This window comes from Musca autumnalis, unplaced genomic scaffold (genome assembly GCF_047663935.1).
Source record: "Musca autumnalis isolate F117 unplaced genomic scaffold, ASM4766393v1 scaffold_1, whole genome shotgun sequence".
Classification (NCBI taxonomy): Eukaryota; Metazoa; Arthropoda; class Insecta; order Diptera; family Muscidae; genus Musca; species Musca autumnalis.
Window position 1 is genome coordinate 157,073,183 of NW_027411644.1, and position 144,179 is coordinate 157,217,361.

Genomic DNA, 144,179 nt, shown 5'->3' on the forward strand with positions numbered 1-144,179 from the left:
TCTGGGCTACACGAAAATATGAACTTAAATGACCATTTTTTGTTGCAGAATTTTTGTTGACTTTTAAATTTCAAATTACAGAAAGTTCGTCCAAAAAATAAAGCTAAGGTACGGAAAATCGGGAGGTTTGTTTTGGGGCTATACAAAAACATGGACCTACGTTCGGTTAAACATTTTAAGTAAAATCCTCAAAGTACCGAAAATAGGGAAGTATCGTTATATTGGGGCTATGTTGAAAATTGTTGATGCAGATGTGTGGTGACCACTACAACCTTCAAATGTCAAATTACAAAAAATGTTAAAAATTGTAGCTAAAATTGCCAAATTACTGAAAATTGGGAGGTACCGTTACATGGGAGCTATATCCGAACATGGACCTATGTTGACAATTTTTGATGGAGAGGTGTTGTGACCACTAAGAACTTCAAATGTCAAATTACTGCTTGTTCGGTTTAATATTGTAGCTAAAATCATCAAATTACTGAAAATCGGGAGGTACCGTTATATGGGGGCTTTCTTGACAATTTTTGGTGGAGAGGTGTGGTGACCACTAAGAATTTCAAATGTCAAATGTTCAAATTACAGATAATTCGGTTAAAACTTGTTGGTAAAATTCTCAAAATACCTGAAATCGGGCGGTAACGTTATATGGGGGTTATTCCAAAACATAGACCTATGTCCACTAGTTATATAAGTTTATTGACATTTAAGAACCCTAAATGTCAATTGATAGCTAAATCGGTCTGAAAATGTAGATAAAAACGTCAAAATGTCGTAAATCGGGGGCACCGTTATATGGGGGCTATACCAAAACTTGGACCTAGGTCCACAACTTTTGTTATATAAGTTTAGTTACACTTAAGAACCCTAAATGCCAAATTATAGCTATATCGGTCTGAAAATGTAGCTAAAAACGTCAAAATACCGTAAATCGGGGGGTACCGTTATATGGGGGCTATACCAATACGTAGACCTATGTTCACAGCTTTTGTTATATAAGTTTATTGACTTTTAAGAACCATAAATGTCAAATTATAGCTAAATCGGTCTGAAAATGTAGCTAAACCCGTCAAAATACCGTAAATCGGGGGTACCGTTATATGGGGGCTATACCAAAACGTGGACCGATATAGCCCATCATCGAACTTGACCTGCCTGCAAACAAAAGACGCATTTTCCCAAAATTTCAGCGTCCTATCTCTATTTTTGTGGATGCTAGAGTGATTACCACAGACGGACGGACGTGCTCAGATCGACTTAGAATTTTACCCTGATCAAGAATATATATACTTTATAGGGTCGCAAATGAGTATTTCAATGCGTTACAAACGGAAAAACAAACTTAATATACCCTCCATACTATGGTGGAGGGTATAAAAAACCGTTTTCTTAAACCGTTTTTAAGGAAAGATATCAATACGCGCAAATGTGAAGATCAAAGGCTGGGGGGTGAACAATTCTTTTTGGCGATGGAAGTCGATGAAGGTTATATTACGAACCCGGATGGGCAGTTATGCCGTAGGTCAAACTTCTGAGTTATAGCGAAATGAATTTTTTATTGACAAACTATACATACCTACATGACAAAAACCCTAACGAAATTTGATCGCGCCATAACTCAGAAGTTTGACCTACGGCATAACTGCCCATTCGGGTTCGTAATATTATCTTCATCGACTTCCATCGCCAAAAAGAATTGTTCGCCCCCCAGCCTTTGATCTTCACATTTGCGCGTATTGATATTTTAAGAAAACGGTTTTTTTGTTCTAGAATTGCAACTAACAAAGTTTTCAGAAGCGAATTAATTTAATTTGATTGACAACTCTATAAGCTTTTTAACGGTATACATATAAGTTTAATCGGTTACTTAAAACCGGTTCAAAAATCGGTTTTAATGTCGGAATATCCGGTTCCAAAATTGAGATAACCGGATCTATCCTCCGAGAAAAATTGTTATTAACGTGTTCATCATTACAAGAGCTATTTGTGGTAAATATTTCATAAGCACCCCAGATGTCAACATAAGCAATAACCAATTGTTATGTGTACATACCAATAAATACCCAATGACGAATATACAGAAAAACAAAACATAGTTTATTTCTGAACCAAAACCGATTAAATGTCAAAAAGGACAATGAAAACGGGACAAAATCGATTAGTTGTCAAAGGGAACCGTACCTAAAATCTTCTGAGCAACATTTTTGTAGAATATTTGGATGCTGAAAAATCTCATCTTGTGGTACTTTCACTACGGTTCAAGAAATAAAGGACGAAAAGGACATGAAAGGCATTGAGTTAGAAGAATGTAATGTTCTACAAAAAGATTCGCCAATCGATTTCACTGAAGACATGTCACCTCAAAACGAAGCTACAACAACGCCAAACAGAGATATGGAGCTATTTTCCCAAGTATTATAGGGAAAAAATCAAAAATTTCATCGCGCGATATCTCAGAAACTTGACCTATGGCGAAAATTTCCTTTTGGGTTCTTAGTATACTCATCAAGGGCTTTCATTTCCATTTTGTGTCACAGTGTAATCAGTCAAAAAAAAATTTTAAAGGAAAATTCTCATATATAAAGACAAGAGTTGGATATATTCAATATGCTCACAAACTATATGAAGACTAAACATCAAATTTCAGTCATATCGGGTGGATATTGAGGCCACCACACTCAATATACCGAAAATTAGGAGGCACGGTTCTATGGGGGCTATAGGAAGACGAGGACCTATACCGACATATTTCTGGTAGAAGGATATACATAAGTCCCCCAACGGAGACTTAATACCAATTTTCAGCCATTTCGGTGTGATAATCAGGCTAAAACCTCCAAAATACCGAAAATCGGGAGGTACCGTCCTATGGGGGCTATATGAAGGCGTGGACCTATGCAGACAAATTTCAAGGTGAAGGTATAATGCCCCCTACGAACACTAAATACCAAATTTCAGCAATTTCGGTGTAATAATGAGGCTAAAATCTTCAAAATACCGATAATCGGGAGGTACCGTTTTATGGGGGCTATATCAAAACGTGGACCTAAGCCCACAATTCTCTGTTGGAATGTTTGATACATCTGCCGAAGACTAACCACAAAATTTGAATACTTTCGGTTGGTCATTGTGTCTAAAACATTCAAAATACCGAAAATCGGGAGGTACGGTTCAATGGGGGCTATATTAAAACGTGGACCGACCAACCTAATTTTTTGTCCGGAAGATTGTATGTCAATAATAGGTACTTGTACCAAAATTGATGCACCTACGACAACTCCTTCTATTTTTGGCCACAGTTAATATGAACTCGCGACATTGTGCGGCCCCACAAGGATACCCGTATTTCTTTTCAATATTTTAAGTTTTGATGACTCGAAGTGTACAAAAGTTTATATAATCGTGATGAAATTTCCACTCGGGATATCCAAAAATGTTACTCACTACTGGATATGTCTGTTTCAGAACTCCTTTATTAGTTGTCGTGCTCATTTAGGGTGAAGTAAATTGACGCCCATGTCCTTAATAATTAGTAATGCCTTCCAGCACCATAAAAGCACATTCATCGCTACAGAAACAATTTAGGAGATGGCCTTCCGTTCAATAGACGCGAAAAAAAATAGTTATATAGTTATGCAATTGTTTACTTAATGAGGATAGTCCTTACTAATTATGAAGGACTTGGGCGTTAATTTCTTTCACCATAAATGCGCACGACAATTTACAAAGGAGTTCTAAAACAAGCATTTCCAATAGTGAGAAGAATTTTCGGATATCCCGAGCGGAAATTTCATCACGATTTTATAAGCTTTTGTACACTTCGAGTCATCAAAACTTAAAATTTTGAAAAGAAATGCGGATATCCTTGTGGGGCAGCCATATTCTACAGTGGCAAATATTCTCTAAAATGTATGGGAATGACTTATGCGTAAAATATACGACTAAAGGAGACAGCACACTTCCAAAAATAAACTCGATGAATGAAAAAAGCAAGCTTTGTTGGGCATTACACCTGATTATTTAAAGAATCCTTGCCAAAGCAGGATATACGGGTGTATCCTTAATCAGGAGGGATATACTTTTACAGAATATTACTGAAAGTACTTCGTTTTCAATATAGAGTGAATATGCACCGATATTCTAATACAATCTTTCTGTATTCCCAAGTTTTAAAGGGGGGTTCTATTCAAATGGGCCAAATTTTTTACTTCAATTGTTTACTTTATTTTATTTTCCTTGCATAATTCCTATACAAATTGGATTTGAATGCAAATGAATGACTAAGTTTACTCTAAAGACATGAAGCAAAATATAATAAAACTTAAAAACATCATATCTTGTATGATTCGGAAAAAATGGAAGTTGAAAAAAAATTTGCAGGGGGGATCTATTCAAGTGAGCGGCAGTGTATATGACTCGAAAAAAGCTTTAGAACCACACGACATAACCAAAATTATATAAGCTTTTGTTTCTCACAAATTTTATCGCCATATCATGACATATATATCATTTTATATCATACATAACTTTATTCCATATATCAAATAACTTAAAAGTGGTTTGTACGTGACCTATTTTAAAATTTAGATGGAATAAACGTTAAATTAGTTATTAATAGATCAAAGGTCATTCATTCATGCAACAGGAAATATTTTTTTTTGAGAAAAAAATTTTTTCTTTTCATAGGGTTTTCCAAAAAATCATTTTTTTAAAAGTGGTTTATGTGTGACCTTTTTTAATAATTAAATGGAATGAATGTTATTTTTGGCATTAATAGGCAAAAGTTCATGCATTCTCGCGACAGGAAATCATTTTTGAGCAAAAAGGGCAAAAAGTCATAACCCTAATGTACATAGCGAAATATTTACCCATTTAAAGATTTTTTGAATGTTAAGATGCAACTAACGGCACACTTTGACCGCTGTATGAGACATGGATAAATGCATACATATTGATAGAGATGCATCCGCTGTATCCGTAAAGCGCATGCGCCTCAATTGATTTTAAAGGATTCGCGAATTACATGCTTTTTAACTTTTGCGTTTTTTATTGCTTGTAATTTCAATATTACTCTCTACAACTTATTTCTATTGCTTATCACAGAAAGCCAATATACTTTCACGATGACAAACTGTTTTCCTTGTAGACGTTTTAGGAAAATACTTCAGGTTTTGTATGGAAATTTAGAGAAACTGTAGAATAACTCTGGGCTCTCTTATACTTCAGTATATGTCTGAGTTTCGAAGCATTGCTAGAGAAGCCACTCTACAGCCGATATGTCTGAAGATAGGCAACTCTTCAGAGCCAGCAGTGAAACCAGGTCACATAATTTAGTGGTTGTGTGGGTTCGAATCTTCGGCTTTCCCTTTCCACTTGCAAAAATCTTCGATCATAAAGCTCAACTCCAACGAGAAATTAATAACAAAAATTTTTGATTTGCTTATACCCTAGACAGACGGCAGAGTTAATTTGAATTAAAAATGTCCTAATTTGAATTAATTTTTCACCCTGACAGACGATAGTTTCTGCATTTATGAAACAGCTGTTTGTGTTGTTTGTTTGCACCCAGCAGACCATTTCATAAAGCTTCACAAAAGTTCGCCAAAATATGCGATACAAATACACTTTCTACCATTGACATTTTCACCACGGTGTAGCAAAAATAAATTTAATTTATTCGCAATATTTTAGAGTCTTTTTAATATTATAAAAATATTGCAAAACTTTAAAAAACATTTGAAGAAGATATAATTTTCGATAGAATTGGTATGGTGGGTAATGACATTTTTTGTGAAAATAAAAATTTTAAAAAGAGATTTGTTAGAAGGCGTGAAAAACGATTAGCTGCTATTCTACTCGCGAAAGACCACTGCTTATTTTGAAGAAACGCGAAAATTGCTGATTATATTTCCTTTTTTATTTTCTTAAACATGGAAATTTGACAAAAGACAATTGATTTTCAACAGCATTGCCATATTGAAATTGCTAAATTCAGTTTAAATTTCCTTTGATTTTGTGCATTAAGAATGTGGATAATGTACGAATTAATTTGAATTAAGGCAGTTAATGCAAATTAACGCTGCCGTCTGTCTAGGGTATTATTAAAGTAATAAGCCAAACAGAACTGTGAATAAGTCTGAGTATAAAAATAAACACTAAAAATTTAGTACTTTGTTTCTTTGCAAAGAATCCAAATTCTACTAATGATTTTTTTATGTTTTACAATTGTACAGAAATACAAACCTCCATATCTCCTAAGCGCAACATCGTTAACGTAAATAGATTTTCAATGCCGAATTAGCACTGACATTTCAGTTGCAAATGTTTTTAACATCACTGTATTTGAAATGTTCCGGTTAATGGAGAGACTGCTATTATTTAATTTATTTTCTAAAGCATAGTTTTAGGCTCATGTATTCTTTTTTGTAATGTTGGATTTGATATAAACATTAAAGCGGGGTACACACGATCAGTTTTGACTGTTAATTTTGCTCAAATAATTGGATGCTTGCCGGTGTGGCCGCTCACTTTTGTCAGTCATCAGGCAACAACAAAATATTTTGTAGTTGTTGGACAGTTTGACATTTATCGATATTTCCGAAAAATCGACATTCAAAACTGATCGTGTGTACCCCGCTTTAGGGTGATCTGGTAGCTCTTAATTGTATAACTAACCAAAGAGTTCAGACTTAAAACGATTGTAGTGACAATTACTACGACCAAACTTGACGAGAGTGTGTAAAACAAAGGATGAATTTTTGATGTTTTTAGAGGTAGCATAGAGTATGTCGCAGAAAATTTCAAGTTGATCGGAGCAAAATTGGCTGAGATATTAGCATTGGAAAGGAACAATTTATTGTGATTTGCTTGCAGCATAAACCTTAAACGCGCGTTTCTCGAAATTGCATTTTTGAACCCGGTGCCAACAATAGCTCGAAAACGAATTGGCCGATCTTCATATGCTTTGGTGAGGTTATTAAATACATAAAAAGCTTCTCTTTAAGTGAGACAGATTTTGTTAAAAATTTTGTTTATCCGATTTTTTGAAAAGAAACGTCAATTTTTTTCGTTGAAATCGAAATTTTGACTTGGACAGCTCACATTTGTTAACCCTGCTACTACGTTAGAAAAAAATCACATACGCTATGTTGGGGTCATTTGATGACCCATCTATTGAAAAAATTATATAGTATACATTTTTAAAAGGTTTTTAATGCGTGGGATAATAGCTTGAAGTGTTTATTAAAAAAAATTTTTGTCTGATCAGTAATAAATTCAGTAAAGAACTAAAAATTTACATAAATTCGATGTCAATATTATCGGGAAAAATCTGTCACTGAACTGAAAGCATTAGGATTCGTTGTTATTTAATGGAAAAATACAACAATAAATTTAATTTTTTTGTATTCTTTATTTATTTTTTGTTTTGTTATCATCTAAAACAAGAAAAATATGTAAGGAAAATGCTAAAAAAAAATAAAATTAAATTTTGACATGCCACATTATATACGCACGGGGTCATAAAATGACCCTAACATGTTATGTGTAATAATGCAATAAATAGACTTATAAGCACAAAATATTGATGAAAGTTACTGATTTCAGTATATCTCAAAAATTCATGCACTGAGTAGTAAGGACTTTTAATTATATCCCACCAGTAAGATATACGGTGATGATAAATACGATTTGGGTCATCAAATGACCCCAACGTAGTAGCAGGGTTAATGTATTTTTTTAAAATTCTGTTTCGCTTAAAGACAAGATCACTAGGTTCGCCCACAAAAATATACGATGATCGCATCATCCGTTTCTGAGCTATCTTTGGGGGATTTTTCTTGAAATTATTGTTTTATTTGGAAGTGTAATTTAAGTAGCAACTTAAATTATTTAGCTTTTTACCTATTCAACAGATCTTAATTTGAGGCACATTTGCATGTTCAAAAAATTACAATTGGTCAAAAATAAAAAGATTGCCTTAAATTGTTTATTTTAGGCTTTTTTCAGCATTAGCTTTTATTCAATAAACAAAAACAATTCACCATGCACGTGAAACTGGAAATGACTTGAAACAAACTAATAACATCTTATCATATTTTTATGATTTTATTAGCACAAATACGTTCTAGGCATGTACGAGTACAATAAAAATTACTAAACTATCCAACTGGAATGTCACAAAAGACGTCAAATTCGAAACGAGCAAAACCTTTGACGTATGTACACCAACTTGGAATTACAAATGTTGCTTTTTAAGTATGCATACATTGTCTAGATCCCAAAAGCAATACCTCGTAAATTTTTTATCTAAGCACTTTTCTCGTAATCCTCGTATTTTCTATAAGATATATGTATAGCAAATTTATATCTCTAGTAAAGGTGTATGTATGTACCTGTATTGGGGATTGATTTTTATTTATACAAGGTACAAGCAATCGGGCTCGTCGTTGGACGACGTTTGGATTCTGTTTTTATACCCTCCACTATGGAAGAAATAACAAATTTATATACATTTTATACACATTTTATCTACATATATAAATAAAAATCAAATGGATAATTCTTTTTTTAAAATGTTCCTCATAACTACGGTGACCAACCGTACTCTATTATAGAGTACAGTACTCTCTTTTAGGCCGTACTCTATTTTTTTAACGTACTCTACTTGTCCTCTATTTTCAGTGGCCGTACTCTATGTCCTCTATTTTTGAATTGTTTTACGAATATATGTGAATACATGTGTACGTACATACGTAATCCAAAGAAACCAGGCAGAAGTAAAACAAAAGATTGTCTTGGTTAAAATAAAATCACAAATTTTTCTGTTGCTTTTAATACTTCTGAAGATAAATTTTTAATAACAGAATCATTATTAGCACCAAAAAAGCACCAAAGAATTCTACCGAAGATAATTTTCTGATTTCTGAGTGAAATCGGACACTTTTTCAAAAAGTGTTTGTTATTTCCAGGATTAGAAGGGTTGGCGTTTTTTATTTGGGTTGTCGACTTCTATTTTGCTTTTCAAAATAATCAGGCTTAATCCCATAGTCGCTGTTTTAATATTTTATTAAAGCAACTTTAATTTATTAGGCAGGGAAGACTATAGTTTCACATCTCGCCACAGATCTTCATCAGTTTCCTTGTTTCTTGTTTTTCAACAAGATACTTTTTATACCCAAGTTTCAATTGCTCGCTCAAATAGATAAGTGTCCAAAGAGACACTCTGATCGAGAATTTCTAACAACTATGTCAAAGAAACACTAATAACTTCTTTAATATTGGTCTAAATAGAAAAAAACCTTTTTTTGTATTCTTTGTCTTATCAGATGTCTAATAAAAAATAGAAAAAAAATTTCACAGTTGGCTTGGATACAATTTTCGCGATTTAATATTTACAATCAAAAAATGTTAAGTCCTATTTGGTAGTGGGATTCAAAATATTACTTTTTTCTATTTTTTTTTTAATTTATCAAGAATTTTTCAAAAAAAAAAAAAAAATCAGAAAATATTCTGGAATGTTTTGCACATCAACACAGCCAAAAATAAAGAAAATCAAAAACGACTGTTGGAAAAAGTGTTCGATTTCACTCAGTGATCCACATATGTACTCTATTTTCACCGGAAGATATTGGTCACCGTAACCATATGCCCAAACGGGTTTTAAAGTTTGATTGTATATCATGAGCTTGTTTTCTATTGAGAGTTTGGATTTTCTTGCAATCAACCAATTTAATTTCTTCCACTTGAGTGGTAGTTCAGTAACCTTAATATTTACATGCTCGCTCCAGCGTAATTTAGCATCTAAGGTAATACCTAGATACTTCGCTGTATTTGCATAGGGGACCTGTATACTGTCTATAAATATTGGGCTACACACCATTGCTCTGTTAGTGAAATCCATATGTGTAGATTTAGAGCTATTTAGCTTTATTTTCCATTTCTTGGTCCATTCTACTACTGAGTTAAGGGACACTTGGAGTTTTTGTTTTGCTTCATATTCTGTTTTGGCAACTGCTGGTATGGCTGTGTCATCCGCAAATGTCGCCATAGTTGTACCATCATGTTCTGGTACATCGCTTGTATATAATAAGTACAGAAGTGGACCCAAAATGCTTCCATGCGGGACCCCTGTGTGAATCTTTTTTAATTGAGAATATTCGTCTTCATATTTAGCACGAAATTGATGGTTTTGTATGTATGAACTTAGCAAAGTGCAATACTTCATTGGCAGCTGTTGTCGAACTTTTTCAAGAAGACCTGTATGCCACACTTTTTCAAACGCTTGGGATACATCCAAGAATACTGCAGAACACACGTTCTTTTCTTCTAGAGACCTTTCAATAACATCAGTAAAACAGTGAACTTGATCGATTGTAGAATGCGCGTTTCCGAACCCAAATTGATGCTTAGTGATAATGCTTTTCTGTTATATTATGGGTTTTAGTCGAGCATGTAAAAGTTTTTCAAATAATTTTGATAAAATTGGCAATAGCGAAATGGGTCTATATGATTTAACTTTAGTAGGAGGTTTTCCAGTTTTTGGTATCATTATAACTTCAGCAACTTTCCAAAATATGTGCCCTTATTTTGGAAAGTTGCTGAAGTTATAATGATACCAAAAAATGGAAGTTTAAACGTAGCATTGAAAATTTGCGTTAGCATGATTATTATTTTATTTGGCACATCTCTAAGCTCTTCGGTGGTTATTAGGTCGAAAGCAGGTGATTTTTTCAATTTCAGTTCCCTATTTGTTCTAGAACTTCATTTGAAGTCACCTCTGGAATAACTACGCCATCGTCATCATCATCAGTAATCGTATTGATATGAGATCTTAGATTTTGTTCACTTGGATCATGAGAGAATACATTAGCAAGATGCGTAGAGAACAATTCAGCTTTTTGTGCATTAGTTTTAGCCCAATTACCGTCTACCATATATAGTGGAGATATTTAAGTCACTGGTCTTTTAAGCTTCTTTGTTGCTTTCCATAGGGAGTAATGGGAAGCTTTATCACTACCCAAACCCTGTAAATATTTGTTAAAACTCTGTTTTTTATATTTTTGAATTTCTAAGCTTAATTCGTACGATATTCTATTAAGCCTCGTTTCGTCCGCCGGAAATCTTGATTGTTGCCATATCTTTCTTAATTTTCTTTTCTGGGATATCATTTCTTTGATATGTCCCGGGTATGAAATGAAAGTTTCTTTCCTACGATTTTTTTTTTAATTTATCAAGAATTTTTCAAAAAAAAAAAAAAATCAGAAAATATTCTGGAATGTTTTGCACATCAACACAGCCAAAAATAAAGAAAATCAAAAACGACTGTTGGAAAAAGTGTTCGATTTCACTCAGTGATCCACATATGTACTCTATTTTCACCGGAAGATATTGGTCACCGTACTCATAACCAAACTTATGTTTTTATGCAAAGTAAATTTGATCACGCCCACTTTTATTCCCACTTTTTTCAATTTTAAATTTTAATCTTTTCTACAAAAACTACTAAACTGATTTACTGATTTTCCTGAAATTGTCAGGGAATGTACAGCGATAGCTCCCGATGAAAATAGGCTACATATTTTGTTGAATTTCTGAAGGGATGGGGTACTTCCCTTATACCCTATTTCTTTAAAATTGATATATCTATATAAATAAAAATCAAATGTCGTTCGTTGGTAATGCCATCAGAACGCCTGGGTCGATGTGGATAATTCTTTTTTTGAAATGTTCGTCATAACCCAACTTAAGTTTGTATGCAAAGAAAATTTGACCACGCCCATTTTTTAATTTTCAATTTTAAAGTTTTCTACAAAAACTACTGAACTGATTTTCTTAAAATTGTCATGGAATGTACAGGTATGGCCCCCGGTGAAAATAGGTTATATATTCTGTTGAATTTCGGAAGGAGCGGGGTACGTCCCCTATACCCTATTTCTTTAAAAATGCTATATCTTTATAAATACAAATCAAATATCGTTCGTTGATAATGGCATCAGTTGAGAACAGCTGGACCGATTTGGATAATTCTTTTTTGAAATGCTCGCCATAACCCAACTTAGGTTTTTATGCAAGGAAAATTTTACCACGAAACGTTATATGTCTAAGCCAAACTTATGATTATATCGGTTTCAGCATAAATTTTGGGAGGCAATCGAGTTGTGTGTACCCTAGGTAAATATTTGGAGCCAAAATGTTGGTTGCGCCCCCGATCAAGAAAACGATGTTTTTACTAATTTCCTTAAATGTTGAGGTTCAACGGTCAATAAGCCATGAAAAAGTAAAACATATAAGTCTCAATAAGCGGGAGAATTTGACTTAACCATTTTTTAACTTTTATAATGTGATCACTTTAGGATAAAGACAGGGGACATGGACTATATAAAATGCTAAACAGCATCAGTGAGCGAAAAAACCGATAAAGTCCGTAAGAGAAAAGAAAGGTTACAGACAAATCTATTGATAAATATAAAATTCTCCTCGGTTTGACTTGATTTATCAAGTATACAGTCCATAAAAAGTTGTCATTAAAACTCATTACGACGGGCCAGAAACGCGGACCGGGGTCTGCTAGTATACGATATTTATATACATAATACCCTAGATGAGCATTGCAAGATATATAGATATTTTTTCTTTGTTAAACACATGCTGTTCATTTATTGCGTTTAATTAAATACTGGGATCAATAGTACTTAAGATTGTCCTAAATGTACCATGGGCTAAAGCTTTGAGTTCATCCTTGGCACTGTGCAAACAGTCGTCACTTGCAGCAACCTAAGGATTGGAAGAAATTTAAAATACAAATATTCTCAGTACATAAAGAGTGTTCGACATTACTTACCAAAGTTTTCGGTAATAGAAAATCATCGATAAATTCATCCATATTCAAATGAACGCCTTCTTTGAAAATTGGCATACCATCTACTACTCCATCAATATATAATTCAGAAGCAATTTCGAGTTCATTTATTAATTCATCTTTGATTTGATTGAAACATTCCGAATCAACATGTTGCTAAAATACCAAATTATATATATACAGTCATCAATACTTATTTATGATTAACTTACTTTCTCATCATCGATGATTATGTCAATAATTCCATGGATATCATCAAGTAGATCCGCTTTCACAAAGGCTGCTAACAAAATAATGCCGAAAATTGCAGTTGTAATTAATTTCATATTTCAAATTCAATAAACGTTATGAGAGTTCTACTACGATTGCAACTGAATTGTCTTTGGGAATGGGACAATTATTTATACCATAAACCTACTTCATTTTCTTATAGAAAACATTTATCAAATATTTAATTAATCCATAAGAAAAATTGAGTTAAAATAAAATGCAGTAAAATCAATAAATCCTATTTGAACATATTGTTCTAATCCAAACACATCGTTTGTTTTTCTTTTTTATATTTAATCATTCGATTTTTATTTCAAAACTCAAAATCGTTCAATGCCAATTATCAATAAAATTGAAATTAAAGGGGTAATTAGATTCGAGTGTGTAAATAGCATTGAAACCAAAGAAAATGTTTGTGCCAGGAGAGGATTCCGGCTATTTCAAATGCACTTCTAAATAATCTAATAATCATATCCACCAGTTAATCCACAGTTTTAATCGGGTACCCCTGCATTTTTGCAGGTAGAGAAAGGAAATCATAAGGCTCGACTAACATCGACTAGATAAAGTTGTATCAGGCAGACTAACAGGGTGTTTTTGTAAAAATGCTTGCCTGTCACACGAACCGTTCGTACTAAAACGTATACGTTCAAAATTTGGTTCTTGTAAAATTTTACGAACCATTCGGTTTTATCTGAAAGCTTTCGTCTATTTTATAAAAGCTCTTATATTTCAGGGTTTCCATGATACTTATTTTGTGAATTTTGCATAGGCATTTGCACGTAAAATGTGTTACTTGATGGCAACCCCGATACACAGATGTCAAACAAAAAATAAGAAAAAAAATGTAATAAAATTTGTCCAAAAATAATTGTGATAATATGAAGAAACAGATGTACATATACGCGTGTGCTTCTATGGAAATAAATAAAATTGCATTCCCTTCCAGTTTTCGTGTGTTTTGTGCCATTAATTACTCAAATTATTTAATTTTCTTTCAAAACGATGGGTCTTTTCCATTCGTTTATTTTTGACGTATTCGTTCGTCTGATTTTGTTACGAAAACCAAAAAAAATACGAAAATAAAAAGCTTTCATTTGTTTGTCACACGAATACAAATGTCAACCGCTATGAAAACTAAATTGTGTCTTCGTTCATGAAATCGACGAACGAATGGGCAAAAACTTTTTACAAAAACACGCTGTTAAATAGAATTTATTCAAAATATGTATAACTCTTTGAAGAAAAACTATTCATGACGATGAAAATTGCTAGTAATTGAGTATTCAAATCCTCATTCAATTTGTAAATCTAGTTAATATACAATTCATATAAACATGCAATGCTCATGCAGAAGAAAACGTGACGTTTGACAAAATATTCTCATATGTAGACACATTATGAAGTCCCATAGTTAATAATTATGTTTTTTCTGACTGCATGTGCAACGACAATTTTATCTAATATAATTTTGTAATCTTATCGTTAAAGATATATGTGCCTGCGTCATAACCACCAGTTTGTTGTTTTTTAGCCTTCAAGTCAACTTTTTGCATTTCGACCTCCTTCACGCAACAACGTTCTCAGGCTCACCTTTTTATAACCATCAGCAAGAGTACATACACGATACGATAAAAAATGTGACTGTTCAAACTAATGGTTTTAGAAGCTATATATCGAGATTTGTTTCAGATAATATGGAGTCTATCTACCTGCCCTGTCCGATTGGCTGGTGTACCCGATAATTCTCAAGGAGAGTTCCTGACTTGTTAAGCTTCAACTGCTTTGGGTTACTCTACAACAAATTTTCAAAATATCCATTTGGTGTATTAAATGGTCGGTTCGAGGATAGCTTTCCAATTATCGGTCCATTCCATCAGGTCGCTGCCCATCAAAAGTCAAAACATTTTACTTTAAAACCAATTTATAACAACTTCTTGGATAGGGTATATTTTTTGATTTTATTCAATAGATATGCGCACCAAAACTTTCGATGTAGCAACACACCAAAAAAACTTTTTTGTTAAAATGTTGGAATTGGGGTGAACTATGATGGATATGTCAATCGAATAGTGGAGCATAGTCCGTACAAATGGTAAACTTTGCAATTTTTATGCGGTCCCTTATTTAAATGAGAAGTTCAAAGATAATGGACTCAAAGTTCAAAAAAAACACACCCTAATGGTTGACCTAACATCGGAATATTTAGGACTACTGTTTCCGATACCTCCAACCACCGACGTATGTAAACAGGCGACCCGGACATCCTCAAAATGGTTTCGGCCAACAATTTTTTTGGGAATTTTTTTTACAATTTGTTGTATTTTTTGTTTCTCATATTTACGCTTGAAGAGCCTGTTAAAAGTGGTGAGCTAACACGTGCGACGCGGGGGGCTAATAACCCATCCCTCCAAAAATCATCATATTATGAAAAAACAAAGAAAGTTGACGACCCCCGCAAACGTTTTAATGGCCATGATCAGCGAATCTGCACCTGGAATGTTTGCAATCTTTAAAGAAGGCGCAGTTTACGCATTGGCAGATTTGACTTGAAAAATATAAGGTCGACATTACTGCATTCAGGCAATACGATCGATTGGGAACTGTGTCACAACAACACCTAAAGGTGACGTACTGTATGATAGCTGTCATAACATAAAGTATGAGTTTGGTTGCAGATTTGTAGTTGGTCGGAGGTTAAAACATCTGCTCCCCAGCTTCACCCCACTGAATGAAAGACTTGCAAGGCTGTCTCCAGACCAAAAAAAAAAAAAGAAACAAGAAATCAAATTGATCAAATGTTGGAGCGCTTAGAAGAAACATAAGATCGTTGTCCTGTCCATGACAGTAAAATTATTCCTGGCGATTTTAATGCCAAAATTGGAAAGGTGAATATCATTGGCCCAACAGTCGGGAAATTCAGTCTCCACACTGAAGCATCTGACAACGGAATGAGGCTGATAGACTTTGCAGCGGCTAAAACATGATTGTTAGCAGTACCAGATTTAAGCATATCGATATTCATAAGGGCACCAGGCTGTCTCTAGACAAAAAAAACAAGAAATCAAATTGATCAGGTGTTGGATGTGCGGTCGTTTCGAGGACAAATTTTTCAGCAAAGGTACACGCAGAGAAAAAAATATGTTTGATCCAACAATATTCCAAGAGCAAAATATGTATTGTTAACATATTGTTGGATTTCTCATGTAGTATTGTAAATCCAAAAATAGTTTGTGTCAACTGAACAATATTTCTCTCTTTTCTTCGAAAATTTGTTTCTCTTCTCTCGCTATTCGATGCCGTGTTGAAAAAACAATTTTGGTGAGTTGTGGTGTGTTTGTATGACATGCTGCCTTTACCTTTGTTTTTGTGTGTATGTACTTGTGAGACTCTTGTTTTTATTTGTTTCTGTTTTGTTTCATTCTTCTTTCCTTTTCATGTTTGTTATGGTGTTTAATTATTCCTTATGTTGTGGTGGGTTCTTGTGGCTTTTTGTTTGTCTTTGTTGTCAGCCAATGCAGCAAACCATGTATTGTGTTCATCAATGATTGCAATATTATACGCGACATTTATATCCAAGTTATGCGAAAAGTGTATATGAGAAGTATATGCACTCAAAACAAAAATTTCTGGGCTGGTTTTCTGTATTGACAATACTTTTTGTAAACAAAATTAGATTATGATAGTTCCTACAATTGGTATTGTTAACGATTTTAACAATATTGCGGAAATTCGAAAGTTGTTTTTGTTTTCTATGTTTGGAACAAAAGATGGTATTTTTGGATTTGGATTACAATGTTTGAACAAAACAAATACATTTTTGGAACCAAAACATATATTTTTGTTCCAACAAAAGCGAAAAATATTTTTTCTCTGCGTGTACATAGGTACCGATTAAACGAACATACACAACACGGAAGTTGGACATCGAAAAGCTGCAATCACAACAGATAGCCACAGCATATTCCACTCAACTGGACCAATTGCTTAATCAAATCACACCTCGTCACGATAACATATCAGCACAATGGCAAAATATTGCCCACTCCATGCAAACAGCCGCAAAATTCATACTTGCATACCAGAAACGACAGTCCCATTACTGTTAACTTTTCAACATTTTTTCTCAAAAATGATTTCCTGAAGCAGGGATGAATGAAATTTTGCCTATTAATCAATAAAATAACGTTTATTCTATTGATTAAAACAAATATTTTTTGAAATAATGTATGAAAGGAAAAAAATAAGAACATGAATAAATAACTCAAACCAACTAACAACTAAAATAACGCTTATTTTTATTATTTAAAAACGTCGTAATTTTTTGATTTTCAAAACGTTTTAGCAATTATTGTATCAGCCGGACAATAAACTAACTAAATTTATGATCAAAGAAGTACAGCTCCGGAATTATATGAATGGGCATCCGAGCCGAATAATCTACCAAATATTAAGGTGATATTTTCTCCAGAAGATAATTATTTAAATACGAAGGAAGACTTGAATTTGAGATATTAAATGCCTAAAATTATCGCGGCACAAAAAAATATTCAGTAGTACCCACTTATGCTGGCACACTATTTGCTAAACCATTCTTAAAATCCCAAAATGAAGAAAATTTTAAGATGTGTAAGATAAATTCCTAAATATAATAACAAAGCGAATGTTAATAAATGCAAATTTTTATTATTGAGGTAAAATAACACATTTTGCACAGTGGTTTATAGGAAAAACTTTATTGACAAATTTTAAAAAATGTATTTATTTTAATAAAAGAAACACGGTATTAAATAATTAAAAAAGAAATCTGAAGAAAAAAGAACAACATAATTCATACCATTTTGTTCTTTTCCTCTTCGCTTGCTACGTTGGTTAACAACAACAAAGCACGAAACACACGTGTTTAGCCGCATACACACCACCAAAAAACAAATTTTTTACTCTCCCGTCTTCGCTTCTGCGTCTTCTATTACACCATACACACAGCTCTTTATTATAAAAGAGCATTCCGCAGCTGCGAGAGCCCTGTTGTTACTCTCTTTGACAAAAATCCTCTCTCCACCCATAAAAAATATGTTCTAACATAAAAAATATGTTGGTACCCAAACAAATAAAATTGAGATATGTTACAAAACGTTGCAAATATACATTTGTTTGGTCACAAACAAATTATGTTTGGATCCAAACATATATTTGTTTGCAACCAGTCCCAAACAAATATTTGTTTGGATCCAAACATATTTCTAACATATATTTTTCTGCGTGCATATATAGGTTTTTTGCGATAAGTTGTCTATCTTCTGTAGAAAAAGTTGACTAAAATCTGGTAGCCTTATATGGAGGCTATACCACAAGGTGGGCCTATATTGTCAAATTTTTTGCAACGAATGTTTTGTACCAGTTTTAATAGTTTGTAAGGTTAACGAAGACTTTCGGTTGAATAATATGACTAAAACTTTCAAAATATCGAAAGTCGAGGGTACCGTCCTAGGGGCTCTATGAAGTCGTGGACGTATACCGACAAATTTCTGGAGAAATGTATTATACCCCACGAAGACTATGCAAAATATGTTTTTTTTGCCACCCTATTGCACACCACTTAATGTTTCAGAGAAAATGCCCCGGTATTAGTTGGGACTAAAGTACATAAGATGATTTTTAAAATAGAAATAACCAGCCAAAGTTGTGCATACATAAAATGAAGTATAATAACACATTTCAACTAGGACAAAAACCAATTTAAAGTTCATGATGGGACACTTAGGCATAAGTGCAGTAAATATTTTCATGATTTTCTAAACTTAAGTTATTGTTTTACCACAATTAGTTCTTCGAATAACGTTTATCTGTTTTAGAATAAAATATTTTCCTGTTTAGAACGCTAGTTTATTCCAACTTGGCTTAAACAAAAAATTAAAGTATTTTAATTATCTCTTTTTATTTAACTCAATTATTTTATTAAAAATCAGGATCAATTGTTTTAAAAGCAGCACCAAATTTAGCCTTAAGGAAAGCCCTGAGTTCGTCCTTAACACTATGCACGCAGTCTTCGCTGGCAGAAACCTATGTTAAAATAAAAACTTCAAATTCAGATTCAGATCTAAAACACAACACTACATTAAACTTACCAAGGCCTTTGGCAATAGTGTATTTTCAATGAAATTGTTCATATTCAAATAAAGACCTGGTTTGAAAACGGGCATACCATTTTCTACTCCATAAACATATTCTGCAGCAGCAACTTCCAGCTCCTTTATCAATTCATCTTTAATTTGACTAAAACATTCTGATTCGATGTGTTCCTGCAGAAGTCAAATTCATTTATTAAAAAAGGATGATGGTTTTTGATTTCGTCGAAAACTTACAGCTTCGTCAGACATGACCATATCAATGAGTTTATGTGTATCTGCATATAGATCTGCCTTTACGAAGTATGCCAACGATACAATGCCCAAAACTAAAGCAATTTGAAATTTCATATTGTTTTTTAAGTAATTTACAAGTTAAATTTCCAAAATTTTAACTGAAGTTTCTTGGCGAATTGGCAGCTATATATACCGAAGCTAATATGAGGTTCAGAAAAACATGGAATATTGCATTCTGTGTCTCAAATTTTCCAAAAGATTTTTTTAAAACAGATATTTATCTATTTGTATTAGACAGTCATTGAACTCAACTTTAATTTAATTTTATATAGAATGGGGGGAAAATATTTTTATCGACATATGTTCTATCGATGCATTTGATTATAAATAAATCAATAGAATTTATTTATAATTTACCAAACATTTATATTTTTTCATTAAATGATGAAAAATATATTTATTCTGTGACAGGTGTTCTATCGGCTTTAAGACAGCCTTGAAAATATGTGAATCCGGCAAACTTTTTATGGACCATGACCTTTGTCTTCACACTAAGAATATTCGCCTCTTCACAGAGAAGATGCTAAGAAATTACAATGACGACTATATCGCATTATACGAAATGGAATGGTAAAGGCGACACAACAACACCTGAGTAGGGACAAGCCGTGAAAGTAGTTGTGGTTAATAACTCTTCTTTCGTTTTCTGTTAATGTTAAGATGTTTAGCAAACAAGCGTCATATATTCGAGGGCAGTATTTCTGGAGGTGTATAGTATGGAGGGTATAAGTTTGTTTTTCTGTTTGTAACACATCGAACTAATTGCGACCATATAAAGTATATATGTATATTCTTGATCAGTAGTGCGATTCTCTATCTAATTTTTTTAATTACCGACAAAAATCGTTAAAATTAAAACGCAAAAATTATGAATGAAAAGTTAAAATAAAAGTTAACAACAGTCTTGCTATTGGTAGAACTTTATGACTACTTTTTATTCGTCGCTAACTTACCGTTTTACCGACTTTTCTCGGCATCTTAAAAAATGTGTTAGAGCATCGAACTACAGCATAAAATTCTAAGATTATCTAGTCATGTCCGTCCGTCTGTTGTAATCACTTTAGCGTCCGCAATGATTGAGATAGAACGCACCCGAGTATCTTTTTGGTTTTAGACACCATTTGTGTTTGGACGAAATGTGTTTCAGACAGTTTGGAGTCGATTTAGCCATGTCTGCCCTCTGTCTGGCTGGTGCGCACGATAACTCCTGAACGAAGCAACCGTTAGGGTTCAAACTTGTCATTCGTAATATTTTGCCCAAACTTAGTTTAAGTTCGAAGATGGACCATATCGGTCCACACCTTCGAGTACCTCCCACACAAAATTTCGAAAAAGTTCAGTTTAAGACCTGCTCTCGGATCGCTTTGATTTTTGTTGTAACAAATTGTATTCGATGCCCCAATAACGACGGTACAAGTTTTATCAGGGGCAAGTCCATACTTCCTGAGTGGTTGGAGCGCACCATAACTCTCGAAAGGATCACCCGATTCGGTTTTAAATTTTGCGTTCATAACATTTTGTCGAAACATAGCTTAAGTTCGAAGATAGACCATATCGGTCCACACGATAACTCTTGAACGAAGCAACCGTTAGGGTTCAAATTTGTCATTCGTAATATTTTGTCCAAACTTAGTTTAAGTTCGAAGATGGACCATATCGGTCCACACCTTCGAGTACCTCCCACACAAAATTTCGAAAAAGTTCAGTTTAAGACCTGCTCTCGGATCGCTTTGATTTTTGTTGTAACAAATTGTATTCGATGCCCCCATTACGACGGTACAAGTTTTATCAGGGGCAAGTCCATACTTCCTGAGTGGTTGGAGCGCACCATAACTCTCGAACGGATTTTGTGTTCATAACATTTTGTCGAAACATAGCTTAAGTTCGAAGATAGACCATATCGGTCCACTCCTTCAGTTACCACTCGCACAAAAGTATAAAAATGTTCGGAAAAAACTGTGCGCAATTCTTGAAGGGAATAACCGATTTGGTCCATACTTTTCATATCGTGATATCTCTACGGGACATAGATCATGTTCGAGTATGGACTATATAGGTTCATTCCTTCGACTGCTTCCCAGACAAAATTTTTGAAGAGTACAGTTTAGGGCCTGCTCTCAAATCGTTTTGTTTCTTTTTTGTAACAACTTGTATTCGCTACTTCCATTACGACAGTATACGTTTTTTCAGGGGAAAGTCCACACTTCCTAAAAAAAATAGCCCGAAAATTTAAAGTACCCCTATGGCACCATCAGCCGAATCGGTATAAAATTTACACTTCCAATTGCTTTGGTTTTGGTTGTAGCTTTCCCCATTACGACGGTACATGTTTTTTTAGGGGCAAGTTCTTACTTCTTGATATAATGGCCCAAAAGCTCCACAAAAGCCTGCCGGCACCAACTAAATTGGGTAGTACGAAAGATAACCCTCGAAAGGAGAAACCGATATGGTTCAAACGTTGTACATCGTATTATATAGACGTCAGAAGTATTGTATGTTACTTCTTTTCTTTAGGTCCGAGTTGGGGGTATATCTCCGTTGGCCAAGCCGACTGATACTTTTTACTTGTTGTTTTGGAAGTTACTGAACCAAAAATTTATATATTTTTTTTACTAAATGGTGAAAAATATATTTATTCTGTGCAGTTCGACAGAGAAAATGCCTCTTCACAGAGAAAATGCCAAGAAATTACAAGGACGACTAAGTATACGCTTTATACCCCTCTTCAGTTTGCTTTTAATGACGTTTACCAAACATGCGTCATATATTCGAGGGTAATATAGGTATATATACTCTTGATTAGCATCAAATTCTAAGTCGATATAACCAGGTCCGTTTGTCTGTTGAAATCAAGATTTGCTCGCAACCCAATAAACAATTTTTACCGAGGGCTCTGATATTAGATTCTTTTAAGATTTTTTCCAAAGTTTGTTCAGAAAATGTACGGAATTCTCAAAATTTCCCCTTAGAAATTGAAGTGATCTTCAGCAAGATTTCGTTTAACAATTTCTGCACACTTTCGTGCGCTTGTTTTCGAAAATGTTGCGAGTAATCTGCACATACTCTAATGGGAAATTTTGATTCGTTTCTCTCTCTCTCGGTAACAAAATTGCCGAACATTCGTCGAGAGTTGATTTAAAGGAAAGGGAGAGATTTTTTGTGTCTTCACGATATTGCTTGTTTTTTTTTAGTTATTTTGCAGCTGTTAAGTGAAAAAGACGTAACGGAACAAGTTATTTTGTGATGAAATTGGCACATGTTTTACAATAAATGAAAGTATAAGATAGTAAACACATTTTCTAAAACGCTGTTTATAATATTGTTATTTCTATTTTAGATAAATCAAATGGAAATTTTGTTCGCAAGGACTGTGCTTTATGATTTTATAAATGTGCAATTCAGTGGGCAGCAGCGACGAATACTATTTCATCAACATTGTAATAATAAAAAGTTCAACAAATATTTTAAATAAAGTTCCAATTTAATCAATGAGAAATTCGAATCGTATCCTAATTAACATTGAGAATTTTGGAAGAAAATATTCAGAATATCTAATAAAACACCATAATAGTTTCCGATTTACGGATAAAATATCTAGAATTTTTTTAGAAATTGTTCCGAAAATTTTCAGAATCTCGAAACAAATCTCCGAAAAGAATTCTTTTTTCTTCGGATTTTCGAATATCAGAAAATCTTTCGAATTCTAAACGAATTCGTGTAGAAACTAGAATGTCCTTTCCGAATTTCCCTCGACAAAACGTTCCGATTTCTGCGAACCGCTTCACACAAATTCGGGACTGTTTGGCATGCGATTACGGCATCAGAAATGGAAACTTGTGCAGAAAATACATCCGAATTCGGTACGATCTCGGCAAAAATTGTTGGCTGGGAATATACACTGCCCGGCATAGTTATTTTGACAAAATCTACATTTGCCTTAAAAGGCATGTAATTATTGTCAGAATTCATAAAACGGGATATTAACAGCTTAGGGTTTTTTCTGACCTCTCAGCTAAATACAAATTAATGGATCAATGAAATTCCAGCTTAATTTTAGTTAAGGTGGGCGAATGTTTAAATAGGGAGGCAAAAGCAAAACGGCATAAGTATTTTGACACGTCATAATTGTGTTACTTTTTGTAATTAATCGTACCTTTCGGTACCAAAATTAATTGCTTTAGCTAAATTATTAACTTTTAAGTAAAAATGTACTTGACAGTACTAGATTTTAAATTTAAATGGGGAACGTTGTTGTCAAAAATTTTAAATTACAGTTTTGGTGATAAGTGTAACTAATGATTAGATATTGCTGCAGTTATCTTTTTATTTTGTAACGAATAAGTATAAAAATACTGGAAACTCTGTAAATATGCACGATCTAGGCAGAAAATGTGATATTACAGACGTTGCTCTCCGCTAAATAGAGCAGAATTACAAATCTAAACTTAATTGTTGAGGTCTAAAAATCAATAGAACAATTTTGTCAAAATACTTATGCCACGCAGTGACTTTTTATTTCCATTACAAAAGTGCAAGGGTATATTTGAATTGATTAAATTTATTACTAATTTTAAGTACTCTAGTAAAGGATTAGCCAGAATATTTTTCATATTTTTGAAGAAGACTAATACGGTAAAATACCAAACACACCATTTTGTCAAACTTGTTAAAATAATTATGCCAGGCACTGTATAAGATACGGCTTTGTAATTTGGCAGAGATGTTTCCATTACTTCTAGGATACTTGGTATTGAAAATAGGCTATATCGGTCCACGTTTCTATATAACCCCCATAGAAAGGCACCTACAGATTTTTCGGTATTTTGATTGTTGTGGCCTTAATATCCCACCGAAATGGCAGGCGAAATTTGGCAGTTAGTCTTCGTTGGGGGTAACAAATTTTAGGTATTTTGACGGTTGGGTCCTCAATATCCAACCAAACTGGCTCCTTAGGTCATATTGCTCAATTAATTAAACTAATTAAAAATCTCACAAATAATGGCCTTCGGCCTAAAAAGGCAAAACTTGATATTTAGCCATTTGATATTTAGTCGTCCATCGGGGTATATAGTCTTCCAGAAGAGAATTATGAGTAAAGGTCCAAGTTTTCATATAGCCCCCATAGAAGGGTACCACCCGATTTTCGGTATTTCTAAGATTGTGGCCTCAATATCAAATCAAAATGACTTCAATTTGGCATTTAGTCTTCGTTGGGAGTACAAACATTTTTCTGAATAGGTCCACGTCTTCATATAGCCCCCATAGAAGGGTCCCTACGGATTTTCGGTGTTTTGAAGGTTTCCGCTTAAAGTTGTGCTTCAACCTGCGGTATGCTCTCTTCTCTTTAGCCAACCGAACACCATTCTTGAACAATTCTTTTTTCGAGGTTCCCATCTTAATAGTAGCCTGACTCGAAAGGCTACCGGCTGCGGCCGATATATAATCCATCTGGATACTAGACGTTCCTGGTTTCATCGCTGGCACGACAGTGGTCTCCACTTCGACTGAAAAACTTCCATCGACCTTAGCCAACCTTACTAAGTCTATAACTCACTTCTTCTAGTTGGGTATCCCATGTCCGCCCCCTGCCGTGACTACAGTCTTTTCATTAATAATGCTGTGCAATAAGGTTTGTGGAGGGAAGAAATCCTTTTGGGGATGCTAGTGCTTTCTAGGTGTACTAAAAACCAAAAGTAAAAGTTCACCGAAGATCAATTTTGAGTTAATGCTTGAGAAAAGTGTTTTATATCTCCGTTTTTGTAGAACATTCCATCTTTCTAACCATCTAACCAACTTCGAGGCCACTTTCGTCCTTTTTTCTTGAACATTTTTAACCGGAATTTTAGATCCCAGAGAAAGATGAATCAGCTTTTTATTTTGGTAATGGACGGAAAATATTTAGGGTTCAGGTAACAGGGAAACGTAATAAAACTTCTGTGGGGGAAATAAGAAAAATTGTTTCCTACTTTAGAGGAATGTATTTCAAAACAAAACCCTGTCAATAAGTGCAGAACATCACACTTTAGCATTGATGCAAAGTACGTTGGACATGCATCGATGCCATGTTTGCAAAAGATTTTATTCGTGCCAAATGTCATTTTTGGAGGCCTGATTGAACAGTGATGGTGGCGCTTGACTTATCAATAGCCCTTGATATTGCCAAGCTCTCCACGCTGTTTGAGAACTTCGAACAGACAACTCGCCGGCCAAGATTGAAAGGTTGATATGTGGGTGCCAGTCATATCTGGAATTCAGGAACAATGTGGGGTGATATTTCCGGAACTGTTTAACCTCTACCTCTCCTTTATTCCGCCGTCCCCTCCAGAAGACATTCCGAACGTATGCGGATGATTGTACGATCCCTGATATTATTTGTGAAAGGCTGAACTCATATTTCACTGATCTAATCACGTTCTTCCACGCGAGGAATATCCAAATATCCGCCACATGGACGGCAGAGGTGAGAACAGAGTTGATGTCATAGTAGAAAAATTCCGACCACAAACAACCCCAAAATTCTAGGGATCACTTTCAACAGCATGTTCATGCCGTCCGCGCATGCCACAGCTATCTGCGGCAAGTCCCTAGCCGACAGCACTTGCAGTGCAGATAAAGAAGCCTTGTTGACCAAGTATAACGTGATAGGTCGGTCTGTGGTAAACTATGCGACGGCATAATCATCACATGGTGGATAGGACCCTCCACCCAGACATGTCAAGAGGGATCTTCATGATCTAAAAAGAGAGATCCAACATTACAAGAGAGAACCCCTAGATCAAGCAGCCTATCAAGCAGATTTAAATTGCATTCATACGGATGCAGTCGCAGATGCCATAAACACTATCGTGTGAATGCGGTTATCGGAGAACATCCCCCATCTATCGCAGCTGAGGAGAAGCAGCCACAAATGGAGAAATAAGTCGTAAATACAATCAAATCGTTTAAAATAAGCATACCATGAGATAGGTATTACCAAGACTTTCCAACGCTATTGTTGCAATCGGTTCAGTAAAACCGGGTTTAAACCGGTATTTCAATGTGGACTTTCAGTCAAATAGCCGGATCCGAACCCATGGACATTCAACATCACCGAAATCAGCCTCTGGACAAAAAGTAACAAAATCTCGATCTTGTTGGACCATCCGCCTCATAACTAAATAAAACGTCCAGTATGCTTATTCAGCCATTGTCACAGATAAGAATTGTGTGTGGTAGATTTCACACTTTTTTCTTTAAAAATGTTTTACAAGATTTGAGTACGATAACACACATTATATGATTGAGTTTCTATTTCAGTTGCAGAAAAAAGTGTTTCAATTCAACATAATTTGTATGTTTTTTATTAAAATTATTCAAAATAAGGATCAATTTTTTTAAACGCATCCAAAAATCTAGCCTTTATGCTTTTTTTAAGTGTTTTCTGAACGAGATGCAAGCAATCGTCACCAGCCGTAACCTAAATCGAATTAAAAAAATCAAATCACTTTAGTAAAAATAAAAATTAAATAAAATCAGACGTAAACATACCATAGTTTTTGGTAATAGTTCTTTAATAAAATTTTCCATATTTAAACGAAGACCATTTTTGAAAACCGGCGTATCATTTTCAACTCTCTCAACATTTTTCGCCCCAGCAATTTCAAGTTGTTTTATTAGAACGTCTTTAATTTGATAAAAACAATCCGAATCTAAATCATGCTGAAAATAGCAATGAATATATTTAAGGAAATCACGATTCTGCTACATTTGTCGAACAACTTACAGCCTCGTCCTCAATCACCATATCAATGAGTTTTCGTGTTTGCTCAATAAGGCCTGCATTTACGAAGGCGACTAATAAAATGATACCAAACCCTACAGCGATGTGAAATCTCATTTTGTTGTTCTACAATCAATTGGTAACTGAGCAGTAAATTGCAATAATATTAGTCTTATTTATATTTTCATTTTATTTAAATATAATTGATTAATAAAATTCTTGTTCAAATTCCAATTATTCATTCAAATCGACAGGTGTTCCAGTTCAGTCCTATTTCTATATACATGTGTATATCAAGTCAAATAAAATTTTCATTTGTTCCGTTTCAATACAAATGCCAATAAAATGTAAACAGGTGCTTTTTTAGTAAGTAGAAATATGACCCAAAACAATAAAAATTGTTTTTTTTTTGGAAATCCTACCCCCCAAATTTTTTCCATTTAATCCAACAACTTTATATATGACATTTTATGCCGTTCGGTTAAGGTTAACCCGTGCCAACCTAGCGATCTTTGTTTCCATAGAAATTTGTATGGGGCCAAAGGTCAATTTTCACGAAAATTCCCTAACAACAGCATAAAGATGCGACACAAAAATGTGTAATTTTCCTTTGTCTTACTTGTTTGTAGTAGAGTGTTTATCACTGTAATTTATAAGATCCATATCTTGTGGTGTAGGAACAAACCAATAAATAAATAAATATTATTTTTAAAGAAATTCTGCTTAATTTCGGTTTTAATTTGTAAAACAGGTGGGAGGTAGTTGATGAGTTTTCAGATAAGGCAGAAAAGTCTATAGTTTCGGACACGCCAAATATCTTCATAAATTCTCTCATTTGTATTGAAACAAAAAATTGTTCACAAAGAATGTGAATTCATTTGAATGAGAATTTGTGGCATTTTTGCAGTGTTGTATCCCTTTCCAAACAAGTACATTGCAAAAGTTTTCGGTGTTTAAGTTTTTCAAAAAACTGGCTCTCTAAACTTTTTATGTTGAATTTTAATGTGATACTAGGTCTGTTCGATAACTTCGCAAGTGAAAAGTACTTGCAAGTACTCAGCAAGTTCTCAGTAACGTCTCTCCACCAATTTTACTCTCTCGAAGCTAAAAATTTGCAGATTGTTATCGAACAGCAATTTGCAAAAATTAGCAAGAAGTCAGGTGATTTGAAGAAGAAGATGATGGCGGAAAAGATTAAATAAATAAATAATAAAATAAAAAAGTAGTCACCACAAACTACAAAATAAGTTACTTTATTTACATTATCGTTTTCCATAATTTATTTAATAATTTTTCCCTTTTTTATTTCTATTTATTTTAATGACCAAACGTTTGTTTATGTTTTTGCCAAGAAGTCCGCCACAAAACATTCGAATTTAAATCAGCTGTCAAACTTGCAAGTTCTTACAAGAAAAATTTTCCTTGCAAAAACTTGTAAACAAAACTCTCCAAAGCTCTCCAAAATTCTCTCACTATTGTCTCCAAATTCGCTCTCTTTTACTTTACAAGTTTGTTATCGAACAGCATTTTGTAAAAGTTTGTGCAAATTTGTACAAACTTTTGGGTTATCGTACAGACCTAATGATAGGCAACAAGATGCGACACAAAAATGCGTAATTTTCAACAGTTTTGTTGTTGTAAGATTTTACGCAAAATGTGTTTGAAACTTTACACATGTGAGTTGCGATGTAAGACACAATCTATTGTAATTTTACGCACTTTTGTGTGTAAATGTATGCAAAAGTATTCAAATGTATACAAAGTTTCTGAATGCGTTTAATAAAACTACATGTTGATAACGGAGAGAAAATTGTTTTTTATATATAAAAACATAACTTATTCCACTTATGTAGTATATGAGCACAATCTGGCTGCAGACTTCTAAACTTTTATGATAATTAAAATTATGACATTAAAGATTATTTTACACTTTTTCAGGTTTTAAGCACTTTTTTACAAAATTGTTTATTGATATTTCTATTTACTTCCTATTTTAAATGTGATTTATTTAAAAATTTTTTGGTCTGTTCCATTAAGGCCTCGACACATAAGAGGCATGGCATTCTTGCTTAAGTCATATCTGGTAAATGACTAAAGACCAAGTTCGGCCTAATTCAAATGTGATTCTGAAATCGTTTTATTAGGTCGAACTTGGTCTTTTATCAGATATGACTTCAGCAAGAATGCCATGTTTCTTATGTGTCGAGGCCGTTACTGCAAGAATCTATTAATTTTTACTATTTTTTCAGATAACATAAAGGACAAATTTGTATCGTGGTAAAAACTTGTAGATTCTTGTAGGTTCTGGAACAGAGCAAATGTCTTCACAATCCTTTGTCCGCTACGTACAAAGAACTGCGAGCAAGACGTGTTTTTCTTTCAATTTGTTTTTCTGCGTGAATTATACACACTTTTTGTGGGAAAATGAATTTACTACTGTTTGTGTTTAATTTTAAGCACATTCTGTTGCATTTGCAATTTTCGTAAAACTTTTTGTTTGAAATTAAGCAGTTTGTGTTTAATTTCAAGCATATTCTGTTGAAACTACTTTTTTTACAATAATTTGGGTTTGAAATAACACATTTCCATAAATTGCACTATAATTTGTTAATTATTACGCACCTCTTTACAAATCAACAAAAATATCACTGTGAATATCATTGCAATTTTCAACAAATAATTTAGGGTGTGGGGTTATGCGAAATTCCCATAATTTAAAATACTGATGTTATTTTTTATGTATTAGGGATCGAAATTAAGCAATATGAAATTCCTTTATAAATTATACATGCATCTCAATATTACAAACACTGATTTCATTTTAAAAAATTTGAACACACAACTTTTACTATGCCGAAATTAACACATTTAACAATATATGGGTTCACAATATATGGGTTACACTTTAATATTTATTCACATTCAATACATCGCTGTGTATATTTCGTTGTATCCTGAACCACACAAACCTCTCTAGAACCGAATTTGTCATTCAAATATCAGAACAAATTCGGATCTACAGGGTAGATGTAGAACATAAACGCATTTGAAAGCGTTCAAATTACAATCCATGTTTAGTTTTTTTTTTCGTATGCGATGCGTGTGAAAAAATCATTTCAATTCCCATGTTGTAAGTAACCAGGTAATTTAGCAAGGAGTCTGAAATTATAAAATAGAACCAACGACGTTATTTACATGTAAATTGTGGAATATGTATTAAAATGTGCATAAATCAATTGAACATGCAGGGAATGTTGAAAGCGTGTTACATGCTCTGTAAAAACTGGGTTAATTGAAGCTACGCAAATCCTTTTAGAATTGGTTAGCAATTTCATGTTTAAAGTAGCTCAGAACCAAAAAAAAAATCCATGTTGAATTTTAATTACACTGATGATGATGGTATATAACTTCGACGAACTTCTCAAGTATTGTGCTAATGACACATAATTCAGCGGTTCACAAGGTACCGCTACTCCTCTCTATATCCTTTAGCATTTGTCGCGATGAGTGTTTCTTATTAATAATGATGGACTTAAGTTATTTATGTTTTGTAGTTAAAATGTTGTTACATGTTTGGCACCCAAACTGTTACTGACTTTGTTTTAGTTTTCTAGAACGGCATGTTAGGTTTGTGATAAGAACGTACCGTCGTAGAAAGTATGACACACAAATCAATTATGATTTATACCCCTGAATACTTTGTTAAGACTTTTTATGTTAACTTTTGACTTTAAGAATTGATAAAAGGCGAAAATAGATAATGCTAAGAAATGACGAAGTCTTTATCGTGGTATGACAAAGGTATGAGATAAGTAATTGTATGTGATTAAATTTGGTGCAAAGGTAAGAGGGGTGGATTTTATTCTCATTATAAACCAGTGAACATAGTGATTAGGTATGGATTTTATTTTGGAATAAGAAAAAAAACAATAAAAGTGCAGATGATTGCCATCGGTTGTTTTTATGCTATGTAAATTATATAACATATAACATACAAATCTTGGAACTTTAATCTATGTATACACAACATTTCTCTTGGTATAGGCCGTATATGGCCTTTTATATTTTAAATCAATATCTTAACAAAATTATTATTTTGGAGTGGTTCATTAAATCAAAGCAACACTAAAATGTTTGCTTGGCTATTTCAGGTGATTGGAAAGTGAACCTGATAAGATAAGATTTCAAAATCAAAACACAAAACACTAATACCATACAATTTAACAAATACAGAAGCATTTGTTAATGTGTACGAATATTAAATATTTTAATCATTATACAAAAATTACTTTGTCTTACTCATGTCTGTTAAACATTACGTGTGTACGTAATAAATGTATGCACAAGCCACTTGTTTCTCAGACCAAGTCAAAACATGCTGTGTCGACATCGACAAGATAAGTAAATACTTGTATATGGGTGAATATTGCGAAAAGACTTGTTTCTGTGTCCCGACGCATTTAAGGTTAAAAATATTGAAAAAAATTAAATTCTTAGTAACGGAATAGTTAAAACAAAATGTCCTTAAACGAGACTCGAAAATCTAAATAAAATATTCTACATATTTATATGAAAAATTGGTCGCAAAGTTCAAATACTCATTACCGTGGCGTGTTCCCATTCGTTTTGTGCTCAAAACACACTGATATTCATTAATATTTCAAAATATATTATATAAATGAAGTACGTCTATTTAGTTTCATAGATATAATTTTATTTTTAAATTATGATTTTGAGACATTTTAGTCGTGTCCCTATTTTTTTGTCTTTCCCGAGCGCCAATGTGTTTGTTAAGAAAAAATGCTTTAAACGCGTTTTTTGTTTATATATACAGTGGCGGCCATATAATTAAGAACGACATCGTATTAAAAAGTATTTGACTTGCTACGTTCCAAATATTTGAATATTTATATGGAACAAAATTTGTAAATAAAGTACACGGTAAGCACTTTCAAATAAAGCCAAAACATATTTTAATTCTCCCTCGTTTATACGAAAGAAACCACGATTTATTAAAATAGTCATAAATCGACCTGGCCACATAATTAAGAACGATATAAGTAAAGGTTACTTTAAGGTAATTTTCATACACAATATGTGAATATATCGTTATTTATTTTAGAAATCGGTTACTTTGATTCATTTTTAGTATCAAATGTCCTTCAATTGTACATATTATTGCGTCTAAGTTTGATAATTAGGGCATACCTAACGTTTTCAAAAATTTGCCCATAATTTGACGAATTTATTTTATTTTTGGGATCTAAAGCCACAGTTTTGGGTTGCTCTCATTCCCTCGATGACGCTCTAAACCATACCCTGTGATTGTCGTTCCATAGTCGGCACTTACTTACCCTTAAATTGGCTTTTATCCCACTTCTTTGAGTCCTTTACGAGGAAATTGTCTGGGAAATAGTTTCGTATGAGCCATTTCCACCTTATAAATCGGCAGGATTGTTGTCTGCAGATAGTAGACAGGAAATAAAAAAATAATTTCGTTTTGTACAAAAAATTGGCCTAACGGTACACCGAACAAAAATGAAAGGTTTAATATTTTGAAAGATTTCATTGCACAATGTCTTTGTGGGTGTGGTAGGCATAGTTATGTAAGACTTTTTAATCAATGAAGCTCATATTAATATCAAAACCAGTCAAATCAATAATTTTTATGGATGAAAATACAATTTTTGTATAAACTAATGTCTGATGTACATACACAAAATTATTGTGGAATTCGAGCATTCAAAACATTATGTTAATTAAGGTTATATTCGGTGTGGAATTCTTCCAATTTTTGTATAGACCTTATATTATTGTTTCATTTCCTGTCTACTACCTTCAGACAACAATCCTACTGCTTTATAAGGTGGAAATGGCTCTTACGAAACTATTTCCCAGACAATTCCCTCGTAAAGGACTCAAAGAAGTGGGATAAAAGCCAATTTTAGGGTAAGTAAGCGCCGACTATGGAACGACAATCACAGGGTATCGTTTAGAGCGTCATCGAGGGAATGAGAGCAACCCAAAACTGTGGCTTTAGATCCCAAAAATAAAATAAATTCGTCAAATTATGGGCAAATTTTTGAAAACGTTAGGTATGCCCTAATTATCAAACTTAGACGCAGTAATATGTACAATTGAAGGACATTTGATACTAAAAATGAATCAAAGTAACCGATTTCTAAAATACGTAACGATATATTCACATATTGTGTATGAAAATTACCTTAAAGTAACCTTTACTTATATCGTTCTTAATTATGTGGCCAGGTCGATTTATGACTATTTTAATAAATCGTGGTTTCTTTCGTATAAACGAGGGAGATTTAAAACATGTTTTGGCTTTATTTGAAAGAGCTTACCGTGTACTTTATTTACAAATTTTGTTCCATATAAATATTCAAATATTTGGAACGTAGCAAGTCAAATACTTTTTAGTACGATGTCGTTCTTAATTATATGGCCGCCACTGTAATCTGTCAATGTAACGACAATTAGTTAGTTAGTTTTAAAGATAATCGACAGAAGTGAAAAATATAGTCAGTTGTTTGAGAACTGCTGAAGTGTTTAGTGTTTTTTGTCCATGTTCCCGAAAATTATTTTATAATTTCCAAATTTATGGTAATGGTGTATTCATTTCTTAAGCCTTCATTGAATTATATTATATTTTGTAACAAATTTTGAAGACTTCCACATTTAAATCCAAGAATAATCACATTCCATCATTACAGTGGCATGGACCAAAAATGGCCCATCGCTAATTAATGCATAAAATTGTCTTTTAAAACAGAATAAGCCGAAAATATTTATTTAAACCCATTTTCGCACTTTGTCGATTTCGTCCCCAAAAACAAGTCTTTTCGCAATATTCACCCATATACGATTTTTACCAAACCATATATTAGAAATATTCTGATTTATGACACCAAGACATTTCCAAGTAAAACATGCCACCCTATGCGGAAAATCAAGTTCGATGTGACATGAAGTAGCATTGGACCGGGTGTTACTTGAACCACATTCAGTTTTGTGCTGAAGGTTTAAGATTAGGAAGCACTATCTACTTGATTCATCCGACAGTGTCGCAAACTTGTGTGTTTTCTCGGATATGATGTGGTGTAATGTGCATGACGCGAAGATATTTCCAAGTAAGACCCACTTTGAGCACGAATTCATTTTCATCGTTTGTCCCGGTCCACACCAGAATAATTTCATGATCGAAATTTCATTGAAATATGCGTTCTTAGATCATGGAATTCGATCTAGAGTAATTTTATGAAATTGTAGTAATGGAGAACTCGATCTAAGAACGCATATTTCAATGAAATTTATTTCATGAAATTACTCTAGTGTGGACCGGGACTTTCATTGTTTTTACTCGAATCACTTGCAGCTTTGGTGCTAAAATATTGCGCTCAGCAAATCAGACGTCTAGTGCAGACCTTTAGTACAAGCATTGGTATGACCATTAATTTTGTTGTTAATGTTATATTTTTATCTAAATGATAGTTACCTTTAGATTTAAATGTATTTAAAATATAGAATTTCTTTGACTTGTCCCATTAGTATTTTGTTATTTGAAATGCCGCCAAGTTTTAGATAAGGTGAATTGTCTTGCCTTTTCTCTTACCCCTTAATTACTTCATCAAATTACAATTGTATGTTTAGTGAAAAATCAAACCAATTTCATTCACTGTCGCTGGGTACGATGAAAAAAGTGAATCGGTTTTTTGTCTTCGTTTGTCCCAATAAAAATGAATCAATCAAGCAGAGTGTCGTAAATGATGTATTGCAAATAACGGGGGAAGTATGCCGCTGATAACTTATATTTTACCATATCAAGCAAGGTCTTTTAAATTATTTTTTTTGTAAACTATTCACTCTATTCCCTGAGACTTTGTCGACAGCAAAATACCCTCAGCCTATGGGAACCTAGTTATCATAGGGACAGATCCCTAATTGTAAATAGCATTTTTGAAAGTAATTACAGAAGCTTTTGATGTTTTTAGAGTAAATGTTTGATGATTTTTTGTTATTCCACAGACGGACCCAATAAACAATACACAAAAAGCACAATTCTTCATATATTGCAAGAATACATCTTGGGCGAGATTTCGGAACAAAAAATACCACAATCACTACTAAAAACTTTATTGCAAGAGTTGTTCCTAAATATTTGGAAATTTCGTGGTCGATATTTTAGAATGTACTGACTTCCCCTAGTGAAAAAATTATAATGTATAGTTGTAATATACGACCCGTGAAGTAGTCTTAAACTGCATTAAGGACCAAATTGTTGATCATAGAAGGATTTTTTTGGAGCTTTGTGTTTTTTCACACTTCAACCATTATAACTTAGCCATTTTTTAACCTATTTAAAAAAATAAGAGTTTCTTCGAACGATAAATGTATAAGACCAATCAAAATCGTTGTGAAAAAAATTATTCCCGTATAAACTTGAAAATCTTAGAAAACCAGTTTTTCACTACATTTACCGTTATAAAACAAACAAAAAACGAATAGACAAAAAGGAACCAACTGTAACCAACTATTTTCGTTGTCCATGACCCCAGCACGATATATTTTTTGCATCAGAACGATTGAATATTTATCATATTTTTCAGTGTCATTTATCGACATTTTCCGAAAAATGTGCACTGTCTCAAGGCCAAAACTGCCTGAAGGAGCGTTCCAATGTTTTTGCGATGTACTAGAGAGTCCTTTATTATTGTCTTGGCAGCAATGTTTGTTTAGCATTGGATCGAAAATCTCAATGGTTTTGCTGTTATATGCCAAAATATCCAGAAAAACGTGGAGAAAAAATTTTCAAGTCAAAATCGGGTGGTTCGATTTTCACCGTAGACATATGCCCTAGTAGACTTTTTGCTCAGTACAAACCCAGGAATCATACACTCGAAGTGCCCATTAAGGTCTTTTTCGGGTACCTCCCTAAGATTTGTGAGGGAGATACCCGAAGTTGTTGTCCGACATAGATTCTCTTGCAACTTGAAAATTTTACGATGTGCAAAGTTTTGGCCAAATTGGATATCAAATTTGTTATATTATTTGGTGTCGGCAGGCTTTATAGGAGCTTTTGGGCCATTGCCACTGGTAGTATTGACATGTCCCCCAAAAATAATGCCGTGAGGAAAACTTGTTCCAAAAAAATTTAATTGATCTAAAACTCCAATTTTGCGAAAACTTTAAAATTTTTTGAACCTAGTCCATACTAGAACGAAAATGTGAACCAAATCGGTTACTCTCTTCGAGAAATTCTGCATTGGGACACCAGTTGGTTTTTAGGGTGGAAATAAGGATGAGATGTAAGAAATCCGTACTTATGTATAAGGAAAGTACGAAATAGTAATATAATTGGTTTTGCGGCAACAGATAGAGCTGGAAATGAGATTGTTGTTGGGAAATGTGGTTGATATACAGTACAAAAAGTACTAAATTTGGAATTAGAGCTTTTGTATAAGGGTTAGTGTTCAGATAAGATTTTTTTGAAATGCAAATGGTAACAAAACAAGTAAAAAAAAGTATCAGTCGGCTTTGCCGAGAGAGATATACACTCAGCATGTGTGGATTGAAATACTTTTTTTCCCCAAAAAAAACTTATTTATTTAGGGGGGTTTTCAAAATGTTGGCCGTATACACGACAAACGTATGGATATGATTAAAGCTCAAAAATTTGCGGGGATATCGATAGATAGGGCTTCTTTTATCACACTAGCCTGCGAAAAACATAATATAGCTATATTCGGTTCGAGCCCTCCAGCCACTACATATGGTGCCATAGGGGTTTTTTAAAACTTTCGGGCTGTTTTCTCAAGAAGTATGGACTTGCCCTGAAAAAAAAAACTTTTAATATAGTCCATATTCGAACCTTATCTAATCTGATAGATATTTTAGGATGTGTAAAGTATGGACCAAATCGGTCCCATCAAGAGTTATCGTGTGCACAATTTTGCCGAACATTTTTGAACTTCTGTGGGGAGGTACCTGAAAGAGTGGACCGATATGGCTTATCTTCGAACTTAAACTAAGTCTGCACAAAATATTACAAAAACCAAATTGTGGATCGAATCGGCAGATCCGTTCGAGAGTTAACTTGCGCTCCAACCACTACACGCGGTGTCACGCACCGCCACTACACGGAGATGAAGCTTATACCGTTATATGGGGGGCAGTGAATGCAAGTTGCTAGAACAAAAATCAATGCCATTCGTGAACAGGTTCTAAACTGAACTTTTCCGAAATTTTGTGTGGGAGGTACCCGAAGGAGTGGACCGATTGAGTCCATATTGGAACCTCATCTAAGTCTGGTAGAAATTTCACGATGTGCAAAGTATGGACCAAATCGGTTACTTCCTTTAAGAGTTATCGTGCGCACAAATTTCCCAAACATTTCCGAACTTATGTGTGGGAGGTACCGGAAGGAGTGGACCCATCTTCGAACTTAAACTAAGTTCGGACAAAATATTGCGAAAGTCAAATTTTGGACCAAATCGGTTCATCCGTTCGAGAGTTATCGTGCGCACCAGCCAGACAGACAGACGGACGGACGGACGGACATTGCTAAATCGACTCCAAATTGTCTGAAACACATTTCGTCCAAACATACTTGGGGTCTAAAACAATATTTCGATGAGGCACATTTTACCCGTATGAAAGTGTTTTTCCCTCATTAGCATAAATGCTGAGGGTATAACAAAATGGTATGGATTCCCTGTGGTCTGAGTTATGAGTGTGGTATTGAAATAAATAAAATAAAATAATAAAGTTAATGTAATTTACATTGAAGATGTTGATATAAGGGTTATGACTTTTTCCAACCTCGTATCTCTGTATCATATTTTCATGAGTTTTCACCTAAGATTAGATAAAATCTTAATTATAAGGTGATCCGATAAAACACTTCCGCAATGTGTGTTATGGTAGATTTTTCTTTTTTCTAATTAAATAGTATCCCAAAAATAAATGTAATCAAAATTTGTCCAATTTGGTGTTCGATGTCGCACTGAGAAGGGCAATGATATGATTGGGCCTATAAGGAGGTGTGAAAAATAATAGAGCCAATCTAAGTTAATAAGAATATTTCTTAAGAAAATTGTAATTTGACGATTACCATATTAGAAGAAATTACTTTCCAGATTAAATTGCGCACCGCTTATTCCAATTTAGAACCCGAAAGGGACTGAACACCGATGTGGGGTCCAGAAATAAATAAATAAGGACCTAGACTACCCTAAATATCGTTACAATATTTGTAATTATGAATGGAATCGGCCAAAATCTGATTCAAAAATGTGTTATGTTGAAGAATTCAGAGCTAAAAAATGGTGGGCCCTGTAAGGCATAACATATTTTTTTCCTGCTTTGCTCCAAAAAATAAAGTAAAACTTGGCTGATATCAAATCCAATAGAACGTACGTATTTTTTAAACATAGTCTTAAAGTATTTATTGGAAGAAAAATCACGAGACTTTGAAGTAAATACGGGACAGGAAAGATATTATAGTCAATTAGCCTAAAGGTCATTCATTCGTGCAACAGGAAATATTTTGTGAGAAAAGTTTTTTTTTTTTTTGCTTCATAGAATTTTTTCAAAAAAAAAAATGTATTTTTTCACAGTGTGTTATGCCCGGCCCTTTTTTATACTTAAATAGAATAAACATTATTTTAGCCATTAATAGGAAAAGGTTCATTCATTCCAGCTGCGGGAATTTTTGAGAAAAATATTAAAAAGTCTAACCCTAGTGGATATATTTATGTGAAAATGGGTAAAATTTTCTCTCGATTTGTGACGTAACTGCACATTTTGCGATTTTCCTCTCAATGTAAAAGTAGAACCATACATAATTTAATCTGCGTCTACCATTACATAATGCTGACATTTTGAAGCCAAATTTTAAGTTTTTTTTTTTGATATTTCATTCATTTCGCGTTCCGCAAATAGGATATAAAAAATCATTGTAGGATTGTGTAGTCTACACAGTTTCATAGAAATCTTCACAGAAAAGGCGAACATTTTAAAAGAACACTTTTTTAAAAATCCTATTCGGGCCTAATATTTACAGCTGTCATTCGGTTGCCCTCGTACTCTGAGATATCACCTTTAGAAATCCATTGTATTCCTATATTGACAGAAAAAATAAATTATTTAGTAAATCTGAAAATCAAAGTGTTACTAGTCTACGTTTTATAAGTGGACTAAAATTTACCAATTCTTTTGACATGTGCTGCAGCTAATTTCGAAAACTCTCCACGGCGTATTCTAGCTGAATTACATTTGCATTGCTTTTATTTTGGCAAGTATTGCATGTTGAGATTTAGAATTCATGAAGGAAATTGGCTCCGTCAAATGAGTACATGCCGATATTTTTAGATCATTGAATGGTTTAAATACCTCTAGAAAATTTTAGGTTTCTTGATAGATATCGAACTCAAGATTTCATTTCACCAGCGACTGTTCCATCCATATCCAGCAATAAACCTGAAATTATATAAAATTGGTAAATTAAATTATATAAAAATTACAAAAATTAGAAACAAATCAATTTGTAAAATGTTTTTGAAATATCCACAATCCATTTTACTTTATTATTTATTTCCACCTGGTTTCACATACATATGTAGCTATGGGAATACCTTCCCCTCAAACAAAAAACTAATGATAAAACATTTGATTGAGAACACATGTTTGCTCCGTATCGTTGTAGTTGCTGTCTATTCCCATCAAAGATAAATGTCGGCCAACATCAATGTAACTAAAACTACACAAACACAAAATGTATTAACAAACAAAAAACAGTAGTTACCGGTAACATAACTAAACAATTACTATTCAAATAGAGCTAAAGTGGTTGGCGCCACATCTAATCGCACTGATCACTTTACGGGCTCCATTTGTACATAGTCAATCAAAAAATGTTGAACAAAATTATTCATTACGACGACATAGAACAAACACCAAAGACATCAAACAACATTGGAAAAACAACAAGAATTGATAAACATTTAAAGATGACTTTCCAAAAAAAATTTACAAATTTACAATCAGAGGGCTTTGTCCTTAAACAATAACACAAAGAATGAAATGTCGAAGGACAATCACAGCTTGACAGTAACAGTTCTTCGTTGAAACATTTAAAAGTTCAGCAGCCGATGTCCATTGCCACAATTTGCACCGCACCACACTTTGTTAGCCCTACCACCACCATAGATGAGAGAATCAAGAACAACAACAACAACAACAGCACAAAAACAAACAACTAAGGGTATGAAAATGAAACGACAGGATCTGTATTCAAGCGACGTAACATTTTTCTACGTTACATGTCTCAGCTGCATTATTTTCTACATTTGTGTACAATCATAGATACATTTTTATGATACACATACATACAAACGAACACATTTGCAGTGTGTTCGCTTCGTTATGTGTGGCTGTCTGTTAGTCCGTCCGACTAACTGCCAGCCCGTATGTCCTTTTATGTATTTTATGTGTTTTTGCCATTCTTTCCCCTAATTTATGTTCGAGGACAATAAGGGGTTGTTCGCTTCGTTGAACACCCAATATCACCACTCAGTATGAGAAAGGACACATTGCAACGGGTAGAACAGAAAAAAGAGGAACAAAAAAACAATAACCAAGCCAAGACAATGGTCTGCAAATGATAAATAAAAATGGCACATGACTTTCACAAAACAGCAAAAAAAGCAATGGAAAGGGAGAAGACAAATTAAAGCAAGATAATCGTAACAACTGAAAATAGAACAAATTCTAGAGATTTTTTTCTTAAATTGCAACAAAACAAAAGTGGTAGTAATAATGTTATTGAATGTGCATGGGGGACAAGTGGGCAAAATATTTGGATGGTTTTTTTCTTTGAAGATGGAATTTAATTTGGGGATTTATTTTTGTTCTGGAGTCTAAGATTTACTGTTTTGAAATAATCGTTGATTTAATAGAAATATGCCAAACTATTTTTAATCCATATAAATTAAAAGGACACAGTATATCCTTTCAGAGATTGGGTAATGTAATGAGGTTCAATTAAAACTTTAAAATCCTTGTGTTTAGTGTCTTTATATGCAAGGGATCGAAAACTCGAAAACAAAAAATCTTATTTTCAGCAGTAATCGAGAACCTGTTACCGTAACATAACTTCCCATATCGTACAGAAACGTTTTGTAAAGATGAAAAAGTACCGCTGCAGACGCGCTATTTTTTTTTTGGTAATTATGTACCTGCATCGTTATCCTAACTTAGCAAACCGTTTTTTTTCGAACAGTCCAGTGTTCGGCATTAATAGCTCTAATGTAAAATCCGAATGGAAAATACAGTATTTTCTAATTTTATGTCAGGAACGAAATCAACTGAATTACTCTTCATTTGCTTCAAATTTTCATATTTTGACGGACGGTTGAATAAGTACAAATTAATATTACCGATTTTCTTAGGTAAGTTAGTGATGAAAATAAAGTAGGTGCTAAGCTCTACCGATAGAAACAGTGATGTCAACTTTTTATTATAACGGTACTTTTTATACCCTTAGCATCGAAATAATGGTTTTAGACCCCAAGTATGTTTGGACGAAATGTGTTTCAGACAATTTGGAGTTGATTTTGCTATGTCCGCCTGTCTGTCTAGCTGGCTGGAGCGCACGATAACTCTCGAACGGATCAACCGATTCGGTCTAAAATTTGTCTTTCGTAATATTTTTTCCAAACTTAGTTTAAATTCGAAGATGGGTTATATCGGTCCACTCCTTCCGGTACCTCCCTACAAAAGTTCGATACAAGTTTCATCAGGGGCAAGTGCATAGTTCCTGATAAAATAGCCTGAAAGGTACAAAAACCCCAACGACACCGTGTGTAGTGGTTGGAGCGTAAGATAACTCTCGAACGGATCTGCCGATTCGATCCAAAATGTGGCCTTCGTAATATTTTGTGCAAACTTAGTTTAAGTTCGAAGATAAGCCATATCGGTCCACTACTTTAGGTAGCTCCCCCACAAAAGTTCAAAAATGTTCGGAAAAATTGTGCGCACGATAACTCTTGATGGGAGTGACCGATTTGGTCCATACTTTACACATCCTAATATATCTACCAGATATAGATCAGGTTGGAATATGGACTATATTTGTCCACTCCTTCGGGTACCTCCTACACAAAATTTTTGATAAATTCACTTTAGAACCGCTCTCGAATCACTTTGATTTTTGTTGAAGCAACTTGCGTTCGCTGCCTCAATTACGACAGTAAAAGTTTTTTTCAGGGGCAAGTCCATACTTTTTGAGAAAACAGCCCGAAAGTTGTTGAAACCCCTAGGCACCATATGTAGAGGCTGGAGAGCTCGAACTGAATACTTTGTTCGTCCACACCTTGGATATCGTAATATTTCTTCGAATATTAAATGAAATTCGAATGTGGTGATTATAGGTCAAAAGTTCGAAAATATTTGCTACAATGGTACGCGCGATATCTCATAGACCTAGCAACCGATTTGGTCCAAACTTTGGATCTCTAAATATTGTCGAAGCTTAGTTCATGTTGAAATTTGAAATATTCAACATTTTTGTTTGGTTAACGGTCCGTTCGAGGATTCTTTGGACATTTTTACCGAAGGGTTGGTTTATACGCCCAAAATTTTGAAAACCTTAATACATAATTTTTTTTTGGGAAAAAAGTATTTCAATCCACACAGGCTAAGGGTGTATCTCTGTCGACAAAGCCGACTGATACTTTTTTACTTGTTTCAACAGCCTTTTTTGACAGATCACGCGTGAGTCGTGTCACGTGTTCATGTTATTTTTGTTTAGTACTGTTTGACATTTTATCATGGAAAATTTTACTCCTCTTTCAACTTTAATAAATTTATCAAAATTTGCGTTATGTGGAGAATATGTTTCGGGACTAATTTTGTTCAGTAATGCGGCACATTTCTGGCTTTATAGGTATGTAAAGAAGCAAAATTACCACATTTTGCGAAAAGGGTAACTTAAGGAGATTCAGGAGCTGCAACTTCATCCAGAAAAAATAACGGTTAGGACTTCTTCGTCAATGGCAACCGTTATTGCGCCGTAAACCGACTAGTTGATGTCTGAAATTGAAGCTCTTAATCTCGGCGACATTTCCTTTCAACAAAACGGCGCCATTTCCCACACATCGCATCAATCGATGGATTTATTGAAAGAACACTTCGGTGAGCATATTTTGAACCAGTCGATTGGCCACCAAGATCGTCTCATTTCACTCCGTTAGACTTTTTCCTATGAGAATATGTAAAGTCAAAATTGTATACGGATAAAGCCGCTTCGATGCCAGTCTTGGGGAAAAATATCTGACGTGCCATTCGCCAGTTACCAGTCGAAAAGCTTGAACTTGTCATTGAAAATTGAACTTAACGGATGGACCGTCTGAGACGTAGCCTCGGCCAATATTTGTTAGACATAATCTGCAAAAAATAAATGTCAAAAACTTCCTTACGATCTATTCCCAGACCTAATGAATATACAAACAAAATTTGACCAAATTCGGTCCAGCCATTTCAGAGGATTTATATTTCGACCATCATGATATACCTGAAGAATTTTCTACATATGTATGTATATGTAGATATATCTGAACCGATCAGAAATAAATTTTCTGGACATGATTCTGAATTGAACAGGATTTACCGTATCAAATTTTAAAGCCATAGGATGCAAATTGTAACCTTTGTGCGGCTTAAATATAAAATCGGATAAAACATATATATGAAAGCCATATTTATATCTGAACCGATTCCTACCAACATTTGCAGATGTATTTGTATGTTCATTATAAACATCGCAATGAAACTCCTATTCGTTTCTGAGATAAGTACCCGATAAATACAAAAACATGTAGTTTTACCCCGGTATATATAGGGCAATAAAAGCCGTACTGGATCTGACAGGACAAAACCCAACTAGGGTTTTTGTAGTCTCAATATGAACTTTCACAAAATGGATACTATAATTGTTTTTATTTTCTGTGTTGCATAGTGTAATCAATCGTCCCATATCTCTATCCTATCGCGATATATTTCTTAAGGGTAAAAAAATAATTTAAAGTAGAATTCTTCCGCTTATTGAGACCTATATATTTTTTTAGTATTTCGTTGATGATCGACACATCAACGCTTTTTATACCATTGACCCTTACCATTTAAGGCAATAAATAAATACAATAAATATATATAATATTTATTTTACACTACGAAATTCATTAAATATGTAGCATAGTTTCACCTCTGTACGTTTCCTGAAAAAAAATGAGGCGTGGTCAATTTTTCTTTCTGTAAAAATCTATGTTAGACTATGACGAACATTTAGAAAACTCTCCAAAACAGTCCAGCCGTTCTTGCTAATGCAATTACCAACGAATGACATTTTTTCAGAAAATGGGTTAATATTGCAGATTTTGTTGTATGAAGGATTCCAAAAGCATTTCCTCTCTTTTGGTTTCATTACATTCTCTCATTTGTTTGTACATAATTATGTATGTATGTAGTTATAATTGATAATTGTCAAACACGAGCATTCGAAAACTTTCACGTTGAAGAAAATTAATTTTTAATCATAATAATATATGTGCATTTTTTATGAATAATATTTAGTAGTCAGACTTTTGAACGATCTTAGAAAGTATTTAAAAAAAATGAATTAATTAAAAATTTAATTTTAGTTCTCCCTTAAATAATCTTCTTTGCGATTTCGCTCACTCCTATATAGAAAATACACTTTCTCTTTTACAGTCATAGGCCCAAAGCCTATATTTCGTTTGTTTTTTTTTTAGCTTTATTATTGTATTACTAGCTAACCCGGTTCCGCGTTGCTGGCCCGTCGTTTTGGATTTTCGTGTAAGGCTTAATAATCTATCTAATATTGACACCTCTATATATTCGAACCGAATTGACGATAAATCGACGTTTTAGTATGACCCTAATGCAACGGTATCTCCCATGGTAGAACAAATACAAGGTAAAGTTAATACTACAACAAATACAACTCGAACAACAACCACAAAGGAATTTGTTTTTGTTTGTAACGTTACTGCCAGTTGTATTTGTAAACAAAACAAGGAAATGTCTATAAATTATTGGAATTTAAAAAACTAATAATATTTCACATTTGGTTGAATATTTTGGAAAACATGAATGAAAATTCGTTACATTTTCAATTTTTATGGTTCCACATCATTCCACTATATGCATAAATTCTTGCAGAAAAGTTTGGGGTCGCTGGAAATTCATAGAAAAAGGAGAAGCTGTTTCAATGTTTTGTTTTAGAAATCAAAGAAGCACATGTTTATTAGGGCTTTATTTTTTTAAATTTTAACAAAATACCTCACATATTAACAAACGTTGTATCGCCTCTACAAGCGGTGATTTACTGCGCGGCTTATCGTTCGAACTTGGAGGAGGTAACATATTCATGATATGAAGAAGTCTTTCTGGGAAATGGTTTTTTCCGAATGATATATTTTTTTCTCAAAAAATAAATGTCCCTAATGTACATCGAAATAGAAATGAATGTATAAAATGTCATATGAAATTTGACACTAACACTACAACCCAGTTCAGTCAGCTGGGTATTGCTGCTACCTTTTCTTGTTCTACCATGGGTATCTCCAGATGTAAAATAGAAAATTACTTTAATTATAGCCTACACCGTAATATGAAGGGTATAATTAACTTTATGATTCTGTTTGTAACACATCGTCGGAGAACCTATAAAGTATATATTCGTGATCAATATAAAAAATAAGCGAAAATAACGATGTCCATATATCTGTTGAAATCAAAATACAGCTCGCGATATTTAACATAGAGCTTTTCAATTTGGTACAGAAGTTTTTACTTTTTCTCGCAGCATGTTTGGTATTGAAAATTGGTTATATCAGTCCACATTTTGATATAGCACCGCCTGACCGCCCGATTTTCGGAATTTTCTAGGTTTTAGCCGCATTATCCTACCGAAATGACAATACTTTGGTATTTAGTCTCCCGTAGAGGCATAAAGCATTTTTCCAAAGGATTATCAGCACAGGTCCATGTTTTGATAGAACTACCCTAAAACGGTTCCGCCCGAGTGTCGATATTTTGGTGGTTTTAGTCTCATTATCCCACCGAAATGGCTGCAATTTGGTATTTAGTATTCAGTGTGGGTATAAAACATAGAATATTCGGTACAGGTCCAGGTTTCTAAATAGTCTTCATTGAACTGTAACTCTCGATCTTCGGTATTTTCAAGTTTATAGCCACATTATTCATACGGAATGGCTATAATTGGTACTTAGTCTTCCTTGGCGTTATAAACCATTTCTGCAGAGAATTATCGCCCGAGTTTCGATAATTTGAAAGTTTTAGTCTCATTATCCCACCGAAATGGCTATGGGAATTTGGTGTGTTGTCTTCATTGTGGGTATAAAACATTCCCGCATATAATATTCGGAAGAAGTTTTTTATGTAGCCTTCCTATTTTCAAGGTTTTAGCGGCATTATTCAACTGAAATGACTATATTTGGTATTTACCCCCAGTTTTTGTAAAAATTTTTATTCTTCTCACACGAATTGTCAAATTTTGTAGATCGATTTACTCGCTTTAGCGCAAATGTAGAGCGCTGATTTTTAAATGAGAAATCCTTAATCATATATGGAACGGGTATACGAAAAATTAGATGTGTATGTCATCTGGGGGCTGAGCTATGAATGCCTAAATTATTACGAATATAGACGAACGAACAAAAATAAGTTACAAAAACTGGGGGTAAGTCTTCTTTGGAGGTATCAAATATTTTATTCATGTTTTCATTCATAAAACGATATCTACCGATTTTTTGGGGATTTTGAATGTTTTAGCCACATAATTTAACCGGAATGGCTTAACCCTGATTTCAATATAATTTATGGTGGTGGGCATAAAAGTTGGGGCCGGTCGAACTTAACGTCGTTTTTACTTCTTGTTAACAGAGAGATGTTTCATTGAATACGTTTTTATTTTGCACTCCTAAACATGAAAACATTTGTGATACATAAAATTGACTTCAAAATGCTACTGGGTTTATGTAGACTTTGCTGTATTAAAAAAAAAACGTGGTATTGATCGAGTTATTCCAATCACTGAAGTCAATGTTCATGCCATGTTTGCTCTCTGACTTACTAAATTTGTAAATCTAATCAGTAAGAATAAAGTTTTCAAAAATTGGACGCAATCGCGGTATACTGCTTCCAAAACACCCATTAATGGCAGAGGCCACCATTGCAATTGTATTGAGTACCAATACGTCTAATAATCTCTGGTATTTAGCGATTTGTTAAAACCCGTTGTTGGGGAGGTCCCCCATACCCTCCATTTTCGGTATTCTCCCACCTTATGAACCTACACACAAAATTTCATCCAATTCGGTCCAGCCGATTCGGATGTTAAATTTAGAAAATCATGTCAGTCTTTAAGAACCATATATACGTTTAGATAGATTACAGATACACCGAATTGCTGGCCCATCGCTTTAGTGACCAATGCAAATTTTTTAGACGTTCTAGTTATTTAACCGTCTTTGAAATAATGTTTTGCCTGATTTCTCAATCGATTTTTTGGAAGTTCGGTCAAGGGACATTTAACATTGTTTGGGTTGTACTGTATTCCAAAATGTGGGGTTGATCGCACTTTCCCAATTATTGAAGCCAGTGTTTATAGCGTTTTTGTAGTCACGCTTACTAAAATTAAGGATATTACCTATAATTATGCATTTTTAAAAAATTGGGCTGCACGCATATTCCACTTCCGAGATGACCATTCAGGATGAAGACAGTTATTACCATAATATTGCAATCAATTTTTTAACCAAAACGTTCAAAATTATCTTTGATTTCACGTTTACTTAAAAAATTTTTTGGGGGAGGTACCCTGGTCACTCCACTGACCACTATAAAAAATTGCCAAAAACCTATTCTGAGACCTAAAAACTCCACATACAAAATTTCATCGAATTCGGTCCAGCCGTTTCGGAGGAGTTTAATTTCGAACATCATGGCAGTCTCGAAGAATTTTATATATATAGATAGATATAGATTTCAGACTCTTTTTTACTTGTTTTCTTTCAGAAGTTAGTTTTTAAATATTTTCATCGTTGCAACTTATTGCCTAGTTCAAATGAGTCATAAAGTGCATTACTTACTAACGTCAATAATTCTTTTTTTTTTCAATAATTTCTCCTCTATTCCAGTTTTTTTACCCATTGAATACATTTTTACATTATCATTAAGTACAATGATAATTATATTCAAAATAACAAATTGCACAAACACCTTAACAATATGGTAATGGCGAACAGATGTGCTATTTGAGGCAATTAATAACTGTGATTAAAATTCAATAGCTTGTTAGGTGAAATTGAGACGCAAGAAGTATTTCCAGTTATATTGATAGCAACTTGAATAATATAAAATATGGAAAATAATTATAAACAATTAAGAAAAGGCTATAGTCGAACGAGGCCGACCCTACGCAACCACCGTAGGGTATTTACTTCTTTTAAATGATAAAATTTGTCCAACTGTCTTTTAATCAGATGTTCAATGTAAACAACTTAAAATGTTTGCATTTTTGACAAAGAAAATTTCGCAATTTAATATACCACTTTAAATAATTAAAATTCAATTTTAAAATTAATATTTTTGAGACATTTGGTTCCACAAATCAAAAGAAACAAAATAATTTTTTAATTTGACTTGACTTTTTTGCAAGGTGTGACAATCGATATTTTCTAAATAATGCTTGATTGAAAGAGGTAATTGACTTTGTATCTCGAATTTACTTCAAATACGTGGAACCTGTAGTTACCGTAATATGGGGGTTAGGCTGGTTTTAAATCAAAGGTAAAATATCAATGTAGGATTTTTTAATGCGGCACCCACTTAAAGTGGTTAGTTTTGTTAGATTTTAATATTTCCAAAGTTTGAGAATAATCATAATATATTAACGCCTGCACTGGGGCCTCAAAATTTCCACAGTAATTTGTATTTTTACGAAATTGCTCTAAAAGCAGCAATTATTGTCTAATCGGGTAGCGGTAACCCATGCTCCAGACCCATTAATATTTCTATAGTAACATGTATGGTGCCAAAGGCGAATTTTCACAAAATAGCTCTACAGGCTACATGTATTATCTAATCAATGAAAAAATTTTACCGAAATGTATTAAAAAAACTAATCATACAAAAAATGTGAAAAGCAGCTCGGATTTAAATATTTGCTATATATAAGGCCTAAATTACCTAAAATTGACCACACATGCTGTTGGAGCAATATGAAAATTTTGTCCGAGTTTTATAAATTTTTGTAGGATTCGTTTTTTAGCCACAGCAATGAACTGGTAAAATTTTCTCATCGATTGGACAATAAATATGGTCTGTAGAGGGAATTCGTGAAAATTTGCTTTTGGCCCCCACAAATTACTAAGGAAACTTAACATATACCGACTGTCCTCAAACCTTGGCCACCCTAGTGGGGTTTGTTAGTAAGTAAACTTCTAATTCATAGAGAACTCGAAATACTAAATTACGTTAAACTAAGTTTGAAAGAAATTTTTGAGAGTTATCTTGCACTCTTGCCATTTTAGTATGTACCGGCAGGATTTTTGGAGCTTTTAAGCCACTATCTGAGGAAGTATGGACATACTCCCGAAAAAGTGTACCTTCTGCAAACAATTTCAAATACATAGATCCGAGATGAGTCTTGAAACTCCACCTTTCTCAAAATTTTGTGTGGGATATACACAAAGGACGTGACCGATATAGTACATATTCCAACCTGTACATATTCCAATAATACGCTGTGTAAAGTTTGGACCAATCAGAAACTCCTTGCGAGAGTTATCTTGCGGATTTGGCATTTTAGTTGGTGACTTCAGGGTTTATTGGTGCTTTTAGGCCATTATCTCACGAAGTATGGACTTGCCCCCGGAAAGTTGTAGCGTCGTAAAGGGAGGCGTAAAGACAACCTGCTGAAAAATTCAAAACGAGCCGAGAGGAGCTCTTCAACTTCACTTATTCCGAATTTTGTGTGGAAGGTATCCGAAGAAGTGGACCTATACGATTCATCTTTGAATTTAAACTAAGTTTGGGCAAAATTTTACCGTTTTGTTCGAGAGTTATCGTTCGCACCAGCCAGACAGACGGGCTAAATAGACTCCAAATTGTCTGAAACAAATTTCGTTTTAACATTGGGACATTTTTGGTCGTATCAAATTGTATATACCCTCTTTAGCGTAAAGGCTGAGAGTATAAAAACCGATACCGATTCTTACCGTACGTTCGATATATCCACTACAAAATTTCAAAATCTTTAGCTTAATAATAATTCTTTTTCCAGAGATTAGATTAAAATATGGACTATATCGATCCACCCCTACGGGTAACTCCCACAGAGGATGTAAGCTCATATCTCCGACTGCTTCGAATATTTTTGTATTGCCAGTCTATTTTTTCTGAGATATTGGTCCAAAAGCACCCTGTACAAACAAAAATGACTGATGAGCACGCTAACTTACAAATTGGGCTACGATTTGTCCGACACATTGTCAATCCTAAAATTTCTTCCAAACGTACATCAAATTCCAAGAAGGTCTATGTCGGACTACACCTTCACAAAAGTTAAAAATTTTCGCTTAAGTACAGATTAATGCTACTCGTGGTTCGTTTTAAAATCTATACTAAAGGTAATCCATGCGGTCATTCTAACGGCGATATATTTTTTTCGTCGGAAAGTTCTTGTTTCTCTCAAATTTAAATCAAGTTCGAAGATGGACTATTTATCGGACCTAATTCGCAAGCTTTAAAACCCTTCGTTTAGGCGTAGTGCTGGCCTGTTCGAAGAGTGTTTTGTAATTTTCATCAAGGTAGTCCTTGTGGTACTGATTACAGGGAAATATATTTTTTGCGGTCAACTCCATGTTACCTGATGACCCAAAAGCTCTACAAATCATGCGGTAACCAACTAAAAGAACTGAAGTGGAATTCTGTAACACTTTTTATGGGTACCGACAAAAATCGGTAAAAATAAAAAAACAGTACCAATAAAAATTGGCAATAGTTTTGCTATCAGTAGGACTTATCAACAACTTATGCTTGCAAACTTATGGATAAATTACGTTACTTACAGAAATTATAAGACTTTTAATTTCACCGATTTTTATCGGTAAGCAGAAAAGATGAGTCAGAGAATCCCACTACTTGTTGGCACGAGAGCTAACGAAAGATATTTATCCCATAGTTACATCAAGTCAAAGATTTCTTTGGGTACCTCATCCACAAAAGTTCGACACTTTCGCGTTTTGTTATAGTTGGTTTTTATTCTCAAAGCGTTTTGAAAAATTGATTGTGATCATGACTACAAGATCAGCTGTTAAAATAGGAAAGAACCTATCCGAACATTTCGAAACAAAACGAGGTTTCAGACAAGGTGACAATCTATCGTGTGACCTATTTAACATTCTACTGGAAAAGGCCATACGAGAAGTGAATGTATATACGGATAAAGATAAAAATAGCACTATATACAATAAGGATGTAATGTAATGCTATTTTGGTCTAATTAAACAGTTCAAAAGCAAAACCACCTCTCGTCAGACCAAACTTACACCCTACCAGACGTTGATACTACCCGTACATATGTATGGATCTGAAGCATGGGTACTTTCGAAAACAGATGAGGCAGAACCTGGTGTGTTTGAGATAAAAATTCCTCGAAAGATTTTTGGACCAATATGCGTTGACGGTCAATACAGACGTCGCATGAACCACGAGCTGTACCAGCCGACCGACATCGATATAGTAAAACGTAAACAGCTAGGACGATTGCCCAAACTCAGATGGAAAGACCAAGTCCAATATGATATCACAAAACATGACATCCAAGATTGGAGAAGTAAGGCAGCAGATCGATAAGTTTGGAAATCCATTCATAGTTCGGCTTATGGAACAAGACGTTCTGCTTAGTATGAAAGTCATCTAAGTAAGTAAGATTATGACTACATTTTATATTTGTTTTGCTAGGGGAAGCCAATACTTCTAGAGATATGAACAGAAATGTCCCTATATTTAGGGCCACTCATTCATACAAATCTCGAAATAAAGTGTTTAGTAGTCTTTGTGGTCTCTGCTATAACAATATAATTGTATTTTCTATACTTCTCTGGATAATGGTAGGCATTTTCCAATTTTCCAGTTATATTGTTTCAATATAAGAATAATTATGTTTTTGTTGGAATAATTAGGCCCATTGTCATAGGTTGATGCTTGATTGTTTTGTATATTAAATATTATTCGCCGGAATGCGTTCTTCAGGAATAAGGATATGCATAAGTATTGTCAATGTTCGTCGCTAATATTATCCGTACATCATACAAAATTGTATGTTTCTTCTATGTCCCAAGCTCTAAACCTTCTAGTAGGAATTAGACTAAAGTTGTGATCCGTAAAACATAGAAAATCAGACGAGGATATCGTTTTTGGTCAATTTTATCAGCAAAATATTCTAATCTGGTTGGAATCTAAACTTTCTTTAAAATATCGAGAGATCGGGTTTATCTTTTTTGGAGAAATTAGTCAAAAAAAAAAAATTGCTAGCGCAATCAGTTGAAGCATGTTTAAATGAAAACTGTTCAAATGTCATTTGTACATTAAAGTGGATAATCTACCAGCGCTTTTTATATACACTAATTTACATACACACATACACATCTATTTTGACTAGTTCCGATGTAAGATTCACATGATCGACACAAATAATGTTAATAGATTTCATCAATTGGTTCATTTCATGTACCTACACTTCCTTGGTTATTACTTAAGCGGAATATTTCATTTGGGTTGCATTTTTATTAGTTTTTCGGATTTGTTAAAATTTTATTATTTCTGAATGCACATATGTACACTATTCCGCAGTTATATATCCGTTCTTTTTTACAATTTAAAATGTTCGTCAAATCAAAATTTCCGTTTTCAGCTCGATATAAACAACCATAGAACAAAACAACAAAATTACATCACTTAAAGCGTAAGTTAGCACACTTTCACATTATTTGGAATTTTTCCTTTGCATTTTTTTATAATCCACTTCCATTTTTAATTTCTCTAGGAAATCTCAAGATTAAGTAATTAACTAAGAGATAAACCGGTGTCATTATAACCGCGGCTCATGGCACGCATATCATTTGCTGCTATGTGACAAAAGGGCAAATCACGACTACGATTACAAATGCGAATAATCCACGGCACAAACAAAACAATTTCAACATTTATCCGGTAAATAGAACTTGAAACGATTGTTGTTGTCGTTGTCCGTCGTCGTCAACAACAAACGCCCATTTTAACAAAACATCTGAGCTCAAAGTCAAACAGATTTTCATGTAAACGTCTACTTAGCCACAAGTCACTTTAGTTCATAGTTTCGTTTATTCACTTGGATTTGCCGGTTAAAAGTCCACATCAAGTTACCAATTGAGGCAATTATAGGGGCCAACAAACAAACAACCCTACAAACGGGGTATTAAAAAGTTAAATCCAGCTTAACTGGATTTTATTCTATGTCACTAATGTTCTTACTTTTATATTAAATATTTTTGTACGCTAGGTAGGTATGCAGTGGCAGCATATCTCGTCTTCAATATGCGTTTTAATCCGCGCGCGGAAACGGTAATAATCCAAAAGGCAACACTAACGTTTGAAGGTTTAAAAGAGAATAGTGTGCCAGTGTTTTGGGAGATCCTGCAAAAGTTGGTATTAGCTAAGAGCAAGGGATGATTATTGTTTTGTTGTTGTTGTTATTGTCCAGGATAATGATGTGAAAAGTATTGTGAGGATTCTCACACATACACACATTCGTGTAGAAATGTGTGTGTGTGGATTTAGCTCTCTCTTTTACTCATACTTCCGTTTATGGCCAATACTTGCATATGAATACATACTTATGTTACACATACATACATATGACATACAAACAAACATCATTACATATCTGACATTATGACAGCAATCACGATGATGATGATGCCTATTTTGGTGGTGATTGTGCTGTCATGACAATAATAATGATGGTGGTAGTTTGAATATTTGCTCTATTTTTGCAGGTAGAAAACCAGGGTTGCCAATGAAAAAGTGTTTATGACATCTATTTAGGCATTTCTGAATAAATACTCAGGTACATATTTCTTCGGTTTGTTTAAATTTGTATGTGTAGAGACCAAAATTAGTTTTTGTTTACAGGGATTAAATTAGTTTATTACATTATTATCAACATGGATTGTAGCAATAGGTACGTCTAGGCCAGCCATGCACGCTTCTTTATGAAAAAGTTAATAACAACTCTCTTTCCCATACAAAAACCCAAAATAGCATTCTCTTCTTGTGCACCATTGGTCTAGGCTTAAAGAAATCTGTTTATAAGTTGGTAATTTTGTAGGAAAATACAGTTGGTCAACTAAATTATTCCAAACGATAAAATAACAAAAACAAAGGGCAAAAAGAAAGCTGATTTTAGTGGTGTCAACTAATTAATTGCAAACTGAATGAATAAAATCGTGGGATTTCCCCGAAATTTTTTGCAATTAAGGATTTTTATGACTTTTATGGTATGTGAACTTGTAGATCCATTATTTTTGATCATAAATTAATTGTTGTGTGTGTAACATAGGCGGTATATTCAGAAAAAGAGAAAGACAAACGGATAAACGGATTTCGGAAAATATGCTACAATAATGGTAAATTCGCCAGAGAAATCGCTAAAATAAATAAAATATAACACATATACCGCACCGAGAGAGTAGGCAGGCTCAAACTAAAGACGTTACATGGCAGGCCCAAAATAGTAACCCCACGAATTGACAGGAGAATGATTAAAGAATTGAAAGCAGCACCAGAAAATTGTTTCGATGTCTGATTTTTTATGCCGCACTCCCCTAAAGTGTTTAGTTTTGTTAGATTATAAGATTGCCAAAGTTTGAGCACAATCGTAATATGTTAACAGGTGCCACTGGGGCCTAAAAGTTTTCATGGACCCTATATTTAGCAAATATTAAAATCCTAACCAATTTTCTAAAATTTTTGTACGATTACTTTTTTAGCCACAGAAATAACTGGTAACAATTTCTGATCGATTGGACAATAAATGTGGTCTTTAGATCAATTTCGTGAAAAAATTCACCTTTGGCCCCAGTGGCACATGTTAATATATTCCGATTGTGCTCAAACAAACTAAACACTTTAGGGGGGAGCCGCCTAAAAAAATCCGACATCGATTTGTTCCCTTTGAGTTTAAACCAGTCTAGTGTCACATGTAAAAGTCGGAAAAGTGCTACATAATAAGAAGCTTTTATCACGAGTGACTAGGTAAAAATCATTGCTCTCCCAGCACAATATATAGAAACTATTTAGACTTGTTACAGACAACTTTTCACTCCGTCTTTAGTATTGGGATGACGTTATATTTTCTGATGAGACTAGAATTATGTTGTACTATCACGGTGGGTCTCAAAAAGTATTGCGAAAACCCCTTACATCCATGGAAAACAAAAATTTAATATATACCGTAAAGTTCGGAAAACTGTCAGTTATGGTATGGGGTTGAATATCAAGCAGTGACGTTGGTAACGTCCAGATTTTGAAGGAAACAATGGCAGAGGAGTTTTATTTAGATGCTTTAAAAATTATTTAACCAACAGCGTCAAGAAATTTCGGCCTGTTGACACTGAAAATTCAAACAAATTGCAATATAAGTACTACTAAGGAAACCACCCTAAGCATAAATCTTATTTATGTAGGACTTGGTTGTTATAAAACTGCACCAAAGTTATTGACACCCCTTGTCCAAAGTCTAGATATTAACCCTATCGACAATTCATGGGTAAAAAGTCGGGAATATGTCGCCCACGAACAGGAGGGACTAAATAAAATAGATTAAAGATGCAAAAAATTATGATATTTATACCAATAAAATGATGTTTTATTCAAAATGTTGTAATAATTTTGGTTTTGCAATAATTAAGTTGACTAACTGTATTTTTGTTTATTCGTGATTCATATAAATGATGCAATAAATAAAGTGAAGCAACATATGAACCTATATTGCTGTGTGGAGCTTTTATACCCATTTATATTCGGAAATACCAAGTTATAGACACTTCAGTAGGAAAATTCACATCTAGCGGTATCGTTTACCTTCCAATCTGAGAATCTGCTATACGAAATTACAGCAACATTGGTTGGAAAATGTAGTATCTAATATCGTGAAGTTCTGTGATTATGTCCGCGGTATGGATGATCATTAGCCCTGTATCATATATTGACGAGTTTTGATATAGCCAATTTTGAAGGTTGTGGCCTCAACATCCAACCCAAATGAATGAAATTTGGCATATAGTCTCCGTGGGGAGTAAAGAATTTTCAACCAGGAATTTGTCGGTATAGGTTTATGTCTTCATATAGGGCCCCCCGGAGAACGGTACTTCCCAATTTAAAAAGTTGAAAGTTGTGCCCTCATTATTCCACCGAAATGGATGAAAGTTGGTATATAGTTTTCGTTGGGCATACAACTTTCCACCTCAAATTTGTCGATATAGGTATGTGTCTTCATATAGCCCCCATAGAACGGTCCTCCCGATCTTCGGAGTTTTGAAGGCTGTTATCCCATTATTCCACCGAAATGGCTTAAAGTTGGTATTTAGACTTCGTAAGGAGTAAAGAACTTTCATCCAGAAATTTGTCATTATGCCTTGGCCATGGGTTATGGCCACTTATTGAGCACGAAAAATTAAATTTTTCATGAATTTTTTTGCAAGAAATCTTCCATATTTTTTAGAAGATTTTGTCTTTCGGGTTTTTTTTAGAAAAATATTGCACTGTTTTCTGACAAATGGTCGCCTACGAAACACTGTGTTTACTAAAGCTGTTTGCTGTACCCACTATAGCTCGAAAACGAATAAGTCAATCAGCATATGTTTTTGTGGGATTATTGAGAACCTAATAAGCTCGTACTTAAGCTAAACGGAATTAAAAAATATCCATTTTTAATAAAATTGTGTACTGTCAAATCAAAATTTCGATTTTTAAACAAGTAAAAAACTGTAAGTTCGGCCGTGCCGAACTTTTTATACCCTCCACCATGAAATACTCTAATCGGTCGGTCGGTGCCGTTATATGGGGGCTACAATAAAACGTGGACCTATGTCTTTAATTTTTGTTAGAGAAGTTTCTTGATCACTGGGAACCCTAGATGACAAATGATAACTAATTTGGTCTGCAAATGTACCTAAAAACGTCAAAATACTTCAAATAGGGCGGAACCGTTATATGGGGCTATATCAAAACCTGGACCTATCTTCACCATTTTTGTTGCAGAAGTTTTTTGATCCCTTGAAACTCTTAGTGCCAAATTGGAGCCAATTTAGAAGGAAAATGTAGATAAAATCCTCAAAATGAAAAATTTTAGCGTTCTCCCTCAATTATTGCGGATGCTAGAGTAATTACAACAGACGGAAATGGCTAGATCGTCTTAGAATTTTATCCTGATCAAGAATATATATACTTTATAGGGTCGCAAATGATTAGTTCGATGTGTTACAAACAGAAAAACAAACTTAATATACCTTCCATACTATGCACGATAGGGCCAATGACAGGTTTTCGAGGCAACAAATCACTGGGGCAAGCTAGACCTTCCAAATTTTGTACATATGTTTATAATGGGCTTAGAAACTAATATACTAAATTTGGTTCATATCGGTTCATATATACATATAGCTGCCGTATATATGTTCGCCCGATTTCAATCAATTGATGGAAAAAACACGCAAATTCTGCCCAATTTTTATGCGATTTGGAAAATACCACGGAATTAGGACTACAAATAAGTTTGCCAAGTTATATTGAAATCGGTTCAGATTTTGATATTGCTCCCATATATATTTTCGCCCGATTTTAGGTATTTGGTGCACCAATCCCGCTATGTATGTCCAATCTTGATGAAATTTGAAATGTGTGACGGATTTTGGTCTAGAAACATTTTTGGCAAATCATATTGAAATCGGTACAGAATTGGATATAGCTCCTATATATATGTTCGCCCGATTTCAGGAATGTGATTGACCAAGCATGCAAATTCCATCAAATTACAATAAAATTTGGAAAATGTTACGGAATTCGGACTACAAATAAGTTTGTCAAGTTATATTGAAATCGGTTCAGATATAGAAATAGCTCCCCTATATATTTACATATGTTCAAATTTCATGGTTTTGTCTGTGGTTTGTTATAAGTAAATAAAAAAAAGGTTCCAAATTTAGTAAAAATGGGCTAAAATTCCGCCACAAAAGCCAAAGTTTGCGATATCTTTGAAATTATATATTATTATTATTATATACGTCTATTAAATTTTTCCGAAATCCAATTGGTAACATTAATGGGTTTCCGATTATTCGCCAACAAAAACATAAACATGTCCATATTTTTAAGTATTACGACATCTGAAATCAGATTTTTATGAAAAGGCGCAGATAGGCGCAGCTAATTTTTTCACAAAATGATAGTACACATTAATACCTTTCACCACATATATATAATATCCTAGATCTACCTAGATCTCAAAAGTTATACTCCAGAGAACACATGGATAACAAAGCAAAATACACCAAAAAAGACATAACATCTTAACTCAAAAATACATTTACCACACATAACATTTTTATTATTTGTTAAAACTATCTTATTTTACATACCCATTGAAGAGCTTTCCATGTTTAAAAAATATAAAAATGTTGAAATGTTCTTTTTGGCGCCTAAAATGCTTTCACTACTTATTTATAATGAATGTCGGAAAACGATGCATATGAAAATATGTCACCATTGCCAGACCAGTATGTCGCTATGTGATGTTACCAGATTGATTTATTTTTTTATTTTTAGTGATTCAGAGTGTTGGCAATCGAAATCCGTTATAATTTTTTTCAAATTGTTCACTTCAAAAATTGACTTTTTGCCTCGAAAACCTGCTATTGGCCCCATCGTGCTATGGTGGAGGCTATAAAAATGGAAAGTTTTTTCCCCTCAAATCCGTCAATTTTTTTTTTAAAGTGTCTCGCTTAATTTCTAGCTTTTTATTATATAATAATAATCCCTCAAAAACATATGAAGATCGGATCATCCGTTTTTGAGCTACAGTGGGCACCGCATTTAAAAATGTCATTTCATTATTCCACAGAAATTACTTAAATTTGGTATTTAGTGTTCGTTGGTTGTATTCAACTATCCACCTGAAATTTGTCGGTATTGATCTACGTCTTAAAACGCCATAAAACGTTACCTCCCAATTTTCGATATTTTGAAGGTTGTGACCTCACTATCCCACCGAAATGGCTGATTTTGGTACTTGGTCTTCATAAGGGGTAAAAAAACTTTCAACTAGAAATTTGTCGGTATAGGTCCAGATTGTGACCTCACTCTCGCATGGCTGAAATTTGGTATTTAGTCTTCAAAAGGAGTATAGAACATTCAACCAGCAATTTGTCGATATTGGTCCACGTCTTCATATAGCCCCCATATAACTGTACCCCCGATTTTCGGTATTTTAAAGGTTGTGACCTCACTATCGCACCGAAATTGTTGAAATTTTCTTCGTAAAGGGTAACGAACTTTCAATAAAAAAATTGTCGATATAGGTCTGCTGCTTCATATAGCCCCCATAGAACTGTACCTCCAGATTTTCGGTATTTTTAAGTTTGTTAACTTCATTTAAAAGTAATACGTGCAAAAAATCTCTAAAATTAAAAATTTCGCTCATCCAGGCAGCCTCCTGGCTATGTCGTTGGTACTGGCTTATACCAACTGCTCTGAGAAGACTAGAAGACTAGTCCTGCTTTCAGAAGACATCGAATTCAAAATAAGCACTAATAACTTCTTCTACTTTCAACTCATTTGAATGTCAAATCTTCCAACTACTAAAACTCTCTCCAAATATTGATAAAATTTCAATGTGTGCTGTACATACATAAATATGTATGTGTGTACATAAATTTATGTATGTGAATTTGATTATGGGTATTTGTATTTCATTTAGATATGTATACTTTATACACAAACAAACGAATAAACACCCGCCTAAACACAAATGTTTCTACGAAGAAACAAACGGTTATGACCGACCGTAACTAAAATGAATTTCTGTTCTATTTATGTTAATTAAAAATTAATATACATATGCTAATGTTTTGGGTATTATTTACCTGTTTTTTCTCGGTAACGGCAAAACCTCACATACATATTTCAAAAGCATTCAGTTGCTAAGACTAACATTCCACATGACTTCTGTGTGGTTTAAAGAACTTTTTTTTTGTTTGGATCACATTGCCACCTTAAAATAGAGTCAATAAAAATAAGAAAACATGATTAGAAATACGTGTTTATGTGTCTGTGTGGGTTAAATAAATAAAGGTAACATCATGGGTTACAAAAACAACAAACTATTTTCAATAAAACAAAAATATATTTCTGATGTTAATTCGGTTTTGAATTCTCTCACATATAGCATAAATATCACCTTTTTGCGCATGCTCTAAAAAGTGAGAAGAGGTTATCCGCAAAGTTAAAACAAGAAATTTCGTATCCGTATGTATGTATATGGACAAATACGCCAACACACCATGCAGAGCATAAGCGTAGCAAAAGTTAGATATTCTGCAGCAGCAAAAACTTCCTTGAGATTGAAAGTTATTTTTTTTGGGAAATCGGATATGATTTTTTTTAAATTGTACGACGCCTATGACTTGAATGCGCGCAAACACACACATCCACAATAAAGGAAGAAATATTTCAAGGCTCCATTGGTTGTTATTGATGATGATTGGGTAGAAGAACTTTTTGCTCCACGTACAAAATAAAAATCATTCACAAAATTCTGCAAAATGTTTTCACAGAAATAAAAACCAAAACAATGTCGTTTGCAACATTGTATGGTTTGATAGAGTGTTATGTTTGTTGTTATTGTTTTCGGAGTTACTTTTTTGTTCTTTTTTGCAAATGAGCGCAACACCACCAAAATAGCCCTGCAGTTGTTGTCATCGTCAGATCCCGGCGCGTATGAGAATTGCGTTATTTATTTATAAAACAAACGAGACTGTCTAAAGACAAGGTTATTGTTTTTTGTTTTCATTTTTATTGGCGACTAAGTACAGACAAAAGATCATTTACCTCTTTGCAGTAGAAAAAAAGGAATATAACACAACGATTTAGCGCAGTGATGACATGTATGGATAATGTTTGATTTGCTATTAACCAAACAAAAACATAACATCATGGGGGGTTCACATGGTACGAGTTGATAAAAAAAAACGTTGTACTCTACTTTGGGATACTTGGGGCCTAATACAAAAAAAAAAAAAGCAGAGAAGACTATATGTTGGAAATATGAAGGAATAAATAAGCCTGCTTTTCGTTACATGCCAAATTCATTGAACCTGACAGTTTTAACGTATAAGGCCTATTGCCATTGGCAGTGTTGGAACAAATTGTATTAACGAATCCTCTTAATAGTCTCATTCGTACCAAAGCTTTGCAAATCTTCAGACAGCATTGGTGTACTAGTCATGGCTGCCAGATTTGACGATTTATCGTAATTTTGACGATTTTTTGGTCAAAAATTGATAAATGACGATTTGACGATTTTTGCCCAAAAAATGACGATTTTTGGTTATTTTGCTAATTAAGTCATAATTAATTTTGTAAAACACGATTTTGCGCGACAGGTCCTTGTTAAAATAAAGGGTTAGTAAGGGGTATTTTTGCTGGGAGGTAATGATAGGTATTACCTCATTCGTCAGTTGAATGTGTCCTCAGCCAAGTAAATCTTAATAAAATATAATATCAAAATTCTCTTCATAATGATTCAATGGAGGGTATACTGTATACCAAAGATGTTTTAAAACTTAACAAAACATATTGCTATGACATATTTATTAAGCCCGATCTCTTAAAAATGATAAACTCAAATATTTATTTAAAAAATAAATAACGTATTGACGAAATGTTTATGCACATTCTTATTTATAAAATAAATAGCTTCAATTTACTGATTGAAGTAAAAACATGTTTAATAACTTGAATATCCATTGCGTTATTTATTTATAAAACAAACGAGACTGTCTAAAGACAAGGTTATTGTTTTTTGTTTTCATTTTTATTGGCGACTAAGTACAGACAAAAGATCATTTACCTCTTTGCAGTAGAAAAAAAGGAATATAACACAACGATTTAGCGCAGTGATGACATGTATGGATAATGTTTGATTTGCTATTAACCAAACAAAAACATAACATCATGGGGGGTTCACATGGTACGAGTTGATAAAAAAAAACGTTGTACTCTACTTTGGGATACTTGGGGCCTAATACAAAAAAAAAAAAAGCAGAGAAGACTATATGTTGGAAATATGAAGGAATAAATAAGCCTGCTTTTCGTTACATGCCAAATTCATTGAACCTGACAGTTTTAACGTATAAGGCCTATTGCCATTGGCAGTGTTGGAACAAATTGTATTAACGAATCCTCTTAATAGTCTCATTCGTACCAAAGCTTTGCAAATCTTCAGACAGCATTGGTGTACTAGTCATGGCTGCCAGATTTGACGATTTATCGTAATTTTGACGATTTTTTGGTCAAAAATTGATAAATGACGATTTGACGATTTTTGCCCAAAAAATGACGATTTTTGGTTATTTTGCTAATTAAGTCATAATTAATTTTGTAAAACACGATTTTGCGCGACAGGTCCTTGTTAAAATAAAGGGTTAGTAAGGGGTATTTTTGCTGGGAGGTAATGATAGGTATTACCTCATTCGTCAGTTGAATGTGTCCTCAGCCAAGTAAATCTTAATAAAATATAATATCAAAATTCTCTTCATAATGATTCAATGGAGGGTATACTGTATACCAAAGATGTTTTAAAACTTAACAAAACATATTGCTATGACATATTTATTAAGCCCGATCTCTTAAAAATGATAAACTCAAATATTTATTTAAAAAATAAATAACGTATTGACGAAATGTTTATGCACATTCTTATTTATAAAATAAATAGCTTCAATTTACTGATTGAAGTAAAAACATGTTTAATAACTTGAATATCCATTTTATGTCTCTTTTAATAAGAAATATATTAAAATATATCTAAAAGTGCGTATTTTAATTTTTGACGATTTTTTTGACGATTTTATAAAATAGGTTTGACGATTTCTAAAATAAAAATCGTCATTTTGACGATTTTCCATAAAAATAATCTGGCAGCCCTGGTACTAGTCGATAGAACCAACAGAAATCCAGCCAGAAATCTGCGGACAATGTCTTCCGTTATATATGCTTGCAAAAGCAGTTGGTATATTACTTGAAGTATTTGAGAGCTGTACCTAACACAAATTTCATTACTGAATAAAGGGATTGTAAGTACTTTTTGGTAGCCGTAACTACTTAGAAATCAATCAACTCGCGCATTATTTTAGCAACGGCATGTTGAGGTGAATTTATGTTAAATTTTATCACCCTCGGCATTTTTATTTTGTCAGCTGCTGGAATTGAACATGCGAACTTTTAATTTCTAACTAAAAATACTACAAACTACGCCTCGTTTACGAACGTTACGGGTTGTTTAAACGTTAACATGTAGGTACATTAAAGTATTTTAACAACTCTTCGTAATTTGAGCGATGGACTCACAACTCTCTGAATGAATGATACCAAGCAACGGCCCTGACTGGCTTTAATATGGCAAAGATGAGGACCCATCTTGCATATCAAGTGGTTAATGACCTCCACGTGGTGTCATCTGAGGAGCTGCCTTCAACACCCGATAAAGGTTGTGAGCTAACATGTGCCGCGCGTCCACCCAAAACCTTAAAAACATGGATTGACGACCCCCGCAAACGTTTTAAGGACCATGATTTGCGAATCTACACCTGGAATGTTCGCACTCTTTATAGAGAAGTAGAGTATAAAGCTGGCAAACTATCGATAGTCCGACTATCGTTTCGATTGCTGTCGTAAAACAAAGGAATCCAGCTTCGCCTTAGTGAATGAAGACTGCAATATGGATAAAAGCAAAATTCTTCAACATCAGTTTTATTTGCGCTAATGCTCCCACTGAAGACAAGGACGCATGATATATTTTACGAGAGCATAGAAGAAACATATGACCGTTGCTCTGCCCATGACATTAAATTTCCCAATTGTTGGGCCAAAGATATACATTAAAATTTTTCTAGGCGATTTTAATGCCAACATTGGAAAGGAGAATATCTTTGGGCTAAACCATCGGGAAATTCAGTCTTCACAGTGAAACATCTGGCAATGGAATGATGCTGAAGATTTCCCAGGGGTAAAAACATGGTAGTTAGCAGTACCAGATTTAAGTGTCTCGAAATTCATAAAGGCACCTGGCTGTCTCCAGACCAACAAAACAACAAATCAAATTGATCACGTTGTGATAGATGGAATATATTCATCGAGCGTGTTGGATGTACTTTCGTTCCGAGGAGCAAACATAGACTCAGACAACCACATTGTTGCAGCAAAGGTACGTACCAGATTGAACGTTTCAAATAAAAATTTCATATTAGCTGAATGATATGGGACACCACTTTTATAGAGAAGTTTTACATGGCTGAAATACTCAGGAAATGTCGCCAACATTACTGAGGGATATACAATATATAGCCACAGCATAATCCACTCATTGGCCCAATAATTGCCTAATCAAAACACCCCTCGTTCGATAACTTGTCAGCACCGAGGCAAAGTATTGCCCACTCCATGCAAACAGCCGCAAAATCCATACTTGTATTAAAGAGACCTCCACCAAGGAACCCGTGTTAAGACCAGGGGCTGGATTTTTGTTCTATAAAAACTTGAAATGAAAAATATTTCCTTTATAAAATTTTTCATTTCATATTTTCATAGAAACAGAATTGAGCCCCAGGAGTGTCGTGCTAGGGCTACTCTACAATCAGTAGCAACGAGAGAGGGGAAACGTCTTTTCCACAGGAAAAAGAGAGAAATGGAAAAACGGGAGTGTGAAAAAATGAGATGTACAGGAGCCAGAATGAAGTACGAAAATTCTACCATCGAGTGAAGTATCAAACATATGGCTTTGGTACAGGAACATCCTCTTGTAGAGACCAGCAATGTAATTTGGTAACTGATACAGATAGAGTGCTCAGGATATGAAAAGAATATTTTCCCAAACGGTTGGTATCCGATAGTAGCGAAGACGGCGAAGTTATCACAGATCGAATACCAGAAGATGGTATTGATTGTATACCGCCCAGCCAAGATGAGGTAAAGACAACAATAAACCGGTTGGACAAAAATAAAGCAGCAGGAGTCGATGACTTACCAGCCGAGCTGTTCAAAACCGGAGGCGACACGCTGATAAGGTGTATTCATCAGTTAGTTAACTCCATCTGGCAGAAAGAACGAGTACCCGACGATTGGAACCTGAGCATCCTATGCCCTGTCCACAAGAAAGAAGATAAGACTGTATGCTCTAACTATAGGGGCATAAGTCTTCTCGCTATTGCCTACAAAATATTGTCAGGGATATTATGCGAACGACTAAAGCCTATGGTCAATGAAATATTTGGACCATACCAATGCGGCTTTGGACATGGCAAATCCGTCATTGACTAGATATTTACCCTGCGGCAAATCCTGGAGAAGACCCAAGAGATGCAGATCGACACCTACCACCTTTTTGTCGATTACAAAGCAGCCTTCGACAGCCCCCCTACGTTCAAAGGTATTCCAAGCCATGTCTGCATTTGGTATCCCTGCAAAGCTCATTCGGTTTGCAAAATGACATTGACTTATACTCGGCCCTCAGTAAAACTAGGAAAGAACCTCTCCGAAAAGTTTAGTATCAAAAGAGGTTTCAGACAAGAAGACGGCCTCTCGTGTGACTTATTCAACATCTGCTGGAAAAGGTTATACGAGATGCGAAGGTTAAAGGAAGTGGCACAATATATACAAAGAGCCATATGTTACTTGTTTATGACGATTACATTGACATCATAGGTCGATCGGTAAAGGAAGTAACTGATACCTTTGCAAAAGTCGAATGGGAATCTGCTAAAGTGGGTCTGGCGGAAGACGAAGTTGATGGTGTCGACGCGCAATGTGTCCATAGAGATCGGACCACCTGTTGATGTTGGTTCCTATGATTTTGAGGTAGTAAAAGACTTTGTCTACCTCGGCAAGCCGTAAACAGAACAAACAACATCAGTTGTGAAGTAAGTAAGGAAGTTTAAGTACAAAGCCCCATCTCTTCAAATACAAGTAACGCTTAACAAAATGCTGATACTACCCGTGCTGATGTATGGTTCCGAAGCCTGGGTACTTGCGCAAGCAGACAATGCAGTGCTTGGTGTGTTTGAGAGAAAAATTCTTCGAAAGATCTATGGACCAATCTGCGTTGACGGTGAATATCGACGAGCCACGAGCTGTATCAGCTATACAACGACATCAGTATAGATAAACGTATCGAGATGCAGCGATTGCGTTGGCTAGGCCATATCGTAATAATGAGCGATGATGAACTCGCTAAAAACAAGCAAACAAGTGGATGAAGGGATGAAAAGGCGCTGTATTCCAGAAAGCGAAAGGCAAACAGAGAATTGGAGATCTTTTCTTAGTTCGTCTTATGGAACAAATGTTCTGTAATGGGCCAGCTAACTAAGTAAGTCAAAACCTGAACTTATGTCCATAATTTTTGGTGGGGAAGTTTCTGTACCATTAGGACCTCTAAAGGCCAAATTTCAGCGAATTCGGGTTGAAAATTAAGATAAAATCCATAAAATACCTGAAATCTGGTGGTACCGCTATATGGAGGCTACACCAAAACCTTGACCTATGTCCAACATTTTTAGTAAGGGAGTTTCTGTACCATTAGGAACCCAAATGCCAAGTTTCAGCCAATTTGGGTCGAAAATGAAGAGAGAATCCTTAAAATACCTGAAATCGGGTGGTACCGCTATATTGGGGCTATACCAAAACATTGACCTATGTCCAACATTTTTGATAAGGAAGTTTCTCTACCATCAGGAACGCCAAATGCCAAATTACAGCCAAATCGGCCTAAAAATGAAGATAGAATCCTTAAAATACTTTAAATCGGGTGGTACCGCTATATGGGGGCTATAAGAAAGAATGGACTCATATTGATTTTGGTTTCATATTCATGTATTGTCATCCAAATCTGAAAAGTGTGCCAATTGGTCAACTGCAACTGTGTCAAAAATGACTTAATAGATTTGAACTAAACAAAGAGCAAGTTAAATAAAACACTGTAAAAATATGTACTATTTGAAATTGAAAATTCAAATTGATACACTACAAATATCTATTAAGAAGTAATTCGTGGTGAAGGTTATAAAATAGTAGATCACCAACATCTCTAGCCAGTTGTAACTTCTTTTAAAATACAACTTTTAGCTCTGTTCCAGAACTAAAAAGTTTTTACAATTTTTACCACTTTTACACATTTTGCGTTCCCGTACACAAAATTTATATGAAAATCGATTACGACTTTTACAACTTTTACGACTTTTACCACTTTATAAAGTACGTGAACAGCCCATATATATGTAATATACAAATATATGTCAACTTCCTTTTATGAATTTAGGATGCACTTAGCAAAAATACTTCCCTAAGTATTACAAATGCCATTCTAGAAATAACTATTTCTAGAAATGTACACCAAAATAATGCCACAATATGAAAACTACTTCAAATTTATTTAACAAAAAAATATGGGAATTAAATGAAAATCGTTTCAAGCCTTCCAACGAACCGTTTTGTAATTAATAATTCTTACTGTGTGTGAACAATTAATTCATTTGTCATCAAATAAAACTTTAAATGTTGTCATTTTAACACCGGTCATCATGTCATCAATCATAGAAATGAAATGATATTAGAGCTTGAAAATGTACATATTTCGCCAAGGCTAAATAGTTTAATGGCGGGGGAAATATGTATGAAAAGATAACAAATTATAAAATAAATTAGTTAGTGCAAAAACTGATAGTTTTTTTCTACACAACCCAACAAATGATACGGAAAATGATAAACTGCTTAACTATTCAAATGTCAATTATAAATGAGGATATTAAATGAAAAAAGTTCCACACAAAACAGAAACCAGAAGAGACATTGTGGAGTCGTTTGAATAAAACTAAAGTGATTTCTATAGAATCACAGAACTACTATGATGGCCTAAATGAGTTGTGTGATACACTAGAACTAGTTTCCATTCACTATATTATTTATGTTATTATAAATCGACAAAACTCACATGAACTAATTCCCATAATAACTTTTTTTCTATTCTCAGTTTCTTGATAATCTCCTATTTCCGTAATGGTTTTGCAATTTTCCACAAAACCAAAAACGGAAATGACCTTCATTCAAACAGCTTTCATGCCTCATTCATATGACTGTCGTTACCACTGTGTCGTCGCACAATGATAAACACTTTTCTCTCTGGTTGTTATAGTCCGGTCAAAATAGACATGCGTATAAGGGGGAAATAGCAAAAATTCCCACAAAGCTGAATTTTGGTGGAGAGCTAGGGTTGGTCATTAGAAGCAACGTCCTAAAAGTCCCCATCGATCCCATGTGTGCAAAACAAGTTATTCGGGGTCAAAGGTCATTTTTGGAGGCATTATTCAGTTTTTTTAGTTTTTCTCAAAAACGGTAATACGTAGCAAAAGCCCGCTAAAGTAAAAGTTGTAGATTCAATAATTGTCTACAAGATTGGTCTTTATGATTCTTAAAAAAGACTTACCATTTTCGAGATATCTCGATTTAAAGGTCAAACAAAAAATTAGCCGCGTAAGTACATTATGAGGCGAACCGCTTAAAGTAACGACACTGTGTGTTAGATACTTCCGTAAGCTTTCACATGATATCCAGTTTGCAGTAATCGGTTCAGTAGAACCGGGTCTAACCCGGTTTTTATATTTGGCCCTTCGGGTCTAATAACCGGCGAACGGGATCCGCAACCGTTGAAAATTATACATTTCCGTAATCAGCGCAACAAACCCTACCTTTGGACAAAACGTGAAAAAAAATCGGAGAGTTTTCGTTGGGGTCGTTCCCGTTGGGCTTTCGATTATACATGTGGGTTAAATGGGTAATTTTTGCGTAAAATGACTCTAACATTGAATAACTCTACTAAACACACTCCGATTTTGTTGGATTTTTTTTTAGAAGATAGCTATAATTTCGCTCTTCAAGAAAATATATATTTTTTGGGGGGACAGATCCGATTACTTCGCTTATTTTAGCCGGTTCGTCTGAATATGTGCAAATTTCCCTTATAAATGCATAAAAATCATGTGTTTTTTAGAACAGCTGTATCTCAAGAATGGTTCCTTCTAAGAAAAAATTTATAAGGGTCAAACTTGTAGATAATTTTTCTGTCTACAATATTTACTTTAGTCACTTTCTGATTCGATCAACCGTTTTCAAAAAATAAATCCGAAAACCTAAAAACCCTTAAATTTTGACCTTTGACCCCGAATAATTTTTTTTGCACACATGGGATCGATGGGGACTTTTAGGACGTTGCTTCTAATGGCAAACCCTAGCTCTCCACCAAAATTCAGCTTTGTGGGAATTTTTGCTATTTCAATGTCTATTTTGACCGGACTATTATATTTTTTGCAATTTCTTATTTCCCCTTTTATTGGCAGTCGTCGTCAGTATGTTGGGTTGTTTGTTGTTTATTTGGGTTATGCTTGGCCATGAGTTAGCAAATTCACTCATAAATAAGGCAACGATTTTGTTTTTCTGTCCGAACTACCAAAAGCCACAACAATCCCCCAGTCGTCGTCCTTTGTGTGAGAAAGGAAAGGAAACCAGGGCCAAGGTTGTTACAATGCTTACTCATTTTGTATTCTCAGTGGGAAAGAGGCTAAGGAGAAACTATCATTAAACGCAAAAAAAGTTCAATAATATGTGGGATTTTTTGTTGGGTATGATTGGCAATTGGAGTGTCATCGGTATTGTTACCCAGCAAAAATATTGAACCGAATAACAGCGACGAAAAAATACTATATACATAAATCCATTATTTGGTAATGGGAGTTCTTGGTGGGTAATCGTTGCTTCCGTTAAGGAGAAATGTTCTTTTAGTTTCACCCTTTGAAATTCCCCATTTAATACACTATGAATTCAACTTTTCATGTTCTTAGCAATTAATTGCCGCTCCATATTAATGTTGGACTTTGTCATATATGTATGTACATATCAGAACCCCAACATCTCTACTTATTATCTCACGCGCATCGCTTAAGCTTCCTACATACTTCAGCCATAAAACCATACACTCATCTTCTGCGATGATGTTATTTCACTCCATGTTTTATGATTTACCTTTTATTTCGATGTTTGTTTACAAAAATTTTGCAAAACAATGAAGAACAAAAAAAAACTTAAATGCTGTTGCCCCAAAACAAAGTAAGTTTGGCGCGTAAAAATACAATAACAATGTTTTTTGTATATGTAGTACGTATGTCGTCGTCCGTAAGGCCAGTGACTCCGTCGCAAAATTGCAAGTTGATTTGCAACATACAATGATGGTGGCGATGGTGGCTACATGTGCGCATTCTCCTTGGAGGTGAGCTAAGCATGCGCCGCGACGGTGTTGTTTACAGTTTATTTTTGTATACAATTATTATTGTTTGTTCCGTTCTTCGCGTTCACAGAATGAATAATACAATAGTATAGTATGTGCCTATATACGTATGTATGTACACAACGTATTCGTACATATATTTAAGACAACGCATCTTCAATTGCATATTCATTTAAATTTGTCCTTGAAATTTTCGAAAAACAAACATTTTTGAATTTTTTATTGGAGATTATGTTTGCTTTGATTTAAGTGCAGAGCTTTGGAAAATTTTATTTTCCGAAGAACAATTCCCAGCAAAAACTTGGGAGCCATATACATACATAAGCCGAATAACCCATTACAAAATTATGTAAACAAGCTACCTTCTGAATTAACAGTAAGTTAAAAAATAATTGGTTATTTCTTAACAACTTTACAAGGCAAGACCACCTACTTTACTCCATACTAAGTAATGAGTACGGTGGCGCACAGTGTGTGTGTCCGACTACAACACCGAGAGTTGTGTGTTCAATGCTCACTGTCGCGAAAACAATTTTTGTTGGAAACAAGTAAAAAACGTTAAGTTCGGTCAGGCCGAATATATGTGTCTCACCATATTTCCCTATCTCAACAACTTTCAGCAGTTATAGGCCTCCAAAGGTTTGAGGCTTTGATGTCAAAAGGCATCATTTTGCCAGGATCATATCTTTCAAACCGTTAAAAAATTTGATTAACTCTTAGAGGCAAAGTTATAGCCCTTGTCTAAAAGAACAAATATTGTGAACACATAAAATCCGTCAAACATCATCTGCAAGGTCAAAATCGGCAAGGTCAAATTTCTTTTAACATTTTTTCTCGGGTTGTGGTCTACAGATATCAAACCGATTAAAATTAAAGAAAACAACCAATTACAGATATGTAAACAACTTTCTACAGCATACGATCTCTGTAGCCACTGTTCTTAAAGGTCAAGTAGCAAAATAAAGGTGACTCTTATCTAGTTTGCTCTGGTTCAACAAACAAACAATCAACTACAATAATGTTGCAAAGATATTAGTAAACAACTTTCTGGAACATACGAACTGGCAGTAAAAGGCTTAAAAACACTTTAGAAAATACTCGATTTTTATACTTTTTTCTCCGATTCTGGTCAATAGATACTAAACCCTCCAAAATTTAAGAATAGAGTCAACTACAAAAATGTACCTAAGGTCTAAGTAAACTACTTTCTAGAACATATGAACTTTCTGGGAACGGTTCTTAAAGCTCAAAGTTCGATTATATGTTCCCATTCTTTCCTGTATAGGTTTGTAAATACACGACCTTTAAAATTTCCTTGCATTTTGAAGATTCGGTTATTTACAGACTTGAGTATGGGTAAATATTAACAATTATTGATTTGTTTGTGAATTTCAACTAAAAGCGTCATTCCGAGAATATTCATATGTTCTGGAAAGTTGTTTATTGAAATCTAGCTAAAATCCTCAACATACCGAAAATCGGGAGGTACCGTAATATGGGGGAGGTACCAAAACGTTCACCTATGTTGACAATTTTTGGAGGTGATATTTTGTGACAACTGGAAACCTCAACTGCCGAATTACACGTATTTCGGTTAAAAATTGAAGCTAAAATCCTCAAAATACCGAAAATCGGGAGGTACCGTTATATGGGGTCTATACCAAAACATAGACCTATGTTGACGGTTTTCGGTGGAGATGTTTTGTGACCACTGTGAACCTTTAATATAAAATTACAGGCAGTTTTATTCAAAAAATTTAGCTAAAATCCTCAAAATATCGAAAATCGGGAGGTACCGTTATATGGGGGCTATTCCAAAACCTGGACTTATCTTTAAAAATTTTTAGTGAAGTAGTTTTTTGACCACTAGGAACCCTAAACGTCAAATTACAAAAAATATACCTAAAATTCCGAAAATCGTGAGGTACCATTATATGGGGGCTATAGAAAAACTTGATCTGCCTATGGAGAAAAGACACTCGGGTGCGAAAAATACAGCGCTCTCTCTCAATTATTGTGGACGCTAGAGTGATTACATAATTCCGTAACAAAATTTTGTATATCTCTCCATCAGTCTAATAGAAGGAGAGGTATTTGAAATTACAAGAAATATTTTAGCGACTTTTTAATAGCTGTGAATATTTCTTAAAAAAAAAACAAACAAACAAAAATGTAGACGCAGTAGAATTTGGGAGCTACATGAGTATTTTTAAGTAAAGTATTTAAAAATGTGCATCATTGTAAAATCTACCTAATGCATCAATTTTCTACCTTTTAACTATTTTGGATGTATTCTGCGTTTCAAATACGCAACAGCGGCGTTTTGGAAAACAATACATTGCATTAATTCTGTATGATTGCGATATGGAATAGGATGCATAAGACATTTGCAAAGCAACCGACGTCTGGTAAGTCAGTCAGTCAGTTTGTAGCGTAAAATAGAAACGGAGTGGAATTTGACAGAATTCTAAAAAAGTATGTAATACGCTTTAAAAGGATTGTCAGTTTTTGCTTCTTCTTACCTATCATTCAATAAAATTATTCTCGGAGTCATTGTACTTGTATACGAGCATTTTCATGAATTTGTCTAAAAAAAAATAAAAAATTATATTAATAATTAAAATGTTAAAAAATATATAACTCAATACGAATTACAAACAACTAAAATGGTCTAATTTTTATTTATTGTTGTCTTATTATGACGAAAGTCATTTATTTGTGAAAGTTTTATTTCATTGAATTAATTGAGCTATCATAACCTAAGGAGTTTGTATTGAAAAAGTGATATCTAGCGAAGTCCACACACATCCAACCAAAATGCTGCGATCGTTTCGCTGGTGATTTAATTCAGCTCATCAGGCGTATCAGACGTGGTGCTAGACAAAGGCTGAGTTTGAAAACTTGTATATATACTAAACTTATTGCAAATTTGTAGTTGTGAAGTATTTTGGAAGCCTTTTTTTCTATCAAGTCAACCTAGTGTCTCCGGTCTTCGTAGAATCATTCTTCAATACATGCGCATATACAATACGAAGGTGTTTTTCCTTCATGAATTGTAATGCCTTCCAGTTCGGAAGTTTGATAGATTAAATTGGCAGATTCGAACCATGAAGTTGACTATTCCTTGCATTGTGGTCTGTATGGGGATGTACCGGAAGGCTGAAAGATCATCTTTAATATAAAGCGCTCAGCGCCAAAAAGGCCTACCCAACATATTAAAAAAAAAAACAGGCAAAAGAGATCTATCCGGAACCTCTTGAAGTAAATACTAAAAAACTCCATATTGCTTAACTTTTGCCCAGCAATAACCAAGTAACGTTTTTTTCATTTTATTTAAAAAAAAAATCTGTAAAATGTACAAAAAAATTTAAAAAAATTATTCCCTGTTGCACGAATGAATGAACTTTTGCCTATTAATGACTAAAATAACTTTTATTCCATTTTAATATTAAAACTGTCACACACAAATTGTTATGATATGAAATAAAGTTCTATATGATATATACATAGCTACAACATTTTCTTTAGTCCCATTTTGTAAGGACTTGCGGTTTCCAAGCAAAATCTTGAAAACCTAAAAAAACCCTTACGTATGTCAACTTGAATCGCGATTTATTTAAAAGGCGCTCCGGCTATTTTTTTTTAGTTTTTTGATTTTTCTCATCTATGAACATTGTAGTTTCAGAATCCGCAAAAACTTCCCAGCTGTAAGCACCTTCCATTTAAATTATGTATGTATGTAATGATATGACGAGAAAAAGTGTGAGAAACAAAAGGATATGTCATTTTGTTTATGTCGTGTGGACCTAAAGCTTGTTTTCAGTTATATATCTGCTTACAGTGACTTCAAAAGTTTGTCAAAAAAGCTCATATGTGTAGAAAATTTTTCAAATGACGATGTGCGCGAGCTTTTTTTTATCGAATCACCATATATTTAAGATTTTATCTTGGCTTCAAAAGTTTGTCAAAAAAACTCGTAGGGAAATTTTTTCAAATAACCTTGTCCGCGAGCTTTTTTCCGAATCACATTATTATTAAGATTTTTTCTAATCTAAGGGAAAAACTCATTAAAATATGATACTGGTATACGAGTTTTTTTAAAAAAAAGTCATAACCCTAGGTACATTCCAGTATAGTTGTCTTTAAGAAGCCCGAAAGACATAGTCATATTGTAATAGGGGAACCTGAATTCGAGAGTGCGGACTTCTGCCTCTCATAATTGTAATTACAATGTTCGAAAACATGTAAGAAAGTATCAGTCAGCTATACCGAGATATACTCTTAGCATCGAACCTAAAGAAAGGAAGTAAATTCAATACTTCTGATGTCTATAGGGGCTCTTTGAGTTTTTGGGCCCATGAAACAAATTATATTATAATAATAAATTATTATTATAATTATAAATTATACTAGGGCCGCATGTTGTGTGTGCGAAAAATGCAAAATTGCCAAAAAATTAAAAATGAAACCAGGCGAGTCCTTAAACTACACTGTTTTCAAACTTTGTGTGAAAGGTACCCAAGAGAGTGGTTCGATGAAATCAATGTTCTGACATAATACGAGTCTGTAAGACTAAATCGGTTTCTCCCTTTGAGGGTTATTTTACGTACTACCCAATTTAGTTGGTAGTAGAGTAGACCGATATGGCCCATCTTCGAACTTAAACTAAGCTTGGGCAAAATATTACTAAGCGTAAAATTTGGTTCGAATCAGAGTTTTCGTGCGTACCAGCAAGCCATTCTTATTAACTACGATTAATTTGATAAAATAACAAAGGTCTAATGGAACAATTGTGTTGAAAAATATTAAACAATTAAGAATCCCACCAACAAATGAGGCTCTCAGCGCCAAAAAACTGACTGTATAGATTTAACTGAAACCTTTGAAATAAATTGTAAATAATTCCATATTGCATTATTTTAGAAGGTAGTATTACCTAGTGTTATTCAATGCAATATGGATTTTTTTAGTAGGTTCTGGTTAGATCTTTATAGTCTCTTTGATATTTTTGGGCATGTGGGTTAGGCCGTTTTGGCGCTGAGCGCCTCAATTTTTGTAATTAACCGTACTTTAATACAAGCAAATTTCAAGAAAATCGAAGAGTATAATCATTGATAGAAATTGATTTTAAATACCCCACAGTGCAAATGTTTTTTTTTTCTATTTTTATTAGATAAAAAAAGAAAAGATTTTTTTCATTTGGACCAATAGTAAAAAGGATATGCATAGTTTTTACAGAATTTGACTTTTCGATGGCGCGATAAGTCTGGAACTGTTAGTCAAAACAATCTGAAAATATACTAAAGTATTTTGCTGATGAACTGCATCAACACAGCACTGTGGGAAATTGTTAACTTTAACCATAAAATTATTTTTCTTCGGAGGGTTGGCGTTTTTTATTTGGGATGACGACTTCTATTTTTCTTTGGCACTAACTAAATTCGAGCAATTTCACTTGCAAGCAAAACCAAATCCTTCCCACTGCTATCCATGTGTTCGTTGAGTCTCAACGAAAAATACATAAAAAATTGTTGGTATTGCTTATTACAACAATAAACCACACTTTCGTGTCCGTAATAAAAATGTATTTATGTTATTCATCACTTCTGAATAGGCTATTTATTAATATTTAAAATTATACAAGCTTTTCTTTTGTTAATAAATTTCCATTTCAAATTTTCCACTCACTTTTTATATAATCGATACATGTATTTCACCCTCTATTTGCATTTTTATCAATAAATTTAATTTTAATGAAAATCTGTATACAATATACTGACAGAATTCCAAATTTATCTCCTCGATAGAAATTTAAATTTAGTGGTATGTGTTTGGTGGAGTGGTGTGGCACAGGAATTCCTTTTGTATATATCAAATTGTTTCACTTTGATTATTCTTTTTTCTCCTTTTTCGCCTATTTTGTTCAGTGTAGTTAATGTCGAAAAAATGTTTCCATGTATGTATGTCTGTGTGAGAGGAGTTTCTGTTGAAAACTGTTATAATTTACATAAATTTCACATAAAGATGTCATTCCACTAACCATGCCACCATGCCTAGGGGATATATTTATGCTGTAGAACCTTTTTCCAGCACTTAAAAAGGACCAAACCAAAATCTCCTTGTTCTCATTTTTCACCCTCACACCTCTTGCCAGCCATCTACGTGTTGTGGGCAATGAACTTTTTTTCCACTTTGGTTTTTCTTATCACCCATCCATCCATCCATTCATAATGAAGTAAGGCAATTCAAAAATTATGCCACAAAAGGGACGCCGCCTGGCTTTCCTTTTTCTCTCATTTGATTGTTGTTGTTGTTGCTGCTACTGATATAGTTAATATACTATAAGAGAAAAACTTGGCTAATTGTAAGGGTAACTTTGTGTTTTAGTAAAACAAAACAGAAGGTAAGTAAGTGGTGGTGCCATAACCATTGCCGAGAGCAATGGAAAGTGTAAGTATATAATTGTGTTATTGTTGTTATTACTACCTACTATCATGTGATAGAGTTATAAACATAACAATAGTAACAAGAACAAAAGATAAGTTCTCACAGCTTAAACGAATAGCAAAAAAACTGACTTGTAAAAGGCTAAACATATCCGGAATTAATGAATGTTTGTTGCTTGGTCCATATGTGAGGAAATGAACTTTGTAATGAATGAGAATGACCATTACACATACACTGAACCATGCGCCACTTACAATGAAGTGCTCACAAATGCTTATTAGTGTTATTCATATACTAAATATTAGGGATGTCGAACGGTACAGGTTTCCAAAAATTCCAGATAATGTTTTAATTCATTCATTTAGTTGCCTTTAAGAAGCCTTTTACTAAATCACGCTTTTTTATTTTTATCTCAGTTTCTAAATTTTATTGGAAATCCAGCTTTAGTAAACTAGAATTTTTAGGGAACAACGTTTGGTTTACGAAAAAATTTCATACCTATATACTTTTGTAAACGTCCGGTTCCGCCTGTTTAACACATGTTTAAATTTATTGAAATTTCATGTGTAAAAATGTGTGTGTTTTCCTTACCGTTTTCCCATATGAATTGTAGCTTGTTTACACAAATGAACTCTTTTTTTTTTAAATAAATGAGTATATGAAAAACCACTGTGCAACGGTCAAGTCCACCACCCCTGTTATTTATACCCTTCACCATATTATGGAGGGTATAACTAAATTTGTTTGTAACACATCGAAATATTCATCGGAATTTATATATTCTTGATCAGTTTTGTTTTTCAAAATAGTCAGGCTTAATCCCATAGTCGTTGTTTTAATATTTTATTAAAACAACTTTAATTTATTAGTGGGAAAAATTGGCGATGTTTACCAAGGGGTAAGGCAGGGAATACTATAGTTTCAGATCTCGCCACAGATCTTCATCAGTTCCCTTATTTCTTGTTTTTCAACAAGAAACTTTTCATACCCAAGTGTCAATTGCTAGCTCAAATAGATACGTGCGCAAAGATCAGGGTAAAATTCTAAGTCGATATAACCATGTCCGTCCGTCCGTCTGTTGAAATCAAGATTCAGCTCGCAATTTTTAAAATAGAGCTTTGTGATTTGGTATAGAAGGATGTTTTGTATTGCAAATGGGCTATATCGGTCCACGTTTTGATATAGCCCCCATAGAACGGTACCTTCCGATTTTCAGTATTTTCAAGGTTTTGGCAATATTCCACCGAAATGGGTCAATTTTTGTATTTAGTTTTTATTGTGGGTATAAAACTTTGCCCTAGAAATTTGTCGGTACAGGTCCACACCTTAATATAACCCCCATAAAATGGTACCTCTAGATTTTCGGTATTGTAAAGATTGTGGCCACAATATTCCATCGAAATGAATGAAATTTGGTATTTAGTCTTCGTTGGGGGTATTCAGCTTTCACCTCTAAATTTGTCTGCATAGCCCCCATAGAAAGGTACCTCCGGATTTTCGGTATTTTGAGCGTTGTGGCCACAATAACCCTCCGAATGGCTGAAATTTGGTATTTAGTCTTTATTGGGGGTATCCATATGAAATTTGTCGGTTTGGTTTTCGCCTACGTATAGCCCCCGTTATTAGGGGTATAATGCTTTCCATATGAAAGTTTTCGGTATAGCTTTACACCTTCATATAGCCCCCCTAGAACGGTACCTTCCGATTTTCAGTATTTTGAAGGTTTTGGCCTCAATATTGTGCCCACAATAACCCATCGGAATGGCTGAAATTTGGTATTAAGTCTTCGTTGTGGGTATTTAACTATCCCCTTTAAATTTGTCGGTATAGGTCTACGCCTTCATATAGCCCCCATTGAAGGATATGGCCACAATATTCCACCGAAATAACTGAAAATTTATTTATGTCTTTAGTCTACCTTGGAGGTAAAAACATTTCCCACTGAAATTCGTCGGTATAGGTACACGTTTCTATATAGCCCCATAAAACGGTACTACCCGATTTTCGTAAAGTTGGGACGTCAATATCCCACCAAAATGACTGAAATGTTTTATTTAGTCTTCCATGGGGTTATAAAATATTCCAGAAGGGAATTATCAGTATAGGTCCACGTGTTCCTATATCCCCCATAGAAGCGTACCTCTTGATTTTCGGTATTTTGAATATTTTAGGCATATTATCTTACCGAAGTATCAGAAATTTGGTGTTTAGTCTTTTTTCCGCTATAAATTTGTCGGCATAGATCGACGTTGTGATGTAGCCCCCATATTACGGTACCTCCCGAATTTCGGTATTGTTTTACCAAAAACGCTGAAATTTAATATTTACTCTTCTTCATAAAGGAAAGGAAACTACTAATTGTTCCATTTTACTTCAATACAACTCGTGGTGGAGGGTATAACAAGTTCGGCCCGGCCGAAGTTACCGCAATTGTTCGTCCTTACTTGTTATTGTTTGTGCAGTCGCAGGCTTAGGGTATACTTGTATCTCTGTCGACAAAGCAGCCTGATAAGTGTTACATTAAAATTTAATGCTGGGAAGGTGCCCTTTTAATTTAATGACTACACACTTTTAACTGTAAACTAATCAAAAGACTATTAATCAGTTCGAAAAATCCAATCAATAACAAAAGACACCCTATAAATATACATCCAACATGTAATTAATGTTCTATTCTGTAGCAAACATCTAGGCAATAAAATCACATTATTGGTCGACTTTTTATATCTAGAGAAAAATAATTTAAAAGTAAAGTCTATTTTGGAAACCTGATTAACACAATTCAAACATAAAAAAGACATAAAAATATTCATTTGACCTATTTTAAGCAACTCCTACCTGACACAATTTATTTGAAATCAATATTAATGACCTTTATTTATGATCTACAACAAAGCTTGGATTTGTAAACGCCATTGGAAAAAAACATAAAAGTTGTCAATTTTCCAAACAAATCGAAATATTCGGCGAAGATTAAAACAGAATAAACTAAAAGATTAAACAGTTCGATAAGCAGACTTAAAGAAACTAGAATAAATATCAGAAATAGATTAACATTTTGTAGATGCCATTGGCCTATAGAATGGGAAATTAAGTCGGAGTATTTTGGGTCAAATATGACACGCTTGTATTTGATTGTAACTTTTCATTATATTTGCTTTCATTTTATTTGCTTTCACTAATACATACTTATAACGCCGAGAAATCTTTGCGATGAAAACTTAAAATTTCACATTTAAGTTAAATTTTTGGGGACTTTTTAAGCATTTTTATTCAATAATAAATGTATAGTTATACTGCAAGAATATAAAAAAAACGCAAAAATATGCGAGAATAGTGAGGTTTACGTCAACGATTGTAAGCATTTTGACAATTGCAAGAATTTGCCTTTAAAGACAGTGGCAATATATTAGTTAAATTTCGTCCCTCTCCTTCAAAACTATGTATGTATGTACGAGTATATAGACACCCATATTAGATTAAAAGCTCAATCACATGCACTCCAACTCCATGTACATAAATCTCTGCCAACAAAAACATTATAAGAGTTGCAAAGAATGAAAACTGCGTGCAGTAGAAAAAAATAGACAAAAAATCATGTAGATGTATGAGTGTGTATAAATCAGATTTTTATTTGATATTTTGACAATTTTATTAAATTTTCCAAATTTATAAAGGAGCGAACATTGTTGTCGTTTATAGTAGTGACATGCATACATGCATGCAAAAAGTTTAGCAGGAAAAGCAGTAGGACAATGCTGCACACTACTACAACTAATACTATACCCATGATTTAATGGATTTTGCCGTGTTGCATCTACACATACATTCATAAATATGTATGTTGGTATGTGCATATGGACGTGGCTTATCTAGTTATGGTTTTAACATTCTAACGGTTTATAAATTCACATGTATGCTGCAATTTTAGACATTTTCTAATATTATTTATAGTAAAATGTGAAAATACACCCACATGCATATGTACATTAGGGATATAACGTTTAAATGTTATTTTTTGGATAAAAAACAAACAATTTGAAATAAAGTTAGAGATGGAATATATTATGATTTTACAAAATTTGAACTAGATTTATGAGAAATTTTTTGCTTTTTCCCATTAATTACATTTCAAGAAAACATTAATTCTTGATAAAAGTTCATTTTAAAAAATGAACGCCTATCAAAATTTTAATGCATTCGGTACGTTGAATTTTTAACGATAGATAAAAACTGACCCCGTATATTTGATATTTGCAAAAATTCCAAAAAATTATAACCCTAATGTACATCTGCACACTGCCACATAAAATACAGTGAACTACTGCAATTTTTGCTAAGTTTGAATTATTAGTACAGTTTAAATTTCCATTAGAGGATTAAATATTATGTAGGACTAGAAATATGGGTGACACCGAAAATGATAAATTTTAATTTTTGTTTAATTAATAACAGAGATTAGACGAGAGTATTGGAGTTAGTGCAAAGTTTAAAAAATAGTTTCGTTCTAGCAATTTGGTACAAATTTATATGCAAAATGCGGAAGTAATAGAAATGCCAAAGACACTTGGCATTATTAAAAAAGAAAAGATTATTCCAACAAAATGATCCAAACATGATTCAAAATTTACGCCGTCAAATCGTGGAAGAGGAATCCACTTTTGTTGGTACACTCTTACAATGTAAGAAAGGCACGTCACTATTAATATATTTTTGGGCAAACGATAGATTTTTTAATACAAAGAAGCTCTCGGTATCCTTACATACAATGAGGTGTTTTTTTTACTTCGGCCGGGCCGAACTATTTATAACCTCCACCATGAAATACTCCGATCGGTCGGTCTGTAACGTTATATGGGGGCTACAATAAAACGTGGACCTATGTCCATAATTTTTGTTGGAGAGGTTTCTTGATCACTGGGAACCCTAACTGACAAATTATAGCTAATTCGATCTGCAAATGTGGCTAAAATCGTCAACGTACTTGAAATCGGGCGGTACCGTTATATGGGGGCTATATGAAAACGTGGACTTATATTGGCAATTTTTAATGGGGAAGTTTTTTTGGCCATTGGGAACCTAAAATGTCAAATTTCAGCTAATTTGGTCAGAAAATGTAGCTAAAAGCCTCAAAATACTTTAAATTAGGATGTACCGTTATGTGGGGGCTATACCAAAACGTGGACCTATATTGGCAATGTTTAGTAGAGAAGTTTTTGGTCATTGGGAACCTCAAATGTCAAATTTCAGCTAATTCGGTCAAAAATGGAGCTAAAAGCCTCAAAATACTTTAAAACAGGAGGTACCGTTATGTGGGGGCTATACTAAATCGTGGACCTATCTTGGCAATTGTAGTAGAGAAGGGTTTTGGTCATTGGGAACCTCAAATGTTAAATTTCAGCTAATTCGGTCAAAAAAAACCTCAAAACACCTTAAATAGGGAGGTACCGTCATTTTGGACCTATACCACAATAATATATATACTTTATAGGGTCGCAAATGATAAGTTCGATGTGTTACAAGCAGAAAAACAAATTTAATATACCCTTCATATTATGGAGGAGGGTATAAAAACTTTTATTGGCAATATTTAAGTAGGCGTAAGGCAGATCTCGCCACAGGTCCTCATCAGATTCCTTATTGCTTCATCTAAAAATGATAAAAATTTGTCACGTCGAAAAGATGGTTTTCGACCCCAAGTATGTTTGGAATAAATCCGTTTCAGACGATTTCGAGTCGATGTAGCCCCGTCGTCTGTCCGTCCGTTTGCCTGGCTGGCAGGTGCGCACGATAACGCAACAACCGATTTGGTAAAAATTTTGCACCTCGTAATAGTTTATTCAAATATGGATCAAATGAGAAGATTTGGCCACCCCTTCGACTACCTCCCAAAAAAAAAAAATCTAAAGTAACTTACTTCCAGACATAAATCATGTTCAAATATGTACTTTAATGATCCGCTCCTTCGCAAAAGTAAATTTTAAGAACGTGTATCGGATCGTTTTGAAATGTTTTTCCACCCCTTTGTCATTGCGCCCCTATTACGATGGTAATAGGTAATAGTTCCAAAAACTCTAAAAAATCTGCTGGCACCAAATAAAATGACTGACGAATACGAGAACTTACGAACTGAGTATTGGTTTTGTTGGTAAAATTTCTTCCAATCATACATTAAATTCCAAAAGTTTTCGTTAAGGTGCAGATTAAGGATTGTTCGAGATATACGAGTGTATGAATGTTTACCGAAGTTAATACTTGTGGTCCTGTTAAAGCTATAAAATGTTTGACATTGTCAAGTCCATCCTGACAAAATATTCCAAAATCTCAAGGAATTGTCCGGTAAAGTAGTTTGGCTGGGCGCAATATACATATATTGAAAGAAGTGACTAACATTAGCCCAACCTTTGCACATCGTAATATTTCTCTCAAACTTATATCAAGTTCAAAGATGGGCTATATCGGACAACTCATTCTTCTACCTCCCTCACAAAAGTTAAAAATTTTCGCTTTAGTGCAGTTACAGAGCGAAATATTCTTCACCGTCCCTATAACTATGTATATTACTTCTATGTTTCTATTACTCCTAGGATGTTTGGTATTGAAAACAGGATATATCGGTCAACGTCTTCATATAGCACCCACAGAACGGTAGCTCCCGATTTTCGACATTTTGAAAGTTTTGGCCCCAATATCACACCGATATAGCAGAAAATTGGTATTTTGTCTTCGATGGGGGTATAAAATTTTCCACCTGAAATTTATTGATATAGCTCCACGTCTTCATATAGCCCCATAGAACGGTACCTCCCGATTTTCGCTATTTTGAAGATCGTGGCCTCAATATCCCACCGAAATGATTGAAATGACCGAAATTTTCCTCAAGAAATCTGTTACTATAGGTCTACGTTTTGATAGAGTCCCATAGAACGGTACATCCCGATGTTCTATGTTTTGAAGGTTTTATCCAAATTATTTTACTAAAATGTCTGAAATTTGGTATTGCGGTTTCTCGAATTGTAGGTTTCATATTTGGTATATTCCCAATATGAAGGTTACTAGAGATTATAGGTATTCTGAAGGTTGTACACTCATCGTCCAAATGGAATGGTATTTTGGATTCTGAAGGCGTAGAAACCATCGCTGCCTTATTGGTATTAAACCTTGTTTAAACAAAACGATATCCTTCACTTAGCGTGCCGGAAGAGCTTAGTACTTTCTTAAACGAAAGGAAACTAATTGTTCCATTTTACTTCAATACAACTCGTGGTGGAGGGTTTAAAAAGTTTGAAGTGACCGAACTTAAAGCCGTTTTTACTTGTTTATATTCTTTTATTAGCCATAATTCTCTCGAAAAACCCCACACAAGTTGTTTCTGTGTAGAAACCCAGCAAAAGATACAATTACCACATAACGGGGTTTATAGTAATTTTGGTAGTCGTAACTACTTACTAATCAACTTACTAACCCAGTATTTTACCAAGGGAAGTCAGTAATTATATTCATTACTTAGTAAAGAGTAAAATAAGTAGTTTTTCCTTGTACTTTTTTTAAGAAATAACCCTTTATTTTCCAGCCTCTTGTTAATGGAGATAGCTTGTTTTCAATACTTTGTAATGGGTTATTCAGCTTATGAGGCTCTCAATTTGTTGGTGAGCGGTGTTGATTGGGTCTTTCAGTGGAATAAGTAGGCCCAACTACCCTACAAACGTCTATTTACGCTGAAAACTTCCGATTTTTTTGTCACCTACAAAAGCAATATTTACTTTCAAACTTAGGGATCTAATTATAGTTGCACCACTTCCGTTAATGTTTTCATAGCAGTCATTGAATACGAATGTTTAGCTGATTGCATAGCCGTCTTCTTCACTGGGATTAAGCCTGATTATATGAAACTAAAATAACACATTGTCTGTCCTAAAACCTGCAAAATGTTACTATTTTATTTTTCGATTTGTTTATTATTTTCTTCTTTATAAATTTTAAAATGTGTTTCAACATTGTAATGTACAGAATGTTTTTGGAAAATTTATTTCAATCCACAGAAGTTTGGATTTAAGACACATTCTCTTTATTCCTCCATTATAAACGAAAATCACAACTTTGTTTTTTTTTTTTTTGTTTATCACACATCAACGAAATTCCTTTAAAAAGGTATGTTTGTGACCGAAATTCTGTGTAATCACAGTTTGTTACATTTTTAGGTAATTTTCACAAAAAAAATTAATTCACACACACATCCATGCACGAGTACACAACAAAATTTGTGTGTGTATCCTTCGTTTCTTGGATGGGTGTGTGTACTCATCTAAATGTGTAGCTAATTTAGTAGTTCAGTGTAACTAATTTTCAGTTTTGAAATAGAAACGCGCGAGAGACACGCACACACATACATAATATACCAACAAAAGAATATCATTGTACATTTTTAGGTAGAGAATTTTAGTGGAAAAATTACAAAACAAAAAAACCTTTGGTTGGTGACTTTCCACGTAAATGTCACTAAATGAACAATTATACAGCACAGCGTTAATGTCATAAATTAGATGTCAGTTAAGATTACTCTGAACATGTAAATGTTACCTTTAACCCACCAGGTTATTAAATGGGAACAAAGACGAAAGTAGAGTGCGAGAGAGACGGCTTGTGCTTGTTTTAATTCTGTGTTAATTTTATAGATTATTAGTGGAATTTCTTTCAAAGGAAGCATTTATAAATTATATAAAATTAAGTAGTAATTTTATATTCATAAGTTATATTTTTTGATGCGATAATTTAGTATTGTATAAAGTATTGTATTTGTGTGTGGTTTAATGACACACCTACAGACATGTTACTATGCCAAGAAAATAATCAGATTTCGTAGTGATTTTGGTGTGGCCCCGTGTCTGCGTCCTTCTACATGGGTATATTTGCAATAATGTCCTAAAAATTTATACAAATTTTATGGAATCTATGGAAAAACATTATTAAGATGTTTATAACACGCTGAGAGCATGTGGATGTTGAATCTTATTTTAAAATGAAGGCACGTGTTTACCGTGCTACTTTCTGGTTTATAATGTACACGAAGAAATTTATGAACTTTACTCTAAAGGAAGGTAGAGTTCAAAAAAATCATTTTTTTTTGTACGGAATGATTTACAAATATTAAATAGTTTGAGCATCTACGAAACTTTGCTTTTGTTAAAGCGGTTTGCAGTGTCCACTCTAGCTCTATAATGAATGGTCTTATAAGCGCATAACAATTTTTTATACGAGAGAAATTGTAATCTGTAAAAGTTGACATTTTGATTTCAGCGAAAAAATGTGTCAATTTTTGACCGTAAACCGTTTGTAACTCCTCGAAATAATCATTTCAAGTCCCTCAAAATATATGTATTCTTGATCAGCTTGCAATTCTACATGGAAATAGTCATGACCGTCCGACGGACAGAAGTCTTTGGAAATCACTCTAGCATCCGAACTGATGGAAATAGGTGAATAATATTTTGGTCAAATTAGAACTTTTGATATTGAAAATGGGCTATAAAGGTCGACATTTTGTTATAGCCCCCGTAAAAAGTGACGCGTTGACGCTGTGAAACATTGATTTAATGAATTCAATGAAATGGCTTGTGGTCTCGAAATCGTCCAAAAACTGTCGTTGTGCCAGAAAACATTAACGCCGTACGTGAACTGAACTGCAATATCGTCATTTGATGTACTGTGAGATAGAGACATCCTTGGGCATTTCTTCCTCCAGCATACATTCGAAAAAAGAAGTTTGTTCCCGTTGGATCCAGCAGAAGTTGACAATCGCTCAAAAAAGGCTCGTGTCAATTTGTGCAAATACATTTTGAAAAAATACGGTCAATGGGGGTTTAAAAGGAGTTTATAAGATCGTCACAGGTGACGAATCATGAACCCATGCGTATGAGCCCGAAAGAACACAACAATCGACCGTGTATGTCCAGGGAAATACAACAAAAGTTGTTTGCGGAAGAAACACTTCGAAATCAATGTTCGCTTGTTTCTTCGACAAAACTGTTCATGTGGCTTAAGCAAAGAACGACGGTAAATTCTGAGTGCTATACCACAATTTGTTTAAAGTCTTCGGAGAAATTCGAACAAGAGAAGGCGAATCATTTTGCACCATGAAAATGCGATCTCTCTGACATCGATTCAGTGCCCTATTTACCGGACAAAACGTGGAATTGATGGCCATTCCCGCACATGTAAAAAAGGCGTAGTTCACGTCGCCAGAAGATGCTTTTAAACCGTTAAAAAAAAAAACTATGTTTTGGAGGTGTCTCATTCAGAGTGGAAAAGTACAAAAGTTTTAACTTTAGAAAACAATAAGGCGTTTTTATTATTAGGCCAACTTTTCGAGTAGACCTCGTAGACCCCATATAACGGTACCACTCGATTTCAGATATTTTGAAGCTTTTGTCTACATCCGAATCCGAATTTTTGATAGGTAAAGTTACTAATAATTAGACAGCGCTATTTTATGGGTATATTTTTGGCTTCTGACTAAATTGCAATCGAAACATGTGACAAATGCATAAATTTTGAATACGCATAAAATAACATGTGCATGTGCAAAATTTATGCATTTTACACATTTTCTTATGCAACAAATATTTCAATAATAGGTACAAATTTGAGTGTACAAGTTTTCTGTTTAAAGTGCTCTTCAGACAAGTCAATAAAGTAGATAAATGTATAACCACAGCCATAACCTTTAAACTACCGAAAATCGGGAGGTATCGTTCTATGGGGCTATATGAAGACGTGGACCTATGCGGACAAATTTAGGGTGTAAAGTTTCATACCCCCAACGAAGACTTAATACCAACTTTCAGCCATTTCGGTGGGATATTCAGGTCACAAATACTTGTATATGTTTTTGCATATGCTCATTTTATGCAAATGTGTCAAAATATGCACGATATGCAAAAAATTCTGGGCCTAATACGTTTTATTTTGTGATATAACGAGTTTCTGTCTTATCAGATTTTCTCTACGACCATCCTGACCGTATATGCATTTACATAGGATTCCGCTGTTTACTAATAACAACCGAAATTTTGGGGCAGAGATAATTCCTTTTGGGATGAAAGCCCTTGGTGAGTATATTAAGAATCCCGAAGGACAGATCCGCCGTGAGTCGAACTTCCAAGTTATGGCGTGATGAAGTTTCTGCTAAAGATCCTAAAAGGCATCTTAACTATTGTTTTAGCTTATTTATGAGATGACATGTCTTCAGTCAATTCGAATGAGGATTATTTTCGTAGAGCATTTCGACCTTCCAACTCGCTTCCTTCAATGTCCTTTTCGTCCCTTATTTTAAAAACCGCTATAAAAGTACCACAAGAATTTAACACTAATCAATTTTCTCGGGTTTTCATGGTCATTTTTGACATTTAACCTGAAACTACAATGTTCATAGATAAGAAAGCTCACATTTTTAGTGCTTTCACGATTTTGCTTGGAAACTGCAAGAGCTATAGAAATGGGATCAAAGAAAATGTTGTAGCTCTGAAAATTCTCTACAATGACGTTATCCTAGGTTTTACCATTTTTGAGATATAGAAGTTTAAATAGAGACATTGCACTAACACCATCAAATGCTTATTGTAGTTTCAGGTGTAAGCCTCTTCCATTTAAAGTGGGTTCAGGCGCACCTGGAGTACTGTCCGTGCTTTATTTCATGAACGTAAATAAATAAATTAGAGTACAATAAATTTTCTCAAAAATACGTTATTTTTATTTCTCCATTATCATTATTATGTACAAACCTGATATGCATCTTAAATATTTACCACGAAATGAATTTATTTATGCCGAAAACGCAAATAAAATATTATTTTGTTTTTGGGATAGAATTTTTATAGCCAGAAACCCCGATATCAAAATTGATCTTTGAAGCGGTTTTATATTAAACGATTAAATTTATATGTATGTATGTATAATATTAAAGAAGAAAAGGAAATTCGGTAATTTTGTCTTTAATTTTACAAATCCCAATATTTTGTTGCACATTGTAACTTAATCTGTATTTTGATAACAACATTGACGATCGGTTCCCAGATATTTTTTTATTGTTATTCCCATAAAACTGGTACTTTGAAAATTGAGTTTTTGGTATATTTTAAAAATTATAAATGACAATCAGCCTGTTTCGTTCCATTTTTATAGATTAAGATTTCAGAATTTAATATGAATCATATCATCAAATTTATAAATTCTAATTTTATTCAAAACTGCTTCGTTTCATCCTAAACCTACGACAAATTCTGTTTTATTTTAGAAGATTTTGAAATGCATTTATGTTTTTTCTTTAGATATTTTTTAAATGTATATTTATATATATACATACATCTTGTTTTTTTTATTATTTTCGTGTGTTTCCTTGCATTTCATTAAGAATATATGGTGATTTTGTTTGTGCACACTAGGCGAGTAGGAAACACTCGAAAATTTAATTTGAAAATTTTATCAAATACTTAGTTTTCAATATATTTTTTAAAAAGTTAACTGAAAAAGAATGAAAACATTAAAAAATAACTAAAAACTAAACATTATCAAAAAAGTTTTGTATATTTCTGCGAAATGGGCGCGGTCTTCCTTTAGCAATATACACAGATGCTGTAAACGTTGTTACAATACCACGCTTTTTTGCATACAAAATAAAATGCAAGTGGACATTGGAGATAATTCAAGCGGAAGAAGAACAAAAATTATTCAACTCTGATAATAAGAAAAAGCTAAACCCAATTCTTGTTGCAACTACATTTCTCATGGCCTTTTGGTGGTGAAAAACAGCTAAAAGAAATTCAAGAATTTTCACTTATACAACAATATCCCAATTTCCCATCATTAAGGATGCCACAAAAAAAAAGACGAAATTTGCAATATTCGGCCTCTGGCAAAAACTCTCATTTCCACGAACAAAGTGTTGACTACAGGAAAAACTACCAATGCAATTGTGCTGCACGTGAGTATGAATTGTATTTCATTCAGATAGTTTGCTCATTTATGTTTCGTTCTCCAAACCCTCGGACAATGAAAGAAGAATGACCTTAACTCGTAAAGCAAAAAAAGAACAACCAACAAACAAATATGGTTGAGATTTCTTTTTCATTTGTGTGTGGCGGGATAAAAAAGTTAATCCAATGCGCCATATTGTATACAAATGCTTGTTTCCATTTAGCACACACATACATACGTAAATATCCAACACTCAGCATACACACACACACAAATGTAGTTATCCAAAGAATAAATATTGTCATAGCATCCTTTGAATTTAAGCGATTTCCAGGGTTGTAAACTCTCCATAGCCCCGAAAGGGGGTTGTTTTCCGGTCGTAGAAGAAATTGATTAAATTTTGCTAGTAACGTTTACGTGTGTGTTGTGTGTTGCGTGTGTGTGTGTGTGTATTGGAGCAAGGATGTGTTTTTTTATTCTGCTGTATTATCACTTTTTTTGCAAATTTGACATTGCATTGAAAGCTTCTGTGCTAAAGGTCCTCTCATTATATTTGGCGTAGCTTATGACAAGTGTTAATGGATATCGATATGATAATTAAATATGAACGCTTCCTATTTTCTAGGCTAATTGAAAGTGCTGCTGTTAACCAGAGATGATAATGGTCTCTGCATGTGTATGAATATTATGCATACATACATATAAGTATGTATGTACGCAAGTAGTGTTTATTTATGGTTGGGAACGTAATATATTATTGAAAAATTAAAGTATAGACGTGGATCAGCTAACGCTTTTATTTGGATAAGTAGAAAGAAAAAGAAGAAACAATTTTCTGCCAAAGAAATACATAGATGGAGAATCTCGATAGATCGCGCACAGACCATATTATGTAAAAACTCTATTTACAGCTTGCTTGCAAAACTAGAATAAAATAACGATTGTAGTTGAACGATTGAAGACATTTAAAAGCGACTTTGATCATATGATTGAATTTCAGTTTTTGCACTTGGCGACGGTGTTCATTAGATGCATTATTAAGTCGCTATACGCATTACCTAAATCTACGCTAATTTACGTATGTATATATGTATCTAATTTATTGTAAAATTGCAATTGCAAGCAACGAACAATTAATTATAATATAACTATAAAAATTTCAAGTAAGTCCTAACTCTTAGCATATTATCATTTCGTTGTACAATTAAATAGTTTAACAAGTTTTTTACGATTTTCCTACTCTGATACTATTCGCGACAAAAAGAAGTACAAAAGTATTAATCACTTTTGCCGACTGAAATAAGACCTCAATGAAGGCTGTACCACAATTTCGGTAATAATCTTTCCCTGTGATGTTTAGGTTTGTAGTTTTTTGGGAAGCCTTGGGGTTCTTGTTGCGTTACATTACATTAAAACCTTGCACGGTAAGAACATTTTTGCATTTAGCATCATTCTGCTCAGATAAAGTACGGCTTTAACCCTAAAATATGTTTAAAATTTTACATATTTCTGGAGTTTCGATAAAATATAGAGTTTTTTATGTATTATAGTACCTATTTATGGCGAACAAATTTATAGATTGTTTTAATTCGATACGACCACATTTTATAGGAGAATGGATCAAAAAACCCTGTTGTGACCCGCATGAGTGAAAAATAATATGAAAAATTATATCAGCGACCAAAAAACATAAGTACCCAAGTTAGATCGAAATCCACTCAATTTTTAGATTTTTGGTCAGGTTTATCGGAAAAAAGGCCCACTGTAAATTTGTATTTCCGTAAGAGCGAAAAAACGAAACCGCATTACTACACCTTTTTCAGATGTAATTCGAATCATTTTAGTTGTAATTCGAGAATTCCATTTGTAATTCGTAAAATTTTGTTTGTAATTCGAAGATTCCGTTTGTAAATCGAATTATTCCATTTGTAATTCGAACTACTCTATATTTAATTCGAATTATTCCATTTGTAATTCGAATTATTCCATTTGAAATTCGAATTATTTCACTTGTAATTCGAATTACTCTATTTGTAATTCGAATTATTCCATTTGTAATTTGAATTTTTCCATTTTATATTCGAATTATTCAATTTGTAATTCGAATTATTCCATTTGAAATTCGAATTATTTCACTTGTAATTCGAATTACTCTACTTGTAATTCGAATTATTCCAATTGACATTCGAATTATTCTATTTGACATTCGAATTATTCTATTTTTAATTCGTATTATTTTAATTGTAATTCGAATTATTCCATTTGTAATTCGAATTATTCAACTTAAAATTCGAATTAATCCATTTGTAATTCGAATTATTCTATTTGTAATTTCAAATGGAATAATTCGAATTCCAAATAAAATAATTCGAATTACAAACAAAATAACTCGCATTACAAATGGAATAATTCGATTTACAAATAGAATAATTCGAATTACAAATGGAATAATTCGAATTTCAAATGGAATAATTCGAATTACAAATAGAATAGTTCGAATTACAAACAGAATAATTCGAATTACAATTTAAATAATTCGAATTACAAATGGAATAATTCGAATTACAAGTCCAATTCTCGAATTACAAATAAAATGTTACGAATTGCAAATAGAATAATCGAATTACAAATTAAATGTAACGAATTACAACTGGAATGTTTCGAATTACATGTGAAAAAGGTGTATAAGTTTTCTTTTGTTTTTGTTTGGATTTTAAGAACAGATTTATGGCCTTCATGTTGTTTTAAAAGTTGAAAGTGACGATTAAAATGAAAGGAGGACCTCCTCAGCATTAAGTTTTAATGTGAATTGTTTATTATTAAAGCCTCCAAATTTGTTTATTTCGAAATTTAAAATCCATCCAATAGCAAAAGTAAGCATATAATAAAGGCCCTTATTATTTCATTTTAGTTCAGAATATTTTACTTGTTTTCTTCTATTGTAGTTTATTTTTGTGATGTTAAGTCTTCAGTGAAATCGAATGAAGAATAGTTCTTAGAACATTGTGTCGGGTTTTTTTCATGAACGTAAAACGAGACCCACACATATTCTACAAAAATCGCACAAAGGCTATTTTAAATAAGATTCTCACTGAATACGTTATTATTTTTGCATTATTATTATCAAGAAACCTGATATGGCTCTTAAATATTTACCATAAATGAATTTCGTTATGCCGAAAACGCTAATAAAATATTATTTTGTTTTCAGAATAGAATTTTATAACCAGATATCCCGATATTGAAATTGATCTTTGAAGCCGAATAGAATTGTCGATATCACGCAATAAATTCGATTATTAAATCATTGACGGTTTCGTTTATAGAACAAAAACCCATGAGCCGTATTTAACGACACATATCACTGCGCGAAAATATGGAGAAGAAAGACTTTGCATTTATGGCCGGTTTCACTAAGACGAATCGAATTTAAATTCGGTCGAACTACTACCAAACTTCTGCTTTTAAAAACTATTTGGTTCATTTTTGTTTTCAATCCAAAGAATATGTATTTCTAAATAAAACAAGAGTTTGGTAGTACTTCGAACGAATTTTAATTCAAATGGGAAGTTTTTGCGGATTCTTAAACTACAATGATCATAGATGAGAAAAATAAAAAAAATACAAAAAAATCGCCGGAGGGATTTTTAAATATATCGAGGTCATTGATCACATTTTTAAGCAAAGATTTTTTTAGGTTTGATTGGAAACCACAAGCCCTATAGAAATAGGATTAAAGGAAACGTTCAAGCTGTGAAAATTTCCTACAAGATTGGCCTTTACGATTTTTTCTAGGTTTTACCATTTTTGAAATATGGGAGTTCAGTAGGCCTATTCTGTAACTTTTAACAACTATCGATATTGTTAAAATTTCTTTTTTTTTTGTAACAACTACAAAACAAACAAATGAAATTGTTGTAAAATAAACAATGTGTAAAGTTGTTAAAAAGTTACAGAATAGGCCCCCTGGTAACATTTTTAAGTTTTGTTTTAGGTTTTCAGGATTTGGCTTGAAAACAACAAGTTCTATCGAAATGGGATAAGAGCTGTGTAGCTTTGAAAATTCTCTACCAGGTTTCGCCATTTTTGAGATATGGGGCTGGATTCTAGTTCTATGAAAATATGAAATGAAAAATATTTTCTTCTTTTATTTGAAAATTTTACCTATCGGTGGGAGATAATTTTTAATGTTAATTTTAATTAGTTTCTCGTTAGAGTCGAGCTTAATGACCAATGATTTTTGCATATTTTCTTTATATTTTTCATTTGACTTTTATTTCCTTAATAGAATTCTTCACTTCACATTTTCATAGAAACAGATTTCCTTCGCCTACTTTCTAAAAATTTTAGTCAGGACATTGTTTAATAAGGAGGCGATACAGTCAGTGTTTTCTCCCAATTTGAACTTCTATATCTCAAAAATGGTAAAACTTAGAAAAAATCGTAAAAGCCAATCTTGTAGAAAAAAGTCATAAAGGCCAATCATGCAGAGAATGTTCATTTTTGACCTCGATTTATTTAAAAATTCCTCCGGTATTTTTTTTTTATTTTTCTCATCTATTGACATTGTCGTTTAACTTCCCGGGTGTAAGAACTTCTCATTTAAATTAAATTAAGACGCATCAAGTGCTTCCTTTTGATAATGAAAGTCCTTGACGAGAATATTATGAACCCGGAAAGACAGATTTGCCACAGGTCAAATCGGCCACAACCAAATCGGCTACTTCTGCTGAGATTTACCAGCAATTTTAGTTAGTAGCAGTATGAGCTCTTACATCTTTCGGACCATTATGCCGAGAAGTATGGATTTTCTAAAGAAAACAAGTTAAAACGGCCGGGCAGAAGTTTGTATTCCCTCCACCGTAAATTATATTGGAACCAGATTTCAGCCGAAAATTTGGTGGTACCGTTTTACTGGGGCAATACTGAAATGTGGAGTTATACCTATAACACTGCGTGACAACAAAAAAAGAAAATACAAGGAAAACTGAGTAGATTATAAAAGTAGAGCTAAAAATATGAGACACGTGTATCGGCGTTTTTAAGGTTTACATCGGAAAGTAACCAAAGTGGACGGGGCAAGTTCCGCCCATTTCTAGTTTTTTTCGAAATATTCGAGTTAAGATATCTTGGAATCCTTGCAATTTAGGTATATAGTGTGTTTCGCAACTTTACAGAAGAGGATGTGGGGAATATTTAAAAATTTAAATTAAGTTTAAAATTTTAACCCTAACTTAGACTTTTGACCCGTAAGCCTAATTTTAAAGAAAGAACGCAGTACTGAAATTTATGACATATTTAGGCACCTGAATCATACCTTGATTCTATATGGCCGGAAACATCGATTTTAACTTATGAAATTAAACCAAAACACATGAAATAAACTATGACATTTTATGATGATCCTCGTGCCCTGTTCTCAGAAAGATCGTTACAAAAGAAATAAAGTAAAACTATTTCTCACGAACCCCCCAAAAAGAACAGAGGAGACTTTCCTTAATAGAAAAAACTTCAATTTAAATTCAGTGGTATTTGATCTCCATTCTATCGTCTCGCCGCGAAAATCATGTGAAACATTGTAGGGAAGTTTTAAACTATACAAGAAACGTAAACCAACATTAGGGCGAGGAATTTAACCACCGTTGAATATGTCATTTCTGAAATCAGGCAGTTCTTAAACTATACATATATCGGAATACACACGAGTATTAAACCAAAAGGAGAAGAGTTCATTATATAGACAACATTTCCCACCTTATTCTATTTGTCGTAGTGGTATTTAGAAAATAAAATTCCTTACATCCTAGGTCATGTTTTAGTAGATTACAATTACAATGCAAGTTTCTAATAAAATTCCAACAAATTATATTCCCTCCATCGAACACAACAAAATCAATTAGTAAAAAATACAGACAGACATAAAAATGCCTTTAATTGCTCTATTTTACAATGCATGTTTCAGGTCAGTCTTTGAGACTGAGTATAACAATAGCAATTTGCTAGCAGCAATGTGGATATATCATTCATATTTAAAAATGGCGGTTTAAGCCCCCAGAGTATCTTCAAATATTAAAGTGTCGACACACTAATCAAATCGTCTATATATCCGTTGACATGTTCTCACTCCCCGCCCCCTCCCAACAATTTTCCTTTGTCAGCGCCAAAGTTTGCAATATCATTTATATTCCTCTCGCTCTTTCCCCCAAACTTTTCATGAGTTTTCAGTCATCTTCAATACATACAGAATTTCATGTTGATGACAGCCTTGATGGCAACACTGCCACTCTTTTTCATGGAGGACTTCCGTGAAACGAGTACAGACGACAATGAGACGAGACGGCAATAACAATCAGGAACAGCTTAATAGCAACAACAAGCATTTCAGCTTTTAACACTATGCTCCTTTGCCATAAAGGGGTGGCAAACGACGAGGAGCATTATAAATATCAACGAGAATGAAACACACACATGCACACAAACACATTTTGGTAATAGAAAAAGGAATTGCCCGCGCATGCGCCTTTATATTTTTAACAAAAAAATAACGCAAAAGGAAAATGTTAAACATTTAAACAAATAAACTAAAGGAAACTTATTATTTTTCTGTATAAATTCATAAAATTGGTGCTTACCTTTGGCGTTTTGGAATTTAGAGGTTTTACTAATTTTAGTCTCTATATTTTCACATCCATAATTTCATTTAATTTTTGTTTATTTTTATTAATATTTTCGTAAATAATTCTTCTGTTTTTTTGATTTATTATTAATTATTGTACATTTCCCACGTTTCAAAAGTACACACTTCCATATTTTTTTCAGTCACAAAAAAAAATTGGAATTTTTTATTCCTGTATACGCCAGTTTGAGGTTTGTATTTAGCGACGGCAAATCACACTTATTATGCCGTACATCCGTTTTGATTCAACTCCTATGAAAAGTGTGCTTGATTTCAGTGTATTTCACACGTACAGCTCGCACACAGACACACACTCATTCCGTTCAAGTACTTATTTGGTTGTGGGCCCTGTGATTATAGCATTAGGGCTGCTGTGCTTTTTTCGAGAGCAACTTTAAACGTGCGGACTATGGGGGCCACAACTTGCTTGCTCAACGACAGATACCAAACTGAAAAATTGCAATTTGCTCAACGTGTGAAAAGACCTTTAATGCTCGCTCACTCTGTCAAAAGCGGCGGCAGTGGCTCTTTGGCGGTGACTACAGAGCTCAAAGTTAGGTAGAATCACCAGACGAGAAAAAACAACAACAGCGAACTGACTTATATTAAAATGCGAGCAGGCTGTCAACCCAGCCAGCCAACAATCTTTCGACAGGCAACAACAATGGTAACCCTCAACTAACTAAAAGCAAGCAACCAGTCAGCAGTAGCGCCCAGCAGCCAACAAGCCAGCCAGCCATCCATTCATGCAAACTAGACCAACAACACCGGAATATTCAGTCATTGTTTAAGTTTACTCTCTTTCTCTGGAGGTTAACTTACCCATACTTCATATCTCTTGCTGGAAAGCCATGATGTCTTCTCATCATTTGTGTACATTTCCTATTAGAGTGTCCAACCGAATATCATTGTGGTATTGGAAAACGGCCGAATATATAGCAAACTGAAATCAGATGATTATAAATATTTTTAGAGGATTTAAATTGAAAATAAATTAAGGACGGGGCTTACTTGAATAACAAAACACCCCTTACAAAACACAACCACCATATCAGATATCGGGAAGAATACTCGAGGGCTATTAAAATCTAAAACAAGGGACTACCACATTTACCGCTTCTGTACTCCGAAAAAGGGGTCTGTTCAGATATCCTTATTTTCGAAATATATTAGCGTCCAATGTAGCAGCCCTACCCCCTGAAACGCCCAAGTGTCTAACACTTGCAACTTCGATTTGATCAAGGCAATGTGAGAACGTTATAACAAGGCGTTATTGCAGGCGAAATAATTGATTTTCGGAAAATTTAGCTTAAATCCCCAAAATACTGAAAATCGGAAGTTACCGTTATATGGGAGCCATACCCAAACGTGGTTCCAGGTTCACGATTTTTGGTGGGTATGTTTAGTGACCACTAGGAACCCTAAGTACCGAATTACAGCTAATTTAGTAGGAAAATATGGCTTAAATATCCAAAATTACGAAGATGGGAAGGTACCGCTATAAGGGGGCTATACCAAAACATTAGCCGATATTGTTCATATTCATCCAAAAATGATGAGGATTTAAGCTAAATTTTCCGAAAATCAATTATTTCGCAATTATTAATAATTTAGTATCCTCTATGCCTAAAAGATGTGAATGTGTCGTCCATAGTAGAGGATACGCAATGAAATATTGATTTCAATAGTTTTTGTTGTACCTCAAATTGGGGGGGCTTTAGTTTTGTCCGCTAATATTTGCCACCTAGAATGTTTTTTGAATTTCAACTTTTGTTTATTAAATTCTGAATTCCATATTTTTTGTGTTTTCCAATAATAAAGATATAAATAACAAGAAAAATAAAAAATAAATTTATTAATTTGTTTTCTAAAAAAAATTATCATTTAAAAAAATGTACTGAGGGGGTGATTTAGTTTTGGTCGACACTGTATATTCAATTAGAATCTGAATGAGAACGCTTAAAATTAGACATGGTTAATTTTAGTGAAGTCCAGGGAACTCAATATATTGGTGGTTCTTTTTATATCCTTCACCGTGAAACGAATTAAAGTAAATGGAACAATTATTTGTCTTCTGTTTATGAATGTACTAAGCTCTTCCGCCAACCTAACTGAAGAATATCGTTATTTTTTCTTCTAAACATGTTACATTCATTGCATTTGGTCGATGAGTGTACAATAGGGTTATGACTTTTTTACAACCTCGCATCCCTGTATCATATTGTGATGAGTTTTTACCTAAGATTAGATAATATCTTAATTATAAGGAGAATCGATAAAAAAATAAGCTTACGCACAAAGTCATTTGAAAAATTTTCTATATGATATATAACTGAAAATAAGTTTTGGAGCCACACGACATAACCAATATGGGATTACCAAGCAGGACTATAGGAAATGTTTGGAGTTTCAATTAACTGACAATTTCGCATATACATTTATCTAATGAATTGCGTATATATACTAGTTACCAAGCTTCGCCTTTGTCTGCCACAAAAACAACATTCTAATATGCCTGAAGATCGGCCTATCCACCCGTGAAACGTAGCATAATGGTTGGATGCGTGGGACTTCGGTAGACTCCTAATTTTTCAATGTATCTCTTAGGTCTAAACAGCTCCACTCGATTAATTAAATAAATATGATATTTTGTTTCTCACTAAATTTATTAGCACTTAATACATTATTTTTTATCATATATAATTTTATTTCATATATCATATCAATTAAAAGTGGTTTGTGCGTGACCTTTTTCAAAATTTAAATGGAAAAAAGTTATTTTAATCTATGATAGGCAAGAGGTTGTTCATTCGTGCATCAGGAGATAATTTTTTGAGGAAAGTTTTTTTACATTACAACGTATTAAAAAAAAAATCAAAGCGGTTTGTGAGTGACTTTTTATACCCTCAGCCTTTAGGCTACACTTTAAAAAGACCAAAAAATGTGTCTCATCGAAATACTCGTAATGGTTTTAGACACCAAGCATGTTTGGACGAAATTCGTTTCGGACAATTTGGAGTCGATAGAGCTCTGTCCGTCCATCTGTCTGTCTGGCACGATAACTCTCAAACGCATAAACCGATTCGAACCAAATTGTGCACAAACGTATTTTAAGTTCGAAGATGGACCATATCTTATCCCCAAAAAAGTTCAATAATTTTCTGTAAAATGGTGTGAACGATAACTCTCGAAGGGAAAAGTCCAAACTTTGCACATCGTATTATTCCTTCTAGATATAGATCGGGTATGAGTATATGGACTATATCGGTCCACTCCTTCAGGTACCTCCCACACAAAATTTTGGAAAAGTGAAGTTTAAGAGCTCCTCTCAGCTCTATTTGACATTTTTTCAGCAGGTTGTCCCTGCGGTCCCCTTTACGACGGCACAATGTTTTTCAGGTGCAAGGCCATACTTCCAGAGATAATGACCGAAGAGCTCCATGAAACCGTGACGGCATCAAGTAAAATGGCAAATCAAAATCTCTCAGGCAATTTCTGATTGGTCCAAACTTTGCACATCGTATTATTTGCTCCACTAATGTATCAGGTTGGAATTTGGACTATATCGATTCCGTCCATCGGGTACCTCCCACACTAAATTCGGAAAAAGTGAAGCTTAAGAGTTCCTCTCGGATCGTTTTGAAATTTTTTTCAGCAGGTTGTCCTTGCGATAATGGCCAAAAAGATCAAAGTAAACCGGACGGCACCAACTAAAATGAAAATTCGCAAGATTGGTCCAATCTTTGCACATCGTATTACTTCATCCATTCATGTATAGCCAGACTACATCGGTCCCGACCTTAGGGTTTGAGGACTCGTCTCGGATGCCTATTACAACGGTACATTTTTTCCGTAAGTCCATACTTCAGGAGATAATGGCACAAAAGCTAAAAAAAAAATCCTGACTGAATGGATAGTCTGTTTAAAATTCTTTTCAGACAAGTCAATAAAATAGAGAAAAGTATAACCACAGCCTCGACCTTAAAAATACCGTAAATGGGGAGGTATAGTTCTATGGGAGCTATATGAAGACGTGGACCTATGGCGAAAATTTAAACTTTGCAAGTTTTATACCCTCAACGGGATAATGAGGCCGCAACCTTCAAAATAAAATAAATAAAACACCACTTTTAGAGAAGTTTTATATGGCTGAAATACTCACAAAATGTCGCCAACATTACTGAGGTGTATTTTACCACCGTTGAAAGTTTGATGTTACCTCGCCGGGGAATCGAACCCACGACATTCTGGGTACAAGTGGGATGTGAAGTTGAAATATAGCTCCACTCTATGGATTAATATTAGAAACGAAGATACGTAATGATTTTTTGCTCTAAACATATTAAATGTCTCCGAAGTCTATTCTTCAAAAATCAAAAATTTAAAATTTCCATGTTTTGACATATCTAATAGGGTGTCACTGTGGTGCAATCGTATGCATACCCGCCTTTCACGCATGAAATTTTGAACATTGGTGATGGTGACATTATCTGAGTATTTCAGCCATGAAAAACTTCTCTACATGTGGTGTCTTAGGACTCGGCGATAAACGGTAGGTCCCTTATCATTCAGCTAGTATGAATAGGGGTGCATTCATTCATATGAGAGAAGGCCCCCTTGTCCCTACTGGGATGTTTGTGGAACAATTATAAATATCATAATCCATATCTAATACAAGTTTCAAAATTGGATAATTGACATTGGTAGCCCCTTCTGATACATCTATAAATTTTCTTTGAATATCAGGTTCCTTTTTGGAATACACCTAATATAAATAAATATATAAGCCGCAGCAAATATACCCAATTACAATGCAATTTGGCATATCTGAATTTTCGACAGACGGACACTGCTTCAATTTTTTGAACACTACAAATGCTATATACAAATTTTTAAAGGGAACATTGTGAGTTTATTGAAGATCGATCTATCGTCCAAAAAAAGTGCACTTGTACCATACATATGCTTGGAAATGCACGCGATTTTGTGCTTTTTAGGGTATTTCGAAAATAGTTCATTGTGGATATATATTGTAATATCAAAAACATACTTTAACCCGTAAAAACAACTAATAATGAGTAGAAATTCAAATAATTTGCATGCAAACAAATTTATGACTCCCAAAAGTACTCATATTTAATTAATTATACGCCAGGAGGGAGTTGGTGTCTTCACCAAAATTAATATTTAGAAAAAAACTTTAACGGTAGCGACACCGAGTGCATTTTGAAAAAAGGTGGCGAATAAACATATACGAGTCGTTAATTTTAGCCATTGTTAAAACACTCTTGTGCGCTGGTGCGTTGTCTTGATGAAAAATTATTTTTTTTGTGTTGTAAGCCAGGACGTTTTTCTCGAATTTGTACATTTAATTGATCCAAAAGGTTGCAATAGTACTCTGAATTTATTGTTTTACCCTTTTGCAGATAGTCAATCAATAAAATACCTTTGAAGTCGAAAAAAACCGTTGCCATAACCTTACCAGCCGATTGAATTGTTTTTGCCTTCTTTGGGGCACTTTCTCCAGCTTTAGTCCATTGTTTGGATTGTTCTTTTGTCTCTGGAGTATAGTGGTGGATCCATGTCTCATCAACAGTTATGAAACGACGTTTAAAATCCATTTTATTTCGCTTAAAACGATCCAAACAAGCTTGAGAAATGTTCATTCTTATGCTTTTTTGATCGACTTTTTCATCTGTAGTTCTTCATGCAAAATTAAATGGACTCGATCATTTGAGATGCCCATGATATTAGCAATTTCACGCACTTTTATTCATCGATCATTTAATACCATATCATGCACTTTGGCTACAATTTCTGTTGTTGTTGCTGTTTTTGGAGGTCCACTACGTGGTTTATCTTCAATGCTTGTATGACCACGTTTAAATTCAGCAACCCATTTTTTTACTCTTGCATATGAAGTAGAGATGGACAGTGGGTAAATACCCAATGGGTAAATACCCGGTAAATTGGGTAAATACCGGGTAAATACCCATTTGTGGGTATTTATTTGGGTATTTACTATATACAACATCTTAGACCCTATTTCTGGGTTTAGGTGATCGATTCAAAATGTATAGTTTTACAATACTTTAACCAAGTGGGTAAATACTTGGGTAAATACCCGCGTATTTACCCAAGTGTTGGGTAAAAACTCATTAACTGCCGAACCACTTGACGTAGGCTGACAAAATTTGGCTCAAATCTTACATATGTCAAGAGAATATCTAGCATTGAAAATGGGGTCTCTGGGTCCATGTTTTGATATAGCCCCCATATAACCGTACCTCCCGATTTAAGGTATTTTTTGTCTATTTGCCTCATTGTACAATCATAGTGGCTGAAATTTGGCACAGTGAGTTCTTAATATGTAGAAAATATCCTTGCAAAAATTTGTCAAAGTAGGTCCACGTTTTCTAATAGCCCCCATATAAGGGTACCCCGATTTCGAGTATTTACCCAAATTTTGGGTAAAAACTCTTTTACTGCCGAACCACTGGACGTAGGCTGACAAAACTTGGCATAAATCTTTCTTATGTCAAAAGAACTTCTGGTACTGAACATGGGGTCTCTGGGTCCATGTTTTGATGTAGCCCACATATAGCCGTACCTCCCGATTTAAGGTATTTTTCATCTATCAGCCACATTTTACAACCAAATTGGCTGTAATTTGGCACAGTGAGTCCTCAATGAGTATAAAATATCCTTGCAAACATTTGTCAACGTAGGTCCACGATTTCTTATAGCCCCCATATATGGGTACCCCGATTTCGAATATTTACCCAAATATTGGGTAAAAACTCCTTATCTGCCGAAGTTGAAGTTGGCTGACAAACTTTGGCTCAAAACTTTCTTATACCAATAGTATTAAACGAATTGAAAATGGAGTCCCTGGGTCCATGTCCACTTTTTGATATAGCCGTACCTCCCGATTTCAGAAACCCATATTGGGGCTACAAGGAAACGTGGACCTACGTCGAACATTGTTTGCAAGGATATTTTATACATATTGGGAACTCACTGTACCAAATTACAGTCAGTATGTTTGTAAAATGTGGCTAATAGTTAAAAATACCTTAAATCGGGAGGTACGGCTATATGGGAGTTATACCAAAACATGGACCCAGGGACTCCATTTTCAATATCTTTAATACTATTGATTAAGAAAGTTTTTAGCCAAATTTTGTGATCCTACGCCAATGGTTCGGCAGATAAGGAGTTTTTACCCAATATTTGGGTAAATACTCGAAATTGGGGTACCCATATATGGGGGCTATAAGAAAGCGTGGACCTACGTTGACAAATGTTTGCAAAAATATTTTATACTCATTGAGGACTCACTGTGCCAAATTACAGCCAATTTGGTTGTAAAATGCGGCTAATAGATGAAAAATACCTTAAATCGGGAGGTACGGCTATATGGGGGCTATATCAAAACATGGACCTAGAGACCCCATGATCAGTACCAGAAGTTCTTTTGACATAAGAAAGATTTATGCCAAGTTTTGTCAGCCAACGTCAAGTGGTTCGGCAGATAAGGAGTTTTTACCGAATATTTGGGTAAATACTCGAAATCGGGGTACCCTTATATGGGGGCTACAGGAAAACGTAGACCTACGTTCACAAATATGTGCAAGGATATATTATACTCCTTGATGACTCACTGTGCCAAATTACAGCCAATTTGGTTGTAAAATGTGGCTAATAGATAAAAAAAACCTTAAATCGGGAGGTACGGCTATATCAAAACATGGACCTAGAGACCCCATGATCAGTACCAGAAGTTATTTTGACATAGGAAAGATTTATGCCAAGTTTTGTCAGCCTACGTCAAGTGGTTCGGCAGTTAAAGAGTTTTTATCCAAAATTTGGGTTAATACTCCAAATCGGGGTACCCTTATATGGGTTCTATTAGAAAACGTGGACCTATATTGACAAATTTTTGCAAGGATATTTTCTACACATTGAGAACTCACTGTGCCAAGCTACAGCCAATATTATTGTAAAATGTGGCTAACCCTGCGTTTACACATGACAGGACAGTAGAGTACATGTATTGATTGTCAAAAACCCAAAACTTGCCTGTGTGACGTAGGCGTCCAGACAACTGCAAACCAGTTGTAAAATTATGAATAAAAATCGTCGATTTCTTTTTGTTTTCCGTTCACATATTTTGTCTTTGTTTTGTTGCATCCCAGTCCTCTGTTGTCTTTTTTGTTATTTGAAATAGATTTGTTTTCATTTGTTCAAAAATGTCCATGTTTACTGTCTACGAAAATTACCAGACAGTGCAGAGGCAACTAGCCAAATGTTTGTATGTATTAGTAAATCAGAGTTGTATTTGCAGACAGTCTGTCTTGTGTAAACGCCAAGTTATAGACAAAAAATGCCTTAAATCGGGAGGTAGGGTTATATGGGGGCTATATCAAAACATGGACCCAGAGACCCCATGTTCAGTACCAGAAGTTCTGTTGACATAAGAAAGATGTAAGCCAAATTTTGTCAGCCTACGTCAAGTGGTTCGGCAGTTCATGAGTTTTTACTCAACACTTGGGTAAATACTCGGGTATTTACCCAAGTATTTACCCACTAGTTTAAAGTATTGTAAAACTATCCATTTTGAAACGAATTTACAACCTAAACCCAGGAATAGGGTGTAAAATGTGGTATTCCCCATTCCATATAGTAAATACCCAAATAAATACCCACAAATGGGTATTTACCCGGTATTTACCCACCGTGTGGGTATTTACCGGGTAAATACCCGGTAAATACCATCTCTAATATGAAGGAACACTTTCACCTAACACATTCACCATATCATTATGAATTTCTTGTCCCGATAAACCTTTTTTATGTAAATATTTAATGACAACAGGCATTTCTAATTTTTCCATTGTAAAAAAATTGCGGATGCCTGTTTCTATATGAAGGAGTTGCCACATCGAAACAAAATATAACATGTGTTCATAACAGAGATGGAAGTTTCCAAAACACTTAACTTTTTTTCTGTTTATACCGCGCTGTTTGTGCTAGGCTAAGAAGTTTCCGAACTGCCCTCGTATGTATAAAATATTCAATTGGACAATTAATATACTAGGTCGGTCCATAATTGCGGTCTGTAGTTCTTATTAGAGTTCTTTCTCGATAAGTCTTTTGAGCGCTTTAATTTATGGGTCTAAAGTCTTTAGCATTTTCGTTACTATGTTTCCCTGTTTCGGGTGTGAAGACAATCTTTACTTGTCTGCAACTCGTTTATCTACTGTAGATGTGCCAAGGGTTAATTATGATATCTGCGTTTTGTACCATTTTTGGTATAATATAATAAACAGCCCATGAGACTTTACTCGGGTTTTTATTTTTGGATTCAATGTTGTCTTTATTTTTAGTAGTATTGCTTTCCTCTTCGACGGTCATATTTGTGGAACCAGATCCGTCGTGTGTGTCGAATTTCAAGAGATTAAGCAGATTTTCCGAGTTGTCCAGGTGCCGTTATTTCTCTTTGTGGGATTTGAGTGTCCATTTGCCATAATTTTACATAGTCTGGCCGTATCTTTGGTGCTATCTAACGATCCACAGATTTCAATCCAGAATTGCTGTTTTACTTTGGTTATTGTTTTGTACTCCCGTGGAGGATTTCTAGATCCTCTATCGGGACCATCCAATTGGTGAGACGTTCGACTTGTGAAATAATAACCAAATAATAATAACCAAAAACTAGCCTAAGACACTGCTGCCAGTGCCTTAGTATCATTGGAAGTGGACCGGAATGGCTACAATTAAACGTTAGTCGGCAGTGGCATTCACATAAACGGCGATTAAATGACAGCAATTATACTAAGCGTCTGTTCTCCATGTTAGGAGTGGATTATTTATTGCTGCTAGTCTGATAGCTTGGTTGGCACCCTCAATCTAGAATCGATCATCTTAAAACACATGATTACAGAAACCACAAGAAGACAGCGGCCCTATGTTCCACCTAGGAACTGGGATAATAATAATGCCCTTGTACTCACTCAGCTTATCCTTGTATAGCTGTCAGGATGTCTTTTGTATCTGACGTTGTAAGCTTTTCTTGACTGTTTATGTAGGTTTGAGAGCTCGGACAGTGGTGGACAGTGTTTCTTCTAATACTTTAAAACTTTCACCGCTTATTCTATATCTGCCGTAGTGTCATCCATTTGTGAAATGTTGGGAAGTTTTTTTAACTTTAAGTCTGACCCACCTCTGTCATTAGTTTCAAGGCTGCCCTCCATACATTTTGGTGCATGGTATATAAAAAACTTAAGGTGTTATATCCACTTATTGAGAACGAAAAATTACATTTTTCATGAATTTTTTAAAAGAAATCTACCAATTTTTTTCAGAAGATTTTGTTATCATCTGTTAGATCACATCTTGATCTATTTTCGGATTTTTTTTTGTTGAAAAATATTGCACAATGTTCCGACAAATGGCCGCCTACTACAGGCTGTTTTTACTAAAGCAGTTTAGGGTGCCCGCAGTAGGTTCAAAACAAATAAACCAATCAGCATACATATATTTTTGTAGGATCATTAAGAACCTAAAAATCTTGTACTTAAGCGAAGTAAAATTAAAAAATATTAATTTTTAAAAATTTTGTGAACTGTCAAAGTCACAGATTCGATTTTAACTAAAAAATTGATAGTTTTTCGTCATAAATCCATCAAAAAAAAATTTTTTTAAAAGTGTCTCGCTTAAGTAAAAGCTTTTTATATGTAAAAAAATCCCACAAAAAACATACGAAGATCAGATCATCCGTTTTTGAACTACAGTGTGCACTGCATTCCAGAATATCATCTTGAGAAAATCTCAGCTAATTTTTGTCCGATAGACTCGAAAAACTCGTGATACCAAATTACAGCTATCTCGGGTCGTAAATTTGACAAAAACAACCCTCGAAATACATAAAAGCTGGTGGTATCCTTAGTTGGGGGTTATACCAAAACCTGGACCTATACTAAATAAACAAAACGTGGAACTGTACCGCGAAATTTCTGATGATTGGAACTTCTTAATCCATTACGAATACTAACTACCAAATTTTATGCATTTCGATGAGATTGTGAGGTCACAACCTATAAAATACTGAAAATCGGGAGGTATCGTTATATTTGGGGCTGTATGAAGAAGTGGACGTATACCGATAAGTTTTATATTGATATATTGATTTCAACAGACAGACGGACAGATATTGCTAAATCGACATTTCCTGATTAAGAACTAATGTATATACTTTTAGGATCTCTTGACGAATACTTCGACGTGTTACAAATGGATTGACACATATTATGGCGGAGTGTATAAAAATCCATGTATGTAATTTTTTTCTAGTGTTCAGTTCTGAGGAGGTCCATGAAATGTACATGAATATGACGCATGGTAAAATTAAAAACGTCAAATGACTCAAAACGCGTTACTGGCTTATTTCCCTAAGACGTCTCGAATTCAAATTCGTTCAAATTACTACCAAACGCCTGTTTATGTGGAAAATGTTTATTTGATTGAAAATAAAAATTATACAAATACTTTTCAAGAATACAGAAGTTTTTGCAGTGTTTTATTTAATAATTCAAACGAGTTTGAATTCGAATCATCTTAGAGAAAGAGGCCATATATTTTTCAAATTTTTTCTGCAAATCAAATTGGCAATAACGGTTGGCCTAAAATAAAAAATGCCTACTTCGAGACATTTTATTCGGCCGGTCACTTTAATAACACATGACCAACACTTGCATATTAGTTTTGTAGCTTTGCGTTGGCAGCAAATTGTTAATATCTCCACCTTCTAAAAAATATTTTTTGGAAATACAGTCTGTGAATTGTAAGCAGATATTACCAGATTGAAACTCAAACTAGTACAAAGGAGAATTGGGTTTCATTCTTGGTACTTCTCTCATCGTAGACAATTATAAATCCAAAGCCAAAAATGTATACTAAAGTTCCGCGTTCTCTCTCTCGCTCTCTTTAGATTTATTCAGCAAAGGATAATGCTTTACCGGATTTTCTAAAATAGAGAACAAATGTATTGGGGTTTGCTTTTTATTCGCTCGTTTGCTTGGCAGTAGAGCGTGGGGCCACCAACAAACAGAGTTGTTTATTGTTTCAACATTTCTTTAATTCAGCCATTTAGTTGAAACCCATTTCCATATTTATCTATTCTGTGATGTTGTGTTGTGTGTACAACAACATGATGTCAATGAATTCTTTTAGCTTATTTCTTGCTTTCTCTCTCTCTTCCTTCTCATTGCTCCTTTTCCATAGCCATATCCTGCCACAACATCGAACAAATATTCACATTCACAAACATTTGCACTAGTTTTCATGTATGTATACAACAATGGAGTATGTGTTTGTTTTATAATTGTGTTTATGTATGTAATCATGTGTATATGTGTTATGACTTGCTATACATCCGATTCTCTTTGACATATTTAAGAATGGAAATCAAAGTGGCGTAATTTAAAGGCTCATTAATCAAATAGTTTAGAATGAAATAAAGAGTTGTTGACTGCAATGTTGAAGTATTTGCATTGTTCAGCAATGAACCAAACAGCAACACACGCCCCCCTCCCAGCTGAACATTTAGTAGTTGGCCACTCACACTCACTCACTTGTATATTTCCACACAGATTTAAGGAGATTGAATAACTTTTAGGGGTAATACTTAGAGGAGACAACAAGGCAGACAAAGAAAACTGACAGAAAGACAGACACTTGAGTTAACCACAGGATAATAATGCTGGCTGCTTTGGCTTAAGTTTCCCTGAAAGATTTTATAGCTTTCGTTAATGCATAATTTATTAAATACAAATTTGTTCATCTGTCGCTTTGCTTTGCTTCGGACATCGTTAGGGTTCTTATGTTTTTTGTTAGCGAGCAGAAAGGTTAAAATGTTTTCATTAAGGAAAACGGTATGTTGTTTACGATGATACAGACCATCAAGTTGGTGATTATGTACTTTGTCGTAATAAAAAACTTTTTCCCTAGTCCATAAACTTACGCTTGGCTTGCTGAATTCAATTGTTGACAAACTATTGCATTAGTTGTTAATTAAATAAATAAAACTAGTTGTCAGGGATGGCATGAAAAATTAATTTAGCGACAAAAATCTGTAAATTGATGTTAATCTTTCTTTTTGAATACACGAGATTAGGTTTTTTTTTTGTTTCCGGAATCAATGACCCGTTTTATATTTTCGGTTTCTACATGTATTTTTGATTCGAATGATATGTTATATTTAAAAAATTCTAGAGCTAAATTTATCGCGATGTCATGTACTTTTGTACTTTAATTGACTTGGTTTTTTCTTAAAAATAGCTAAAACAAGTAAGTACATATCAGTCAGCTGTGCTGACGGAGAAATACCCTCAGCCACTGACCAAGAAAAAGACAACAAAACCAAACCAAACACAATAATTATGCCGTATATAAAATATATTGATTTTATATCACGAGTTTGCTTTAAAAACTGTAGGTACCGTAACGTGGGCTTATACCAAATCATTGACATATATCAAACATTTTTGGCAACCAATCTTCCTCATAAAGGACTCAAGATATTAAATTATGTTAAAATAAGTTTGAAAGAAATTTTTGAAAAAGTTTTAGAGTTATCTTGCAATATATCCGACAGGGTTTTGAAGCTTTTGGGCCATTATCTTGGGAAGTATTGACTTACTCCGGAACAAAATGTACCATTGTAAATGAGGCCGCTACAACAATCTACTGAAAAAGAGTCAAAACGATGCAAGAGGAGCTCCTAAACTTCGAAGGAATGGACCGATATAGTCTATATTTCAATCCCATACTGGACTGGATGAAATAATACGATGTGCAAAGCCTGCAACAATCAAAAACCCCCTGCGAGGATTATCTTGCGGATTTGCCATTTTGGTTGGTGCCGTCAGGGTTTCTTGGAGATTTTAGGCCAATATCTCAGGAAATATTGACTTACTCCGGCAAAAAATTGTACCGTAATAAAGCGAGCCACAAGAAAAAAAATCAAACCCAACAAAAACAAGAAGAATGGATTACTGACGAAATAAGAGAGCTTCGTCAAGAAAGAAGTAAATATCGAAACACCAACTTTGAAAGATACTGGGAAATTAACAAAGAAATTAGAAATGCTACCAGAACAGCACAAAATGCAATGCTACAACAGAAGTGCCAAGAAAATGAAATGCTGCAAAACATACATGATGATTTTAACTTACACAAAAAGTTGAAAGAAGCTGCAGGAATATACAGGCATTCATCATCGGGAATATTATTAGACGAAAATAATATTGCCGCATTTGAAACATCAGAGAGAAAACGAATTTGAAAAATTACGTCACTAGAATTTTTACAGATGACGAGAGGTCAACCTATGTTTTTAATCAACACGCCCTGACAGGAACACAAATAAACAAATGTGAAGTCGAATACGCAATTGCTTCTCTTAAGGACAGAAAAGCTGTTGGTCCTGATGAAATACCCTCCGAAATTCTTAAATTAATAGATGGAGAAAACGTTGATATATTAGTTACTCTTTTTAATTATATATATGACACCGGCCAATACCCACAACACTGGCTAAAATCAATCTTCATAACCATCCCGAAGAAGAAAAATGCAAAGAAATGCGATGAATACAGACTTATAAGTATAATGAACCACGTCTTGAAAATTTTCCTAAGAATTATTCAATTTGGTTTCAAAGAAGGAATGGGTACCAGAGAAGCTCTACTCAGCATACACTCGCTGATCCAAAACTGTCGTGATGTGCAAAAAGATGTTTCATAAATTATGCTAAAGCTTTTGATACAGTCCAGCACCATAAACTTATTGATATACTTGTATCAATCGGTATAGATGGAAAAGAAATTCAATGCATAAAAAATTTGTATTGGAACCAGACTGCATGTATTGATGTTAACGGCGAACTCACCGACGAAATCAGCATATCGAAGGGCGTCAGACAGGGATGTATATTGTCGCCACTTTTATTTAATATTTACTTCCAAAAAATATCCTAGCAAGCAGCATAAATGACCTACAAAAAGCATTAGACAAACTTACAACCTTAAGCGAACTATATGGGCTTAAAATTAACATCACAAAAACAAAATACATGATTATCGCTGACAATTCACAATACAGAAATTGAAAGAGTAACTACGTTCAAATATTTGGGGGTTTTGATAAATGACAAATGGGACGTATCACATGAAATTCGATGTCGAATAGAGATGGCCAGAGGAGCGTTTTATAAATACAATAAGCTACTAACAAGCCATGATATCGGAATTCAAACCAAAATCAGATTTGTGAAATGTTACGTATGGTCCGTACTACTATATGCAGCAGAGACATGGACAGCCAAAGATGAAAAAAAGCTAGAGGCATTTGAATTGTGGATATATAGAATAATTTTAAAAATTCCATGGACCGCTCGAATAAAGAATAATGAAGTCTAAAGATGAACGTGGATCGACTATTGATTAAAACAATAAAAAAATCGAAAAATCTCTTATTTAGGACACATAATGAGAAATGGCAAATACCAACTCATCCCAAACATTCTTAAAGGGAAAATTGAAGGAAGGCCCAGCAGAGGAAGAAGAGAACTCTCCTGGTTAAAGAATATTCAAGACTGGACTGGCTACGACGATGAAAGGAACTTGTTCAGGGCGGCCAAAAATAGAGAACTGCCGACTATATAAATAAAAAAATGTAAATGTAAATTGAAATGTAATTCTTTTATTGTAAAACTTTTTAATGTATGATCGCTTATATCCGTACAAGGGATGGGCAAATAAAAGAAGAAGAAGAAGAAGAAGAAAAAATTTCAAAACGATCCGTGAGGTGCTCTTAAGCTTCACTTTATCCGAATTTTGTGTGGGAGGTACTCGAAGGAGTGGGCCGATACAATCCATATTCCAACCTGATACATGACTGACCTGATACGATGTGGAAAGCCTGCACCAATCAGAAATTCCCTCCGAGGATTATCTTGCGGATTTGCCATTTTGGTTGGTGCCGTCAGGGTTTCTTGGAGCTTTTAGGCCAATATCTCAGGAAGTATGGACTTCCGCAAGAAAAAAATTGTACCGTCATAAAGGGAGCCGCAAGGAAAATTTACTGAAAAAAATTGCAAAACCATCCGAGAGGAGCCCTTAAACTTCACTTTATCCGAATTTTGTGTGGGAGGTACCCGAAGTAGTGGACAGATATAATTAATATTCGAACCAGATCTATATCTGGAAGGAATAATACGATGTGCAAAGTTTTGACCAAATCGATTGCTCCCTTCGAGAGTTATCGTTCAGACCATTTTACAGAAAAAATTTGAACTTTTGTGGGGAGGTACCAGAAGGAGTGGACCGATATGGCCCATCTTCGAACTTAAACTAAGTTTGGACAAAATATTACGATACCCAAAACTTGGTTCGAATCGGTTGAACCGTTCGAGAATTATCGTGCGCACAAGCCAGACAGACAGACATTTTTCGTATCAAAGTGTATATACCCTTCTAGCCTAAAGGCTGAAGGTATAATTAGTTGGTATCATTATGTGATTACCTACAGTGGCGTGCAAAAATCAGTACATGTACACTAATTTAAACGTATTTTGTAAATAATGCCACAGAGCAACTCGAACACTTAATCATATTCTGACACTGCAGCGCACTGTGGTTCCGCCCTTGGACAAAAATCGAACAATTTATCACGACAAATTTGATTGTGACTGAAATAAATATTCTCCACCGCAATTTTTAATATCCAGTATTATTTTTGCCAATTTACAGCTGCAATTTGTCAAGTTTAGTCGAAGAAGTTGAGACCTATATTGAACATTTGTTTCAAGGAGGTATGCTTTTCCCTCAGAACTCAAAATGCAAAATTAAAGCTAAATCGGTTGGAAAATTTGGCTATAATCGTCAAAATACTGAATATCGGGAGGTACGATTATATGAGAGATATTCCTAAACTTGGACATTTATTGAACATTTTTTGCACGGAGGTATGGTGTTCCCTCCGATGTCAAAATACAAAATTACAGTCAACTCGGTTAGAAAATCTGGCTAAAATCGTCAAAATACCGAACATCGGGAGGTACGTTTATGTGGGGCCTATATCTAAACTTGAACTTATAATGAACATATCGTCGGTGTCATGCTTAAGTGTTCCATACGCCAATTTTACTTTTTGAGATACAGGTGATTTCTAGATCGGCTTTCTCCTATCTGATCTAGTTTCCGAGATATCCACACATTGACACGAAAGCTTAAACTTTTTGCAGTTATGAAATTAATATTTTAAAAACTTACAAGATTAAAAACACATTTCCAAAATCAGAACTTTAATTTTCGATTTAGAAATATTTTATTTATAGAGGCAAAGATGGAAAAAATTTTTGTCACTTTGTTCCATGTGATTTACAATATTTCACATTTGTGTGATAAGTGTGGATATGGAACAAATCGACAAAAATTCTTTTTTTAAAAAAAATCTCTATAACTTTTATATTCCAATACATATTCCACTGTATTTTTGCAAATATGTTCTATATATTATTTTTAATATTTCAAGTCAAACATACAAATATTTTCTTTAGTCCGCTTCACGCAGTTGTGACGCAAAACATTAAAATGCGATTATCTCGAAACGGGCAAATGACATATGGAACACTTAAGCATGACACCGACGACATGTTGCAAGGAGGTATGCAACATTACATAATGCAAAATTACAGCCAAATCGATTGGAAATTTTGGCTAAAATCGTCAAAATATAAAAAATCGGGCGGTAAATTTATATGGGGGCTACACCCAAATGTGGACCTACATCCATTAAAATTTGTTTTCTCTCGTTATAAAACTGTATTTAAAATGTCGAGGCGGTAGCTCGATTAGAACTATTTTTGGCACTCCTTTCCATACAAGTGGGACCACTGTTCATAGGATGTCCAAAATACGAGATATGTATGTACGTATTTTGGCTTTTTTCGCTATCTTTACTACTTTGCTGTTATGAACGCCCAAAGGGTACTTGATGTCAAAAGAATTATTTTTCCAAACCGTTAAGAACTTTAGAAAGGCCTACAAAAAAATCAAGAGCTCATATGAATTGAATGTTGAGCGAACTTTCGAAATTCTTAATAGTCCGGTCAAAATAGACATTGAAATAGCAAAAATTCCCACAAAGCTGAATTTTGGTGGAGAGCTAGGGTTTGCCATTAGAAGCAACGACCTAAAAGTCCCCATCGATCCCATGTGTGCAAAAAAAATTATTCGGGGTCAAAGGTCAAAATTTAAGGGTTTTTAGGTTTTCGGATTAATTTTTTGAAAACGGTTGATCTAATCAAAAAGTGACTAAAGTAAATATTGTAGACAGAAAAATTATCTACAAGTTTGACCCTTATAATTTTTTTCTTAGAAGGAACCATTCTTGAGATATAGCTGTTCTAAAAAACACATGATTTTTATGCACTTATAAGGGAAATATGCACATATATTTAGACGAACCGGCTAAAATAAGCGAAGTAATCGGGTCTGTCCCCCAAAAAAATATATATTTTCTTGAAGAGCGAAATTATAGCTATCTTCTAAAAAAAATTCCAACAAATTCGGATTGTGTTTAGTAGAGTTATTCAATGTTAGAGTCATTTTATGCAAAAATAGCCCATTTAACCCACATGTATAATCGAAAGCCCAACGGGAACGAACCCAACGAAAACTCTCCGATTTTTTTGAAGTTTTGTCCGAAGGTAGGGTTTGTTGCGCTGATTACGGAAATGTATAATTTTCAACGGTTGCGGATCCGGTTCGCCGGTTATTAGACCCGAAAAGCAAAATTTAGACCCGGTTCTACTGAACCGATTACTGCAAAGTGGACATCGTTTGAAAGCTTACGGAAGTATCTAACACATAGTGTCATTACTTTAACCGGTTCGCCTTGACTTACGCGGCTAATTTTTTATTTGACTTTTAGATCGAGATATCTCGAAAATGGTAAGTCTTTTTTAAGAATCATAAAGACCAATCTTGTAGACAATTATTGATTCTACAACTTTTACTTTAGCGAGCTTTTGCTTAGTATTACCGCTTTTGAAAAAATTAAAAAAACTTAATAATGCCTCCAAAAATGACCTTTGACCCCGAATAACTTGTTTTGCACACATGGGATCGATGGGGACTTTTAGGACGTTGCTTCTAATGGCCAACCCTAGCTCTCCACCAAAATTCAGCTTTGTGGGAATTTTTGCTATTTCCCCCTTATACGCATGTCTATTTTGACCGGACTATAAGGGTTGACCCCGATTTATAAATTTCAGAAAATCGAAAAAAAAATTTATTGGCTTATTTTAAAGTAGAAGTAGCATAGAATATTTTGTAAAATGTTTAAGTCGATCGGAACAAAATTGGCAGAGATATAAACTTTGGACGGGAAAAATTTTAGTGTGTTTTGTATGCAACAAAACGTGTTTTTCTCGAAATGACATTTTTAAATCGGTGCCAACTCTAGCTCGAAAACTAATGAACCGATTGTCAAACAATTTTGTGGGGTTATCAAGGACATCAAAATCTAGTCCTACATCGATCGATTTTATTTTTAATTTTTTTGTCCGTTTTATGACCAGAAAACCTCAGTTTTTCTACTGAGGTTCTACTTTTACAATAAAATCTAATATTTCTTAAAAAATCTATGAAAGACTAGATCTTTATGTTCAAAATAAGCCCCCAAAAATATATCGGTTAATTAGTTTTCGAGCTAGAGATGGCACCGCAAAACGCTTTTACCAAAAGAGCGTTTCATGGACGGCCATTTGCAACAGAACAACATAATATTTTTCAACAAAAAAATTCAGACACTAGAATAAGATGTGTTCTAAAAAAAATCTACCAAAAAATTGGTTATTTTCTTGGAAAAAAGTCATGAACAATGGTGTTTAAGGCTTTACAAGTGGGGTTCAAACCCTAAGAAAAATGTGATGGATCTGACAATTTATTCTTCAATTGTGGACTAAAATAACTAATAAATAGCACACCGTCTGCAACATTATTCGCGCTCTCATATAAAAAGAAATGTTGCGCCATTTAGAAGTGTAAGCCGGGCCAATATGACGTAAAGTCATTATTAGTTTGTAATTCATATAAATCGTTCTATATTTGACCTAAAATATATTGTAATCATTTTATGTCCAAACCCGTGAGAAGTTATGAGGGACCATTAAGTTATAAAGGACTTCATACTGTCAGAGTAAGAATGAAGTTCTACGCTTACTATGTAAGGGGTTTATGCCTGCCAAAAGTAAAGTAATAAATGTCTAAAAAGTTCAAATAAAGTCAAATATTGAAGTAAAAAAATTGGCTCATTAGAATAGAACCCCCCTTTAAAACTTGGGAATACAGAAAGATTATAGTAGAATATCGATGCATATTTACTCTATATTGAAAACAAAGTACTTTCAGTAATATTCAGTAAAAAAATATTCCTCCTGATTAAGGATACACCCGTATATCCTGCTTTGGCAAGGATTCTTTAAATAATCGGGTGTAAGCCCAACAAAGCTTGCTTTTTTCATTCAACAAGTTTATTTTTGGAAGCGTGCTGTCTCCTTTAGTCGTATGTTTTACGCATAAATCATTCCCATACATTTTGTAGAATATTTACCACTGTAGAATATGGCGGACCCGCAAGGATTTTCGCATTTCTTTTCAAAATTTTAAGTTTTTATGACTCGAAGTGTACAAAAGTTTATAAAATCGTGATGAAATTTCCACACGGGAATTTCATAACGATTTTATAAACGTTTGTACACGTCGAGTCATAAAAACTTACATTTTTGAAAAGAAATGCGGATGTCCTTGCGGGGCCGCCAGATTCTAGAGTGGAAAATATTCTCTAAAATGTATGGGAATGATTTATGCGTAAAATGTACGACTAAAGGAGACGGCAATCTTCCAAAAATAAACTTGTTGAATGAAAAAAGCAAGCTTTGTTGGGCATTACACCCGATTATTTAAAGAATCCTTGCCAAAGCAGGATATACGGGTGTATCCTTAATCAGGAGGGATATACTTTTACTGAATATTACTGAAAGTACTTCGTTTTCAATATAGAGAAAATATGCGTCGATATTCTACTACAATCTTTCTGTATTCCCAAGTTTTAAAGGGGGGTTCTATTCTAATGAGCCAATTTTTTTACTTCAATTTTTGACTTCATTTTGTTTTCATTGCATAATTCTTATACAAATTGGACTTGAATGCAAATGAATGACTAAGTTTACTCCAAACACATGAAGCAAAATATAATAAAACTTAATAATTTCATGTCTTGTATAATTTGGAAAAAATGGAGATTGAAAAAAAATTTGCAGGGGGGTTCTATTCAAGTGAGCGGTAGTGTATGTAGATATAGCTTTCATATAAATCTTCCATCCGATGTTCTCCCATTTTGTGTTTAAGCTGCACAAAGGTCACAATTTGCATCCGATCGCTTTAAAATTTGGTATGGTAAATCCTGTTCAATTTAGAATCTCCTCCGGAAAATTTGTTTATGATCTATTCAAATATATGGGCACAGATTTCTAAAATTGGGTTTTCCATTTTAAAAAAATTCAAAAAATTTTTGATGTTACGTGAATGATTTTGGTACATAGACTAAGAAAAAATCGTTGTTCCTAAAATGTTTTTGTAACTAACCTTGATCGTTGCGCGCAAAGGATATGACCGTTTAAATTTGAATGTTTAGAAAAAAATTTATAAAAATCGCGGATTGATATAATAAGCTCCCTATAGGACTTTGTCACCATAATAGTAGACACTACATATTATGGTGACAAAGTCAACACTTTGTCAACATGTTGTCAACTATTGATACTTTTACCTTAATAAGAAGAGGCATTGTTTATTTTAACAGCTGATAGCCCAACGAAGCATCTTCTTATTTTTTCTTCATTTTCTTAATCGTTTGGTGTAATAATAATAATAATTTTGGCCGTTCGTGAAAAAAATGTTCTTGTGAAAAAGCAATAAAATATCGTGAATTTAACGAGTAATTAAACTTAAGGTATGTTCCGTGTAGGAACGGCATATTTTTAACAAAAAATTATACATGCAATGTTCAAATGTACATATGAATGTGTTTTATAATTGTTAAATAAATGTTGCCAAGGAAATAAAAAAAATACATTTTAATAACAACAAAAAGTATGAGCAAAAGAAATTATGAAAGACAAGTGAAAAAATAGACAATTCTATATCAAAATACAAATTCTGAGGCGGCTGACTTTTGGGGTGAAACTTAGACAATTAGACATTTTGTGGAATCTTTAGAGAAGATTCTAGAGCCTGGCGAATATAATGTCCCGTCTCGCTGGAACGCAACTTACATCTGATATTTGGGTACAACATAACCCAAACGTTTGTACAATTTTTTATAAAATGCTGTTCGATAACAAACTTGTTCAGTAAAAGAGAAATGAGAGGAAGTTGCAAGTACTTTTAACTTGCGAAGTTATCGAACAGATCTATAATAATGAGTTACAATGTTGAAGGATTATTTGGCAAAAATCGGTATGTAAGCAAATGTTAGGACATCTTGGAAAAAAACTATTGATTTTGGTGATGGTCGGATAATATTCAGGGATCGGAATGGGCAAAGAACTTATTTGGACAAAAAGTCAACGTTTTATTTCAAAGCGAATAACTTCTTCTATAAGGGGCACATCAAAAGCAAAAAGCGCTGATGAAAGCAGAAAATATCGCCTTTGCAACGATGTCCAACAACGAAGATATCGCAATAACCGCTAATAGAACACAACTTTTCATTTTTGCGATTTCAAATAATAATGACGAATATCACAGCTTTGGTTGGGGACTTTCCAAAAGCAAAGTCTCACTATGAAAGTAGAAAATCCCATCTTTACAATGATGTAAAGCAGGTTGGCGTAGGTGGCCAAATAAAGGAGATATCGCAATAGTAGGTAATACATCCCATTTTTTATTTTTTTTTTTTTTGTAATCACGCTACACATCGCAATTTTGATTGGATCGGCATGGGTGTTAATGGGTGTCACACAGAGAAAGAATTCTATTGGTGGTTGGCGTACATCCCACTTTTCCATTTTTTTATTTGAGTTTTACTGACGATGCACTTAAATGCGTTTCAACAAAATTGACCTGTATTAATGAAGACATTCAGAGCAAAGACGCTAGCCTATCCCAATTTTAATATTTTGAATTTTACCAGTCAAAAGCTTATGCAAAGGGGTAGTGGTGTACGGTATCACATAGTCGGCCCCGACCCGACTATAGCCATGTCTCACATGTTTACCTTAATACGGCCACAGTTTCCAGTTTATACATTTTCCTTGGTTGAAGTCGGGCAAGAAAGAATTGAAAGAATTGTTATCAACATTACCTTTAAAATGCACTTAATAAAATTGGATTTTAATTTCTAACTGTTATTATCTTTAACTAAAATTAGTAGCAAATCCTGAAAATTCTACAAGTTACGTTAGCAGTAATAAAACAATGTACTAGTTTTTGTCATTACATAATATAAATTATACAACTGTTTCCACACATTTCTGTGTATTGGACAATCATTCCTTTGTTTTTCAACTACCTGCACAACTGACGGCGGTATTTCCAAAAAAATATTCAAAGGAAAGGAAATAAAAGCAGCAACCAAAAGACATAAAAATTCAACACAATTGAATGGCCTTGACTGGAGGACAATTTAGTATCCTGTCGTTTGGACAACATTTTATGAATTATGAACATACATTTTTATTATTATGGAATCAAAACTACAACTATTATTTTCAATAAACGAGACATATTTTTTTCTTTTACAGGTAACCAACGAACAGATGTTTGGTTGAGTAGATACATGTAAACGTTTGGTTAATTTCGAAATATTGAATTTTGTATGAATTGATTTAAGTAATTAACACGATTTTATTATACGACGATATCTGGAAATAATGTCAGCATTACGTTAAACATAAAAAAATAATTTGAGCATATCTTTCCATTTGGTCAACTTGTTAATGGTATTATTGCCGGTTCAATGGATTGCGAGAATGTAAAAAGGCTGTTTAATGTGGAGTGATAAACAGTTTAAATAAAAAGTAATTTAATAATAAAATGAAATTTCATTAAGTTGGGTATGTTTTGAAGTCATCTGGCGGATACAGTTGGTTACGTTCAATAAGATTTTATAAATCATTGCTAATCATTATACCCTACACCACTATGTGGGGAGGGTATTATAAGTTGGTTTTGGCCAAAAAGCTAGTAACGCATCAAAATAATGGTGTAGACCCATACATATATATACCAAAATGAATGTCTCGACGAGATGAGTCCATCTGGCTATGTGTGTCCATCCGTCTGTCCATCTAAACTTTGTAATCATGCTACAGGTCGCAATTTTAATCCGATCGTCACTAAATTTGGGTGTTGATGAAGGTCCCGGAGGGGAAGAAGCCTATTGATTTTGGTGATGATATTATTCAGGGGTCGGAATGGACAAAAAACTTATTTGGGGAAAAATTCAACATTTGATTTCAAAGCGAATATCTCCGCTTCTATATGGGGCATATCAAATCAAAAGTAGAAAATGTCGCCTTCGCAACGATGTACCGAAAGTTGTCGTAGGTGGTTAAACAACGAAGATATCGCAATATCTGCTAATAGAACCCAACTTTTCATTTTTGCGATTTTAATAGTAATGAAGAAGATCACAGCTTTAGTTGGGGACCTTCCAAAACCAAAATCTGACTATGAAAGTAGAAAATCCCATCTTTACAATGATGCAAAGTAGGTTGGCGTTGGTTGCCAAATAACGGGGATATAGTCCGGTCAAAATAGACATGCGTATAAGGGGGAAATAGCAAAAATTCCCACAAAGCTGAATTTTGGTGGAGAGCTAGGGTTAGCCATTAGAAGCAACGTCCTAAAAGTCCCCATCGATCCCATGTGTGCAAAACAAGTTATTCGGGGTCAAAGGTCATTTTTGGAGGCATTATTCAGGTTTTTTAATTTTTCTCAAAAACGGTAAGACTTAGCAAAAGCCGGCTAAAGTAAAAGTTGTAGATTTAATAATTGTCTACAAGAGTGGTCTTTATGATACTTAAAAAATACTTACCATTTTCGAGATATCGCGATCTAAAGGTCAAATAAAAAATTAGCCGTGTAAGTACATTATGAGGCGAACCGGTTAAAGTAACGACACTATGTGGTAGATACTTCCGTAAGCTTTCAGACGATATCCACTTTGCAGGAATCGGATCAGTAGATCCGGGTCTAACCCGGTTTTTAAATTTGGCCTTTCGGGTCGAATAACCGGCGAACCGGATCCGCAACCGTTGAAAATTATACATTTCCGTAATCAGCGCAACAAACCTTACCTTCGGACAAAACTTGAAAAAAAATCGGAGAGTTTTCGTTAGGGTCGTTCCCTTTGGGCTTTCGATTACACATGTGGGTTAAATGGGCTATTTTTGCATAAAATGACTCTAACATTGAATAACTCTACTAAACAAGCTCCGATTTTGTTGGAATTTTTTTTAGAAGATAGCTATAATCTCGCTCTTCAAGAAAATATATATATTTTTGGTGGACAGACCCGATTACTTCGCTTATTTTAGCCGGTTCGTCTGAATATGTGCATATTTCCCTTATAAGTGCATAAAAATCATGTGTTTTTTAGAACAGCTATATCTCAAGAATGGTTCCTTGTAGGAAAAAAATTATAAAGGTCAAACTTGTAGATAATTTTTCTGTCTACAATATTTACTTTAATCACTTTTTGATTAGATCAACCGTTTTCAAAAAATAAATCCGAAAACCAAAAAACCCTTAAAATTTGACCTTTGACCCCGAATAATTTTTTTTGCACACATGGGATCGATGGGGACTTTTAGGACGTTGCTTCTAATGGCAAACTCTAGCTCTCCACCAAAATTCAGCTTTGTGGGAATTTTTGCTATTTCAATGTCTATTTTGACCGGACTAATATCGCAACAGTCGGTAATACATCTCATTTTTTAATTTTTTTGTAATCACGCTACAGGTCGCTCATATAGGATAGTCCTTTATCGACATACAAATATTTAATTTGCCGACTCTTGAAATTTGTGAAAAGTGATCGGACGAAAATGTTCACAATTAAATTCCACTTTTTTGCAAAGTGACTTTTTCAAGTTACTGTAAACAACATAACACATGATTGTATGTCAAACTGTTCTGAGTACTTTTAGGCCAAAAACTGAAACTTTCAAAAAAAAAGACAAGTGAGCAAAGGTCATCAGCCACCCCGACGGTTTGCATTCATTATCAGATTTTTTGCTCTTGGAGTAGGTCCAACAGAGGCGGAGATATCCGTTAGGGCTATGACTTTTTGAATTTTTTTCCTCAAAATAGATTTTCTGTAGCGAGAATGAATGAACTTTTGTCTATTAATGTTTTTTTTTAATATATGAAATAAAGTTATATATAATATAAAATGATATATATGTTATAATATAACACTATGCAACACTGAAAATGCAAACAACTTCTAGTATGCATTTTTTGAAAGTACATAATAAGGCTACAAAAACCCTAGTAGGGTTTTGTCCTGTCAGATCCAGTTCGGATTTTATGGTCTCATCTATACCGGGCTAAAACTACACTTTTTGTATTTATCAGGCCTTTATCTCAGAAAAAAAAAGGAATTTGGCCTTGCTGTCTTTAGCAATATCGTAGACCTAAACTACTAGAACTTATTTGTTACCCACATAAGAAAAACTTCATCTAGGGCATCCAAATCGATAAAATATAGAAAATTTTACATAATTTTCTGAATTCTGGTCGGTATCAGCTAAACTATTAGGAGTTGAACCAAGTAGCCTTTTGCAACAATCATCCAAATCATGTTATCAGAAATTCTTCAGAACATTCTGAAACTCTAAAATGCTTATTTCATGTTGTTTCAGCGGTATTTGGTATCACATTTTTTACAACACCTATTTCAAACACAGTTCACACCAACAGATTATTCTCGCATCTCGGATTTCACTACATTATTGACATATATGGTAAATCGTCGTTGAAAAATATAGTGAAAACAACGTGATAGAGGCATTTTACAACAATAGAATGCTCTGAAGAGTTGTGTATTACATTCCAGTTTTGGAGATATGGTGCAAAATGTATACAAATTATGGAATTTTTAGATATATTTTGAAATTTGAGGGAATAATGTAATTTTTCGAGATCATTATTTCTCCGAATATTTTATTCTTGTCCTTATCTACACATTTGCTTCAGAGGTCAGAAGAAGATTCGTATTGGTTTCCGAGATATAGCCCCAAATTTCTTTAAAAACTCGATAATTATCCATGTTTAGATGGGGCCATAAAATCCGAGCTGGATCTGACACAACAAAACCCAACTAGGGTTTTTTGCCGATTGGGTCTGTACTTTCAAAAAATCATCAATTCGAATTGTTTGCACAAGATTGCCTTAAAAATGTTGCACAGTGTAATACAAAATTAGTGAGAAACAAACGGTTATGTAATTTTGGTTATGCCCTTTCAGTTAAATATCTGCTTACAGTGACTTCAAAAAATTGTCAAACGTTCTGAAAAATAAAAACTTTAAAAGCCTTTTGTGCGGAAGCTTTTTTCATCGAATCACTCTATAATAGAGCTGCTCATACAACTACAAGCACATTTTGTTATTGTGTTGGTTTTGAAACACAAACATTTTGATAGTTTCCCAACATACCGATTTTATAAAATTTACGAAAAATAATTCGTATAAATACATTTTTCAATTACACGGATATTTTCATAAGAATCAAGTTTCTTTTATTCTCCAGTGGCTACACAAGAATTTATAATTCAAATATGATACTTTTTCGAGTAATGTTGGTTTGTCTTGTGTAATGGAAAAAATGTGTATTGAAAATTTTCATTTCAAAAACAAAAGCTCTCTTTTTTAATTGTGTGAGTGAGCAAATTGACACACACCGACAGCAGAAGGGCGCCCTTGTTCTATAATCAAGATTTTAAGCAATCTTAGGTAAAAAATCATTAAAATATCATACAGGGATATGAGGTTGTAAAAAAGTCATAATCCTAATATCCGCCTTGGGAATTTAATTATACAAATTGGAAATTCGGATACCTGAGCGTCTTTTTCTATATCGCTTGTATTTGACCACTTTTCTTAACGCAATTGGAACCAGTTTAAAGCTCAGCAAACAAGTAAGAACGGGGTTATTTCTGCCAGGCCGAACTTGTTATACCCTCCACCACGAGTTATATTGAAGTAAAATGGAACAATTAGTTTCCTTTCGTTTAGGAGGAAGACTAAATACCAAATTTCAGCAAGTTCGCTAAAACAATGTGGCTAAACTTAAAAATACCGAAATTAGGGAGGTACCGTTCCATGGGGGCTATATCAAAACATCGAACTACACCTACAAATTTCTGGCGGAACGTTTTTAGACTCAAAGAAGAATAAATACCAAATTTCCGATATTTCGGTAAAATTTTCAAAATACCTAAAATCAAGAGATACGTTTCTATGGGAGATATAGGAACCCCCGGACCTATACTGAAAATTCTCTTTTGGAATAGGAATAGTCTTCCATAGACTAAATAACAAATTTCAGTCTTTCGGTGGGATATTGACGTCACAACCTTCAGAATTACAATTATCGGGAGGTACCGTTCTATGGGGGCTATATCGAAACGGGTACCTATACAGACGAATTTCAGTCAAACAGGCTTTTACCTCCAACAATGCCTAAATACCAAATTTCAGCCATTTCGCTGGGTTGCTGTGGCCACAACCTTCAAAATACCGAAAATCGGCAGGTACCGTTCTATGGAAGCTATATGAAGGCATGGACCTATACCGAAAAATTTTATATGGAACGTTTAATACCACATATGAAGACCATATTTTATTTGGGTGGAATTTTGAGGCCTCAACCTTCAAAATATCGGAAATGCCGTTTATGGGGGCTATACTAAAGCATGGACCTGTATCGTCAAATATCTGGGTTAACGTTTTGTACGCTCAACGAAGACTAAATAACAAATTTCAGTCATATCTGAGGAATATTGAGGCCACAACCTTCAAAATACCGAAAATCGGGAGGTACGTTCTATGAGGGCTATATGAAGGCGTGGACCTATACCGACAAATTTCTGGGGGAAAGTTTTATTCCTACAATGAAGGCTAAGTACCAAATTTCAGCAATTAATTGCTTATCACATATTTAAAATCGCTCAAAATGGAAGTCCTTGATGAGTATATTAAGTATATTAACCCGGAAGAACGGATTCAGAATTTCGAGTTCTGCTCATTTGATTTGGCTAAAGGCGTCTATGAAGCACAGCTACAATTTACAGGAGTTTTATGGGGTCCAAACAACTTATGTCATACTTCAAAAGTTTGATCTGCAGAATTTTTCCTTTTGTGTTCGAAATGTGAATACAGTTCTACGAAATTGTCAACCTCCAAAGCCGGGGCATAGTGTTATTGAATAATTCTTTTTCCATATTTTTTTATTTTCTTATCAAACCAAATGCAATCCCCTTTATTAAAAATAATTTCAACAATATCATAATTAATGTTAATTGATTGCACTGATTTTTCTAGTTCAATTGTTGGTACAAGCGAATTAACAAATGTTTATTATCTGCCATAAACCACCATACGGTCCATATACGGTCACACAAATACGAAAACAAATATATATTATTTATATCAAATTTAGACACTCTAGACGCCTAGTAGCAAGCCTGTACACCATATAAATCCTAGTATTTGAATAAAACCTCTGCCGGTATTAGTTTCTATTTGGATACCTACCTTCAAAGTGTGTCAAAATGTTTCGGCAACTTTAAGAGATGATTTTTTTCTAGTTTTGTTTCCAATTTACGTTACCCTAAATAGAAAAGTAAACATTTTACACCACTCAGAGTCGTGTTCAAATACAAGTGTTTTTTTTTTTAACATCCGTTGTTCCATTGGCAAAGGTGCTAATTTCATGAGACTTCAATTAGACTACCAATATTTTTCCTATAACGTCAGCATTGGTTTTCGTTGTCGAATAGGTAGCGATCGTCTCGTCTTAAATGGAACATTAAAGTAAAAGTGTTAGGTTTGGTCTAAATCAAAATGTGTGATTAATTTGGTGGGTTATTTCAACAAAGATTTATATAAGATTTGTTCCATTTGTCCTCGGAAACGAATCTAAAGAAAAAAATTAAAAAAAAAAACATCAAAAACCGTAGAACCTAGTCTAAAAACCGTCAAATATCCGGAATGACGAATCCGCCCTCCATGAAAATTTTACATTTTTCTAATCAGCACAATAAACCCTGACTCTGGACAAAAATTCAGAAAAATAAAGTTGTTCCAAATTTAAATAATAATTGCGATCTTCACGGAACGTATACGTATTTACCGGTTAACCCCGATTATTTTAACCCATTCGCCTTATATGGGCATATAAATGATGAGTTTTTAGACAAAAAATTATCAAGACCAAACTTGTAGGACATTTTTTTTTTTGTCTACAACATTTACTCTAGTCACTTTTTGATTAGACCCACCGTTTTCCATAAAAAATACGAAAACCTGAAAAACCTACCTCCATTCCTCAACTCCAGACATCAATAAACGAAGGCCAAATACCAAATTTCAGCAATTTCGGTGGGATATTGAGGCTAACAGGGTGTTTTTGTAAAAATGCTTGCCTGTCACACGAACCGTTCGTACTAAAACGTATATGTACGTTCAAAATTTGGTTCTTGTAAAATTTTACGAACCATTCGTTTTTATCTGAAAGCTTTCGTCTATTTCATAAAAGCTTTTGTATTTCAGGGTTTCCATGATACTTATTTTGTGAATTTTGCATATGCATCTGCACGTAAAATGTGTTACTTGATGGCAACCCCGATAAACAGATGAAAAACAAAAAATAAGAAAAAGTGTAATCAAATTTGTCCAAAAATGATTGTGATAATATGAAGAAATGAATGTACATATACGCGTGTGCTTCTATGGAAATAAATAAAATTGCATTCCCTTCCAGTTTTCGTGTGTTTTGTGCCATTTATTACTCAAATTATTTAATTTTCATTCAAAACGATGGGTCTTTTCCATTCGTTTATTTTTGACGTATTCGTTCGTCTGATTTTGTTACGAAAACCAAAAAATTACGAAAATAAGAAAATAAAAAGCTTTCATTTGTTTGTCACACGAATACAAACGTCAACCGCTATGAAAACCAAATTGTGTCTTCGTTCATGAAATCGACGAACGAATGGGCAAAAACTTTTAACAAAAACACGCTGTCAATCCTTCAAAAAACCGAAAATCGGAAGGTACTGTTCTTTGGGGGCTATATGAAGACGTGAAGATATACTACCAAATTTCAATTGGACATTTTTATACCCCCAACGAAGACTAAATATCGAATTTCAGCCATTTCGTTGGGATATTAGGGCTAAAACCTTAAGAAATAGCGAAAATCGGGGGTATCGTTCTATGGGGGCTATACGAAGACGTGAACCTACGCTACAAATTTCAGTTGGAAAGTTTAATACCCCCCACGAAGACAAAATATGAAATTTCAGCCATTTCGTTGGGTTATTGGGGTTAAAAACTTTAAAATATCGAAAATTGGAGGGTACGGTTCTATGGGGCTATATGAAGACGTGGACCTATACCGACAAATTTCGGGTGGAAAATTGTATACCCCCAACGAATTCTATGTACCAAATTTCAGCGATAATGGGATAATAAGGCTGAAACCTTCAAAATGCCGAAAATCAGGAGGTACGTTTCTATGGGAACTATATCAAAACGAGGACCGATATAGCCTTCTAGGAGTAATAGAAACTCTATACCAAATTATAATGCTCTATCTTAAAAATTGCGAACTGTATCTTGATTTCACCAGACGGACGGACGGACATGGCTAATTCGACTTACAGTTTTATGCTGATAAAGAACATATATACTTTATAGAGTCTCCGACGAATAGCAAAGCAACATCTCGTCAATCAAAAATAAGACTTTACAAAACACTGATACTACCCGTGTTAATGTAGTACTGTAGTACTTGAGGTGTTTGAGAGAAAAATAATTCGAAATATCAATGAGCCAATATTCATTAACGGTGAATATACCCAGCAAAAATTTGGATCCGGTAGTCATTACGTAACCCATTACAAAGTAATGTAAACAAGCTTCTTTTTCCATTACAAGTAATTTGAAAAGTAATGGGATACTTCTTAAAAAAATTACAAGGCAAACCTACTTACTTTGCTCCTCACTAAGTAATAAGGACGGTGGCATAGTGAGTGTGTGTCCGACTATAAATCCTAGGGTTGTGTGTTCAACGCTCACTGTCGGCACGCGAGTTTTTTTTTAATTAAAAAATAACAGTTCGTGGTGCACATGTGTACTGCACATTAAAGTTCTTAAGCAACCCTTAATGTTCCTTAATGTAGTGTCTTTGGCTAGATATCAGAGGGTTCGTGTGTTCAACTCGCACAGCAAGCGAAATAAAATAAAGTAAAATAAAAGTAAGAAGTGTGATGAAATTAAAAAAAAATCTCCACATCAACTGTTCTAAAAAAATCCCTTACAAAACCCATGATTTTGGGAGGACTTTTTTTGCTGGGTAGACATCGTATGAGCTGTATCTGCTATACAACGACATCAGTATAGTTATTAACCCTACACCACTTTGTGGGGAGGGTATTATAAGCTTGTAACGCATCTAAATAAAGCTGGGTACACATTGTCAGTTCTGAATGACAGCTTCGTTGTTGCTTGCTAGTGTGGCCGTTCATTTTTATCATTCATCATGCAACCGCTAAATGTTTTGTGGTTGCTGGACGGTTTGACAGTTATCGATGATTGCGAAATATCGACATTCAGAACTGACAATGTTTATTGCTCTTAATGGTCGTAGATCCATACTTATACATACCAAAATTAATGTCTCGACGAGCTGACTCGATCTGGCTATGCGTGACCGTCCAATTTCAAATGGTGCACATACATAATTAAAAATTTCTAAAATTGCCAAAAATAACTTCATTACATCAGCCACAATTTCGTGAGTCTTATGCCAAACATTATGATTTTAGCTGTAGCCGTTGCACTATGGTTTCAATCAGGAAATAGTTGGCAAAAATATTTATTCTGAAGTTTCGAAATTTTAATTTGTGCGGTATAATAAAAAACATTTCAAATCAAACGAAAATGATTAGTTTGCAGTGCCAAAGTGACACTTTATTGTATTTTTATACCATCACCCGTTAGGCTAGAAAGGGTATCTAAGTTAACGATAGCTAAGCATTCTATCGTTACTTCAGAAAAACGTGAATACGCCTAATCTAACCTGATTGGCTGATTCACGAAATACGTTTGCAGTGTCAATGGAGTGTCAAATTTTCCCTGCACATAGTGCTCTAATTCATTGTCTTGATCACTTAATTAGCATGAAGACCCATTATAAAGAATGTAGAAAATTATGGTAGTTTTAAGTTTAGAACAGAAAAAAATTATGCCTTAATCACTTGACAATAAACACTTGAACGGATAAGTACAAAACCGTGGACTATTATATGCAATAATAGGCGACCAGCCTTTGGCAACTATAAATTTTTTAGCCGTTACTAAAGCCAAAAATGAATCTTTAAAGAAATTGAGTCTTTAAAAACGGGAGAAATAAGCGTAAAAAATACAAAGAGGTGGAAATAATAGACACAGTGGTATGTACCGAAAGTTTGGATGTCATTGTCGGAATTTGATGGCAAATTGGAAACATACGTTTCCTGGCGACAACCTGCCCATACGGCATACTAAGTGTTTGCAGTTGCTATAATAAGAAATAAAATTAAAGGACCTGCCGATGCAGTCCTATCGTCGTTCAACACGGTGTTGAACTTCGATGCAATAATTTCTAGGTTAGATTTTTTGTATGCGGATAAACGTCCCATACATTTAATTGAACACGAGTTGAGTACACTTAGGCAAGGTAACTCCACGGTGGCTCAATTCTACGATTTAGTAGAACAGAAGCTCAGTATACTAACAAATAAAACATGAAGCAATCCATATTTCACTAATTACACTTTAATGCCCTCTACATTTCAATAGTAACAATATTCATAGTTTTGTACCTTTGTCATTGTGAGTTTGTAAATATTCCAATTTCCCATTGTGATTGATTCATTGTATTTTAAAGTTAACTGGCAGAATGCAACTATGTAAATAATTTATTCTACTACTCTTGTAATACAACTCATTATTTACTACTTTCGATATACCATTTTATGCAACTGTAAACTATTAACGCCCTACTATTTCTTCTCACGATTAGTACTTAAGCTAGATCAAATTCAATAAAATCGCTCAGTTTGTGATCTACAATCTAACGCGTTACATAACCATCAGATAAGATCACAAGGGGTGATCTCCATTCTAACACGTTATGGTAACTATCAGATAAGATCACAATGAGACAATTTGTCCTTCCGGCAGTCTACATCAATCCTCGCTTGTGTTTTCCTGAACAATCTAAACCAGTAGTGCGATTCTGTAACTCCTTAACGACAGAATTAACGACGAATGTCGGTAGTTAACGATAATTTTTGGTAAGTGCTATTCTGTATACCAATTTTAACAATTTTTGTCGGTAAATTTTGTCGTTAATTACCGAAAATTATTGTTAAGTTAACAACCAAAAAAAAGTTGTTGTTAAGTCTTAACGACAGTACATTATTGCAATATTTTGCTGATTTCTTAAAAAAACGGCGTTTTTATATGAACATGTTAATGTTAATGAGGAGTGTACACAAGGTAAATTCTGCCTTATTGATAAAAATCTTCTTAAAGCGTTTACATAAGGGTTAACTATGTATGATAACATGGGTCAGCTTCGCCACTATTGTGCTTTCGCCAGCGCAGATTTTATTGAAGCTGCACAAAAACCACCAAAGAGAAAGTTGTAGCACTTCGATTAACTCATAACTTTTCCTTGGAGGCTGCGTTGACCTTTGTCTTACTTATTAAAGAGGAAAATCGTAAGCTAACGCTTCAAAAGAACTCAAGTGTGGTACTGTTATGTAAGGTTTATACCAATTCCCTTAACACTATCTTTGTAAGAGCCGTTCGTTGGCTTTTATGCCGTGTTGAAGCCAAAATGCTATAAGTTCGGATTTCCGAACTATAGGTCATGAGAAATTCCATTTAATATGGGCGTGAAATTAATAAATTACTCAAATGGCGGTAACGTGGATCCACGAACGTCACCGAAGAAGCTTAATTATGTGAAACTTCAAAGTTGAATTTTTACATAGCTCTTCTTATTATTGCGCTGTCCAAAATTACAGCGCTTTACATACAAATAGGAAGGATTTTACCAAATTTATAATTTTTAAATCATGCATTTATAAAGTACAATTCACTACAGTAGGAAGTGACCTTTTGACCAATGATCCTTACATACATACATCTATTAAATATTTTATGCCAGTAATACGTTAAAAATATGAATCTGTTGTAAACATAAATAATGCAGCTTCTGTTGATTCACCTAAGACGATGTGTGCATATACATATTTATTTGTCTAAAAGACAGGTTCTTGTCCACTTCAAAACCATAAATTGATAAATTGGGGATATTCTATATTTTGTTTCGCCGAGCTATTACGGTGGGGGCTAATGATATATTTCTTCATATCCTGGAATAAAACCACCAAAATATATGAAAATCGTGTATTGTTCCTTTACATCCTAGAAGTACTCACATACACACTTGAGGTTTTTGAAGTTGTAGTTACTCCTGGGTTTCGCATTGCAAGTATCCCAACTTGCAGACACTAATTGTAGGTACCTTCCCTCCAAGAGAAGATATTTTTACTCCTTTGCGCGTTTTATATTCGTAATTGCGAAGAAACAATATTTTTTACTTATAAATACATTAATAAATACCAAAATATATTATTTGACAATTTGTCTTCCCATCGATATTCGTCGGTATGTGCTAACGATTTCTACAATCGGTAACATAAAGTTACAGAATACAACATTCGTTAACTCAACCGAATATTTTCGTTAACTACCGATGTCGGTTCGTTATTAAACAAGTGAGCAAAGGCTATAGTCGGGACGGGGCCGACCATGTGATACCCTACACCACTAACCCTGTGCATAAGCTTTTCACTGGTAAACATTTCTTTTAGGGAATATAATCTACCACCAAAAATAATATGCCTCTTTCTCTTTGGGACCCCCATAAGCAACCAAAATTTAGTGACCATCCGATCAAAATTACGACCTTTAGCTTGATTGCAAAAAATGGAAGAATTGGATGCATTACCGACTATTGTGGTATCTCCCTTGTTTGACCACCTTCGCCAACCTGCTTTACACCAATGTAAAGTTAATATTTTCTTCTTACATTGACAGGCTTTGCCGTTGGAATACCACTACTAGAAACCGATATATTCACAAAGTATAAAACTTTGAATTTGTCTCCAAATGAGATTTCCCCATTCCGACCCCTAAATATTATCCGACTATCACCAAAGTCAATAGGCTTCTTCCTCTGTGGGGCCCCTATCTACCCCCAAAATTTCGTCACTTTCCGATCAAAATTCCAACTTGTAGCGTGATTAAAAAAATTGGGTATATTACTGAATTTTGCAATATCTCGGTTTGCTCACTTACGCCAACATACTTTGCATCAATATAAACGAGATCTTTTCTTCTTCCATTGACGGGTATTCCTTTTGGAATACTCCAACCAGAAGCGGAGATATTCGCATAAGGAAAAAACGTTGACTTTTCTCCACATAAGCTTTTCGCTTATTCCGACTCCTGAATATTATCCAACCATCACCAAACTAAATAGGCTTCTTCGTCTTTGGGAACTGCATCAACTCCCAAAAAATTCGTTACGATCCGATCAAAATTGCGACCTGTAGCGTGATTACAAACAAAACGGAAAATGGGATGCATTACCGACTATTGCGATATCTCTGTTGTTTGAGCAGCTACGACAACCTAATTTACATCGTTGTAAAGGTGATATTTTCTACTTTCCTTGTCAGGTTTTGCTTTAGATATACCTCTTAAAGAAACAGAGATATTGTCTTTGAAATAAAACGATGACCTTTCTCCAAATAAGTGTTTGCCCATTCCGACCCCTGAATATTATCTGAACATCATCAAAATCAATAGGCTTCTTACTCTTTGGGACCCCCATTAACCCCCAAGATTTCGTGACGATCCGATCAAAATTGCGACGTGTAGCGTGATTACAAAAATATCGGAAAATGGGATGCATTATCGACTATTGCCATATCTCTGCTATTTGACCGCCTACGACAGCCTACTTTACATCGTTGTAAAGGTGATATTTTCTACTTTCCTTGCTAGGTTTTGCTTTTGATATACCTCTTAAAGAAACAGAGATATTGGCTTTGAAATAAAATGTTGACTTTTCTTCAAATAAGTGTTTGCCCATTCCGTCCCCTAAATATTATCCGACCATCACCAAAATCAATATGCTTCTTCATCTGTGAGACCCCCATTAACCCTCAAATTTTCGTGACGATCCGATCAAAATTGCGACCTGTAGCGTGATTTCCAAAAAAATAGAAAAATGGGATGTATTAACGACTATTGCGATATCTCCGTCATTTGGTTACCTACGCCGACCTAGTTTGCATCATTGTAAAGACGGGATCTTCTACTTTCATAGTCAGGCTTTGCTTTTGAAAAGTTTACAACTAAAGCTGTCATATTCGTCAATATAATTAAAATCGCAAAATGAAAATTGGCGTTTTATTTGCTACTATTGTGATATCTTCGTTGTTTTATCACCTACGAGCACCTACTTTACATCATTAGAAAGGTGATATTTTTTATTTTAATTGTCAGGTTTTGCTTTTGGTATACCCCATATAGAAGCTGAGATATTCGCTTTGGAAAAAAACATTGTCTTTTTATCCACCTAAGTTTTTTGCCCTTTCCGACCCCTAAATATTATCCGACCATCACCAAAATCAATAGGCTTCTTCCCCTCCGGGACCCCCATCAACATGCAAAATTTCCTGACGATCCGATCAAAATTGCGACCTGTAGCGTGATTACAAAGTTTAGATGGACAGACGGACAGACGGACGGACGGACGGACTGACGGACGGACACACATAGCCAGATCGACTCAGCTCGTCGAGACATTCATTTTGGTATATATAAGTATGGGTCTACGACCATTATTTCGATGCGTTACAAACTTTTTGGGCAAAACCAACTTATAATACCCTCCCCACATAGTGGTGTAGGGTATAAAAAAGTTACAGAATTCCACTACAGATCGTTATAAACAGTATTAACCTACGATAATGAAGTAGCGCTAACAATTAAGGAGAAGTATAGAAGAGATGATTTTCGAGTTTTTATATCTGGTCTTCGAAAGCTTCTTTGTGACATACTGCGCGAACAGAAGTCTTACCAACGGCTTTAGCTTTGGCCCAAAAGGTCGAAGCCGACCATGAACGGTATGTATTGCAACTGCATTTGGTAATAGAAATAATGGAGGTCAAAAGCAGTACGTGAAAAATACGGATAATGAGACTCTTATAACAGAAAATGTAACGAAAAATTCAAATTATAAGAAAAAATACGGAAAATATCAAGATCAGAAAGACGTTGGTCCTTCTACTAGGTTCAAACCGCATTACGAGAATAAAAGTCTAGAACCGATGGGACCATCAACATCTCAATTTAGGCAGACAACATACTACCAAAATAAAAATAATAACAATGTATCCATGTCTCAAAAACAACCGTTCAAACGCCCGGGAGGATCAGACAGATACACAAGTCCAAAATTACAAAGGGTGAATAACATTACCCAAGAATCAAATTCGAATCAGCAATACGAAGGGGTTTCTACAGCAGAAACCCAGAATATTGAGGATGAGCTTTCGGAATCCACAGATTATGTTAATTTTTTAGTGGAAAGGCCCTGCTACCGTTCATAAGGCGGACGATAGCAGGAAAGGCGTTGAAAGTTTTAATCGACACTGGAGCCTCAAAAAATTATGTAAAGCCTTTGACCCAACTAAAACACGTAATGCCCGTAAATAAGCCTTTTTCCGTTCATTCCATTCATGGTCAAAATTTGGTTAAGCAAAAGTGTCTTATAAACGTACTTGGCTCGACTTCTACATTCTTCGTTTTAGATTCCTTGACAACTTTCGATGGAATTATCGGGTTAGATTTTTTAATGAGCATAAATGCAAGTATAGGTCTGAAGAACGAAGAAATTTCGCACAATAAAGGTTCCGAAAAAATCGAGTTCTTTAATGCAGTTGATTTTGTAAATAAGGAAAACAAGCAACTTCTGGCTGATGGAATTATCAGGCCTTCTAGGTCTCCCTATAATAACCCATTTTGGGTTGTCGATAAAAAAGGAATTGACGAAATGGGAAATAAAAAGAAACGGCTCGTCATAGATTTCAGAAAGCTAAATAGCAAAACAATTGCTGACAAATACCCTGTACCAAATATCAGTGTAATATTGTCGAATTTAGGCAAAGCTTAATTTTTTCCACGTTGGACCTAAAATCCGGGTTTCACCAAATATAACATGCAGAAAGGGACCGAGAAAAAACAGCCTTTTGTAAACAATGGTAAGTACGTCGTGTCGTCTTCCCTTTGCATTGAAAAATGCTTCCAGTATGTTTCAAAGGGCCATGGGTGACGTTCTTAGGGACGAAATAGGGAAAACTTGTTACGTATATGTTGATGACGTGATCATATTTTCGGAAACGAAAAGTGAACACGTAAAGCATATTGATACTAAAAAAATTGTATTAAGCAAATATGAGGGTATCAATGGAAAAAATCTAACTTTTTTAAGACAGAGCTAGAATATCTTGGTTTTATGATATCGAGAGAGGCTATAAAAACTCATCCTAAAAAAATAAAAGCAATAACAAATTACGCAGTACCTACAACATTATTTGCCCTTCATTCATTTCTCGGATTGGCAAGCTACTATCGCTGCTTTATAAAGGACTACGCAACAATAGCTAGCCCCTGACAGACATTCTAAAGGGTGACAACGGAAAAGTCCACGCAACTCAGTCGAAGAATATTCGGATTAACGTTAATGAAATACTCCACAAAGCTTTCAACAAACTAAAGTCTATATTGACATCAGATGGTGTCATGTTAATGTACCCAGATTTTAAAAGAGCATTTGATCCAACGACAGATTCTTCTTCATATGGTATTGGTGCCGTTCTTTCACCAGACGGAAAACCAATTACGATGATCTCAAGGACGCTAAGAGACCAAGAAGTTAACTTTGCAACAAATGAAAGGGAACACTTAGCTATTGTCTGGACTCTAAAAAAACTTGCGGAATTACCTATATGGAGTTAAAACACTCAATATATTTATAGATCATCAACCATTAACGTTTGCGGTTTCTGACAAAAACCCTAACGCGAAGATAAAACATTGGAAGGCGTTTATTGATGAGCACAACGCTCATATTTTCTATAAACCGGGTAAAGAAAATTTGTTGTAATGTTATTAAATGCGATTTGCCAACACTGACTTTCGTACAACATAGACTAGTCGAATTTTTCCCGTCAACATAATTTCGTCAAACGATGAAATATTTTGTTAATGTTCTAGACCACAACGAGCAAATGGAAATAGTTGTAACAGAACATAATAGAGCCCACAGAGCGGCACAAGAAAAAGTGAAGCAAATACTAGAAGACTATTACTTCCCAAAAATGACGAAGATGGCAAACGAAGTAGTAATGAATTGTAAAATATGTGCTAAAGCCAAATATCAGAGCACCCTAAACTTCACCTTATATCTGAGACGTTTATTCCGTCATACACGGAGGAAATATTGCACATTGGCATTTTTTCTACGAACAAACAACATTTTTTAACTTGTATTGACAAATTTTCTAAATTTGCAGTAGTACAACCTCTGCAATCCCGAACAATTAATGATGTCAAATTGCCAATCATTCAACTAATGAACATCTTTCCTAAAACAAAAACAATCTATTGTGATAATGAAAAATCTCTAAATTCTGAAACAATAAAATCTATATAAAGAGACCGTTTTTCGGTCGAGATAGCAAACGCACCTCCTTTGCACAGTACATCTAATGGTCAAGTGGAGCGATTACACAGCACATTAGGGGAGATTGCAAGATGTCTTTTAAATCGAGAAAGGTTTGGAAGACACGGTTGACTTAATACTTCAGTCCACTGTTGAATACAACAGGACAATCCATTCTGTGACTGGTAAGAGACCCATTGACATTGTCCATTCAGCTCCTTTAGGGCTAAAACAAGAAATAATAGAAAAAAATCAAAATGCTCAAACACAACAGTTAAATTATTTTAATAGAAATCGACACAACCGCATCTTGTAAAAAATAGCAGACGTTTAGGCAATAAACTTACACCATTATACGAAGCAGCTGTTATTGAGGCAGATTTAGGAACGGCAGTTCTCATTAAAGGGAAGGTGGTCCATAAGAACAATTTGAAAAAAGTATTACAACTTATTTGTTTATATTGTTCTCTCGTTATAGGTGAAGCAAAAATAATCGATTATAGCCACTCAGACTATATTCCTATAATTGATGGAAGTATCACTACTTACAGAGAATTCGGATATGTCAGACACACCACCAACCTATCGGTATACATCGATGTTATTTATGAAAATCGGGAGCTTCTAGAACTACTTCTCCAATCTCAGGCTAAGAAATTGGTCATTTCAGACTCGGACCATATAGAGACACTCTTATCTTCTTTAAGCGTTCATCATAGAAGTGTCAGAAGTTTAAATTTTCTTGGCAGAACATTAAAAATTATTGCGGAAACGCCCGATCATGACGATTTTGAAGACACACGATTAAAAATAGAGCAATTGATTGCTTCAAATTAAAAAACTAACCCAAGCTATAAACACTATTGCAAGAAAAAAAGGAAAATTTATCGACTCAGGCAAACTTTTAGAAATACAAAATAAAATGTTAACTATTACCCTGGAAAAAATTAGGCTAATAAATCCTATCATTCTTGATAATGAAGACGTATACCCTATTATCAATAACTTGCATTCCAACAACATTAGTGTAACAGAGATAATAAGCCTATCTAGCCTTAAGATTATACAAGATAACAGTTTAATAAATTTCATTATTAAGTTTCCCATATGCGAGACTTTGTGCAGGAAAATATTAGTCTACCCTGTCCATAATTCTGGAAAAATTCTGAACTTCGGCGAAAATAATATAGTGGCTGAGTCTGAGAGTAAGGTTTATGCCGTGGCGAAATATCAATCATCCATGACGACTGTTTTATGCAAAATATCAGATATCAGAGAGTCAATGGCACATTTTTGATGGCCTATGAAGAAAGTATTCGTGTAAATGGTACATTTTATATTAACAGGAACAATATGGTAAAGGCAAAACCGGGAACCCCTTCATTCCCATTAATCAGTATAACTGAGCATAAAAATATCTTGAGCTTACCCCTTTTACGACAAATGAATTTTGAGAATTTGAACCACATAAACCAATTAAAACGAGAAACAAAATCACACTCGTACTTTTTCATGCTTGCTGCTTTTAGTTTATTTCTTACTCTCTACGCTGTTACTGCAACATTCAGGTGCTACCTGAAGAATAGAAAAAAGGCTAAAATTAACGTGGCAATAGAAACAGTGCTTACCAAGGCCGGGAACGGCCTTGACTTGGGAGAGGGAGTAGTTAGCGATAGCTAAGCATTCTATCGTTACTTCAGAAATACGTGAATACTCCAAATCTAACCTGACTGGCTGATTCACGAAATATTTTTGCAGTGACAATGGAGTGTCAAATTTTCCCTGCACATAGTGCTCTAATTCATTGTCCTGATCACTTAATTAAGCATGAAGACCCATAATAAAGCATGTAGAAAATGATGGATCAGCATTTTACGTTATGACAGTTTTAAGTTTAGAATAGAAAAAAAAATTATGCTTTAATCACCTGACAATAAATACTTGAACGGATAAGTACAAAATCGTGGTCTATTATTTGCACTAATTAATACAAAAGCTTACCGGAGATGGCTTTTATCTATGCAAAAGTTCACCGGAGATGACTTTTCCTATACAAAAGTTCACCGGAGATGACTTTTCCTATACAAAAGTTTACCGGAGATGACTTTTCCTATGCAAAAGTTCAACGGAGATGATTTTTCCTTTACAAAAGTTCACCGGAGATGACTTTTCCTATACAAAAGTTCACCGGAGATGATTTTTCCTATACAAAAGTTCACCGGAGATGACTTTTCCTATACAAAAGTTCACCGGAGATGACCTTTCCTATTCAAAAGTTCACCGGAGATGACTTTTCCTATGCAAAAGTTCACCGGAGATGACATTCCCTATACAAAAGTTCACCGCAGATGACTTTTCCTATACAAAAGTTCACCGGAGATGACTTTTCCTATACAAAAGTTCACCAGAGATTACATTTCATGTAGAAAGTTCACCGGAGATGACTTTTCCTATACAAAAGTTCACCGGAGATAACTTTTCCTATGCAAAAGTTCGCCGAAGATGACTTTTCCTATACAAAAGGTCACCGGAGATGAATTTTCCTATACAAAATTTCACCGGAGATGACTTTTCCTATGTAAAAGTTCACCGGAGATGACTTTTCCTATACAAAACTTCACCGGAGATGACTTTTCCTATGCAAAAGTTCACCGAAGATGACTTTTCCTATACAAAAGTTCACCGGAGATGACTTTTCCTATGCAAAAGTTCACCGAAGATGACTTTTCCTATACAAAAGTTCACCGGAGATGAATTTTCCTATACAAAATTTCACCGGAGATGATTTTTCCTATACAAAAGTTCACCGGAGATGACTTTTCCAATACAAAATTTCACCGGAGATGACTTTTCCTATGTAAAAGTTCAACGGAGATGACATTTGCTATACAAAAGTTCACTGGAGATGACTTTTCCTATACAAAAGTTCACCGGAGATGACAGTTCCTATACAAAAGTTCACCGGAGATGACTTTCCTATACAAAAGTTCACCGGAGATGACTTTTGCTATACTAAATTTCACCGGAGATGGCTTTTCCTATACAAAATTTCACCGGAGATGGCTTTTCCTATACAAAATTTAACCGGAGATTACTTTTCCTATACAAAAGTTCATCGGAGATTACTTTTCCTATACAAACGTTCACCGGGGATGACTTTTCCTATACAAAAATTCACCGGAGATGACTTTTCCTATACAAAAGTTCACCGGAGATGAATTTTCCTATAGAAAAGTTCACCGGAGATGAATTTTCCTACACAAAAGTTCAACGGAGATGACATTTCGTATACAAAAGTTCACCGGAGATGACTTTTCCTATACAAAAGTTCACCGGAGATGACTTTTCCTATACAAAATTTACCGGAGATGACTTTTCCTACACAAAAGTTCACCGGAGATGACTTTTCCTATAGAAGAGTTCACCGGAGATGACGTTTCCTATACAAAAGTTCACCGGAGATGACTTTTCCTATGCAAAATTTTACGGGAGATGACTTTTCCTATACAAAAGTTCACCGGAGATGACTTTTCCTATACAAAAGTTCACCGGAGATGACTTTTCCTATAGAAAAGTTCACCGGAGATGACTTTTCCTATAGAAAAGTTCACCGGAGATGACTTTTCCTATAGAAAAGTTCACCGGAGATGACTTTTCCTATGCAAAATTTTACGGGAGATGACTTTTCCTATACAAAAGTTCACCGGAGATGACTTTTCCTATACAAAAGTTCACCGGAGATGACTTTTCCTATACAAAAGTTCACCGGAGATGACTTTTCCTATACAAAAGTTCCCCGGAGATGACTTTTCCTATACAAAATTTACCGGAGATGACTTTTCCTACACAAAAGTTCACCGGAGATGACTTTTCCTATAGAAGAGTTCACCGGAGATGACGTTTCCTATACAAAAGTTCACCATGGAACGGTACCTCCCGATTTTCGGTATTTTGAAAGTTGTGGCCTCAATAATCCTCCGAAATGGCTGAAATTAGGTATTTAGTCTTCGTTCGTTGTATAAAACGTTCCCCCAGAAATTGTTTTCTGTATTTTGAAGGTTAGGGCCACAATAATAAATCGAAATGCTAATGCTAAAGATGTAGGTGTAGGTCCATGCCTTCATAGACCCCATAGAACGGTACATTCCAGTTTTCGATATTTTGACGGTTGTGGCCTCAATATTCCACCGAAATGGATGAAATTTAGTATTTAGTCTTCGTTGGTGGTATAAAACTTTCCGTACAGGTCCACGCCTTCTTATAGCCCCTATAGAATTTGGTAAGATTGTTCAGTTCTACTTCATAAAACTCGTGGTGGAGGGTATAACAAGTTCGGCCAAACTTAAAAAGATTATCACACTTATTATCTTTTGCAATGATTTGCTTCATTAACTCAAAAAAAATAACTTTTTAGTTGATTTATGCCAAACTCTTGCTAAATGAGCTGTGATTCGATGAGTTTTAGAGATATCAACATGAAAATTTTACACAAGTTAGTAGAAGTCGTAGAAAAAATTTTCTACTACTATAAGTCCCAATTTACATTAGGCGAGTTTACTTGCGGCAATTGTCAGTTTGTTGGTGAGAGAGGGTGTTGAGAGGCAAAGGGTTACCATATGCCTCACCTCTCTCTCCTACAAAATGACAATTGCCGCAAGTAAACTCGCCCAATGTAAATTGGGACTTACTACTATTTTTGAAATTTTGACAATTTTTTCCTTTATAAATTCTTCAAAAAATAAAAAAGTAGGTAGTTAGTAGATTCTAGCACGTTCTGAAACATCAAAACATTGTAATAACATTTTACTACGGAATTTTAATATCTATGTTTAAAACATTTTGTCATATTTTTCAAAACAATAAACGTACGACATATACAATTTGTGTATACTGATTTGGGGGCCGGGCCCTCCCCGTAATAAACATTTTTCATGCAGTCTGCTTAAAAAATGTCATATTTGTTCTAGTGGACCTCCCCCCGAAATGAATTTCCACACAACCATCAATATAAATTGGGCCACTTATTTCTAGACCTAATTCCGTCACACATTGCAAATTTCATCAAAATTGGGCAGATGTATATAGCGTGATTGGTGATTTTTACCAAAATAAATGGGGTTCGTCCTTTGACCAAAAAAAATACCTTCCCCGATTTTTATTTGAATCGGACAATAAATGCGACCTGTACTTTGACTACAAAAATACACGGACAGACGGACGGGCATGCATAAATCGATTCAGAACGTGATTCTGTTTATATCCCTAAAAGAGACTATGGGCCTATCTCGTTTTGTATGCTACATTCAAATGCACAAAGACATGATATGCCTTACCACATTGTGGTGTAGGGTATAATGATATTAGGGATATTAGTCTGGTTGATATGCCCTACCTTGTAATGATTGTGCCATTTATTTTGCATTGTATTCGTTTCAATAGTTGTTTATACACAATTCTTGTAGTGTGAATTGCTTTTGTTATTGTAACAACAACGAAAGAAACAAATGAACTTTTCGAATGAATAACAAGTAGGTTTGACTATAAAAGTACAGAATAAGCCCACATATTAAATTATTTACATTGACTCTATATGCAAATAACAATATTCCTATAATATTTTTATTTTAAAAATTTAATACAATTAATTGTAACAAACATGTTTTTAATAATTTTTTTTATAATTCGATATAATTTTCAGTAACATAATAATAACAATTTTTTATCATAATGGACTTTTTATAAGCTTTTTATTTATTGGCTTATGTAAAAGTGTGAAATGTTTCGAC

General features: G+C 34.2%; 2 protein-coding genes and 1 long non-coding RNA gene across 4 annotated transcripts; all 3 read right to left on the bottom strand.

Annotated features, from left to right (window-relative positions):
• Positions 1 to 19,062: 19,062 nt before the first annotated feature.
• LOC141389127 (uncharacterized) lies at positions 19,063 to 19,608 on the bottom strand. Its single transcript, XM_073960192.1, has 3 exons — positions 19,495 to 19,608; positions 19,258 to 19,431; positions 19,063 to 19,192 (listed from the first exon to the last, which is right to left on the bottom strand). The coding sequence occupies exons 1-3, from the start codon at positions 19,606 to 19,608 to the stop codon at positions 19,088 to 19,090; spliced, it is 393 nt and encodes a 130-aa protein (XP_073816293.1). The 3' UTR covers positions 19,063 to 19,087.
• A 7,264-nt stretch (positions 19,609 to 26,872) lies between these two features.
• On the bottom strand, positions 26,873 to 27,455 carry LOC141390922 (uncharacterized). Its single transcript, XM_073963853.1, has 3 exons — positions 27,317 to 27,455; positions 27,082 to 27,252; positions 26,873 to 27,010 (listed from the first exon to the last, which is right to left on the bottom strand). Exons 1-3 carry the CDS (start codon positions 27,428 to 27,430, stop codon positions 26,903 to 26,905), a joined length of 393 nt encoding a protein of 130 aa, XP_073819954.1. The 5' UTR covers positions 27,431 to 27,455; the 3' UTR covers positions 26,873 to 26,902.
• An 11,904-nt stretch (positions 27,456 to 39,359) lies between these two features.
• LOC141390923 (uncharacterized) lies at positions 39,360 to 97,671 on the bottom strand. 2 transcript variants are annotated; one of them, XR_012409518.1, is made up of 4 exons: positions 97,133 to 97,671; positions 60,619 to 60,746; positions 39,537 to 39,808; positions 39,360 to 39,449 (listed from the first exon to the last, which is right to left on the bottom strand). It is a non-coding gene; the product is annotated as an uncharacterized lncRNA (long non-coding RNA). The 2 variants fall into 2 exon arrangements; XR_012409517.1 differs by lacking the exon at positions 97,133 to 97,671 and adding an exon at positions 73,604 to 73,666.
• Positions 97,672 to 144,179: the final 46,508 nt, after the last annotated feature.

Excerpts from the sequence above, each read along its gene's own strand:
- LOC141390922 (XM_073963853.1), bottom strand. The coding sequence starts at position 27,430 with ATGAGATTTCACATCGCTGTAGGGTTTGGTATCATTTTATTAGTCGCC. Across the intron at positions 27,253-27,316 it reads TGGTGATTGAGGACGAGGCT|CATGATTTAGATTCGGATTG; the intron begins GTAAGTTGTTCG and ends TGCTATTTTCAG. Across the intron at positions 27,011-27,081 it reads AACTATTACCAAAAACTATG|GTTACGGCTGGTGACGATTG; the intron begins GTATGTTTACGT and ends AATTCGATTTAG.
- LOC141389127 (XM_073960192.1), bottom strand. The coding sequence starts at position 19,608 with ATGAAATTTCAAATTGCTTTAGTTTTGGGCATTGTATCGTTGGCATAC. Across the intron at positions 19,432-19,494 it reads TGGTCATGTCTGACGAAGCT|GAACACATCGAATCAGAATG; the intron begins GTAAGTTTTCGA and ends TGACTTCTGCAG. Across the intron at positions 19,193-19,257 it reads CACTATTGCCAAAGGCCTTG|GTTTCTGCCAGCGAAGACTG; the intron begins GTAAGTTTAATG and ends ATTTTAACATAG.